The 104677-nt window shown below is 40.8% G+C and overlaps 2 protein-coding genes, 1 long non-coding RNA gene and 1 pseudogene across 3 annotated transcripts; 1 reads left to right on the top strand and 3 right to left on the bottom strand.

The window, feature by feature from the left end:
• Positions 1-43076: 43076 nt before the first annotated feature.
• LOC138805675 (uncharacterized) lies at positions 43077-45210 on the bottom strand. The gene is made up of 3 exons (XR_011365617.1): positions 45002-45210; positions 44499-44602; positions 43077-43948 (listed from the first exon to the last, which is right to left on the bottom strand). It is a non-coding gene; the product is annotated as an uncharacterized lncRNA (long non-coding RNA).
• Positions 45211-48940: 3730 nt separating this feature from the next.
• On the top strand, positions 48941-70802 carry Gtpbp4 (GTP binding protein 4). Its single transcript, XM_069990579.1, has 17 exons — positions 48941-49036; positions 51243-51413; positions 53283-53386; positions 53469-53605; positions 54625-54725; positions 55288-55380; positions 56261-56452; positions 56868-56933; positions 59916-60005; positions 61031-61141; positions 63153-63230; positions 63588-63639; positions 64467-64567; positions 66247-66444; positions 68024-68089; positions 68643-68786; positions 70159-70802. Exons 1-17 carry the CDS (start codon positions 48989-48991, stop codon positions 70309-70311), a joined length of 1905 nt encoding a protein of 634 aa, XP_069846680.1. The 5' UTR covers positions 48941-48988; the 3' UTR covers positions 70312-70802.
• An 11138-nt stretch (positions 70803-81940) lies between these two features.
• Positions 81941-85641, bottom strand: LOC138805673 (isopentenyl-diphosphate delta-isomerase 2-like). Its single transcript, XM_069990580.1, has 4 exons — positions 85500-85641; positions 84563-84655; positions 83101-83231; positions 81941-82569 (listed from the first exon to the last, which is right to left on the bottom strand). Exons 1-4 carry the CDS (start codon positions 85639-85641, stop codon positions 82255-82257), a joined length of 681 nt encoding a protein of 226 aa, XP_069846681.1. The 3' UTR covers positions 81941-82254.
• Positions 85642-103316: 17675 nt separating this feature from the next.
• Positions 103317-104362, bottom strand: LOC138806207 (programmed cell death protein 10-like; annotated as a pseudogene).
• Between the last annotated feature and the right edge of the window lie 315 nt (positions 104363-104677).

Genomic DNA, 104677 nt, shown 5'->3' with positions numbered 1-104677 from the left:
TAATTAAAACTCTCGCTTATGTTGTACCATCCTCACTCATAAACATATGATCTCCTGGGCTGGGAAGGTGGCTCAGTGGTAGAGCGCTTGCCTTGAGCTGAAGAGCTGAGGGACAGTGCCCAGGCCCAGAGTTCAGGCCCCACGACCAGACCAAAAAAACAAAAAACAAAAAACAAAAACAAAAACATATGATCTCCTTTAGAAATAGGTTATTTATGATCAAAACCAGCATTTGTCATAATAAGCATAGAACAAACTGAACATGTGAGACTCATGACAAAGCAAAACTTAAATTAGTAAGAAAAAGAAGTACATACAGTTTGGTGTTGGCATTGACGGGTAACCAGAAGGGGACTGGGCAAGAGTTGAAATTCTGTGCTTGTTGATGTCAGTTACAAAACCCAAACAGGAGGTTTTGCCACTGGCATTTCCCATAACAAATGCTTTGATGCTGCTTCAGAAATGGCCTCCAGACTGTGATGAAATAATAAAGAGCAATTTCAGAGTGCTTACTAAGTACTAGGCCTTGTGCTAACATTATATACATATATTATAATCCCTACAGTACCCTCTAATTCAGATATTATTAGTATTGAAATATGATTCTCATCTTCTAGTTAAATAGATGCAATGAAAGTCTAAGTTATTTGCCCAAGGTGGAAAGAATGTTTATTCAATTCTGCTTGACTTGGGGGCTCTGGGCTCTTGACATGGTGTCCTGTGCCAAAGTCCTGCCACACAGGTATCTGTGGTGCCTGCTGGTCCACTGCCTGAATCTATCTCTCTGTGTCCCTTTCCATGCCACCATCTCCTTTCCTTCTCCTGTCCACTTTGCTCTGCTGGAGCGCCAGGTCAACAGGCACAGTGGGCCCTACCACTTACTGGACAAGATCAGTCAGATACTGAGAGAAGTTCAGGACAACCATATTTTAGAATCTTCTAGAATCTTCTGGGTAATTGCTTTTTGCTTCACCTGCATTTTCTTTTCTGAACAGTATTTTTTGTGAAATGAGTCAGTCGGTGCTCTTTCAATAGCTCTCTCTGGTGAAAATACCCATTTTATCAGCTGGAATCAGCTTGGTCTCCATTATGAATAGAAAGTGAATAATGAGGATAATAATACTCATATTTTATATTCTGTACACAGGAGGGTCCATCAGCTCAAATTTGGGGGGGGCTTTTTAATTTATTTACTTATTTTCTTTTTTTTATTGTGAAAATACTGTACAGAGGGGTTACAATTACATGGGCAAGATAATGAGTACATTTCTTATCAAGCATTGTAGCCTCCTCCTTTGTTTCCCCTTCCCATCCCTTCACATCCTCCTCCCCGCCCCTCCCCCATCCCTCCCACCTAAGTTGTAAAGTTCGTTTTTCGACATAACGACATGTACATCTCATTGTTGCCATGGGTCATCCTGTATCCCTGTTTTAACGATTTATTTTTTTCCCTTCCCCTCCACATATACCAACATAATATATAGTGAAAGCAGGGTTATACTGTTGGGGAGGGGCATACAAAGCAACAAAGACATAATCTTATAAATATGTTAGAAAACAATCCCATGAAAGATCTCTCTCTCTCTCTCTCTCTCTCTCTCTCTCTCTCTCTCTCTCTCTCTCTTTGGTCAGTCGTGGGGCTTGAGCTCTAGGCCTGGGAGCTGTCCCTGAGCAATTCAGCTCAAGGGTCATGCTCTACCACTTGAGCCATAGCACCACTTCTAGTTTTCTGGTGGTTTTTTTTTTTTTTTTTTTTTTTTGTGATTAAGTGATTACATTTCCCAAATTTCACAGTATTGTGGGATAGTGATGCTCATTTAAAGTCACAAACTCATTCTAACTTTCCTGGAGCAAATTGTCTATCACAGTCTATAACATATAACAGTGTACACATATACACTATACATGTGGTCAGCAGCATGGGGTTATTTATTTATTTATTTATTTTTTTTTTTGGGTCCGGTTGTGGGGCCTGAACTCTGGGCCTGGGCACTGTCCCTCAGCTCTTCAGCTCAAGGCTAGCACTCTACCACTTGAGCCACAGCGCCACTTCCGGCTTTTTCCTTTTTGCTTATGTGGTGCTGAGGAATCGAACCCAGGGCCTCATGCATGCAAGGCAAGCGCTCTACCACTGAGCCACCTTCCCAGCCCGAGCATGGGGTTATTTAGTAGAGGTTCAACCAGATAAGTGGAAGTTCTTTGTTTCTTAAGTCCTGTTAATTTTGTCGTATCACCTAACATTTTGGATTTAACATCCACTTATCAGGGAGACCATGTACCGTTTGTCTCTTTGCTCTTGGCTTACCTTGCTCAACACGATTTCTTCTAGCTCCAACCATTTCCCTGCAAATGCCATTAATTTGTCATTTCTAATGGCTGCATAATATTCCATTGTATATAGATACCACAATTTTTGGATCCATTTATCTGTGGTGGGGCATCTGGGTTGTTTCCAAATTCTAGCTATTGTGAACAGTGCTGCAATAAACATGGAGGTGCATATGTCCTTGTATATTGGTTCCTGTTGTTCAGGATAGATGCCTAGAAGTGGTACGACTGGGTCATAAGGGAGGTCAATATTTAGCTTTCTGAGGACCCTCCAGTCTGCTTTCCAAAGTGGTTGTATAAGTGTACATTCCCACCAGCAGTGTAATAGGGTTCCTCTTTCTCCACATCCCCTCCAGCATTTGTTGTTGGCTGACTTGTGGATGTGGGACATTCTGACTGGGGTAAGGTGATATCTCAGGGTTGTCTTTATTTGCATTTCCTTCACAACCAGGGATGGTGAACATTTCCTCATGTGTTTCTTTGCCATTTTTATTTCTTCATCTGAGAAATCTCTCTTTAGTTCCCTTGCTCATTTAGTAATTGGTTTGTTAGGTTTGGGAGGGATTAGTTTCTTGAGTTCCCTGTATATACTGGATATTAAACCCTTTTCTGATATATTGCTGGTAAATATTTTTTCCCAATTAGTTTGTTGTCTTTCTAGGTTGCGATAGCTTTAGCTGTGCAGAAGCTTTTTATTTTAAGGTAGTCCCATTTGTCGAGTCTCTCTCTAATTTGTTGTGCCCCTGGGACTCTGTTCTGGAAGTTCCTTCCTGTGCCTATAAGTTCAAGTGTCTCTCCTACTCTGTCTGGCAGTAGTTTCAGAGATTCAGGTTTAATGTTAAGGTCTTTAATCCATTTTGAGTTGATATTGGTGCATGGTGATAGGCTGGGGTCCACTTTTAGTTTTCTGCATGTGGCCGCCCAGTTTTCCCAGTACCAGTGGTTGTGTTTCTTCCATTGTATGTCTTTTGTTCCTTTGTCAAATATCAGCTGACTGTAGGCCTGTGGATTTATTTCTGGATCTTCTATTCTATTCCATTGGCCTTCGGGTCTGTTTTTGTGCCAGTACCATGCTGTCTTTGTTATTATAGCTCTGTAGTAGAGTTTGAAGTTCGGCATGGGTATCCCTCCTATGTTGTCTTTATTCCCTAGAATTGTTTTGGCTATTCTAGGTCTTTTGTTGTTCCATATAAATTTTTGGACTATTTTCTGCATTTCAGTGATGTACGTCATTGGGATTTTAATAGGAATTGCATTGAATTTGTATATTAATTTTGGCAGTATTGCCATTTTCACTATATTAAGTCTGCTTATCCAAGAGCATGGGAGGTCTTTCCATTTCCTAGTGTCTTCTGTAATTTCTTTCTTTAACTTTTTATAGCTTTCATTAAATAGTTCTTTTACATCTTTGGTTAGGTTAATTCCTAAATATTTTATTTTGGGGGAGGTTATTGTGAATGGGGTTGCTCTCTTTATTTCCCTCTCTGCTTGTACATTGTCAGTGTACAGGAAGGCGACTGATTTTTGTGGGTTTATTTTGTATCCTGCTACTTTGCTGAAGTGATTTATGATTTCTAAGAGTTTGGGGATGGAATTTTTGGGATCGTGAATGTATAGTATCATGTCATCTGCAAAAAGGGATAGTTTAACTTCTTCTTTCCCTATGCGGATCCCTTTAATGTCTTTTTCTTGCCTTATTACCCTGGCTAAGGGTTCCAGGACTATATTGAAGAAGAGTGGAGACAGTGGGCATCCTTGCCTTGTTCTTGATTTTAGGAGAATTGGTTGTAGCTTTTCCCCATTAAGTATAATATTGGTGATTGGTCTGTCATAAATGGCTTTTATTGTTTTAAGAAATGTTCCTTCTATTCCTATTTTCTCCAGAGCTTTTAATATGAATGAATGTTGAATTTTATCAAAGGCCTTTTCTGCACCTGTGGAGATAATCATGTGATTCTTGATCTTGGCTCTGTTGATGTGTTGGATTACATTTATTGACTTACGTATGTTAAACCATCCCTGCATCTCTGGGATGAAGCCTACCTGGTCATAGTATATGATTTTTTTATGTGTTTCTGGATTCTGTTAGCTACAATCTTGTTAAGGATCTTTGCATCTGTGTTCATCAAGGAAATTAGCCTGTAATTCTCTTTTTTGGTTGGGTCTTTGCCTGGTTTGGGGATGCAGCTCAAATATTTTGCAAATACATAGTTCTGCCAAATTAAGCATTCACCTTTATTCAGCTTCAGATCATGTTTTTTGTTTGTTTGTTTGTTTTTTGTTTTGTTTTGTTTTGCTGGTCATGGGGCCTGAACTCTGGGCCTGGGCACTGCACTGTCCTTTGGCTCTTCAGCTCAAGGCTAGCACTCTACCATAGATCATGAATTTTAAAAGTATAGAATGCATAAGCCCAAATTTGTTTTTCCCAAGATATACATTTTTCTATTTTCTTGAGCAAATTTAAAATGGATCATATATGTTTCTGCCTCAGGAAATATTCAAGCAGATTTCTAGAAAGAGACAGAAAATTGTATTCATTCTGTCTCTGAGACACTATAATCCTCGTATAGTGTAACCTGATAATTTGAAATTTGCAATAATCATACAGAGCTCAAGTTGTAGTGTACTTCTGAGCTAATAAAAAGGCTTTCTAAACAGGTAATGCTGCAGAAGAGCAAACCAAAGTCAAACATAGATATACCATATGACTAATTTGTATGATAATTAAGATGGTTCTTAGAGAAAATTTGTTAGACTTTTTTAACTTTGCAATTCTGTATTAGCATAATTTTGGTACTAAATGTCTTTGACATTTCACTAATTTCATTGGCCTTCCTCTAATAAGTCTAAATTGCTAAGGTTTTACCTCAATTAAGATGCTTAACTAGGGCTGGGAATGTGGCTGAGGGGTAGAGTGTTTGCCTTGCATGAATGAAGGCTTGGGTTCAATTCCTCAGTACCACACACACAGAAAAAGCCAGAACAGGTGCTGTGGTTCAGGTGATAGCAAAAAGAAGCTCAGGAACAGTGCCCAGGCCCAGAGTTCAAGTCCCAGGACTAACAAAAAGAAAAAAAGGTACTTAACTTTAGACATAGAAAGATGGTCTTAATGAGGTTTCTTTTTTTTTTGGGGGGGGGTCCAGTCGTGGGGCCTGAACTCTGGGCCTGGGTGCTGTCCCTCAGCTCTTCAGCTCAAGGCTAACGCTCTACCACTTGAGACACAGCGCCACTTCCGGCTTTTTTCTTTTTGCTTATGTGGTGCTGAGGAATCGAACCCAGGGCCTAATGCATGCAAGGCAAGCGCTCTACCACTGAGCCACCTTCCCATCCCCTCTTTTTTTTTTTTAATTGTGAAAATACCATACAGAGGGGTTACAATTACATGGGTAAGGTAACAAGTACATTTCTTATCAAGCATTGTTGCCTCCTCCTTTGTTTCCCCTTCCCATCCCTTCCCATAACCTCTCCTACCCCCCTATCCGATCCTCCCCCCCCCCCCACCAAAGTTGTAAAGTTCGTTTTTTTGACATAAAGACTTGTACATCTCATTGTTGCAATGGGTCCACTTAATGAGGTTTCTTCTAACCAAAGTAACACAAAGACAAGTAATACAAAGCAACATAACACAAAGACTGAAAATGGAGACTAATGTGTAAATTTGACTCTCCTGAAAGTTCAGCATCTGACAATTTCACTTAATTTTTTGAGCACCTCTCAAAAGGCTGAAATTGCCGGGCGCTGGTGGCTCACGCCTGTAATCCTAGCTACTCAGGAGGCTGAGATCTGAGGATCGCGGTTCAAAGCCAGCCCGGGCAAGAAAGACCGCGAGACTCCTATCTCCAATAAACCACCAGAAAACCGGAAGTGGCGCTGTAGCTCAAGTGGTAGAGCGCTCGCCTTGAGCTGAAGAGCTGAGGGACAGCGCCCAGGCCCAGAGTTCAAGCCCCACGACCGACAAAAAAAAAAAAAAAGGCTGAAATTACTTTGAACCACAAAGAACTTAGCTGAGAGCATGAAGTCATGCATACATTGTGCAGATATGGTCTCTTCTTTTGGTCTTTGTAGTAGCACTGGAAATGAGCTCTTCCCTCTGTCAAGTGGGAACATGTATCCTAGAGCTTTCTCCAGTTCTAATTTGGTTGCACATATCAGTATGATATGAAATTGGTATCTTTTTAAGCTGTATTGTATATTTCTCAAAACAGTGACTAGGCCGAGAACCTCAAGATTCTGAGTTCTCTGCCCATATCAGACCATATCTTGGGAATTGTGCCTAGTTCTTGGTATTATATTTTAACACAGACTTGGACAAATGGTAAAACAGTTGAGATGGAGATAAAAAAAATATATCTTGTAAAGAATAACTGAAGGGCCGGGCGCTGGTGGCTCACGCCTGTAATCCTAGCTACTCAGGAGGCTGAGATCTGAGGATCGCGGTTCAAAGCCAGCCCGGGCAGGAAAGACTGTGAGACTCCTATCTCCAATAAAAACCACCAGAAAACCGGAAGTGGCGCTGTAGCTCAAGTGGTAGAGTGCTCGCATTGAGCTGAAGAGCTGAGGGATAGCGCCCAGGCCCAGAGTTCAAGCCCCACAACCGACCAAAAAAAAAAAAGAATAACTGAAGGGGGCTGGGAATGTGGCTTAGTGGTAGAGTGCTTGCCTAGCATGCATGAAGCCCTGGGTTTGATTCCTCAGTACCACATACACAGAAAAAACCGGAAGTGGTGCTGTGGCTCTATTGGTAGAATGCTAGCCTTGGGCAAAATCAGCTCAAGGACAGCGCTCAGGCCCTAAATTCAAGCCCCAGGACTGCAAAATAATAATAAAATAACAATAATAATAATAACTGAAGGAAATGAGAATAACTTCTGGGTCAGAGGTGATTTTAAGTATTTCATAAATATGTACAATAAGATGAAGAAAAATTATTCCTAGCTGGTTATGGTAGTGCAAACCTGTCATCTCAGCTTCTGAGATGGCATGGTGCGTGAGAGCTCAAGGCTCTGAGTTCAAGCTCCAGTACCAGCACAAGTTAAAAAAAAAGATTCATTTTCAGTAGGCAGTTCAACTTATATTTGGTCTTCCTACATTTCCCTTCTCAGTCTTCCCTTCTAGCCACGCCCATTTTAGGTGAATGTCAGATGCTGAGTTCTGTTGCTAGTAATTTTTTAGAGGGGAGAGAGTTGATGATAATGTATTCTTCCTTATTTTTATAAAAGCTTGCAAGAAATTGAATAAACGGTTTCAAGTGTAAGGTGGAGAGGAGAGTAATACTTTCACAAATAAGGAGAAAAAAATATTCTGGGGGAAAGAGAATAGTAGCAAGGAGACCCTGCCCCAATTCCCATTTTCTGACGTGTTCCTGAGTGTTGGTAGAATATCATGGATGTCTGAGTAGGGTGCCAGTGGCCTGCTATCCAGTGAAGTTCCAAATGGACTATGGGAGTTCAAGGTACCATGAGCATTTCAGTGTAACAGACACGGAGCTATTAAACAGATCTCAGGGGCATTCCTTGAATGTTTGGCTCTGCATACATTTCTGGGACCATTTCTTTGCTCTGGGGTAATAAGGAAGTGGTTGGGAATATGATAATGACTTAGACTCAATATTGCCACTGTCATTGCTCAAGGAGACTCAAAGATGAGTCAAATGTGTAACTATTTTGTTTCTTTTTCTTTTCGTGTGTGTGTGTGTGTGTGTGTGTGTGTGTGTGTGTGTGTGTGTGTGTGTATGTGATGGTCCTGGGGCTCGAACTTAGGGCCTGATTGCTCTCCCTCAGTGTTTTTGCTCAAGACTAGCACTCTTACCACTTGAGCCACAATTCCACTTCTAGATTTATTTTATTTTATTTTATTTTTTGGTGCTTAATTGGAGGTAAGAGTCTCATAGACTTTCCTGCCTGGGCTGGCTTTCAACAACAATCCTCAGATCTCAGCCTTCTGAGTAGCTAGGATTACAGGCATGAGTCACCAGTGTCCAGCTTAAGATATAACTATTTCTTGCACAATACATATGGATAGCTTAAGGACATCAGTAAGGAAAAGTTCTGGATTTTAGTTAATGCAAGAAAGAAATATCTACCATAGAATGGACTGACGTGAGAAGCCATAAGCTCAAATTAGAGGACAAAACCCAGATATTCACTTTTCAGGGTGTGTTAAGGGAAAATCTTGTAATAGGTGGCACACATTAACCACTCTTTCCAGGGTTGGGGTGCTGGGCTTTTGTAAGACACTAGATTCACAAAAGGATTGGCAAGCCAAGTAGCTAGCAAATATTTGTGTAGGAGCCTTTGAAAGCAATTGCTGGGTATTCTGTACCATAACACTTAGCTCTGAATAGCAACTGAAGTGTTTGTTTTACTCAGGCTTAAAAGGGGCATATGAATTCATTGTGAAAGAGGGAAAAGACAGCTGTGTCAGCTTTGATTGTTCTCAAAGTTGTTTTTTTTCTTTATCTTTCTTAGTGTCTAAGGAATGCGTTTTATTTGTATAATAACTAGAAGACTAGATTCAGCATCAAATGAGAAGAAGTTTGAAGAACATTCCAGAAGTACAAATGGAAAAGTTAAGGGCAAAGTAAAGGAAGGAAGGGATTGAGAAGAATGGAAACGTTGTAAATACCACTTCCAAAACAAGCCAAAGTTTTATGTTAGGAAGTTGTAGGGCTCTCTGAGTGTTGCCCTTGGCCTGACTGTCCTACTCTGCTGTGTGTCATATGTAATTGCCAGTATTTCCAAAAACCAATTAAAGTGGCATTAATAAGCACACACATGCACATTGAGCTACCCAATCAGGGTTTCATGCCTACTTCCTTTGGAAGTAGTCAAGTCCTAGCCGTCCTTCAGAAAATAGTTATTTGGGCAGAAATTGCCAGGCAGAATTTTTATCTTCTTCACTTCAAGCACTGCATTTGAAACAAATGTGAAAGTGTGGGAAAGTCACCTTTCTTCATTTTGACATGCTCATGAAAATTATTTATATCACTCAGATGATTTGTCATAAGAGTATGGAATGCCACCGATATTAAATACAAAGAAAGGGAGGGTGGAAGAGAGGAGAAAATTACTCTGATTTAATGCTCTGTAGGTGGAGAATGTGCCAACTATATTAAACTGCTTATGTTCTTCTACAACTTAGGGATACTAGGAAATAGAGGTAACCAAATAATTTTGTAATAATAATGGAAAAAAACTTTTTCTCAATTTGTAGGGATTTCTGATTTTGACTATGTATCCAATAGTCTGAATATACTTCCGCATTTACACTGCACAATCTGTTGTAGACCAGGGCAGTCGCTTTTATTGGGATAACTCTCCTAGAGTAAATAACAATAAACTACTAAATATTAAAAAGAACAGTTCGATGACATCAGGGATCATACAACAATGAACAAACACTGGAAGGATGCTATTTGAACTAAACTGATAGGTATGGCCCCCCAAAGGGGGCCATTGTTTTATTTTATTTGGTTTTTGCCTTTTTAGGGAGTCTTGCTGTGAATAGTTCAGGCTGGCCTTGAACTCATAATCTTCCTGCCTTATCCTTCTGAGTGCTGGAATTACAGATATGTGATACCATGCTCAAATACCCATATATTAACAGCTTTATTTCCTAGTTTGTGGCACGACTGGGAAGTGGTTGACCATTAAGAAGTGAGGCTTTAATTGGGAGAAGTCAGGTCATGGGGGGGTCTTCAATGGGGATATGAAGACCCTATATTCTTCCTGTCTTTACTTCCTGGTCATCATGAAGTGAGTAACTTCCTCAGCCTGTAATTATGTCCTACCAATTAATTACCCAATCCCTGTAATTATTTTCCATGTCTTCTTAGACCAAAGCAATGGGGTCAACTGAGCATGGACTGAAACCTCTACGACCATGAGCCACAGTAAACCTTTCCTTCCTAAAAGCTCATCACCTCAGTTATTTTATCAGGGTTGCTGCTTGGTTCACTGAAACTTAGCCATGTTCATTTGAGTTTTCTCCCCAAAGCACTTCCCACTTTACCCAGGCTGTGTGAAGATGGAGTCAAACCAAAAGTGACCATTTCAATTAGATGAAGAGAAAAATTTGGAGTTGGGAGCTTCCAGAGAGGCTAATCCCCCTAGGGGAGGGGAGGGACCCATTACATGGGACCTTCTAAAATTGTGCTAAAGCCTGTCTCACGTTCTTGGGTTACATGTGTAGCAGAAACCTCAGTGAGCCCAGAAGAAACAACTGGAAAGTTGAAGAACTGAGTAGCTGTTTTAAAAATGGTTTGGAGTTCAAATTCTTTCTTTTTTTTTTTTAATCTGCCCTGGGGCTTGAACTCTGGGCCTGGGTGCTGTCCCTCAGCTCTTCAGCTCAAGGCGAGCGCTCTACCACTTGAGCCACAGTGCCACTTCTGGCTTTTTCTGTTTATGTGGTGCTGAGGAATCAAACCCAAGGCCTCATGGATGCAAGGCAAGCACTCTACCACGGAGTCACCTTCCCAGCCCCTGGAGTTTAAATTCTGTCCATTTAGAGGAGCTTGTCCAACACAGAAGTGATCTTAGAAAGAAGACTGTTGATAGAGAGTAATCATTACCTGTCAAGGATAAAGGTATTCTGTCTTCTTCTATATGATGGTTGTGGTGGTCAGGCAGCTGCAGCCACAGAAGGAGCCACAGAATACACTCAGAAAAAGAGTTTCTACTCAGAGATCTGAGAGATAGGAAGAATGGTACACCATGCAGGACCACAATTATGTGTGTATAATTATATCTTTGTGTGCTGAGGATTAAACCTTGGGTCTTACACACATAACACATGTACTCTACTATGGAGCTACACCTCTAGCCACGTTAATGTCACTTGATGCCATAAAGAATCAGATCTCAGGCCAACCATGGTGGTGCATACCTATAATCCCCTTGTACAGGAGGCGGGAATCAGAAGGACTGGAGTTCAGGTCCAGCCCTAGGCAAAAAAATTACCAAGACTCCATCTTATCAAAGAGCCTAGATAGAGCCTGGCGTCGGTGGCTCACACTTGCAATCCTAGCTATTCAGGAGACTGAGATCTGAGGATCTCAGTTCAAAGTCAGCCCGGGCAGAAAGTCCATGAGACTCTTATTTCCAATAAACCACCAGAAAACCAGAAGTGGTGCTGTGGCTCAAGTGGTAGAGCACTACTTTGAGATGAAGAGCTGAGGGACAGCACTTAGGCCCAGAGTTCAAGCCCCACAACTGACAAAAAAAAAAAAGAGGCTATATAGATATGGTGGTGTAAGTCTATGGTCCCAACTATACAGGAGGTGTAGCTAGGCAATTCATGGCCTGAGGCCCTCGTCAAAAACATAAGAGCTTACTGGAAATATAACCAAGAGATGGGAGAGCGGCTCACATGGTACAGTCTTGCCTAGGCAGGGCTGTACCATTTAGCTCTGAGTTCAAACTCCAGTATTTTTTTTAACTAGATTTTTCTGATTATTTCCTCCCATGATGTTGTACTACTTGACCTAACACAGGTCTTGATAGAGGGAAGAGTCTTTCAAGAACCAAAGTCCAGGTATATTTTGCCTGGTCTCTCTGTGCCTTGGACACAGACCCAACATCTAGGATTGGCAAGATACTTTAGACTCAGAATTTAACAAGAGTTGGAAATTTAAAATATAAGACTGGAGCCAGGCACCAGTGGCTCACTCCTGTAATCCTAGCTACTCAGGAGGCTGAGATCTGAGGCTTGAGGTTCAAAACCAGCTCAAGAAGGAAAGTCTGTGAGATTCTTCTCCAATTAACCTCCAAAAGCCAGAGCCTTGAGTTCAAACTCCATGACCAGCACTAAACCAAAATAATAACAATAATAAAATAAAATGCATTACCAGGAGCTTCTAGAGTAGAGGGATGATAGCAGTGGGCATGTATGGACTAAAGGCTGGGTATAAACATTGTCAAGGTTCTTGTTCATGGTTAGGTATCCAGCCTTCTAGACACCAAGCCAACTCTTTACTCACCAAATTTCTTGTGTGCTTGCATTTGAACTCAAAGCCCTACACTTGTTCAACAAGCACTCTAGCACTTGAGCCAGTCTATTATTCTCTGTTCATTATGTATGTTGTTTATTTTATTTATTTATTTATTTTTGGGTCCAGTCGTGGGGCCTGAACTCTGGGCCTGGGCGCTGTCCCTCAGCTCTTCAGCTCAAGGCTAGTGCTCTACCACTTGAGCCACAGTGCCACTTCTGGCTTTTTTCTTTTTGCTTATGTGGTGCTGAGGAATTGAACCCAGGGCCTCGAGCATGCAAGGCAAGCGCTCTACCACTGAGCCACCTTCCCAGCCCCATGTTGTTTATTTTTTAGGGAGGCACTTTATGCCCATATTGGCTTGGAGTTGTGATCCCTTTTCAGCTTCCTTTTGTTGCTAGAATGGCAGGCATTATTAGTTGAGTTGGAGTTTCATCAATTTTTATGCTCAGGCTGTTCTTGGACCACGATCCCCCAATCTCTATCTCCTAAGTGGCTAGGATTACAGGTTTGAGATGCCACACTCAGCCTTTTTATGTTTTTTTTTTTTAATCAATTAGAGCTGGTTCCATTGTTCATAGTGAGAAGTGGCCAGTACATAATGGAAGCACTGGAAATTTGGACAAATTCCAGATAGCAGTAGGAGAAGCTATTCTATTTCCCCGCTTTTTCTTGAACAAAGGATGGTTAGTGTGATGCATCATTTCAAATCTTTGGCTTATTTCCAGACTTTGAGGATGTGGTTTTAGCCCTGGTGAAAAGCTTCAGGCTCTTGTGGCTTGTCTGATATTCTGGAGGATGGCTGGTGTCTCCTCCTGCCTGCTCTGGTTTTTGACTGGAGGTTCAACAGCATGAAGTGATATTTTATGGGTTCAGTTGCTTACTCAGTAAACTCTAGTTGTTATTTGAATATGTATCAGAAAGTGTTCCAGTATGTCTGGGTTACATATAAGCTAGTACTCACTCTGCATGACCCTCCTTTGATCAGCCAATAATTCTTCTTAGCAAGTATTTCTGAAATTAAATTTCTCCTGCCTGACAAAGATGCTGCTTGGCCAAATTTAATTGAGCCTTTAAATCTTCCATTAGGCCCATCTGTGAAATTCTTTGTCATATCCAGTCTTAGCAAAGCATTCTGCAAAAATCAGCTAAGCAAGGACCCTATATCCTGGATATCTGATCAGATTCCTCACCCTCCAACAACCTTTGAGTAATGTCTGAACATCCTTGTCTGTCTACAGCAAGAATCCATTCAGCCAGAACCCCACATACTCCTGATCTCAGTACTTTTTCTTATCCATGACCCCTCACCCTGCTTCTTGGTTCTACTTGCTCATGCTGCATTTGTGACTAATCCCAAGTGCTTGTAGTTCCCACACTTATCATCATGGTCCTGAATAAAGTCTGACTTACTTTGCCTGAACTTCGTCAACAAGCTTCATATTCTTTCTTATTTTATCTTTGTGCCGATTTTTAAGTATTCCATGTACATATTGTTTCATTGTAGAATCTATTTTCTGTAACTTAATGTCTCTTTTTAATGGTATAGGCTACAACTGTATATATAAAAGCATTATACTATCCTGATTGCATAGTATAATAATAGCTAGTAGGGCCAGTTCTTCTACATTCAAGCTCTTGCTCTAGTACTTACTAAATACCACTTCATCTTTCTATGCCTCATTTCCCTCATTTGTGAAGTGGGAACCATAATAAGATTTCTACAAAGATTAAGTAACATACATAGAGACTAGGGCATGGCTCAAGGTGTACAGCACTTGCCTAGCAAGCCCAAGGCCTTGAGTTCAAGCCCTAATACCACAAAGATAATAAACAAATAAGTTAGCTGTGATAAATAGAGTTGGTATCAGAGGACTGCTTTGAAGGTTAAAATGAGAGAGCAGAAGTAAAATGTATATTCAGTGCCTTGTGGGATAAAGTCTTCATAAATGATAGAATGAAAATATGAGCTACGGAACCAGTCCAATCTAAATTTAACTTTCAACTCATGGGCTACTGAACCAGTCTAGTCTGAAGTTAGCTTTGAGTTCAGCTACTTATTAGCCAGGTGACTGGGTAAGTCCTAGTTTCCTCAGCTACAAAAATAGGAATAAAACCTATTCCATGGGATTTTAGGAGTTCATTATATAAAACCCGAAAAGTATTTAACAAAGATCTGGTCTATACAAGGGGTTCAGTCATCTTATTTCTTTGCTCTTCCTCCCTATCATTACAAACAATATTGAGTTCATTCTTAGACCCAAACTCTGAAAACACACCTTACACTTGGAGATAGGAAATCACATGGAAAGTGAAAAAGCTCATGACTGACTGTTAAATGATTCCTGGATCCAGAGAACAGGCTTTGTTTGTGTGCAGATATGAGGCAGAAGAGAAATACTACAGAGCAACGTTGGTGAGGAAGGAACACAGAATCTGAGCAGCCAGGTCTTCGGTACAGAAGACCTCTGGGCAAGATGTGTAACAGGGAGTTGAGGACAGGGCTTTCCGGAAAAACAAGCTGCTCAGCATGAGATGAACAGCTGTCTAGTCCTGAAGAACCCACTTCCTCATAGGGGAAGCAGCCACGAGCCAGACCCCTGGGGGCAACACTGGACCAAGCAATCACAGGACTGCAGCCAAGCCATCTAAGGGTCAGGCTACATGCCAGCCTTGAGCAGGATCCAGAACCCTGGACAAGAAAAACAGCAAGAGTCTGGGCCCTGAGAGCAGAGGCTGGTGAAGGGGGAAGCAGGATCTCAGCATGGCATGCAGGGTCCAGGAGGATTATCCCCTCCCTTCTCCCTCTCTGTTCCTTCTTCCCTCCTCTGTCCTCCCCTGACACTCAGCATTCACCTTTGAGGTGACCTTATCTGTTCTCCTCGCTTTAAATGTCATCATTATGTCATTGACGCCCACGTTTTATCTTCCGTGCAGACCTTTTCACTGAATCCAAGTTTTGTATTCAACCTGACATCTCACCTGGATGCCTCACATGCGTCTCACATCTGCCATATCCCGCAATGCATCCCTTCAAGCCCGCTCATGCTACTCTGTTATTTTCAGTGCTCTCTTACTGAAGCCTGGCTAGCCCACAGAACATCCCTGACTCTTCCATTTCTCCAGCAATCCAATCTAGTCCTCAGCCATATCTGTGCAGTATCTATCTCTTCCTGCACTTGCTACCACCATCCCTTTTCAGTTACCTAAGCCACCTTGAACTGTGATTCTCCAACCTATGCTTCCTGAGCAGTTGGGATTACAGGCATGAGCCACCACATCCGGCTTTGACCATTAATTTGTTTATAGATTTTCTTTTCACTCAGGAAACGGGCATCTGAGTAGAGACTGTTGTTAGTGTGGGGTACATTTAGTCAGAGATCATCTGTGGACATGCAATCTGTGGGATGCCCTGTCATTAGTGTGTTTCAATCAGCCTCTGGTAACCCACCAGAGTGATGAATAGGTCCTTAGGAACTTCCATATCATTTGATAGATACAACCCATATTTGGTGGTCATTCATTCACTGATCCATACTCCTTGCATGATAAACTTTGGCATCTGGATTGAACCTGAATTTCTGTTTTGCTTCTAATAAACTGTGCTAGTAGGTAGATAATGCAAGTATTATGTGCCTCTAGTTTTTTCATCTGTAAAATGGCACTAATAATTTTATCTACATATATGGTTATCATGATTTTTAAAAATTTAATAATTTAGGAAAGAAAACAGTGATTGGCATATAGTAATTGTAACATTCACTCATTGATTCCATTGAAACTGATTAATCTGAGATTCTGAGCCTGGTAATACATAGAGGTCTATGATATTACAGGTTTAGTGGGTTAACAAGGTCAACAATCATGTCTGTCAAATGAGCAGTACTCTCAGACTAATGGTCTCTGGACAAAGATCTCCAAGGTGGCCAATACTTCTTCTCCTAGTGTATGGACAGTAGGGTGCCTACTCTTAATGAAAAGTCCACCAACAAGGATTTCCTCAAACCTGCCCAAGTTGGGTATAAGCCAATAAATTTTAGGATAGGACTGAATCAACCAATGACTTCTCTGAGAAAATATTTGTTTCACTTTTAAGGTTTTATCTAGAATATTAAAACATGTATTACAGGGGCTGGGAAGTTGGATCAGGGATAGAATGTTTGCCTTGCATGAATAAGGCCCTGGGTTTGATTCCTCAGCACCACATAAGTAGAAAAAAGCTGGAAGTGGTGCTGTGGCTCAAGTGGTAGGACGCTAGCCTTGAGCTAAAGAGCTGAGGGACAAGGCCCAGGACCCGCAGCCAACAAAATAAAAAATAAATTTAAAAAATGCATTACATACTTACTCCTCTCTTGTCAGGAAATATTCTGTACTTTCTCTACCAAATGTAAGCCAACAACTTTGGTTCAGAACTATGAATCAAAGCAAACCCCATTTCTTTGTAATTTTTTAAAAAATTATATAATATGTAGGAAATTGCTTTTATGTTTACAGGAGACTGAGGCAGGAGGATTGCGAGTTGAAGGCCAGTCTGAGCTACATCAACAAGCTCCTCTCTCAAAAAAAAATATTGTCTAGAATAAAACAGTAAATGCACCACATGAACCCCAGTTCATGTGCAATGGCACTGAAATTAACTTGATAATAAGGCTGACATCAGAACCTATTTATTGCCTCTAATAGTACATTGATAGACATCATACTATGTATGCACACACACACACACACACACACACACATATAATATATATATTGAAGACTGATTGAGAAAAATAGATCAAATTTGTGGGGTTACTATCCAAACAGCCCCCAAACCAGGCCTTAAGAATTATAGAGCACCCTAAGATATATAAGATCAAAAAAAGAACATAGATCATTAAATGTTTGCTCAGAGACTTAGCACTAGGGATCTTGTTTTAGTTGACCTAAAACAAAAGCACCTTCATCTTCTATTGGCTTCATTGGCCAATTTTACCTTCAAGGGGCTAAATTCCAAAAAGTTACAGGCAATTGTTTGTTGCTTCATGTGAAACGGAGAAGCAACTTTTGCAAACTGCCTCAGTCTGCACTTTGATTTCTGGGAAGGAAGGTATTTAACCTAAAGAAGGAGGCATCACACATTTCTCTGCTGTCTTTGTGGTCAAGCTTCCTTTACTTGAGTGGAAAATGAGGTGTTGCAAGCCCCTTTGGCTTTCTACTTCTCTTTTGGGGTAGTGGGAAGACAGCTGTGATAATAATAAAAAGAATTCAAAAATGAAAGAGAGGTAGGATGGATATAAACATTAGTTCTATGGGTCAGTGTATCTGGGATAGATATGTGCTCAAACATTCTAAATATGTCTGTAAGGATGCTTTTGGATGAGATTAACATTTTAGATTGGCAGGCCTTGTAAAGGAGAATGCCACCCATAACTGGATGGATCTCATCCCCTCAGTTGAGGGACTGAAACAGAATCCTAACACAGATTTTAGTACCAAGAAGTAAGAGGCTGTTATAACAAACCCATGAAATGTAGACTGGCTTTGGAACCGGATTATGAGTTGAGGCTGAAAATTTTTGAGTTGCCTGTTAATAAAACCCTAGATCATGTTAATTATACTTAAGAGAGAAATATGGATATTATGAATGATTATGCTGAGATTTCATACAAAAAAACCTAAAGAACATGTTGGAAAATGAAGGAAAAGCAATATTAGTTTAAAAAAGTGGCAATGAACCATGCTGAATTTAGCAGAGATTTCTAAGCAAGCTGTTGAAAGCATAACCTGGTTTTCCCTTGCTGATTACTATAAAATATAAGAGAATATAAATAAATTGTAGAAGAAAATGCTAAGAGACCAACATTGGAAGATTTGGAAATTCTTAGCCTATTGATATGTGTTAATAGAGTTTCTATCATGGGTTGGGGGGAGAAAGAAGGGAACAAGCAAGTAGGGAAGGAAGGAAAGAGGGAGGGAGGGAAAGAGGGAGGGGGGAAGGAGGGAGGGAAAAGCTATCAGAAATAATGTAAGGAAGGAAGGACTTATTTGTGCATGGTTTCAAAGGTTTCAGACCATCGGAGCAGGGAGGGCAAAGTTCATATTATCCCAAAAGGCAGCCACGGAGCAGGATGAGAAAGTGTAAGCTAGTGGGCTATCTCCTTTTCCCTTTTGTTCTATCACAGCCTCCAGCTATTGGATGGTGACATTTATATCCAGGACACGCATTTCCCCATTAGATAATCTTCTCCAAAAATATCCTCAGATACACTCAGAGATATACTTTACTAATCTTCTAAGTGCTTCTCAATCAAATAAAATTGACAAGATTTACCACATCATATTCCTCCAAATTTAGAAAACTTGTTCTGGAGAGAACAGTAAGGGTAAAACTGAATGATCATTGGATTAAAATCAGTATTAGTGGGCTGGGAAGGTGGCTCAGTGGTAGAGCGCTTGCCTTGCATGCCTGAGGCCCTAGGTTCGATTCCTCAGCACCACATAAGCAAAAAGAAAAAAGCTGGAAGTGGCGCTGTGACTCAAGTGGTAGAGCGCTAGTCTTGAGCTGAAGAGCTGAGGGACAGCGCCCAGGCCCAGAGTTCAGGCCCCACGATCGGACCCCAAAAAAACAAAATCAGTATTAGTATGAGCCATAAGTGAAGAGATACTGCAGAAACCAGAAAGAAGACTGTCAGACTTCTGTGATGGTGCAAGATGTGAAAAAAAATTTTTTTTGCTCTAAGTATGCTATATCTTATAAGAAAATGAAAAAATGGGCTGGACATAATAGCATATGCCTGTACTTTTTTCAACTTGGGTGACAGAGACAGGAGAGTGGAAGTTTGAGGCCAGATAAAGCAAAGGATTGGAAATGGCTTACATAGCAAAGTGCTTGCATAGCAAGCAAGTGTGAGAGTCTCATTTCAATCCCCAGTACCAAACAAAAATAAAAACAAACACAAACTAAGGTGATTTAGAGGCAGAGGGAAAACTATAGGAGAATATAATGGTCATGAGCCAGAAAGAAATGTCTCAGAAGAAACCAAACCATTACCACCTTCACCTTGAACTATGAACCTCCAGAACTATAAGCAAATTCATTTCTACCATTAAGCTGCCCAGTCCAGCCTACTTTGTTATGACAGCATAGACCAGGTATGTAGGGAAATAAATCTCTCATGTGATGAATTGTCTGGAACAGGGCAGATGTTTAACAATTGATACTAACGATCAACATGTGCTCAGGAGGTCAAGAAGTTTTTGTAAATATGGAGTAGCTAATGTCCAGTGGACAGCCAGACCAAGAAGAGTTGCGGGGGGGGGGGGGGGGCGGGGAGCGCTGGGAAGGTGGCTCAGTGGTAGAGCGCTTGTCTTGCATGCATGAGGCCCTGGGTTCAATTCCTCAGTACCACATAAGCAAAAAGAAAAAAAAGGCAGGAAGTGGCGCTGTGGCTCAAGTGGTAGAGCGCTAGCCTTGAGCTGAAGAGCTGAGGGACAGCGCCCAGGCCCAGAGTTCAGGCCCCACGACTGGACCAAAAAAAAAAAAAAAAAAAAAAAAAAAGAAGAGTTGGGGGAGCAGTTAATTTAGCTAGGAGCCCTAAGCAAGACCTAAGGATTTTTCTTAATGCTCATTGTTCAAGTAAAGTAGCACACCTGGAGTTAAGTCTGAACACTTTTATTTGGAATAAACTTAATCAAATGGTAATTGTGCTTCTAACAATTGTAAACCATATTTAAGAATCACTGTCCCTGAAGAGAACAATGATAGAGGTGACATTGAGTAAGATGTATTGCACTTATAAAACTAGATAATAATAATAAAGAACCACCCAGTTCAACACCTTACCCAGGATCTGTTAGCTACCTAGAAACAATGAAAGCTGAAGACTTCCAGGGACGGGAGGGAGGGGAAAATTAAAATATATAGAAATGCAAAAAGTAAAATTATAAATTAAAAAAAAACATATGCAGAGAGAGAGAGAGAGAAATGCTTCTTGGTTCCTTAAGGTGGTAATAACAAGAATGACAGCAACCAGCATTATTACCACCCTGCCTCCTACTCTGTGTGATTCTGTAGTAAAGAGTAAATGTAGTAGTACATGTAAAGCTCACTGCTTAGAAATTCTAAAGCAGGGACAACATGTTAGAGTGAGTATAATGTTTGTATATAATATTAATGTAAAGTGAGCTGTGCATTGATACTTTAAGGCATTTAATAGTAGAAGGTGAACTATTAGTATCATATTTAGCCCATGTTTAGGTGACACTGGATAGCCACTTAGCCAATGATTCTATGCCAGTCACAGTTTTAAGCAGGGTAACTTAATCTGTCTCCAGGAATCAGCTGCACCCATGTTGTTCGCACAGTGATTTATTATATAGTGCTGATTTCACAAAAGCAACAGGGTCTGAAGTCACCATAATTGTTAGAGAATATCCTGAATTCCTTCCACTTTTAAAGTAGCCTGAGGGGAAAAAAGGGGCTCTAAGAAGAAATATCCAGCTACTCCTGTTTACAGGAGGTAAAAGCAATGTCTCCTTCTTCTAGAAACTAGGGCTAGAAACTGCTCCCTGGGGAAGAGAGATCCTCTACAGATAGAGGTTGTTAAGGTTTTAATATGAATTATTCCCCACAGCTCATGTTTTGGACATTTGGGTCTCTAGTAAGTGGTGGAATCTTTAGGCTGGCCTAGCTGGAGGAAGTAAGTCACTGGAGGCATGTTGTTGCAGGTTATACGTTGTTCCTGGTTCCCCTTTTCTCTGCTTCCTGTCTTCCATGAGGTAATAGATTCCTCCTCCACACATTTCCAATGCCATTATGTCCAGCCCCATCACAGGTCTAGAATGAGCCAAGGGCTACGGACTAAAACGTCTAACACTGGGAGCTAAAGTAAATCTTTTCTCCCTTAACTTGTTCTCTAAAGTATTTAGATCAAAGGCCAAAAAATAAGGCCTAATATGATGTCACTAGAACTAATATCAATGCCTAAGCAAACACCATGAACATTCAGATACACAGATTAAAAAGAGAAGCTTTATTTTAGGATTATTCTTCGTGTTTCTTATTTAAAGTGGTTTTACTAAAAAGTGTTAACCTTCTATAAATCCTGCAACACCCTTTGTAAGTTCAATAATGTCTCTGTTTCTAGAAACTGTTTGTTTGGGATAATTGTTGTTTGCCCTGGGCACTAGGGTGACATTTTCCATGACTAGAGCATGACTACTGCTCAATGATTAGGAATGATGTTGACTTTGGATTACATATTGAAAAGTTCTAACACCAGTGTACAAAATAAGGAAGAAGAAGCATTGACATAGACAAATAAGATGGGATAACAATGTTCCAAAAGTTGGGATGATAAGACTTGTTTGCTTATTATAGCCCCAAAGAGGTAGCACTGTCTACTGGTTCCTGTTGTTTCCTTGATAAATTGATTGATGACTTGATGACTGATTAGAAAGGAGAGACAAAATTTTAAGGTGGTTTAGAGCCAGTGAAGTATTAAATAATGGCTTGTTTTGATAATAGGTCCCAAATTCCTTAAAATTCTTGGACAGGTAAATGTAGAAATGAGTGACAAATGTTGAAATCCCAACTATATAAGACATTTGTATATGATGTTATAACTTTTGCATGAAAGAATGTGCATTTGACCTCAAGCTTAAAGGACAAATCTAATCTATTTTAGAGGAACACTTCTACATAGGCCTTCCACTTGCAGGGCTATCCTTCAGAGAACAAAATCTGTCCTTCTGACTTCAGAGTCCGAGGTGACAGACCTCTGGTGGGTGGTGAGTGCTTATTTCTTGGCTGAAGTTTTTTTCCAGTCTTAGTGGTATTAGATTTTGAGTTGGATTTTCATAAACATATCATATTATATATATAATACCTACCTAAATAATGTCATATAAATGTATCAATAATATATATAATACCCAGCTATTGGCCCTTAGCTATTCCATCAATATTGAACTCAAATAGGAATAATAGCCAAATTTTCATTTATGACTTTCAAGAAAAGAGGAAAAAAGAAGAGGAAGAAAGCGAAAGAAAGATCTTCAACTCTGGCATTTTACTATTTTATAATTCTAGCACTACACTAAGCTTGGGTAACTGTTTCAGTTTCCATGTTTAGAAACTAACCTGGAGATCACAGTCCAGTTTGCAATCCGTTAACATTCTGAATTTTGGTAGTTTTTAATTGTTAACATTCTCACACTTTTTTTTATGGAATTACAGTTGCTAGCAAAGGAACTGAAATGGCCAATCTTAATTGCATTTATAAAGTACCTTTGCCCATGGAAGATGAAACATCCACAAGACTTGAAGATACAATGTGTCTATCATTAGGAAGCCTTATGGTAGGTATCATTATCACCTCCAATTTTATAAAGAGAAACTTGGTATACACAGAAGCAAATCATTCATCCAAGTCTCTACAGCTATGGATGGGGAACAGCGGGAGCCGAACCCAATGCTTTGACTCCACAGAGCTCATGGTCACTAAATTATGTCAATTAAATAAATGGACAGGCAAAGACAAAAGAAAGTTCTATAAGTTTCATCTAGGCTGAATCTTCCTGAATAATTCCTAGGTAGAAATACTAGGAAAAAGCTACACATTAGGTAGAGGAAGACAAGAGGAAGATAATTCACAAAACGTTTTCAAGTTTGTTCTTGAGGGAGGAGGCTACAATGCTTGATAAGAAATGTACTCTTGCCCATGTAATTGTAACCCCTCTGTATGGTATTTTCACAATAAAAAAAAGTTTGTTCTTGAGGTTTCCAGCCTTTCTTCTTGCCTTCTCTTCTCCCTCACTGGTACCCTTTGCCTCTCCTACCCTCAAAGGAAGTCAGTGCTTTTCCTCTGAAAACATAATCACAACAGGCCTATTAGCTGTATAATGAAAAGTGCTATCTCCTAAGTGTATGGCAATGGGAAATGGGAAGTCATTCCTAAGGTGTCACCTAAAAGTCCACCCTCCCATCAGGCTAATGGTGTGATTTCTGGGCTAAAGGGGAGAAGCTTGCCAGGTGCTGGTGGCTCATGCCTGTAATCCTAGCTACTTGGGAGGCTGAAATCTGAGGATCATGGTTTGAAGCCAGCCCAGGCAGGAAAGTTCCCATAAGACTCTATTCTCCAATTAACAATTCAAAAACAGGAAGTGGTGCTATGGCTCAAGTGGTAGAGTGCTAGCCTTGAGCAGAGTGACTCAGGGACAGTACCCAGGCATCGAATTCATGCCCCATAAGTGACAACAACAAAAAGGAGGAGGGGTTGGGGAAGGTTATCCTCTGTAGTCTTATTCCTTATTTCTTACTGCATGACAACTACTAGGATACTCAGCTCTCTTTTCTCCATATTCCATTCTTTACCCCTTAGTAAGTGTACCATACAAATGTGAGGCCTGAAGGGTTTCTGCTCCCAAATCCTGTCAAGGCACTGGGACCAGGCTGGGAACCCTTCATAGTGGATAGCAGCATCTGCTACTTTGCCTCTTGGTGACAGAGGACTGAGTGATACACATATGGTGGCCATTGTAAGGTAACTGCATAGGCAATATCTAATAATACTGTGCACCATTTATGTATAGCTGATTTTTCCTTCTCCTTCCCTTCTTCCTCCTCCTCCTCCTCCTGTTTTCATTTGAATCATTCATGTTCATTTACTTTCTCCCAATAACCAATATCTTTGGATTCCTACAAAGTACAGTATGATGATGTGACGTATCTAATTCCCTGCCTTCAAGGAATACAAATGTGCAGTAGGGAAATATACCAAGTAAGATACTATGCATTTGACCAAGGATATGTAGATGCAAAGGTACCTGGCTTCCTGAGGTCCAGGGTGGGGAGGCTAGCACTCTCCTGCTGTTGGCTGGAGTGAGTGAAAGATGAGTCAGAATTTTCACTGACAGGTGGGGAACTTCCTCTACAAATTCCAAGAAGAGTAAACAGGGTGTGGGAAAGGCAGGTGCCAAGTGCATTAGGACAGGGTACACCAAGTAGACAAACAGGAAGTGATGTGACATCACTTCTGTGTTGTGTGATAAGATTTCAACTTGGTAATGAAATGACATGAGGGGCAGATTATGAGGTGACCAGATTTGTTCTGAGGGGCTTTTGAGTTGGAAAGAGTAAAAAAAAAAAAATGATTAGGAGAATGTTGTATTAGCCCTGGCCAGAAAAAAAACAAAAATAGCATCTTAGACCCATTGTAGTTCCATAGAAATGTAACTCATACCATATTCATAAGTTTAAATGAACTAGTAAGCACAAATATATACCAAAAGACAAACATAGATTAGTTTTAACAATGTGTTTAATCAGACAAAACTGAAATATGATCTTTTTGACATAATCAATATAACATGATTAGTATATTTTACACTCTGCGCTGACCTGTAAATGTGAGGTGTGTAGTATGCTCCCTGCATACTACAGGCCTACCACATGAAGGCCACATGATCAGCAGCCCCTTCTGGTCACTGACCAGTGTTCGATGAATCATTCTACCCTAAGATGAAGGCCAAGGAGCTTCAGAGAAGAAAGGGACATACTTTGTACAAGATTTGTATTTGGTAAAGAGATGAATGGAAGATGACCAGCAATGTCAGAGAATGAGAAATATGGATAGTCTGTGTAGGTGGTGGGTCATGAAGGTGGAATCAATATTCCTTACCTTCCTACACTTCACGGCAAACTAAACTCTTACAGTGACACCAGCCCCACCGGAGTGCATGTTAGCTATCCCTGAGGAACCTTAGAAATTTGCCTAGATCCTGTCACCCAGAAATGTCTCCCAGTTGTGCTAAGGGACAGTCTAGGATGTGAAACATGACCAGTCCTGAGAGGCTGTCAGGGTGTCCATTGTTGGTACAGCTATGGAGACTGCTGGTGTCCCCAAACTGGGAACTCTTCTGTGAGCCCCTCTATGTTTTGCCTACAACTTTTCATCAAATTCATGATACTTTCTCTTGTGTATAGGTGTATAGATTACCCTCATGGCCTATTTTTGTTTCCTCTTTTAAAAATCTACCATTGCATATGTTCTTTTTTATATTGTTATTAATGGATATCAGAAATATAGGTATTAACAGATATACTACATATTTGTTTTCATATGTAAGTATCTGATGTGGAAGGCGGAGTTACAGAGTTAAGAGTTCACATTGTGGCTCGAATATGATCTTCCTGGGGACATTTTAAATAGGGTAAAAAAATGTTAGCAGTGAGCTCACATTTAGGAACTTAGTATATGTTGAGTTGATTTAATTGGGCTAGCTGCCTTCTGGATTCTCAGGAACTATTTACTGACTGGCTGGCTGTGCCATTAACAATAGCAGGAAAGGTCGAGACACTGGCAGAGGTAGGAATTTCCGTCTTCTCCCTGGCCTCCACCCATTTCATATCATAAAAGGCATTTATGCTTGTTGCAGCTTAATTTCTTTCCACTTCCTGGGAGTCATTCTGCCTAGACATTGGCAATATCTTTTTTAATGTCTGCTAATAAGCACCTCACAGAAAAGGACAAGAGCAAGAAGGCAGAACAACATTCCAGGAATGGTGAGCAACAGGACAGCCCTGCAGGTGTCCAGGAGATGATCTGGGGACAAGAATCAGCCTGCAGTGTCACTTTCTGCCAACCAAGGGACATGTGCAGTTTAAGGGACAATGTAGAGTGAAGAGTAGACATGGGAACTCTGAGCCAGTCCATGGGCCTTAGATTCTGCTCAGAACCTCCTTTGTCCTAGTAGGTCTGAAGAAATGGGTGGTTCTTGAAACTGGTATTCTTGACAATGAACATTTAATGAAACTTCAGAAATACACGGTAAGTACAAGACTATCTAAAGGTTTCTTTTGAGATAGATGCTTCTGTCTCATAAGATTCTGAAGAACCAGGTTCTTCAGATGTAGAGTAAATGCTAACATGCTAGACTAGCTGTCTTTCTTGGTGTCAGGAAGTACACCAGCATTTCTCAGGAGGAATGTTCTGGAACAATATAATGTTACTCAAAGGACCCCCAGAAGAGCTTGGCAGTATTGGTAACTAGTTAGGCAATTGGCAAGGTCAGAACAGATCTGTAGATCTGTGCATTCTTTTGATTCCTGGAGCAATACACTCCCATTTCTAATTTTAGATCTAAAACAGAGTTTGTTTTTCTGTTCCAATTCCTAGCTTGAATTCAAGGCCTGGTGCTGTCCCTGAGCATTTTTGCTCAAGGCTAGTATCCTATCACTTGAGGCACAACTCCACTTCCAGCATTTTGGTAGTGATAAGAGTCTTACAGACTTTCCTGCCTGGGTTGGCTCTGAACCCTGGTCCTTCGATCTTAGCCTTCTGAGTACCTAAGATTATAGGCATGAGCCACCAGCACCCAACTTTAAAACAGAGTTTTTAAAAGTTGAAAATAAATGGTGCACATTCCCATGGTGACAATTTTGATGTTTTTGGCAAAGAATGCACTTGGTAGTGCCTTATCTAGCAGAGACCAAAGCACTAAAAAAAATATTGGGAATGAGTAGAACTCCAGAGTTACAAGAACAACAATCAAACCTAGGAAGACTAGCCAATATGTACCAATTAAAAACATCACCATATATGAATTGGACAAAGAGATTTCATTGTGGTTTTTCCTTACAGGAAGTACTCATATGTGGATCAAATTTACCCCATCTATTATTCTTTCTTATCTTCCTTCCCCCTACACACTTTTTTTTTACAGTTTTTAATGGATTTTATTAATGTTATTTTCATAATGGCAAATTACACTTTGCTCCTATTCAACTCCCATCACCTTCTTTTCCTCTGTCTTCTTGCTTATATCGCCTTCCCAAACAGTCCCGCATTTCTATTAATGTAACACACACACACACACACACACACACACACACACACACACACACACACACACACACACACACACACACAGACGCCTGGATTCTATATATGAAAGAAAACATGCAATCATGTTAAGAATCACCACTTACTGTTATATTCAGCAAGTGGTGCCATCTTTCCAGGAAGTGCCAGTGCCTATCTCTGCTTGACACCAACGTCCTACAATGCACAAGCTTCATTTATTCACTTATCACTGTGAAGGCATATGGCTTTTACAGCAAGAACTCTGTCCTCTTGTTTTAGTTGTCAGTGTGAATGTAAATGCTCTTTTTTTTTTTCTGGGAAGAACACATTACAGTCTGTTCTACCACAGAGAAAGTCAAGGAGAGATGGGCTAGTAGCCAGCTTTAGTATTCAATGGAGAGGAATTTGTAACTATTCCATTTCTATGAATTTTCTATATATCACTTGAGCCTCAATAGGATTCACAATAGAGAAAAAAAGAAGGTCTAGGAATGTGGCTCAAGTGGTAGAGTACTAGCCTTGAGCAAAAAAAAATCTCAGAACAGTGCCCAGTTCAAGCCACAGGACTGGCAAAAGAGAAAGAGAGAGAGGGAGAGAGGAAGAAAAAAAAGAAAAAAGAAGTCTCAGACAGTGCCTTCGTCTTTTTCCCACTGTGTTCAACCCTTCCATAAACCTGTATGAGTATACACAACACGTATAAACTATATAATTGGTTATTAATGTTTCTCTTTTCAGATCATGAATCATTATCTTACGTTTTTTTTTGTTGTTGTTGTCGGTTGTGGGGCTTTACTCTGGGCCTGGGCGCTGTCCCTCAGCTCTCCAGCTCAAGGCTAGAGCTCTACCATTTGAGCCACAGCGCCACTTCCTTTTTTTTTCTGTTTATGTGGTGCTGAGGAATTGAACCCAGGGCCTCATGCATGCAAGGCAAGTGCTCAAGAGGGCTGGGAAGATGGCTCAGTGGTAGAGCGCTTGCCTTGCATGCATGAGGCCCTGGGTTCGATTCCTCAGCACCACATAAGCAAAAAGAAAAAAGGCCGGAAGTGGCGCTGTGGCTCAAGTGGTAGAGCACTAGCCTTGAGCTGCAGAGCTGAGGGACAGTGCCCAGGCCCAGAGTTCAGGCTCCACGACCGGACCCCAAAAAGAAAAGAAAAGAAAAGATAAATATAAGCTGACATTTGACTTAATCAATAAATTGTTTAGTGTATTAATTTTCTATTGCTACTATAACAAATTACTACAAACTAGGTTTACAGTTACTGTAGTTTTTTTTACACTGGAATCAAGACAAGGTGTGGCAGCCTTCCTTTTGGAGAGTAAAGGAAGAAATCCTGCCTTTTCGAGCTTCTAGAGACTACCCACATTTCTTGGCTCATTGCTTTTCCCTCCATCTTCAAAGATAACACTGACCAGTGGCATCACCCTGAGCACCCTGATGGTCTTCTGACTCCCTTCTTCCCACCTGGATAGTATCTTACTCTTAGCTGAATTTAAACCACAATTCTATCTGCAGCCTTAACCTCCTTTAGTACAATAAGAGGAGTGTTCACAATTCACAGGTTCTGGGATTAAAAGCATCTTTGATGTGTGTGTGTATTTGGACACTAATCTGTCAACTACACTACCACTATATTTATTCAATAAGTGAATAAAAACTATCATTTTGCTTGGCCTCTTGTATATTCAAGCACAATTGAATCTATTTGTTCCATATTGTTATATTAAGAATTGTGTCCAGGGCTGGGAAGGTGGCTCAGTGGTAGAGCACTTGCCTTGCATGCATGAGGCCCTGAGTTCAATTCCTCAGCACCACATAAGCAAGAAAAAGAAAAAAGCCGGAAGTGGCGCTGTGGCTCAAGTGATAGAGTGCTAGCCTTGAGCTGAAGAGCTGAGGGACAGCGCCTAGGCCCAGGGTTCAGGCCCCATGACCGGACCCCCCCCCCAAAAAAAAAGAATTGTGTCCAATGGCCAGGTACTGGTGGTTCACATCTGTAATCCTAGCTACTCAGGAGGCTGAGATCTGAGGATCATGGATCAAGCCAACCAGGGCAGGAAAGTCTGCAAGACTCCTATCTCCAATTAACCAACAGAAAACCAAAAATCGTACTGTGGCTCAAGTAGCAGAGCACTTGCCTTGAGCTGAAGCGCTCAGGGACAGCGCCAAGGCCCAGAGTTCAAGCCGCATGACAAAAAAAAACAAAACAACAACAAACAAACAAACAAAAAACAAAGAATTGTGTCCAAGCTAGGTATGGCAATACATCTTTATTATCCCAACATTTGGAAGGCAGAGTAGGAAAATCCAAAAGCTTTGGCTAAGGAAGGAAGGGATGGAAAAAAGAAGGAAGGAAAAAAAGAAGGAAAGAGGGAGGGAGGGAGGAAAAAAAGGGAGGGAGGGAAAGAGAAAGGGATTGAGAGAGGGAAGAAGGAAGGGACAAAAGAAAGCAATATAGTACTAAAATTTTAGCTGGGCGATGGTGGCTCATGCCTGTAATCCTAGCTACTCAGGTGGCTGAGACCTGAGGATCGTGGTTCAAAGCCAGCCCCGGCAGGAAAGTCCGTGAGACTCTTTTCTCCAATAAACCACTAGAAAACTGGAAGTGGCATTGTGGCTCAAGCGGTAGAGCGCTCACCTTGAGCTGAAGAGCGCAGGGACAGTACCCCAGCCCAGAGTTCAAGCCCCACAACCAACAATAAATAAATAAATAAATAAGAATTTCAAATATACTGTTTTCTATAAATAAAGATTTTTTTTGTGCATTGGCATTCTTAGCAGCAGCCTGGCAGAATTACAAAAGGATAGTTTGTCTTAGAGTGATACTTCAACAAGCAAAAGTCCATGATTTCAGGGGCCAACGAACAGTGACATTAGTTGAAGTCCAGCTACCAAACTAGAACACCCTTAGAAGGACTCACATACCAGGGAAAGCAGGACACAACTATTGTCACTATTCCTTGCATACTGTTTTCCCTGGTATCTGAGTCCTTCTAAAGGTGGTAGCTGCTGTTGAGCCTGAGTTGATTTAAAAAAAAAAAAAAAAAAAAACCTGGATGATGTTTATTTGTGGTACTGTCAGTATCATGACCCCCACTGGGTACAATGGCCTGGGAGTGCTGATTTCAATTTAGATCCAATCTAGGAAGTCGCTTTTGCTGCTGGAATAAGTGGAATATAAAACATGTCACTACAGCATGAACAAAATGCAGATCATGGGACTTTAAAGTGCTTGGGTTAGAGAAAAGATTCTGGAAGCTACACAAGTAGAAAAAAGGGTACTTTTTCCCTCCCTATAATAAGGAGTTAATAACAGGTATGCTGTAAGGCCTACTAGAAGAAGGAAAAGTCACCTTAGAACTCCCACTACTAAAAGCTGCAAAGTGTGCTCTGAACATTTGCTCAGAGGCTTTTCTCCATATCACAATAAGAGTCCTGCTAAAGCTTCTGGTATGTGAAAAGAGTAATCAATGACACTTGGAATAGTACTGGAAAATCTTGAGAATTAGAAATCAGAACTGAGCCGTGATACTCCATGTCAGTGCTTTCTGGAGACTTTCATGCACCAGGAACTGTGCCAACTGCTTCAAATAGTTTAATTATTGTAATCCTAACAACAGCAAGACAGCTATTAAGAAACACAATCTAAATATGAGAAGACTGATGTTCAGAGAGGCTAAATCGCTTACCTCAGGCCACCCCGCAGCCAGGGTGCCACAAGATAAGTGAAAAACTGCCCAAACTGTTTAGGAGTTTTTATTCCCCAAAATGAGGAGGTTTTAAGGGAGGGTCAGATCAAAAGGGTAGTGTCTGTGAACCTCTGCGATTGTTTGCAAAAAATAGAGAAAAAAGCTTGTTTTCATTGAGATGGGACAGAGTTTATAACTAGTTATAGCCTCAAAGGGGTCAGTGATTGAAAAGATGTAAATGGCCACTTAAGAGCCAAAGAAAGAACTAGGTGCAGTATCACAAGCCTGAAAGTCCCCAGTACTCAAGAGGTTAAGGCAAGAGGGGTCTTCGAGCCCAAGAGCTTAAGATCAGTTTGAGTAACCTAGGTCCCAATACAAAAGGGAATAAAGAAGGGAGGCCAGATTTAAAAGCTAAAGAAAGCCAAAGAATTCAAAGTCAGTCACAGCATCAGTCAGCAAGTGAGGCAGGGGTACTGAGCAATTTCAAAGCAATCAGCAATTCTGTTTCTACATGAGCTCTTTGAATCATATGAGGAGCACATTTGTTAGAAGGCAATTGTTGAAAATATCAACTATCCTATGCCTCATTCATAACTTGGTAAATACATAAATGACAAAAGTCAGGGAATCATAGCTTGGAAAAAACAAAGACTCTCCCCCATGGTATAACCCCTGTATTTGATTCCAGGGCCCTGCAACTTGTATATACATTTTTCTAATTTGGGGAGGGAGAGGGAAATAACCAAATGCAGAAACAAGGATACAGGTAACATTGTAACAATGAGATGTACAAGACACTATGTTGAAATGAACTTTACAACTTGGGGGGTGAGGAAGTGAGGAGTTGGGGAGGTGGGGAGGGAAGGGATGGTAGGGGGAAAATGAAGGAGGGGTAAAAAATGTTCGATAGGAAATGTTCTCATTACCTTACTCATATAACCATAACCCCTCTATACAGTATCTTTACAATAAAAATATCTATTTAAAAAAAAAAGAATGAAGAGGGGCTGGGAAGGTGGCTCAGTGGTAGAGTGCTTGCCTTGCATGCATGAGGCCCTGGGTTTGATTCCTTAGCACCAAGCAGAAAAGGCCGGACGTGGGGCTGATGCTCAAGTGGTAGAGTGCTAGCCTTGAGCTGAAGAGCTGAGGGACAGTGCCCAGGCCCAGAGTTCAGGCCCCATGACCAGCAAAAAAAAAAAAAAAAAAAAAGAAGACTCTATCACCAGTCTTTGCCTTCTTTTCTCATAGCCTGAGCATTGTCATGGGTTAAAACATATGACTATTCTTTCTAACGTTTGGTTTCTGGAACTCGCTTCTGTGCTGCATTGTGTCTCCTGGAGTGGTCTGTCAAGCTGCTTTAATAGGGTAGTGTTGAAAGCACTGGACTTCCTCATTGAGCAGGCAGTCCCTACCAACAGTGATTCTGCTGTGACACAGGAGGTTGAACAATACTAACAGTGACAGAGGAGCCCCACAGGTGAGAGTCAAAGGGCAATTGTATGACTGACTGTCTTTTTTACTCCTCATGTGTTGAGGGACAACTGTCTTACACAGGAGGTCCCGGCTTCCTCATGGTCTGGTGGCAGGGTTAAATATGCACATTGCAGTCCAACCTGGAAGGGCTTTCATGAAATAAGCCCATGTTCTGGAGCATGGGAACCTTAGCTGACTTCATGGGCCTAGGACCAGGGCGGAGGATTGACTTGATAAACACAGGACTGCACAGTACTTCCTTGTTCTGAGCAAGTCAAGCTCCACTGCTACCTCACTGTGCCAATCAGTCACACCTTACTTAAGCATCTGAACATCATCTGTTTTAGGTTGCATTTTTTTCTTTAAAGACAGTTCTTCAGTTCTAGCCACAAAAACAATATAGTTTTTAATTAGCCAAATTTTAATTAAAGTGGTATTGCTGCTTTCATATTATTAGAGCCAGGTTATCAGAAGTTATGTGGACTAGAATCTACAGCTTAGTGCTCATATATAATACAACATATTCCAATGCCAGACACTATTGGCTCACATCCATAATCCTAGTTACTCAGGAGGCTGAGATCTGAGGACTGTAGTTCAAAGCCAGACTGGACAGGAAAGTCTATGAGACTTTTATCTCCAATTACCAACCAGAAAACAGTGCTGTAGCTCAAAGTGGTAGAGCACTAGGCTGAGCAGAAGAGCTTATGGACAGTACCCGGACCCTGAGTTCAAGCCCCAGGACCAACAACATCAAAAAATTTTCCATGATTTCAAGGAAGCTCCTACTTTGTAGAGCTTCAAAAATACAATTGTCAGGGCTGGGAATGTGGCTTAGTGCCTAGTATGCATGAAGCCCTGAATTCGATTCCTTAGTACCACATATACACACACAAAAAGCTGAAAGTTGTGCTGTGGCTCAAGTGGTAGAGTGCTACCTTTGAGCAAAAGACAGAGCCCAGGCCCTGAATCCAAGCCCCAAGACTGCAAAAATAAATAAATAAATGATTGTCCAGGATTTATGCACTATTATTCTCACTGGGGTATAATGATACATATCTAGTCCCCTTCAATATGATCTATTACTGATCTATTAGGTGGAGTTCAGTTTAAGAAAGGATGAATATTCCAAATAGTCATCTGCGAATTGGAATGAACTCAGGCTTCTATTAGCCATTGGTGCTGTGATGACCTTCAAGACTTCAGAGGATGGCCGGGCATTGGTGGCTCAAGCCTGTAATCCTAGCTACCCTGGAGGCTGAGATCTGAGGATCGCGGAGGTTCAAAGACAGCCCAGGAAGGAAACTCTGTGAGACTCTTATCTTCAATAAACCACTCAGAAAACTGAGTTGGTGCTGTGGCATAAGTAGGTAAAGTGCTAGCCTTGAGCTGAAGAGCTGAGGGATAGTGCCCAGGCCTGGAGTTCAAGCCCCACCACCGACAAAAAAAAAAAAAAAAAGGGACTTCAGAGGATGAACCAACCTTGACTTAAACTTCCAATTAATTCCACAGATCTCAAAGAACTAATATTTAGGATAACAAATAAATAAATAATAGTTAAAAAGCCAGAGAATATGGGAGAAAGAGTGTGGTTCCACAAGGCTAATGAAACCTAACACCTTGTTTGTAAAGGTCTGGAAGAGCTGGTTTAGAATGGCAAACACCACACTCATTCACCAAACAAGGTACACAGGTTGAGTAAATGGGAGGGCACAGCCTGGTCAGGATCCCATGAGGAATGACTCAGCACAGAACCAAGCAGCATGCTCCTACCAGCACACAGCCCAGGATTTCCCATGCTGATCGGAAGTGTTTCTTTCTGGGTTTTGTAGGACTTTCTTTTTTCTTTCTCTTGATTTCCCTGTGGAGTTTGCCTCTTCCCCCATTAACTGTTTCTACAGTGAGCTTCCTAAAATAGCACTTCCTAGGGAGCCTCATTACAGGAAAGTGTCTGTGTTTTATTCATAGATGCTGAGATTCTATGACTTCAGCCCCTTTTAACCGGTGTGTCTCAAATAGTTTGCTTCATTAAGGGGGAGAAGTCTGTGTTTCCTTATGTATAAATCATGAATAAAGCTGGACACTGGTGACAAATACCTATAAGCTTAGCTACTCAGGAGGCTAAGATCTGAGGATTGTAGTTCAAAGCCACCTCCTTCTCCCCTGACCCCACCAACACGGCAGAAGAGTCCCCATGAGACTCTTACCTCCAACTAACCACCAGAAAACTAGAAGTGGAGTTGTGGCTCAAATTGGTAGAGCACTATAGCCTTAGCAAAAGGGCTCAGGGACAGAGCCCAGGCCCTGAGTTCCCTAGAACAGAGAAAAAACAATCGGGAATAATAAAATGTCTCTTGAAGCCTTTCTGTGGGGATTAGAAATAATTTATATGAAGCAAACTACCTGGCCCATATGTTATTCTCCATAAATGGTCACTATTACTCTTTATTTATTTATCTTAGGGCATTGGAATGATGCTAAGACACTAGTTTGACTTCTCAGAGCTATAAAGCTACAACTATAAGCTGATGTTTACAAAAGTACAAAAAGTTTGTGTCAACTAGAATTTATCATATTACTATATTATCATATGGGTGATTGCAAAGACTAAAGTGAGATAATGCACAAAATGATTAGAATGTAACTTGGTATGCAACATATATTCCACAATGTTAGCTATTATTGTTGTTACTGTTATGTAAATGCTTAACTCTCTTAACTTGTCATTAAAGGGTTTGGGAACAGGTATGATTTGTCAGAACAACTGGGAAAATAGCTATGGGAGGTGGGGAAGGACCAGGAAGCTGGAGACTTAGGATCTAGCACCATTCTTTGACTGGGAATATGGGCTTGGCCTTCTTAAATCCCAGTGCTGATATCTTTCTTTGGCCACTGGTTTTAGTCACAACTAATCTATACAACTAAAATTGTGTAGACTGACATTTAAACTAGAAATACACACAATTTGTCTTTATAGTTACATTATCTTTATAGTCAGCAGTTAGGAAAAGAACAAGTTCACTAAATACAAATGGATTATAATACGTTGCCAATTTTTACTTAATTCTGACTTCATTGAGTTATTAACATCTACCTGTGGTGTCCCACTAGAATGAACGCTTTGAGGGTAGGAATAATTTTGTCCTATTTCATTTATTGATGTCTTCTAAAGGCTTGAAACAGTGCCTATTACACATTTGGAATCTAATAAATCTGTATTAGAGTTACAATGGACTGAATACTCATAGGGTATATGCCTAGAATTTCATGTACCTGCTCTTTTTTTTTTTTTTTTTTTTTTTTGGGTCCGGTCGTGGGGCCTGAACTCTGGGCCTGGGTGCTGTCCCTCAGCTCTTCAGCTCAAGGCTAGCACTCTACCACTTTGAGCTACAGCGCCACTTCCGGCTTTTTTCTTTTTGCTTATGTGGTGCTGAGGAATCGAACCCAGGGCCTCAGGCATGCAAGGCAAGCGCTCTACCACTGAACCACCTTCCCAGCCCCTGTACCTGCTCTTTTCTTTAGCAACTAGCATACAGCCCCTTGATAAGATTTTAATATATAAGGCTTTAGACTTAAGGAAATAAATGCTGTTTTCTAACATATAATAATGACTCTGAGGCAATTAATTTGGATATGCACACAACACAGCTTGGATGTGTTGTTAGGTAGATGTAATTGAATCAAGGGATTATGATAAAGTACAAGACAGTGAACAAATAGAAACTCAAGAGCTGTGGCCTGAGACTAGGGGAATCTAGGCCTGTCATTTAAATTTCAGACTCTGAAAAGCTTTGCCATGCATGGAAGTGGCCTGCTGCTGTCAGGTACTTAATGAAAAGGAGTCATGAGCTTTAGTTCATGGATCAACAGTAGGGTATTTGAATAGCATCACATTTATTTCTCAGTCCTGTAAGATTGGTAAATTTCAATTACTCAAGAGGTATTGTTAAGCTGAAAAGCAGAAACTCCATGTAAAGCACGTCTGTCTGGGACTTTGGCCTAACTACTGCTTTCTCTGGCTCAAAACCACTAAGCTGATCTGAAAGCTAGTTTTCTGGCACAGCAAACTGTATCACCGGCCTCAAGGCACCACCTGCTGCCTCCTCTCTCACAACAAAGGCAGGATATCAGGACAATGAATGTGTTTCACATTTTCAGTGACTTCCAATGGCACTAGCTGTGTTTTTTAACTTGTAACTCCTTGAAACCATTGCATTTCTCCAAAGCTGATATTTTATAAAGTAAACATGCTAAATATTGATGTTTTTATTTACACCTGTTTTAAAAATTCCTATGTTCTTTCAGGAATTTAAGTTCCACTACATATTCCTAAATGTCAGCTTTTAGGCAGATGAGATGAGATGAGATGTAGCCTCATTTTGCAGGTAAATTTCCATTTACTTTCTATTATTGTTATTACTATTATTAGTGTTTTGAGACAAAATCTTACTGTGTAGCCCAGGCTACAAAGCCCAAGAATTGAGATAACAAGATGTATCTTCATGCCTTGCTCTACTTTATATTATTTTGTAAGTAAAACATAGGGTATCCCAAATCATAGTGTATGAAAAAGTCTTAAGTGCTTCTACATTAAGACATTTGACAGTTTGGAATAGGATATCCTTTTTGGTCTTTACATAAATAGAGAATATTTCTTGGAAATTGTTAGAATAAAGACACAATTCCTGCCACCACTTCCCATGTGCACCAGGACACCTGGCATTTCCACCATGATTACAGAAAATGTAATGCTGCTTTCCTAAGTTTGGCTAATGTTTTGTTGTTACTCTTCAAGTAAATTTTTTTCTTTCTGCCAGTCCTGGGGCTTGAACTCAGGGCCTGGGCACTGTCTTTGAGCTATCTAGCTAGCTATCAACCTATCTATCTATCACCACTCATAGGGTTTGAACTCCAGGTCTAGGCACTGTCCCTTCTGATCAACTAGAGAGGTAAGTGGGAGATAAAAAAGGCTGAGGTAATGATGATTAAAAAGAAATGTACAGGCTTGGAAAGTGGCTCAGTGGTAGAGTGCTTGCCTTGCATGCATGAGGCCCTAGGTTCGATTCCTCAACACCACATAAGCAGAAAAAGCCAGAAGTGGGGCTGAGGTTCAAGTGGTAGAGCGCTGGTCTACAGCTGAAGAGCTGGGGGACAGCATCCAGGCCCAGAGTTCAGGCCCCACAATTGGCACTAAAAAAAAAGAAATGTACTTATTATCTTACCTAGGTAACCGTAACCCCCCAGCACATCACTTTTTCAATTGAAAAATAAGAAAAAATTTAAAAAGTCTAGAGCTCTATTACTTTGAGCCACAGTGTCACTTTTGGTTTTCTGGTGATTAATTGGAGATAAGAGTCTCACAGACTTTCTGTTGAACTGGGGTCTTCAGATCTCAGGCTCCTGAGTAGCTAGGATTGCAGGTGTGAGCCACCAGCTATCCCTCCCTGAGCTTTTTGGTTCAAGGCTAGCACTCTACCACTTGAGTCACAGCTCTATTTCTGGCTTTTTTGGTAGTTTACTGAAGATAAGAGTCTCAAGGACTTACTGCTCGGGCTGGCTTGGAATCATGATCCTTGAATCTCATTCTTCTGAGTAGCTAGGATTAGAAGCATAAGCCACCAGCACCCAGGTAGAAAACGAAGCATGCCCTAATGCATGCTTCATTTTATTTTGTACTTCATATTTTGTACAATTTTTATTCATTTAATGATGGCAGAAGGTATTTACAAAGCATTTGAGAACAAAGTAAAAAAGAATACTAATGTTTTCATATATGTATGTATTATTTTCCCAGGGTTCATATAACAAAATACAAGAAAAAAATGAGGTGGCTTAAAACAGTGGAAACTAATTGTCCAGTTTAGGAGGCTAGAAGTCTAAAATCAGTGGCTTCCTTTCTGAATAACCTGTGGCAAAATTTCTCCATGTCTCTTCCAGTTTCTAGTGTTTGCCTATGATCTCCTTTCCTTTTTCCCCCAAACTATTTTCTTTTTTCTTGCAATGCTGAGGCTGGAATCCAGCACCTTGCACATTCTAAGCTAGCACCTCCTTGGCTTATATATGGACCACGCCACTCACATTGCTGTCTTCTCCCTGTGTGTCTTCATATCACCTTCCCTTTGTATATCTACAGAAAAGTTCTTTCTGAATATCCTTTAGGTAATCTCACACCATGTTTGGGTACCTAATATTGTTTCCAGTACGAGACTGCTCTGGATTCCTAGCAGTGAAAGAAATAGAACTTCCCTATTTTTCTGTTCTGTTCTTGTGAGTAGCAGAAAACAGTGATGAAATAGTTTGAAGCCCTGAACAGTAAGCTAGGATCTATGCCTAGTATATGTACTAGTCAAATTCAGTCTGAGGCTGCTACTGTTTATATATATATACATATATATATACACATATACGTATATATATATATACATGTATATGTATATGTATTGTAGTGTACTAGGATTTAAACTTAGGGTCTTGCCTTTGGTAAATAGGAGCTCTACTTCTGAGCCATGCCTCCAGCCCTTTTTGTGCTAGTTATTTTGGACAGGATCTCACTTCTTCTCAGCTTGGCTGTGATCCACCTATTTCCAAATCTTCCCTTATAGCTAGGATAACAGGCATGCAAGCAGGATGTCAGACTTTGGATTTAGAAACAAGGGGTGTCTCACAAATTTTTTCTGCCACATTGGCCTCAAAGTCTTCCAATTTCAGCATTCCAAGTAGCCACAATCAGAGGGTATGAACCACTGACACCTAGCTTACATTTTATTTTTAAATGATTTTTAGTAGCCCACATTTGCTTATGACAAAGTGGACCTATCACATAAAAGAGTTATTGTAAAAAAGTTATTGTAAAAAAAGTTAAAAAATGACATCTGGAGGAAGCCATGTATACCAGATAACTTCTCTCTCTCTCTCTCTCTCTCTCTCTCTCTCTCTCTCTCTCTCTCTCTCTCTCTCTCTCTCTCTTTCTCTCTCTCTCTCTCTCTCTCTCGTGGGGCTTGAACTGTAGGCCTGGGTGCTGTCCCTCAGTTCTTCAGCTCAAGGCCAGTGCTTTAACACTTGAGCCCCAGCACCACTTCCAGTTTTCTGAGTGGCTTATTGCAGATAAGAGTCTCACAGACTTTTCTGCCAAGGCTGGCTTTCAACCACAATCCTCAGATCTTAGCCTCCTGAGTAGCTAGGATTATAGGAATGAGCCACCAGTGCCCAGTACATATTTCGAATTTCTAGATTTATTCTTTAAAATTATTAAAATTCTGGAGGATTCAATTTGCTCCACCTACCATCTATTTTTGAATGTTTTTCACTGTATTTAGTGAGTATTGGCATTAAACTCTAGCAGAGAAATTTTGAACATGAGGGGCTGGGAAGGTGGCTCAGTGGTAGAGTGCTTGCCTTGCATGCATGAGGCCCTGGGTTCGATTCCCCAGCACCACATAAGCAAAAAGAAAAAAAGCCAGAAGTGGCGCTGTGGTTCAAGTGGTAGAGCGCTAGCCTTGAGCTGAAGAGCTGAGGGACAGTGCCCAGGCCCAGAGTTCAGGCCCCAGAACTAGACCCTCCCCCCCCCAAAAAAAAGAAATTTTGAACATGAGAACAACTTAAATAAATAGTGACCTAATTGAATTCTGATGGGAAGTAAGCAATGAAGACTGATAGCAAGAGAGACAAGACTACAAAGAGAAAGGAAATAGGAGCTCCTGAAACAACGGGTAGAAATCATTCACTCGAGTCCTCTAATGTTTGTTTAAAAATGTGGAATCATCAGTTCTTCAGTGAATAAATACTTATGAAAAAGGATTGTACCTGTGTCATTAGCCAGTATGGAATATAGTATAAGGGAATGAATAGGGTTAATTACCCCTTATTATAAGGGTTATAAGTTCAAATTTTCTAGCTAAACATAGTATTTTGATATTATGTCTTGAAATTTTTTGAATTAATTATCAATTTAACATACATTTATATAACATGTGCTTTAGAGGCCAATGTGGTCGGCATTCATGCTGCTTGATAGTAACTTGATTACTCCCCACTTTTTGTATATCCTGTCCCCTGTGAGTAATTCTGGACAACAAATCGAGGTAGGAAAATTTAATTGTCAAATTCTTTTCCTCGTCATGGTAATTGTCAACTTTTGCTCCAGCAATATGGTTGCTCATTTAGAAACCAACATGAACAGATCCCCCTGCTGGTAGGTGCCTTAGCTTGGCCTGCGGTAACAAAATACCATAGGCTAGATGTTTAAATAGAAATTCGTTTTTCAAATTTTTGAGACTAGTAGTTCAAAGTCATGGTTGGGTTCTGGTCAGGGATCTCTTCCTTGCTGATAGATGGTTGCCTTGATAGAGTACACACATGGAGAGATGAGAACTCTGGTGACTCTATCTAATGAAGGCACTAATCTCATAATGAGTGTCCTGCCAAATGATCTCTTTAAAACCTAATTCCCTTCCAAAGGCTCTATCTCCAAATACATTCCTATTGGAGTGAGGGATTCAAAGTATTTGAGGAGGACACAATTCAGTCCATAGCAGTGGGCACAGACCTAAAGAAACATCATGATGCTGAGATTTGTGGGCTATTACTACAGAATAACTTAAACAAGGGGCTGGGAAGGTGGCTCAGTGATAGAGCACTTGCCTTGCATGCCTGAGGCCCTGGGTTCAATTCCTCAGCACCACAGAAGCAAAAAAAGAAAAAAGCTGGAAGTGGCACTGTGGCTCAAGTGGTAGAGCGCTAGCCTTGAGCTGAAGAGCTGAGGGACAGTGCCTAGGCCCAGAGTTCAGGCCCTATAACCGGACCCCCCCACACACACACACAAAAGAATATCTTAAACAATACAGACTGGTAGATTCTGATAAGCAAACATTGTATTTTTAATTTAAAAGAAATCCTGAGGGTTGGGGATGTGGCTCAGTGATAGAATGCTTGCCAGAAGCAGGAGGTCTTGGCTTCAGTCACTAACATCACAAAAAAACTGTGATGAAGGCACTTATTTGTATTCTAAGAGTCAGTGGCAAGAGGAGAATTAAACTATAAATCTCTTACAAGGAATCAAAATTGCCAAAATAATGCCAACCAAATAGTGGTTCACCCCTGTAATCCTAGCTACTTAGGAGAGTGAGATCTGAGGATTATGGTTCAAAGCTAGCCCAAGTTGAGGAAGTCCATGAGAATCTTATCTCCAATTAATCACAGAAAAAGTCAAAAGTGGAGCTGTGGCTCAAGTGGTAGAGTGCTGAGCAAGAGGAGCTCAGGGACAGTGCCCAGGCCCAGAGTTCAAGCCCCAGGACCAGCAAAAAAAAAAAAAAAAAAGGCCAAACATTATGGTTTACTCATGCAGTTTCCTAATCAAATTTTAAAGTTCTGACAATAGTATCACATTTTCAAAGTAATTTCCTTTATTATCTCACCCTGAGGTATATACAGTACAACTAGCTATATAACCAGCTTTCCTAAATACCAGGAATTCAGATGTTTGTTACAACATGAAACTTATCTTTGAGAATCTTTTCTTTTTTTTTGGGGGGGGGGGTCCAGTCGTGGGGCCTGAACTCTGGGCCTGGGCGCTGTCCCTCAGCTCTTCAGCTCAAGGCTAGTGCTCTACCACTTGAGCCATAGTGCCACTTCCGGCTTTTTTTTTCTTTTTGCTTATGTGGTGCTGGGGAATCGAACCCAGGGCCTCAGGCATGCAAGGCAAGCGCTCTACCCCTGAGCCACCTTCCCAGCCCCTCTTTGAGAATCTTGAGTCTCTTTTTTGGGTATGCACAGGATTCTAATCTGAAGAAATTCTTCCTGTAGCTATTTGGAATCATTTGCAAATTGATCATGCAAACATAAATACTCAGATTCCAAATCTTTTCTTTAGTTAATGGTTTCTGTATTTAGAGAAATGAAAATGAAAAGAATGTAATATTAACTTGATATAATAAGCTAATATACTGATGAAGTAATTAACACAGAAACACCCCTTATCAACAGCTGATGATATGAGCAAAGGCAGAAAGAAGTTCACTGGCACAAGTAGCAATGATTCCATTTGCATGTCATTTTTTTTGTTTTATGTTTTGTCAGTCACAGGGCTTGAACTCAGGGCCTGGATTCTGTCCCTGAGATCTTTTGCTCAAGGCTAGAGTTCTTCACTTTGAGCCACCGCTCCACTTCCAGTTTTCTGGAGATCAATTGCAGATACAAGTCTCACAGACTTTTCTGTCCAGGCTGGTTTTGAACCACAGTCCTCAGATCTCAGTTTCCTGAGTAGCTAGAAGTGTGAGCCACCAGCTCCCAGCTGTATGTCATGTTTTAATGACACAAACAGCACCTTCACATGTACAGAAAATAGTTCTTTATATGTACAAACCCACTTTAGTGAAACACCTATGCAGTGGGATTATTTACACATGTGACCCCCAAGTGCAACCCATCATATATTGTTATTTGAATACCAAATAAGAGTAACAACTCCAAAGGGGTCAAGAATAAAGTCCTTCCCAGAAAGCGATATAATATATAATATATATGTACATATATATAATATAAAAGTGGCTTTCAAATTCAATGATCTGGAGTCAATCACCAGCTGTCTGCTCAGTAGTGATATGACAGTGAGCAAGCTGCTTAGCATCTCCAAAACCAGCATTCTTGTCTATAAAATAGAGGCAATTGTGCCCACCTCATTGAGGTATTTTGAGAAGCAAAATGGTTGCCTGGTGTGTAGTAGATGTTCCATGAACTGCAATGATTAAAGTTTAAGTGGCAATTTAATGAACAGAACAAGACAGAAGAGGAAATACAATTGGAACCAAGTACTTCACAAGAACCAATATAACATATAATAATACACTCATACGGATTTTTTTGCACATGTACTATATAACAGGCATGGAACAAACACCTGACATTTATTAATTTAGCTTCATGTTAACCCTGTTCATCATCAACATATTGTTATTACTTCCAATTTATGCATGAAGACATAAGAAGTTTGTTGAAGGTGAAAATATTCTCCAGGGAGCACAGGGGTGAATCCAGGTCTCAAAAATGGAGTTCACACTCTTAAATCATTATATTACTCTGAAAAGAATATTAGGTTGCTACTTTTGGCAGCGGCCCTAATGCCATTAACTAATGCCCTAACTGCCTTCCACAAACTAGGGTACTTTCTATGACTTCCCTCTTGGATGCAGACCTGAATGAAATTAAGATCATATCTGTCCTGTAGCTACCTTGATTCAACAAAACTCACAAAATTGGGTTGACAGATATTGTGCAAAGCTCATGTTTACATAAATGAAATCCTACTGTTAAGTAGTGTCATTCAGGCGTAATTCCCCTTAACTTAAATTGCTAGTATCATATTAGAAAACTGTGATGAGTATATCTTTCACCTGTTTATCCTTCAGTGAATTCTTTTCATAACCAATCACCTTGATGCTGAAGGATGCATATATATACAGGCCTACATTGTGTAGATTCAACTTATGGCCCCTTGCCGAGAAGCTGAAGCCTTAATTTAGGACAGAAGATCAGGGTCAAGAGTCAGAAGCAACACTGCTTGGGTGGATCTTAGCTGTTTGGAGTGTGCACATCTGGTCATCTGCACTGTTCCAAAGGTTCGGGGTCTACAAAGGTGCTGTAGAGAGGTGGATTGACAGTTTACTGAATGCAGCCCATTTGAGAAGTCTACCTCAAAGGATTCAAGTGAAGCCCCTCCACACCTCCTTTCCAAGTACTGGAGTCAAAAATGCCTCCGGCTCAGGGCACCCTCCCTGAGATAGGTCCCAGCTGGCTTTAAGCTGGAGGGCACTCAGGTTTTCTTTTTTTTGGGGGGGGGGTCCGGTCATGGGGCCTGCACTCAGGGCCTGAGCGCTGTCCCTCAGCTCTTCAGCTCAAGGCTAGCGCTCTACCACTTGAGCCACAGCACCACTTCTGGCTTTTTTTTATTTTTGCTTATGTGGTGCTGAGGAATTGAACCCAGGGCCTCATGCCTGCAAGGCAAGCACTCTACCACTGAGCCACCTTCCCAGCCCCAGCACTCAGGTTTTCTCCTATGGTAGTTTCGAGTTCTGATTTATTTCAGGACTGTGCACAGGGGGTTCAACAACAGCATCGTAAACTCATAAAACAACTTGAAGAAGACAGAGACCACAGATTCCAAATGTTCTAGTATCAGCTGCACTCACCCCAGCTTTCAGTCACTGGAGTCCTATGGTCATTGTACATGCTGCTCACTTCAATTAATGGCTAAGAGAATCCATCCCTGACCTTGAAGAGCTGGCTGTGTCTTCTGGAAATGACACATATAGAAAAGAACACTTAGGTATTACAAAGCAACATCTCATTTATGCTGAATGAATTGCCAGAACACAATTGCTAGGAAGATTTAGTAAACTACAGGCAACCTGGGTCACTCCAAACAACTTCTAAGACTGGACAGCTACCTACGGCTAATCTTTATACAAAGGTTCCTTTTAAGAAAGAAATTTTGTCACATTTTCCTGGCATAGACTCTGTTGCAAGATGTACTTTTCATTAGTCAGAATTACAGCAACAAGAAAGCAAAACAGAAGAGACCAACCCCACGACATAACATAGGATGAAAAATAAGGGTTTTTACCATGAAGTGTTTTGCAGTCAGAAGCTTAGAAGACCCTCAAGAATGTCCTTCACTGTAGTCTGAGCTTACCTCTGTCATAGGGCACATATGCTGATTCCTAGTAACTGGAAACTTGCATGTCATGATACAGAACTGGTTATTTGACTTCTGTTGCAGGTGGCTTTCCCAGCTCTTCTCAAAAAGGGCCCTTGACAAGTTGGTTTCCCCAGAGACCAAATTCATGGCGAAACTCATTCTCATTACTCTGAATCACACATCTACCCACAAGAAGCTACTAGTGAGCTAGAAAAACACAAGCAGAAGAGAGAAGATAAGTAATTTTCACCAACATGCAGGTAGTATATCTAATCATTGATGCTATATCACTGGTCTATGAAAAGTCATACTTGTGCATACATAGGCATCCTCTATAGCTAAATAACTTAAACAGTCTTATTTTCCCATCCCTTCTTTTCTAACTTCATGCTCACAGACACACAGACAGGTGGTATTTTATTTCTCTTGTCATGTGCTAGTTGTTATCCCTTGAAAAGTTAGTAAATAAATAAGGGGCTGGGAAAGTGGCTCAGTGGTAGAGTGCTTGCCTTGCATGCCTGAGGCCCTGGGTTCGATTCCCTAGCACCACATAAGCAAAAAGAAAAAAAGCTGGAAGTGGCACTGTGGCTCAAGTGGTAGAGCGCTAGCCTTGAGCTGAAGAGCTGAGGGACAACGCCCAGGCCCTGAGTTCAGGCCCCACGACCGGACCCAGAAAAAAAGAAAAGAAAAGAAAAGTTAGTAAATAACTTAGGTTCTATATGCCTATGTGTTACTGAATCAGACCTGTTATGCCTGATGTACAGCATGCCAATTGTTGAAATGATTTTACCCCCCAAAAGTTGTATTCATTAAATGCCAAAGGTAAGAAGATGGGTGACCTAAATCTGGAATTCATTTCACCCAAGAGAGGGGTTGGGAGGGTAATTTAAAGCCCTCAAATGAACAGTGAGTCCACCAGAAATAATCAGTTGTCTATACATAAATGATCAATCTTCATAGGATACAATCTGAAAATGGTGGCATTATGATGGTTCTGAGGAGGGAAATTGTAGCTTTCTGACATCAAAGGGTCATAAATGGACACTTGAGAACATCCAAGTAAACAATCAGTGAGTTCATCCAAAGTGGCCTTTAAGTCTCTGAAAAGTAATTTGGGCAATCATTATCATCATGACTCACATATCAAGGTTGCTATGTACAGCAAAGCTACTGGTAGGTTAATATGTTGCTCAATTGCTTGACCTCCAAAATTTGTGATTTTTAAAGTAAATTAAAAGCAAGTAACTTAAAACAAGTTGGAGACTTTATTCAGTTTCCCCTTAGTGTCACAAACACTTTAAAGAGATGACTGTTGGCATTTGTGGAAACTAAGGATCTCTCATAAGAAATTAGACATTTAATATATTTTTGACTCCCCAAAAAGGGGGGGGAATAAAATCTTATCAATGGTAGTCATTACATTATCTGTTCTCAGTTCATGGCTTCTTTTCACACTTGTACCTTTTTTTTTTTTTTTTTTTTTTGCAGCTGTGGAGCTTGAATTCAGGGCCTGGGTGCAATCCCTGAGCTCATTTGCTCAAGGCAAGCATTCTACCACTTTGAGCCATAGTACCACTTCCTGTTTTCTGGTGGTTAACTGGAGATAAAGAGTCACACACACTTTCCTGACCTGGCTGGCTTTGAACTGTCATTCTCAGATCCTAGCCTCCTCGGTAGCTAGGATTACATGTGTGAGCCAGCAGCACCTGGTATTTCTACCTTTTTTGCATTCATATCTTTCTTGGCTGACACAAACAATCCATTAGGGATAAATACAATTTCTTCCATTTTGCAAAAGAGGAAACAAGCTCAAAGGAATTAAGTGATTTGATCCAGTTGGACTCTGGGCTTGGAGTTTCTGTCATAATTCAGGTTTTTTAGAAAACAAATTTTAGGTTCTTTAAGCAAATACAAGCTTGAATATTTGGGATAAGAGTGAAAGTATTAAGATGTGTCAGTTATTTAATAGGATTTCTGACATTAATATTAATATATTTTCTCTGTCAAGGTTACTTTTTGTTGCTTTTATTTACTAGCCCTGGGGCTTGAACTCAGGCACTGGGCACTGTCCCTGAACTACTTTTGCTCAAGGCCTAGCACTCTACCATTTGAGCTACAGTACCACTTCCTTCTTTTTCTGTTTATGTAGTACTTATGTAGGGCTTAATGATCCATGCTAGGCAAGTGCTCTACCTCTAAGCCACATTCCTAGCCCTTTGTTTCCTTTAATGAGTACACCTCTTCTATGTGAAAAGGTAGATCTCAACTGCATTGCACAAACCAGAGTCACAGCTATTTAAATTTTATAGAATTGTATGAGAATTGTGTACCTCCTGTGCCTACTGTGTATATGAACGATTGCATTTATGAGATAACAGAAAGGACATGAGGCCTCAGCTGGGTCTAGTCTTGTCTGCTACTTACAGCTGTGTCCCTGGAGGGTTGGATTAGAAGCCAGTCTCTAATCTTAGTACCACATCAGCCCCTTCTCTGTTCTGTTCTTGGAATTTAACACTTCTTTGGGTCCTTCTCGGGCTTCTGATCTTACCTTCACCCCTAGATGCCTGTCTGCTCTTCTTTGCATCACCATCCACTTCAGGTAGTTACCCTGATCTTGGCTCTGTGCCCCCATCCTGTTCTGAAGTCTCAGTGGGAGTCAGGTGTGGCCTGCTCGGTCCAACAGTACAGCTCATTTACAAAGAGTAGGAGGTAATAGTTTTGATTTTGCGAAACACGGCATTGACATAGCTGGACTTATACTGGTAGTTAGAAATCCCTCAATTGATTGAAAGCGTTACATTGTATTTGAAATAGTAGGCTAGAAAAGCCTATTTCCTCAGTCATTAATGTTGTGTTTGTGCAGCTACTATTCAGAAAAAGTAAACGTAGTTTCAGAAAGGAAAATCAAAGGGTGGAGGAAAAAAAATCTTGAGGAATAGCTACAACTAAAAAGAAATAATAGGAAATTAAGTTAGCAAAGAAGAATAAAATCTAGACATGGTAGCTAGAACAGACGTCAAAGGAATAGAGAAATGTTTGAAGGAGACAGAGATGCCTGAGGAAAGGTCAGAGTTTAAAGAGTCGGCCATACACGGTAAAGGTTAAGATGGTATAAAGTACATTTCCCTCTCCGTGGGGAGGAGGGGGGGGAGGAATCATGAAGCAAAGATGATAAGAAAATAGGTGGCTACTTTAAACTGGCAGAAGGAAGAGCCGGGGACCTCCACTTGTATTGCGAGCCCCTACTGGTCAAGGGCTTCGCCCTTCTGTCCCTGCCCCGGGTAGGGGGGGGGGTGGAGGGGAGGAGAGAAGTCGCGGGGGGCGGGGGGGCTCTTTCGGTGCAGTTGTGCAGGGAAAAATCTACTCCTGTCTGTTGCACAGGCCACGCACCTGCGGGGAAGGCCGCCGGCTGGCGCAGAGACAGCACGGTCTCCCTCGCGCCGCCCCCCCACTCCCCGGATCCACAGGCCGTCTCTGGGTCAACAGTATTTCAACAACACTGCACCGCTTTCCACACGGCCTTCCCGCAAGCCCGCAGCGGCCAGCGGTGACACCGGGCGCCAGAGCCCCGCGCGCCGGCTTCCTCATCTGGACCACCGTGCCATCCCGGGAGCGCCAGCCCGAGGAGCCCGGGGTTCCCGGGGCCTCAACTCAGGCCGGCCTGTTCAGTGCCCCGCCAAGGGACTTAACCTCTCCAGGCCTCAAACATGTCGTTCCTCTCCCGGAACGACCCGGGTCAACTGGTTTCAAGGACTAAGCCCTCGGAAGTCCACCTCCCTGCCGGGCGGGGACGCTGTGGGAGAAGACTCCCGGGAGTCCCGTCCATCGCGGGCGCTCGACAGACTTCCCGGAAATGACGCGAGGCCCACGCCAGGCTGCGGAAATCCCGTTCGCACGCCACGGCGGAAGTCCCACCCACCGCCGGCAGCGGAAATCCGGTCCACCGCGTCGCCGCGTCTCCGCGTGGAGTTCGCCGGCAGCATGGCGCACTACAACTTCAAGAAGATTACGGTGGTGCCGTCCGCCAAGGTAGGCGAGGGCAGTGAGGGGGCTCCCCACCTCTCACCCTTCGTCTTGTCAGGTGGTCAGGGAGGGCCCAGACTTGTAACTCGGAGGGTGAGGAGGAAGGCGCCCGCTCAGGCCTGCCCGGGGCCCACGCCAAGTCGCCGGCCCCACGCGCTGTCCCCTGACACTCCCACCCCACACCGCCAGTCTGCCCACCCCCGAGCCCTCCCCACACTAGGGACTCGCCGGGGGGGGGACGTGTGTGGACCCCCGAAGTGGCCGGACGGGCGGTGGTCACCCCGGCGTGCGCGGAGGGAGGGAAGCCCGCGGGGGCCGGGCGCGAGCGCGGCCTCTGCCTTCGGATTCTGAGTTCGCTGTCACCTCTGAGACTTGAGTTTTCAGATACAGCAAGGTAAAGTACGGCCAGGTTAAAGTTCGTGTAATGTTAGCCACCAAAGGGATCTTAAGCGCTTGTCCAGAAAAACGGGTCTCTTGGGGCAAGATTCACGGGAGGACCAGTCCTGAGAAAGAATCGCTGTGGTTATACCTGCTTCCTTGGGGATATTTTTCAATGTCTCCTTTCCCCTTCTCATGAGTAGCCTACGTTTTCTCTGCAAGGGTTTGCCAAGACCTAGTATTTTGCATTCATAACATACGAAATTGTTTCCTCCTTTTGCTTACCCATCTCTCGCTTTTTTCCCTCCTTCCTGACAATGTGTTACGTCTCACTAGATTGTAGCATTTGTGAGGAATCAGGTCTTACATGTTTTTCTTGGTCTTCATGTAATTCTTTCATTGTTGAAGGAATTCAAACACAGGTTTGGATCATATGAATTGTTCGTATAATTGGCTTTGTGGGATGTATTTGGATAACATTTATTGAAGTAAGATCTGTTTCTAGAGAACAGAGAAGTTAAGTACGGGACCCAGTTTGTTGCAAATGCTATTGAGTGACTGATGTGTATTCCAGGTAGTGTGGGTTTAAAAATACCTTCTAGAGGGATAGAAACAGGTAAACAAAATCGAAGTAAGGAAATAGTTATAACGGAGGAATATGCAGTCAGCTGTCACTATCAATGGATTCCAGATCCATGTATTGAACCAACCACAGATCAGAAACACTTCTGACACTCCTGTATTATTACAAGTAATACGTTATGATTTGTGTAGATTCTACTCCAAGTATTATGCTACTGAAAATTTTTGGTAGAGGATTGGAAGAGCTCTAAAGTTTACTGATGGAGATATGAACACCAGTTGTAATCACTTGTTTACTTTTTTATGGCACTCAATCCTAAGTTCCTTGAAAAAGAGACAGTGTCTTTTTCATTATTTTGTCTTCAACACCTTTTCTTTTCTTTTTTTCTTAATTTTTTATTGTAAAGATGCTATACAGAGGGTTATAGTTACATGAGCAAGGTAATGAGTACACTTCCTATTGAGCATTGTTACCCCCTCCATTCAACTCCTTTTCTTATCAGTTGTAAAAAATGGCCAGTATTGTTGTGTTCAATGGACATTCTAGTAAACAAAATTTTTTCTGGTCCTGGGAATTGAACTCTGTGCCTAGACGCTGTCACTGAGTTTTTGTACTCGAGGCTAGCACTCTTCCACTTTAGCCACAGCTCCACTTTGGTTTTTGTGGTTAATTGGAGATAAGAGTCTTAGGGACTTTCCTGCCCAGGCTGGTATTCAAGCCATGGTCCTCATATTTCAGCCTCCAGAGTAGTGAGGATTGGTTACAAGTATGGGCCATCTACACCTAGTCAAATTCAACTAATTTTATATGACTAGGTAGTGGGATTGAGAAAGCACGGAATGAGTTCTTATTAAAAAGAAGCAGGCAGTGGGGAATGCATGCAGAAATCTTTCAAGTCCTTTGTTGCCTCAGATACCCACAGAAATTTTAAGTAGTGGATTTTAATTCATCATTTCATCAAGTTATTTAAATTAAAGCTATGCATAAGATTGTGGGATTGTGTGTTAGGAATATTCTTAAGTATTTGAAAATTTGGATGTTTGAGTTGTTAGGAATATTCTTAAGTATTTGAAAATTTGGATGTTTATTTTAACAACCATTAGATCAGAGACTATAAAAAGGGAATGTTTTAGTTAGGAAAAGTAAATTTTCTAATTTAAGATGTGTAGTACTATTAGATAATTAGTGGTTTAGGAATGTTTTAAGCAAGTGGGTAGAAACAATTGTGTCTTAATATTTTTTCTATTGCAGGACTTCATCGACCTCACATTGTCAAAGACTCAACGGAAGACTCCAACAGTTATTCATAAACATTACCAAATCCATCGCATAAGACATTTTTATATGAGAAAAGTCAAATTTACTCAACAGAACTACCATGACAGATTATCACAGATTCTAACGGATTTCCCCAAATTGGATGTATGTGACTCTGGGGGACACAGATGGTTAAGTAAATGTTAATCAGTGTAAGCTGTCAGATGGGGCCAGATCACTTGGGAAGGACTCTGAAGTATATAGTTAATTTTTTTATTTTTCAGTACTGGGGTCTGAGCCCAAGACCTGAGGCATGTGCTCTACTGCCAAGCCATACCTCCAGCCCTTTTTGCGCTGGTTTTGTGCATTGTACCTGTGTGCCAGTTCTAGGGCTTGAACTCAGGGTCTGGGTGCTGACCCTGAGCTTTTTTACTCAAGGTTAGGGTTCTGCCACCTAAACTAAAGCACCATTTCTGGCTTTTTAGTAGTTAATTGGAGATAAGAATCTCACGGACTTTCCTTCCTAGGCTGACTTTGAACCTTGGTCTTCAGATCTCAACCTCCTCAGTAGCTAGGATTATAAGCATGAGCCACTGGTGCCTGGTTATGCTGGTTATTTTTGAGATAGGGTCTTTGTTCCTATCCAGGCACACCCCTGTACTGTAATTGACCTATTTTAGTCTTCCAGTCACATCTGGGATGACAAGTGAGCACCACTGTGCATACAGCTTTTGTTGAAATGGAGTGTCATGCACTTGTCTTGCTGGCCTGGAGCTGCCATTCCTTTTTTCTCATCTTCCTATTAAGCTAGGGTGACAGGTGCATCCTATTGGGCCTAACTGTTGTCAGTTGTGTGTATTAGCCTATACTGCTATCTTCCCAATCTCAGCCTTTCAAGGAGCTAGGATTATGGGTATGAGCCCCTGATGCTTGCTTGAAGTATATTCTTAAGGAGAACTTTAAGGATTTTTATATAATGCCTGTCCTTTAGCAGCTTAAAGAGCCCTTGGGAGGTCAGTACCATGGTTTTCCCAATGATTGAAAGATCATGATGGTGGTGATTGTTAGGAGATAGGTAATTTTTTCTATGGGAAAGATTAGGGAAGACTTTGACATTCTCGGTGTTCCACTCACCAAGCTTTGTCCCACTAAGGAGCAAGGTTTGAGAACAAAGTAGCTTTGAGTCCAGTATATATGCCATCAGGAGATAGGCATAAGACACTTTAGAAATGCTAAAGCTCATGAGAGATCCAGGCCTAGAGACTTAGAAATAGAATTTTTCTAAAGTGTTGAAAAATCTTACCAGGATCACATAACCTAAGAGTGAGATGCAGAAACAGTGCTGTTTGGACTGAATGTTTAGGAGGGCTCAGGAGAAGACTCAGCCTAGAATTTGGAGGTGTGGTCGTTAAGCTGAGTGTGCAAAATGCTCAAGAATGAGTGGCCTGCTGGCTTGTCTGCATTGTTGTGAGGACAGTAGGAAAAGAAATGAGAGTTGACATTTGGGAAGTTGGTTGTGGGCTTAATGACCACAAAGTTTTGGCTCAAGGGAAGGAAGGGAGGAGAGATAAAAGATTCTTTCCCAGCATTTGCCAGAAGGAACAAGAAGTGGCATAAGAGATGTAAGGATTATGGAATCAACAGTGTTTTCATTTTAAAATATTGTTTAAAGGTTTGGAAAATGGCAACATGTTTATATGCTGGTAGAAATGGTCAGATAAAGAGAAGAATTTTTGGAATTCCTGAGGAGAAGCAGAGAGTGGGATCTAGTGTGTACGGGGATGGCTGGTCTTGGATAGGTTAATCTATGGCTCTATTACTATAGCAGATGAAGGTTAGGGCCAGTAGAAGGGACTGTAGCCTTTTCTGCTCATAACTTCTGTTTTCTTAGAGGAGTAAGTCAGCGGGGTCATTGGCCAAGAGAGGACTGCAGTGAAGCTGCAGGTTTGAGGAGAGGATAAAAATTATTCTGTTATTTACAAAAGGATAAGAATCTGTGGAACCAAAGTAATTGCTGTGTTTTGTTTGTTACAGGACATCCATCCATTTTATGCAGATTTGATGAACATTCTCTATGATAAGGATCATTACAAGTTGGCTCTGGGACAAATAAATATTGCCAAAAATTTAGTAGACAAGTAAGGTATTTTCTTAACATAGTATCTTTTAAGTTACTGTCAACAGTGAAAAATAAAACTTAGATATTTTTATTTTTTTAAGTGTTGCTAAAGATTATGTACGGCTCATGAAATATGGTGATTCTCTATACCGCTGCAAGCAACTGAAGCGTGCTGCCCTGGGGCGAATGTGCACTATTATCAAGAGACAGAAACAGAGTTTGGAATATTTGGAACAAGGTACTAGTGAAGTTGATTTTATTTTAGATATGATCAAATTATTTTTCCTAACCTAACTCATCAGAAATTCTAATAGGCTAATTATTGTTGAAAATAATCATTGAAATATTGTTTAGAAAATGTGTGACATTTAGTATTGAGTAGGTAAGGCACAGACATGACTCTTGGGGAAACATTGAGAAAAATACAAAAATAAAATGGTTTGCTAGTTTACCTATTGACATTTTTATATGAATTTTTAAGAGGCCAATTTCTGAATTGTAAAAAATTTCACACCTTCTCAAATGTGTCATTTTTACTTGTTCATTTTTGCCCCTCCCCCCTTTTATTGTTTCTTAAAAAGTTTATGGTATGTGAGTACATGTGTTTGCCTATAGATGAGCTAGTTAATGGTAATAGCCGGTGTTGAGCCCTTAAGGCCTAGGGTGTGTTTGCTTCAAAATACATGGTCATCCAAATAATCTTAACATGACAAGAGTCATCTGAGAATCTTATTAGCCCTGTGGTTTTGGCCTCACCACTGACTTCTGGAACCAAAATATCTATGGCAGGTAAAAATAGGATTGTGGTATAGCCACATTCAGGAAATACTATTGTATGTACAAGTATATGCCATAGTCTCTGTTATTGTTCCCTTTTTCATTCATATATATTTGTTTTTTTTGTTTTGTTTTTGTTTTTTTTTGCCAGTCGTGGGTGGGGCTTGAACTCTGGGCCTGGGTGCTGTCCCTCAGCTCTTTAGCTTAAAGCTAGTGCTTTACCACTTGAGCCATAGCACCACTTTTGGCTTTTTCTGCTTATGTGGTTCTGAGGAACCGGACCCAGGGCCTCCTGCATGCAAGGCAAGCACTCTACCACTGAGCCAACTTCCCAATCCTTCATTCATATATATATTTATTCAACACTTTTGCATTATAAAAACTGGAGTGCGATTATATGTAACCATAAATCTGGAGCATAACTAAATTGGAAAAAAGCAAATTTCGAGTTTTAATTTTTGAATTTAAACATTTTCATAGTACGCCAGCATTTATCCCGCTTGCCAACGATTGATCCAAATACAAGGACTCTGCTTTTGTGTGGGTACCCAAATGTTGGGAAGTCCAGCTTCATCAATAAGGTAGGTCTGCCTTTATTATATGTTGGTTATCTTAAATCAGAATATTCTTACTTTGAGATAAGGGAGTATGGGGTTACAGTGTTGTCTGGCTAACTAGTAAATCACCCTAGTCTTCTGGAGGATTTGATAACTGAGCACCTATGTTCTCAGGAATATTTAACTTGTCTAAAGCTAGATTTAACATGCTGTTACAGAAGCCTTTGTTTTTTTCCTTCCTTTTTTTTTTAATCCCCTTCCCTCCTTATTTATCATTATCTATCTATCTATCTAATCATATGGTACTATAGGCATTGAACCTACAGCTTTACACATGCTAGATACACATGCTAGATAAGTAAATGCTCTAACACTAAGCTATTGTTATCTCAAAGCTAGCCTTGAGCTTATGATCCTCCTGCTTCACCCTTTCCATAGTTGGGTCTATCATTGCATATACCATCATGCTTAGCAAAAATCAATCTTGATAATATAGTAATATTGATAATATTGATAATAATACCAGTTAACATTAAGAGGAAATAATATGTGAAATTTCCATCATCAAGTATCATTTTGTTTCAAGGTTACGAGAGCAGATGTGGATGTTCAGCCTTATGCATTTACCACCAAGTCTCTGTTTGTTGGGCACATGGATTATAAGTATCTTCGTTGGCAGGTAAGAGTCTTATCTTTAAACCTAGAACAAGTTTCTCAGTTTCTGTTTCATGAAATTTGATGAGAGTTTCTGTTTCATGAAGTTTGATGATTTCTAAAAGAGTGCAATGAATATCAACCATATAATGCTCCTTAGTAAAGTGTTGGGCAGCATCCCCAAGGGGGGAGTCTGAATAGTGGGGAAAATAGATTCTCTGGCATTACCACAAACATGAAATTCATGTACCACCATAAGGAAAGTTCACCTGAGCTTTGTGGATGGCTGAGGACAGTTTGAAATAATAAGGAGGGGCTGGGAAGGTGGCTCAATGGTAGAGCGCTTGCTTTGCATGCATGAGGCCCTGGGTTCAATTCCTCAGCACCACATAAGCCAAAAGAAAAAAGCCGGAAGTGGCGCTGTGGCTCAAGTGGTAGAGCACTAGCCTTGAGCTGAAGAGCTGAGGGACAGTGTCCAGGCCCAGAGTTTAGGCCCCCCCCAAAAAAAAAAAAATGAAATAATAAAAGGCAGCTGCCAATGTGGATTTCCTCTGCTATGATTCCATTTCCTTAGCCTCTAACAAAATGAAATTCTCTTTGCAGTTTTCATTTTTGTCATTAGGAATGAAGGATGAAGCAATCTTATTTCCACAATTTAATTTTAAGTGATGAAAACATAATACTTAAGATCTGACAGAGATTACTAGTTATCTCAGTCACTAATGGAAAGTGGAGTCATTTTTCTGAAAGTCATTGACAAGCGTTTTAATGAGTTGTTTAGGGTTTCTCAGAGAGCCATATTTTATTTCCTAGTGTTGTCAGGTCTGTTTTGTTGTAGCAGGGTAACTTACAAGACAAGAAGTATGTGAACAAGTGTACTTTGGAGTAATGAGTCCTGTCATTAGGTAGTAGATACTCCAGGCATTTTGGATCATCCTCTGGAGGATCGGAACACCATCGAAATGCAGGCTATCACAGCTTTGGCCCACCTCCGAGCTGCGGTCCTGTATGTGATGGATTTGTCTGAGCAGTGTGGACATGGTTTAAAGGAACAAGTAGAACTCTTCCAGAATATCAGACCTCTCTTTGTCAACAAAGTAAGTGTGGTAACTAATACTTACATGGTAGCTTATGTGCTAGTAATGTGTTGCAAAATTTTCCTGTGGATGCCAGAAACCAGGTAGTACTGAACTCTAGCTGTTATTTGAACATGATATTTGCTCTATAACAGTAAATCTGATAACTAACAAGTGACTGACTAACTGGTAATATAAAGAGAATAAAAAAGCTGGACAAAGCCATGAGTCGCATCATTGATAGACAGGAAGACACACAGTTTCCATTGTACTATTCAGAATAATGCACAGCTTAAAAGTTACAAATGATGTATTTCTGGAATTTTTCATTTAATAATTCCAAACCATACTTGATCTTCATAAGTGAAATTACAGAAAGCAGGGAGGATAAAATATATTTCTTTGTGAAAATAATCATTATTTTCTTTCTTGCTAGCCTCTTATAGTTGTAGCAAACAAGTGTGACGTGAGGCGAATAGCTGAACTTTCTGAAGATGATCAGGTAAATTATACTACATTCTTTTTTTTTTTTTTTTTTTTTTTTTTGGTTGGTCATGGGGCTTGAACTCTGGGCTTGGGCGCTGTCCCTGTGCTCTTCAGCTCAAGGCGAGCATTCTACCGCTTGAGCCACAGTGCCACTTCCAGTTTTCGAGTGGTTTATTAGAGATAAGAGTCTCATGGACTTTCCTGCCCAGGCTAGCTTTGAACTGTGATCCTCAGATCTCAGTCTCCTGAGTAGCTAGGATTACAGGCTTGAGCCAACAGCGCCCGACTATACTATATTCTTTTTAGTTACTAATCCTGAATTCTAACAGATGACATAGTTGAAAAGTTTTGGTAATACTGGACTAGGTTGACACAGTTTCCTCAGTTGGGTTAGTGACTGACATTATAAAAACCTGAAATAGGTTGCTGCCCTTTCTTGACTTGAAATGTCTGTTTGATGGGTTGATATAATTAACCTTTGGAAAATGTGATTGCTTAGGAAAGGATACCAAGTGCTTGGAGTTGTGCTTAAACTCTTCAGAGATATACTGGGGTAACATTCCCAGATTAAGTTCCTCATTAGAATAGGTATTCAATATTCATTAAAAGAAATTTTATAGTTATATGAGTTTGGGAAAGAATGATTGGGGAAGGAGTCTGAAGGTCCATCTGTAGGCTCTTGTAAGGCTGGGCTTCCCAGAACTGTGAGCTATGGTGTCTTAACACTCTGCAAGGCAGATAATGTTGTAGGCATAATTTTGCAAACCAATTTGACCGCACAACCTTATTTAACAGGATAAATGCTTTGAGGGACACCAGTGTCACACTGGCCCTGGACAAACATCATCATTTCATCACCTTTATCTAGTAACTGGTCAGAAATGTGAATTTTTTTTTTTTGATGGTCATGGGGCTTGACTTCTGTGCTTGTACGCTGTCTTCATGCTCTTCAGCTCAAGGCAAGCACTCTACCACTTGAGCCACAGTTCATTTCCAGTTTTCTGGTGGTTAATTGGAGATAAGAGTCTCATGGATTTTCCTGCCCAGGCTGGCTTTGGACCGTGATCCTCAGATCTCAGCCTCCTGAGTAGCTAAGATTACAGGCGTGAGGCCACCGGTGCCCGGCCAGAAAAGTGAATTCTTGAGCACTTGAGTCTGACCAATGATTCCAAAAACCTCGGGGTTTGGTGGCAGTCTGAGTTTGAACAGGTCTTTCAGAGCATTGGATATGTACTTGAAATATGAGAACCATCACAGTGGAACAGTAAATAGTTCTGCTATATCTTCTGGAATAGTCTTCTTTAATCCAAGTGGAAGTAGAATGTACTGAAATGGCAAGAGAATGTTGTTTCCTGTTTAGTATCTTGTTCTCTTTGAATATATTGGATTGATAAGGATTGGCATATCTTAAATAGTTGTGCTTAGTGAGGTGCATTTGGGGGACTAAGGCAGGAAGATTGTGAGATTGAAGCCAGCCTGGGCTAAATGTAGCAAAGCCCTATCTCAAAAAAACATCACTTTTCTCAGAGCACTATAGGACATTCTTTAAGTTACTAATTATCTGAACATTGATGTTGGAGAATTAATATGTCTTATTTACATAATAATTTGTATTTTTAAGTAATCTCAGGTTTTCGGTCTAAAGAGTATGTATGGGAGGATTAAGAAGAGAATAAATAGCACTAGAGGTGAAGTGGGAAACCAGCTGTGGTCAGATGATTCAAGGCTTTGAGGTTAGACAGGCTCAAATGCCAGTTGTTCACTTACCAGCTGTGTGGAAAGGAAGTGAGGTAATCCTTTTGAAACCCACTTTGTTCAGTGAAGGTAAGCCTATGTCATGGGGTACTGCCCAGATGTGGTAGGAAAGTAGGGTCACTTGGTCACCTAAGCCCTAATAGTATAGGCCATGCCTGTATTATCTGTTGTTGAGATTTCAGGAGATTGGGAAGCAAGTGCATATTGCATGCCATCTTACTATTTAGTCAACACTATTTTAGAGCCTGCTTTATTAATTAGCCCTCTAATGTGACTTACCACTGGTTGATAGCACATGACAGTCTTAATCACATACACAAGTAGGCTCAGGGACTAGCTAACTCCTTGGTTATGTGTTGCTAGATAACAGAATTGGTGCTCAGACCCTAGTTTTCTCTAAGCCACTGTTTTGATCCCTGTGGTAATGGAAGTAGACCTTGTAGTGCCTTCAATATGCTTTGTTTACCTGTCTGAAGTAGGATCAAATGTGTGATTAGATCTAAATGGGGCATTAGAGAACACACAACCCAAATCCTTTGTTTCTAGACTTTTAACTGTTGGTGTGTTTTCTAAGTAATTCTGTTGAGCTATAGAGACTGGAATTTTTTTAAGGAAGAAATAGCACTGAGAACATTTTTAAAAACTGTTCTTGTCTGGTCATGATTGCAGCCCCTATGATCCTAATACTTAGAAGGCTGAGGCAGGAAGATGTTGATGAGATCAGAGCCATCCTGCACTAGATCATGATTTGTGGGCTACGTAATTAGGCAGGGTCTCAGAAAAAGAAAAAATGATCATGATCTTGCTTGAATTTCTGTTTTAGTAAATTAGATTATATAAAATGTCATGTAAAGCTTCAGATTTTATTTGACTGTAGTCTGGTTTGATACTTACCATTGTTTATTTTTTTGTCAGTCATCTGACTTGAACTGGGCCTGTGCGCATTCCCTGCGTTTTTCCACACGAGATTCTACCACTTGGAGCCACAGTGCCACTTCTGGTTTTCTGGTGGTTAATTGGAGGATAAGAGTCTCATAGACTTTCCTTCCCTGACTGGCTTTGAACTTCAGTTCCCAGATCTCAGCCTCTTGAGTAGTTAGGTGTGAGCCACCAATGCCCAACATGTTAATTTTTTTTTTAATCACAGAAAAGTATAGGAAAAAATAATTTCTGATGTCTGCTCTCCAACAATTAAAAATAAGTTAAAGATGTTGAACAATTCATTTTTCTTTTGCATTCCCAGAAAATATTTATAGATTTGAAGGCCGAAGGATTCCCTGTAATTGAGACCAGCACCCTGACTGAGGAAGGTGTTATTCAAGTTAAGACAGAGGTCAGTACTTCTTTAATCAAACTGCAGTACTATGGTTTTTGTTATAGAAAAGGTTATGGGGAAAATCACTTTTAGTTTAGAAGCTACAAAACGCTCACATAGCCAGATAGGAGTGCAACACCGTAAGAAGAATCTGATACAGAGAACACTTAGGCCCTGTCCTACCCAGTGGCATTTGGAGAGAAACAGTTATTGGTTCCAAAGCTATCTGTCCCTTGTGCCTGTGGATGCCAAAATCTGTAGAAGCTAGACTTTTTATAAAAAAATTATATAATGATGTCATGTATCTTGGGTGCATACTTCTACATGCTTTAAATCATACTTACCATGATACCTTATGCATTGTAAATGATGTGAGGATTTTCTGTATTTTAAGAGAGTGATGACAGGAAAGAATAGTGTCTAGTGAAGATTTTCTTCAATTCTATGAATGTTTGTATCCATAGATAAAGCCCCAGTGGATAAGGAAAGCCAAGTGTAATTTATAATTCTCACTGTAGGAAATAGATTTAAATGACTGTTGTGACTTTTCTAATACTTCCATAGCAACTTTAGAAGAGTGTATCTTTCATGGAATCTGTTCAAAAATAGAAGGAAAGAAGTAGTCTGAAAGGCAGGAACAGCTTGAGGAAGACTAATTTGTTTCACAGGCCATCTTTGTTTTCTATTCCTCCATACTATTTTTACCTGAAAGTTGCTCAAGTTGCCATTATCCCACAGGGATGTCACATGTAGGTACAGAAGGACAGGTAGACAGCTCTCAAGTCTGCACTCTGCAAAGAGGGTCACTAATCTTGGGAATGAGGCCTAGCATGGGACATGGGCACTGCCTAATTATTTTGTCTTGGGTTGGTCCTTGGCCTACAAAGAGTGGTTCTTCTCAGAGAAGCCTTCCTCAGAATGATTACTTGTGGAAAAATGTACACTTAAGTTCCAAACAAAGCTGATCTGATCCTTCCTTGGAATGTGTGGCAGGAATGTTGTATGTCTTTATGACTATGTGCCTTGTTTTTATACTTCATCAGGCTTGTGATAGACTATTAGCTCATCGGGTGGAAACCAAAATGAAGGGAAATAAAGTGAATGAGGTGCTGAACAGATTGCATTTAGCTCTACCAAACAAGAGAGATGATAAGGTAAGAAGGCCTCCAGAGGGTGCCTCTAAGTTACACTTACTGTAGTCAGGTGTGGTTCATGCCAGTAATTCTTAATTCTAGCATTTCCTCTTGGGAAATGTAGACAGGATAATGAGTTTGAGGCCAGCTGTGGAAAAGTTAATAAAACCCTTGAGAAAAACCAAAGAGCTGGAGTATCATGCTTGCTTCACATGGACCAAGAAAAAAAAAAGAGAGACAAAGTACAGTTCTTACATTGCCAGTAAATGCAGCCCTATGCCTGTTCTTAGGGCTGCAAATCTAGTTACATATGTACCCAAATGAGTCTCATACACTTTGGTTTCTTATAATAAGATTTGTGGATATGGTAAAGACTAAAGAAGGGAGAGGCTAGGTTAAACCTGCCTCTCAGTTTACCAGTTACATTTAACTTACCGTGCCTGTTGATCCTCTCAGAAGTGGTTTTGATTTGATATAAGAGCATTTTTAAAATTTATTTATACTAGCTATATAGTTAGTGCACATTTATACCTGAGTGCTATTGTTATTGCAAATTTATGTCTGTATCCTTGGGAGAGAGAGAGAGAGAGAGTGAGTGTGTATGAGTGTGTGTTGGTACAGGAGCTTGAATTCAGGGCCTGGGCACTATCCTTAAGCTTTTTTACTCAAGGTTAGCACTCCACCACTCGAACCACAGCTTCGACTTTTTTGGTGGTTAATTGGAGATGAGAGTCTCACAGACTTTCATGACCAGGAGTGGCTTTGAACCTTAGTTTTCAGATTTCATCCTCTCAAGTACCTCTCAAATGTGAACCACTGGTGCCAAGCCTCAGCGACTCTTCAGCAGAAAGCTAGAAGTAGATGTATGGTTAAGATGGTAGAATACCATCCTTGAGCAAAGCAAGACTGCAAGGCACCGTGTTCAAGCCCTAGCACCAGGAAAAAAGAAAAGTATTTTTCCTGTATACTTGCATATTTTTGTCCTTTTTAAAAAATTACCTCTAGGGGCTGGGAAGGTGGCTCAGTGGTAGAGCGCTTGCCTTGCATGCATGAGGCCCTGGGTTCCATTCCTCAGCACCACATAAGCAAAAAGAAAAAAAACGGAAGTGGCGCCGTGCACAAGTGGTAGAGCGCTATCCTTGAGCTGAAGAGCTGAGGAACAGCGCCCAGGCCCAGAGTTCAGGCCCCACGACCGGACCCCCCCCCCCAAAAAAAAAAATTACCTCTAGGGCTAAGAAGGTGGCTCATTGGTAGAGTGATTGCCTTACATGTATGAGACCTTGGGTTCGATTCCTCAGCAACACATAAGCAGAAAAGGCCGGAAGTGGTACTGTGGCTCAAGTGGTAGAGTGCTAACCTTGAGCTGAAGAAATGAGGGATAGCGCCCAGACACACACACACACCCCTAAAACGCCAACACACACACCCTAAAACACACACACACACCCCTAAAACGCCAACACACATACCCTAAAACACCCTAAAAGGGATGGAAGTTTTTCCTTTATTTTGTCCTAAAGGAAGAGTAGAGATAGCTATGCAACTTTGTTTTCAAATGATACTCATTTATCTCAGCTTTTGATTATGTTTTCTTTTTTCTTTTTTGGGTCTGTGGGGCCTGAACTCTGGGCCTGGGTGCTGTCCCTCAGCTCTTCAGCTCAAGGCTAGCACTCTACCACTTGAGCCACAGCGCCACTTCTGGCTTTTTTCTTTTTGCTTATGTGATGCTGAGGAATGAAACCCAGGGCCTCATGCATGCAAGGCAAGCACTCTACCACTGAGCCACCTTCCCAGCCCCCTGATTATCTTTTCTTTGAATTCTCATGTATACTGGTTTCTGTTTTAGTATGTCGTCATAATAAATCTACTGTTATTGCTCTTATTGTGTAATTTTTTAGATCATATTTTTATAAGTGAATCTGGATATGATTTTATATTCCCTTATAGACAGTATTTATTTCTAGTTATTTGGTTTAAGTTATTTTTACATTTGTCACAGCATCTCACATAAGTATTTCCAATATCTTCATAGGAGAGGCCTCCTTTCATCCCAGAAGGAGTAGTGGCTCGAAGGAAGAGAATGGAAGTTGAGGAGCCCAAGAAGAAAAGGGTATGTTGTTGTAAATTTTTCTGGGTTTCTTATGGGGAGGGAGCAGTCCACAGTGACAGGGTCCTGGCTCAGTGGACACACGTAGAGTGTGCTTGAGGAGTACTCGGTCATGTATAGTTCTAGGGCATGGAGGTGAATTCCTCACAAAAGTCTTTGCTCTTACGGTGCTTTTTAATAGATGGTATATAACCTAAAGACAGCTTTCCTTTTAGACATAGAAGTAAAATCCAATAGATACTGAAAAAAAAAATGGAGAAGGCACTAATTACTTCTGTGTGGAAAGGAAGGGGCAGGGTGTTGGGGATGAAAAAGTGAAATAAAGGTAATTTAATTAAAAAAAATTTTCCCCCATTGCAGGAACGAGATCTTGAGCTGGAAATGGGAGATGATTATATTTTAGATCTTCAAAGTAAGCACTATGATGTTATAAGTATTGTGCAAAGCCAGTTTTATCTGCACTGTTTCAGGAAGCACTTTTTTTTAACTTTTTGGGTTTAAATATTTCTTTTTGGGGGAGGGGGGTGGTCCGGTCATGGGGCCTGAACTCTGGGCCTGGGCACTGTCCCTCAGCTCTTCAGCTCAAGGCTAGTGTTCTACTACTTGAGCCACAGCGCCACTTCCAGCTTTTTTCTTTTTGCTTATGTGATGCTAAGGAATGGAATCCAGGGCCTTGTGTATGCAAGGCAAGCACTCTACCACTGAGCCACCTTCCCGGCCCTAAATATTTCTTTATTTTCTAAAAATATCTTTAGTTGTACAAAGAGATTTCAATTCAGCTTGTCAGTTTATGAGTATAATGCATCTGGCTCAATATTACCCCTTCCATCATTCCCCACATCCCCCCCCCCTTCTGTCCTAACCCCCACCTATCCCCTCAGATTACCTGCATTACCTACAGTAATGAGTAAAATTCTGGCATATTTGTTAGGTTTTGAGTTCTTGGAGATTAAAGTTTCATGTTGATAGAGCTCTGTTAAATGTCTTTCAGGCTGTTTTCTGTTGATTTTAATTTTATTAATTTTATTTATTTTTTCTTTATGTGGTACTGAGGAATCAAACCTAGGGCCTCATGCATTTTAGGCAAGCACTCTACCACTAAACCACATTCCTAGCCCTCTGTTGATTTTATATGAAGGGATTATGCTGAGCTCATGTTTGTGATAACTCATATTGGGCACATGGCATTTGAGGATATTAGAAACTACCATGAATATAACTTTTTTTTTTTAACTCTAGAATACTGGGATTTAATGAATTCATCTGAGAAGTATGATAAGATACCAGAGATCTGGGAAGGACATAATGTTGCTGATTATATTGATCCTGCAATCATGAAGGTCTGTGTTACATTTACTGTTTTGTGGTTTTTTTATATGTTGTTTTTATAGCTACTGAAGATACAGGCACAACTTTTGCTAGCCTGTTTCTTTCTGCTCCCATTGCTTTCAGCATTCCCACTCCCCCTACCCCCCCAACATTTCTGGTACTTTTTTGTTTTATTGTGGTTTTTGTACCAGTCCTGGTGTTTAAACTCAGTCTCATGCTCTTGCTCCATAGATGTTCTACTGTGTGAGTTGCACCTCCAGTTCCATTCCCCCACTTGTTTTCTACGCTCTGTTCTACGAGATCTGTTCTCACTCTGAGAGATCCTCTGTCACCACCTCTTTGTTCTGTTACTTGTTCCACTGACTCCTCTTGTCCCACCTGGTCTTGGAGATGCCTATGGTCTTCACACTGACCTGTAATGTATAGTATCAGTCCCACTGACATCTGTGCCGAGCTGTAGCTCCTGTCACTAGTTCAGATTTTTTTTTTTTTTTTTTGCCAGTCATGGGGCCTGAGCTCTGGGCCTGGGTGCTGTCCCTCAGCTCTTCAGCTCAAGGCTAGCACTCTACCACTTGAGCCACAGTGCCACTTCTGGCTTTTTCTGCTTATGTGGTGCTGAGGAATTGAACCCAGGGCCTCTTGCATGCAAGGCAAGCACTCTACCACTGAGCCACCTTCCCAGCCCCACTAGTTCAGATTTTTCTATTAGACTTCCTGCCCATGTTTCCTTCTGCTAGTCCAACAGGTTGCACCACATTATCTTATCAAGAAAATTGACATGGGTATCAACTGATCTCCAGTTTTACTATGGCCTACTGACCCTTCCAGTCTAAGGTCAGGGTGGGTGGGGGGCAGGATTAGTTCTTGGCCAAGAATCTGTGTTTTCAGATCCATTCTTAACTAGAACTCTGACCAGTCACTACACTACTATCTTTCTCTTGCCTCATGCTCTCCTTCTCCCTATTTGCTTTTTCTTAGTGTATGTGATTGTCTTCCTCCTCCAGACATGGGTGGTCATGTCACTTCTCTTTGTTAAAGTCTTCTGCTCTGCTTCATGAACATATCTCCTCTGTGTCACACCACATTTCCTCGGCCTGTACAGAACAGGCCCATTCCCTCTCAGCCTTAATTCCTCAGTGTTTTCCATGCTCAGGACATGGGCACAGTCTATCTGTTGTTGAACATTTGTTCATATTGTTTAGATATATATACTTTAAGTTTTTCATTTTGCCTGCTGTTGGTGGCTCTTGCCTGAAATCCTAGCTACTCAGGAAGCTGAGATAAGAGGATGGTGTTTTAAAGCTGGCCCGGGCACACGCGCGCACACACATACACACAGAGCATTTTTATCTTACTAACTTCTTAGCTAGTGAGATTTTGTTTGGGTATTAGATAGAATGGGATGTTGTAAACATCTATCTGTTTGCAATGTTTGGGAGGGCTAGGAAAGTACACATTTTTGTTCCTGAAGTTTAGTTTGAAGAAAGTGGAATGGCATGGATGGGTACCAACAGGCTAGGCTGTCTGTGTGCAGATTTTTATCCCTTTTGTTACAGAATGCTTTTCTTTGTTCTAAACTGTGCTTTATTGTATCTTCTAAGATGTAGAGGAACATCCTTCCCTTAAACACTTTGCCATGTGTTTAGAAATTGTACTTTGTAACTTTGTTTAATTATGACTCTTTCTAAAGAAACTGGAAGAGTTAGAAAAGGAAGAAGAACTAAAAACAGCTGCTGGAGAGTATGACAGTGAGTCTGAAAGTGAAGATGAGGAAATGATGGAAATCCGAGAATTGGCGAAACAAATTAGAGAAAAAAAGAAGTTGAAAATTCTGCAATCCAAAGAAAAGAATACACAGGGACCCAGGATGCCTCGAACTGCTAAGAAGGCAAGTTTCATGTTATGTAAAGTCAAAACCTGTACATTTCAAATTAGATTCTTAGCTAAATCATTTCTAAATATAACTTTCAGCCTGTTCATGGGTATAATATTTTACATACTTTGTTGGTGTTTATTGACTTGGAGAAGATGATTTACCTATAACTTTCTAACTAGAGTATTGCCCTTTCCTGGTGATTTCACTTACCAGGTCAACACTAATACAAGTAAGTTCAAGCATTTTGCAGTTGTACAGCTTAAAATGATAGAAAATTTCTTTTTTGGGGGGGAGGGGCGGAGAGGGTCCGGTCATGGGGCCTGAACTCTGGGCCTGGGCACTGTCCCTCAGCTCTTCAGCTCAAGACTAGTGCTGTACCACTTGAGCCACAACGCCACTTGCGGCTTTTTTCTTTTTGCTTATGTGGAGCTGAGGAATCGAACCCAGGGCCTCATGCATGCAAGGCAAGCGCTCTACCACTGAGCCACCTTCCCAGCCCCTATAGAAAATTTCTTGATGTCCAGCTCCAAAGCCAAACATGAGGGGAAGATTAGATTAAATCTGCTTTTTCAGACAGTTCTGCTATGTAGCCCAGGCTGGCGTCCAACTCTTTGTAACCAGGGCCAGCTTTGAGCAAGAAATCATCCTCCCTGCTTCCCAAATATTGGGATTGCAAGCATGCTCTACAGTGCCTTGCTTATTTTTTATTTGTATGAACTTCCTTGGGAAAAATAAGGAATAGTTTACTTGAGGAGGAAAATGAATGGTTGAGAGGAGGCAGGAGTTCTCTCTCAAAACTCTCAAAGAGTTCTTTTTGTTGTTGATGTACAGACAGGTTACAGAATTCAGGTAAAGAGTATATTTCTTTTTGGACACTGTCACCCTTCCCTTTACCTCTCATCCCACTTTTTTTTTTTTTTTTTTTTTTTTTGTCGGTCATGGGGCTTGAACTCTGGGCCTGGGCACTATCCCTCAGCTCTTCAGCTCAAGGCGAGCGCTTTACCACTTGAGCTACAGCGCCACTTCCAGTTTTCTGGTGGTTTATTGGAGATAGGAGTCTCACAGTCTTTCTTGCCCTGGCTGGCTTTGAACCGCGATCCTCAGATCTCAGCCTCCTGAGTAGCTAGGATTACAGGCGTGAGCCACCAGCGCCTGGCCCATCCCACATTTTTTTTGAGATTGGAAGCATTGTAGTAGTAACAAAAGATTGCCTTACCTCTGACCTCTAAACCTTTTTCAGGAGCCAAGGACTAAAGGCCAAATACCTCAACCTCAGTATTCTAGACATTTAGGAAATAACAAGGACTGTTGGAGGTATGAGGCAGAAACTATAGATGAAAACCAAAATATATATGAGTACCACATGTACATTTTCCCTTAATTTTTTCTTAACATTTCATCAGACTAATTTTCACTTTTAAAACAGGTTTCTTGAGCCAGACATGGTAGCACATGCTTATAATCCCAGCTCTAGGGAGGCTGAGACAGAGGATAGTTTGTTCCACGGCATCCTGGCCTACATCTAGCAAGACCTTATTTCAAAGAAGCAAAACGAAAAAGCCAAGGTGGTTTTCTTTTGGTTGTTTTTCAGGTTCAGCGGGCAGACTTGGAGAATGAGATGCGTGGACTTGGTGTTGACATGGACAATAAAGAAGATGTAAGTGTGTGAGGCTGGTTTCAGCTACAGTCTTAACAGTGGAGACACATTCTGAGAAATCTGTCATTGGGGAATTTTATCCTGTCAACATCATGATTTACAGTCTTTGTGATGTCCTCAGAGGTCGTACATGTTTTATTTGCAGTCCTTTTTTTTTTTGTATTAATCTTTGCAAAAGGATTTTAATTCAACATGTTAATTTATGTACAAAGCATCTTGGTTATTTTTACCCCTTCCATCATTCTTTCCCCATCTATCCTAACTCCTTTGATCCCCTCAAGTTTCCTAGTTCCATTTTCTTGTATGTATGTTGTATCTTTATATTCATTTGGGTGCTTATACATGTCCTCTTTAATTTCACTAGTCACTTATTGTTCTTTCGAGTTCATTGTTTGGAATTTCACATACTTCACTCACATTCAAGTCATTCACTGTGGAATTGTTGACATTTGGAGGAAACATCTTTGTTTTCTTATTTTACTTGTGTTTCTCATGCCTTATTTTCAAATTTTACTTGTGTTTCTACATTGAGATTTGTTTTCTATACATTTAGGCCCATTATGCAGTTCAAGCACGAAGATCTCGGAGTGTCACTAGGAAAAGAAAGCGGGAGGAATCCCTTCCACCTTCTTCTATATCCCGGAGTCGAAGTTGTTCTCGAACTCCACGTGATGTCTCTGGTCTTCGAGATGTCAAGGTTAGTCCTGATGATATATAATACCAGGAATTAAGAATGCCTGTTGCTTATTACAGATAGGCTCAGGCAAATGGCAGGTGTTTGGAGGAGCAGGAACTATGGGCAGAGAGTTGGATCCATCAGTCCCTCCATTTCGTGGCATCCTTTAGAGATAACCTTCTGCCAGGGAACAGTTGAGTGCCCTTGCACAGGTGTCCTGGGTGAACCATTCTCTAGTGTTGTTATATTTTGGAAGATAAACAAACATAGTCTCAAAAGTATCAGGAGTCTGGGCGTAGGCACTGGTTACTTTAAGGTGGCTTCTCTCAGCACCAGGAGGCCTCAGTCATAACAACCAGCCATGAGGAACAGCCCAAGGAAACGGTTTGATCAAGTGATCAAATAGGGACTTATCTTCACATGGGAAAGTATTGTTTTCCTCAGATTCGTAGCTTGGGTCACTGTCAACGATTTATATTATCTTTTTGCAGACATATAAGTCTCTTCTGATGAAACACCTTTTTAAGAAACACCAAAAAAAATGGTTTTAGCATTTTGAAAATTTGGATATAGGAGAAAGTGTGTGTGTGTGTGTGTGTGTGTGTGTGTGTGTGTGTGTGTGTGTGTGTGTGTGTGTGTGTGTGTGTGTGTGTGTGTGTGTGTGTGTGTGTGTGTGTGTGTGTGTGTGTGCGTAGGTGTGTGAACTAGCATGCAGTCTTTTTAATGGAAACGTTAGTTTTTCATCCCACAATGGCATTTTTATCTGGAAATGTTGGGTATTTTTGAAATGAAGCCTCCGAATATAGTGTAGGCTGGCCTCAAACAGTCTTCCTGCCTCACCCTCCCAAGTACTGAGAGTACGAGTGTGGGCCACTAAAATCTTAATGTTGCCACTTGTCAAGAAGATATGAGGTGCTGGGAAGGTGGCTCAGTGGTAGAGCACTTGCCTTGCATGCAGAGGGCCCTGGGTTCGATTCCTCAGCACCACATAAGCAGGGGAAAAAAAAGCCAGAAGTGGCACTGTGGCTCAAGTGGTAGAGTGCTAGCCTTGAGCTGAAGAGCTGAGGGACAGTGCCCAGACCCAAAGTTCAGGCCCCATGACCAGACCCCCCAAAAAAAGATATGAGTGGTATTTTCTCATGAGCCTGAATTTTATTGTGTTAGTTGGTGTAAGGAGTTAAAACAGATAAAAACAGATAATTCTGTAATGTAGGTCTAGAATGTTTTTGTCCTTCATAGATTGCATTGCATTATGGTGAGCCTGAGGGAAACCAGTGACTGAGTTTTACGGGTCTGCACAGAATAGACCTGGTCTTCTGTTAAGACTGGTACCTTCTAGTTAAAATACACAGTGAAAATGTGGTTTTCATTATTTGTGTTTTCACCTTTGTAGATGGTTAAGAAAGCCAAGACTATGATGAAGAACGCTCAGAAGAAGATGAATCGCTTGGGGAAGAAAGGAGAAGCAGATAGACATGTATTTGATATGAAACCCAAGCACTTACTCTCAGGGAAGAGGAAAGCTGGTAAAAAGGACAGGAGATAGTGTCCTTTTTGGTTTACATGGTTTGGCTAGACTATTGTAGTCTTTTTATAAAATGGGAATGGTCTATTAACTGAAACAAACAATGGAAGTAACAAAAATGTACTTGTTGCTCTGCTGAAGAGAACTGTATATGTGCAGGAAATTTATGTCTGCATATATTATAAATGTTTGAGAGGGCAGTATTTCTGCATTTAGTCAAGTGTTTGTTCCTTCCTGGAAAGATAGGTGTGGCTCAGTTGCTTTTGATGAAGCAAAGGGAAGCTTTGGTTCATTACATGTGAAAAGCATGGTTTTATGACAAAACCTTCTCTGCTGAGTGGGCATAGGAAGGAGGCTGCCAACTGACATACTTGGGAGCAAACATGTTTATAAGTATGTCAGACCCTGTGCTTAAAATACTCTTGTAAGTTATTTTCTAGACTTCTTGTACAATGTATTACTGTAATCATCTTCAACTATTTTATCCAAAATAAATTTCTAGAGGAAAATAATTTTGACTTAGGTCTCTTCTGATTCATTCATAGACCACTGTTGACTTGGCCAAATGTAAAAGAAAATCCATATAGCGTTTTGCTTTGTCAAATACTTTTTTGGTAATAAATAGCCTAAATTATTACAACAATTAAATGTAACTAGACCATTGCTGGAAACTACATGTTCAGTAAAACAATATTCTAACCCCTCCACACAAGCTGCCTCCAATGTTAGTCTGTTTTCAGATTTAAATGGATAAAATTGTAAGGTATACACAAAACTCTCAAACACAGTAAGTCCTCCTTAACTATGAAACAGTAACATTATTAGCCACTAACATTGTATGTAGTTTAAAAAGAACTGTTCCCTTTAGCAAGTCATTTACCACCTAGAGTACTTTCAGAGTTTACCTTTATCTGACCATTCCTTGGTTTTTGTAATACAATTTTAAGATTTTTCCTTTTATACGTAAATGTGTGTGCAGTGTTGAAGATCTGCATGTTTGGGGAGAGCTATTCAGGCAGGTGTGGTAATACACTCCTTTAATCTCACATTCTAGAGACAGGAAGATCACAAGTTTGGAACCAGCAGGGCCTTATTGGAATATCCTCTTTCAACAAAAGACATTCAAATTTAAGTACCATTAGGAAAAGATGGTAGAATAGGAAGTACTAGGGATCCTTTTTTTTTTTTTTTTTTTTAACTTGGACAGTTGTGCTAGTAGAATCGGATGGTCAGTTTCAGACTTAGAACTTAACCAGACCTAGGGGCTGGGAAAGTGGCTCAGTGGTAGAGCGCTTGCCTTGCATGCCTGAGGCCCTGGGTTCGATTCCTCAGCACCACATAAGCAAAAAGAAAAAAGCCGGAAGTGGCGCTGTGGCTCAAGTGGTAGAACGCTATCCTTGAGCTGAAGAGCTGAGGGACAGCGCCCAGGCCCAGAGTTCAGGCCCCAGGAATGGACCCCCCAAAAAAAGGACTTAACCAGACCTCAACCCAAGTACTGTCACCAGGAGATACATTCCTATAGCTGCTTATAAGAAATGGAGTGGGCACCAATGACCTTGTCTTCTGTATTTAGAATTCTGTGTTCTGATTGCTTTTTTTTGTGGTGGAAGTGCACAAACAGATGGACATCTATTATTGCAAGGTCCAGGTAGCCTGGCTCGCATAAGGACTTTGGTGATACTAGAATTTGAACTTGGGGCCTAACCCTTGCTAATCAACTACTCTACCACATTAGCCACGCACACACTTCTAAGATCCACTGACTGCTTCCACATTTAGGAGCCAAATGTTTCAGAATAAGGATTATTTCTAAGGATCAAGACTTTGAATAACAAAACAATTGCATGTTCTGAAGAATTTAGAACGTAACTACAAATTCATAGGGGGAAAAAAACATGAGCTTAGAAATAGTAGGTTTATATTTCAAGCTTATCACTGCACTGGGTTCCTGAGCCAGCAAATTACAGGGATAGAAGAGAGTACTTCTCTCCTTTCAGGAACAAGGGAGAATATTATGTATATAAATAAAATGTTCATACTGATTTAACAATTGCAAGCATGTGCCTAAAAATCTTCAAATATACAGGTCAAATAGAAGGTGATGAGTACCCCACTTTCATTTCTTGATAAACAAGCAGATAGAAATAAGGAAATATAAAAGATTAGAACTTCATAACAAACCATCCCTCCAAAAGACAACACTGTACCCAACTTCAAATCCATTTCTTTAGGTGCAAATGGGTTCTCAGGTAGGGTTTGGGTTTTTTCATGTGTGCTGGTTCTGGGACTTCAACTCAGGGCCTTGGCATTGTCCCAGAGCTTTGTTTGCTCAAGGCTACACTCTACTACTTGAGCCACAGTGCCACTTCTAGCTTTTTGCTGGTTGATTATAGATAACCCACCTCATAGACCTTCCTGCCTAAGCTGGCTTTGAAACTCAATCCTCAGATCTCCTGAGTAGCTAGGATTATAGGCATGAGCCATCAGTGCCTGGTGGGTAGTTTGTTAGGCCACAAAATAAGTCCAGTAGATTTAGAAAGATGTCAGGCAAATGTCTTCATTCTTAGGGTAATAAGTTATGCTGGAGAATTTACAAATGTGTGTAAGTTAACAGATTAACCAGTGTAGGAAAAAAAAAACGCAGGGCATTAGGAAATACCTTAAGACAAATGAAAACAAAGATACTGGTTTATGAGATGCCATGAAAAATTTCTGTCTACTATATATAAAATACTCCTTCCCCTAGTCATATGTGAATACCTACAAGCTAGGGAAAGTGGAGTGGTCATGCTGGTACCCTGAACTAGACTTGGAGCCTTCAGAACTAGAAGGAAAATAAATTTCTGTCATTTATACATTTCAGTGTGTGTAACTTTATTAGGATATCCTGAATTAATACAGAAGTGCTCTGAGAAATTTATAACAGAAAAAGATTCCATGTCAACAGTTAACCTTACAATTTAAGGAACTAATTTTTAGAAGCCACCAGAAAAAATAATGAAGATTATAGCAAAGGTAAAATAGAGAATAGAAAAAGCATAAATCAGTGGAACCAGGAACTGATACTTTGGAAAGATGAACAAAAGTATCTGTAGTTGATAACATGTATATTTGAAGACTCAGAATTACTCAAAGAGCATGTCTATTAGAAACTATTAAAGCGCTATAAGTATACTGAAACAAATTGGATAACAGGAAATGGTAAAGTTTTTAGAAACACAACCCCAGCAGAACTGACTCATTAGGAAACAGTGAACAAACCTATTAGGCTGATTGGGTCAGTAAACCCCTTCCAACATTCAACTACCAAATTATCTCACCGTAATTGAGTTCATATATGCCAAAACTCACAGCAAACCTGTCAAAAGACATTTCAGGTCAGGAGAAAAGTATGAATTTCTACTCTACATTTTGGGGGATTTTTTTGTCAGTTGTGGGGCTTGAACTCTGGGCGTGGGTGTTGTCCCTGAGCTTTTCAGCTCAAGGCTAGCATTCCACCTGAGCTACAGTGTCTCCTTCGGTTTTCTGGTGTTTAATTGCCCAGGCTGTCTTTGAACTGTGATCCTCAGATCTCAGCTGCCAGGGTAGCTAGGATTACAGGTCTGAGCCATCAGCGCCCAGCTTTCTACATTCTTTTTTTCAATATATTTTTGGAGAACCTAGCTAGTGCAATTAAACAAGAAAAGTAAATCACATCAAGAGCATGAAGGAAAGAAATATCCATATTGGGCTGGGAAGGTGGCTCAGTGGTAGAGTGCTTGCCTTGCATGCATGAGGCCCTGGGTTCGATTCCTCAGCACCACATAAGCAAAAAGAAAAAAGCCGGAAGTGGTGCTGTGGCTCAAGTGGTAGAGTGCTAGCCTTGAGCTGAAGAGCTGAGGGACAGCACCCAGGCCCAGAGTTCAGGCCCTATGACCGGACCCAAAAAAAAAAAAATCCATATTCTATGACTTCATATGTAGAAAACCATAGACGATTACAACTGTTATTAATAAAGGATTTCTACAAAGTTATAGGATATAACTGCAACATGAAGTAGTTGTATACACCAGTGACCAATCCAAAAAAATTATATTTTTAGTGGCCTAAGAGAATAAAATAGGAATAAGTAGGATGTGAAATATTTGTATGCTGAAAACTAGAGAAAAACAGAGCATAAACTGACCCCCTCCCAAAGGAAAGAAATATATGTTCATAGATTGGTAGGCAATATTGCTACGATGAAATAACATTTAAAAATCCTAAAGTTTGTATGGAATTTCTAGGGACTCCAAATAGCCCAATCAATTTTGAAACAATATTGGGGGTCTTACACATTCTTATTTTAAAACACTATAGAACAACAGTAAGAAAGACCTTATACTTGTGTCATAAAGACAGACAGAATAGAAAACCCAGAAATAAATCCTTCTGCTATAGGCACACGATCAACGATTTGAAAAAGACAGTCCAACAACTAGTTTGGGAAAACTAGGCAGAGAAGATTGCATTTACCCAACCACATTACAAAAAATCTTCAAAAAGTATTGGAAAAAGTATTGGAGTCTGGAAGGTGTGGCACACACTTTACACCAGCATCAGGAAGCCGAGACCTCAAGGAGGCTCATGAGTGAGAGACCAACTCTTGGTTTCCCAAAACTAGCCACCCAAAGAAAAAGGAATACTGGAACACAAGACCTAAAACAGGAAAATCTTCATGGCCTTGTATTGGATATAATATTCACAACACAGGCAGTGACAGCAAAAATGGACTATCAAAGTTATAACCTACTATTAACAGTGAAAAGGCAGCTTAGAGAATGACTTTGCAAGTCCCATATATGAAAAAGGACTGCTATCAATAATAACCTCAAAACTCAGCAGCAAAAATAACAAATTCCAATTCAAAAGACCTAAGTACAGTCTTTCCAAAGAAGACACAGAAATGAACAATAAGTACAAATCAGTATCACTTACTCCTCAGGGAAATGTTATTGCTACCATCTACCATTTAGCATGTCTGTATCAATAAACCAAGAAATGCTGATGAAGACTTGAAATTGGCATCTTCATGCATTGAGGATGGAAATGCAAAATTGCACAGCAGTTTATGATCTAGCAATTCCATTTCTGCATATATACACAGAAGCATTGAAAGCAGAGATGCAAAGATTCTGGATGTGTATGTGTGTGTGTGTGTATATAATGTGTGTGTTCATAAGAGCATTGTTGACAATAACCAAAATGTGGAAACAGTATGTCCAACAACAGATGAATGAATACACAAGAATATGGTAATACATGTGGTGAAATACTTAGCTTGGAAAAAAGAGTAAAATCGTCACATACTACAATATGGATGAACTTTGAAAACATTGAATTAAGTATAAGCCAGATTTAAAGGAAAAAATTCTTTTTTGGGGGGGGGGAGTCCGGTCGTGGGGCCTGAACTCTGGGTCTGGGCGCTGTCCCTCAGCTTTTCAGCTCAAGGCTAGCGCTCTACCACTTGAGCCACAGCGCCACTTCCGGCTTTTTTCTTTTTTGCTTATGTGGTGCTGAGGAATCGAACCCAGGGCCTTGAGCATGCAAGGCAAGTGCTCTACCACTGAGCCACCTTCCCAGCCCCAGGAAAAAATTCTTTATAATTCCATTTACATAAAACACTAAGAATAGTCAAATTTGTAAAAATAGAAAATAGAATAGTGGTTTTCAGGCAGCAGGGGAAGGGAAAGTATAGGAATTACTGCCTGATGGTCTTAAGAGTTCTAGTTGAGGTGATTTAAAAAAAAAAACTTTTTAAGGATGGAGAATGGTAATAGTTGTACCATATGAATGTTCTTAATACCACTGAATGTACACTTACATAATGAGAATGATAAGTGTTATGTGTGTTATACCACAATAAGTAAAACAAAGAGCCGGTATTGGTGGATCATACCCTAATCCTAGCTACTCAGGAGGCTGAGATTGAGGATTCAATGCTAGCCTAGGGGGGACAGTCTATGAGCTGGAAGTGGTGCTGTGGCTCAAAGTGGTGGAGCACTAGCCTTGAGCAAAAGTGCTCAGGGACAGCGCCCAGGTCCTGAGTTTAAGCCCAATGAAAGACAAAAGGAAAAAGAAGAGAAGTTCTCAAACTCTCTTAAGTATCTAGGGAGGAAGTTAACCAATCTACAGATGTTGAATGAATTAGTAAGATTATTTAATATTTTTGTTTTGATTTCTTAGGAGAGTTCCAAGTAAGAAGTAGAAAGGAGGGAGAGAAGTAAAGGCAAAATACAGGTAATTTCAGAAATCCAAAAGGTAAGGAAAATTAAACAGAAAAGGCTACCATGAGCAAAGAGTAAAATATGTGAAAGGGTTACTGATGGAGTTTTGATGATGGAATTCTGGGTGTTTGTGTGTGTGTAAGTGCCAGTCCTGAGGCTTGAAATCAGTACTTGGGTGCTGTCCCTGAGCATTTTTGTTCTAAGCTAGTGCTCTACCATTCAAGCTGCAGACCACTACTGGCTTTTCCTGAGTAGGTTATTGGAGCTAAGAGTTTCACAGCCTTTCCATCCCTGGCTGGCTTTGAACCAAGATCCTCAGATCTCAGCCTTTTTGTTAGTAGCTAGGATTACAGGCATGAGCCACCAACACAGGCTGATGCTGAAATATTTAAGGCTGCCAATCCACTTGGAAGGAGAGGACTTGTACTCGCTAGCAGACGTTATACCACTTGAGACACTCTACCTCTAATCTTTTTTATTTTTGCTTCATTGTTACTTGATTAGGGTTTCATATTTATATCTGGAGCCAGCCTTCTACTGTGAGCTTTCTAACCACAACTTCCTCCATAGCTGGGATTGCTGCTGTGACCCAACATGGGTATCACCCACTTTCCACGTTGGCTGGATTTGAACTGTGATCCTCCTCATCTTTACCTGCCTGGTAGCTGAGAACCACCACTCCTGGGCCATACATTTTATTTGCTTGACATTTAATATTATCAATGGTTTTTTAGTAGCCAATTACTTTGTACAAGCTTTTCCACTTAAATTTGCCAGATTTTTCTCCTGTTGCATGTTTTCTTCCTTAAAAGCAAAAGACCCTGCCTTCTTGGTGTGTGGGTTGTCAAAGCCATAATAGTTGATTTGTCCCTGAATGTTGCATGGTGAAGGCAACACTGCTAGGCAATTTCCATTCTTAACTATTCTCAAGCTTAATCTTTTAATACCTTTCTTTCTATACCTTAGAGCTAGGTACAGAAATATGAACATAGGGAGTTTGGGGGATGTCACTCAGTTGGAGCCTGCTTGCGTAGTATGGATAAAGCCCTAGGTCTGAGCCAGAGCACAGCACCAGTAAAATGGACTAAATAATTACATTGAGGCTTTGCTGGGCACAGTAGTACACCTCTGTGATCCCAGCACCCACGGGGGGGGGGGGGGGAAGGCAGGAAGATCCTGAGTTCAAGGCTCGCCAGGACTGTATATGGAAACTGTGTCTTAAAACAACCAAAACAGCCAAGAAGTATAGATACAGGGACTGGAGGCACAGCAATATGGTAGAGTGATAATTTAGCATGTATGAGGCCCAGCAGACAAGCCACAGCACAGAAAGTGTGTGTGTGTGTGTGTGTGTGTGTGTGTGTGTGTGTGTGTGTGTGTGTAGCAAAGTCATAGATCACTTGCTATACATAAACAAATTTGTATTTTTCCCTTCCTACCTACCTTCTTTTCCTTCTTTATTTCTTCTTGCTTTCTTTTTCTCTTTCCCACCCTTTCTTTCCTTCTTTCTTCCTTCCTTTCTCCCTCCCTCATCCCTGTCTCTTTCCCCTCTTTCTTTTCTCTCCTGTTTTTCTGTCTTTCTGTCTGCCTCTCTCTTTTTTCTCTCTGTCTTTTTTTTCTTGTATTGCCACTGGACCATCTGGCCCAGCCTCACAACTAGGAGGAAATACAGATGTAAATTTATGTGCCCAGCTTCTATTTTACTATATTGTACTCATCTTTGCACATATGGGTCCAAAATTTAATTATTAACTACTTTAGGTCTTCTAATGCTGCCTTATCCTGAGTAAATCTATGTATGTGTGAAGTTCTTCACATCAGGGAAAATACCAGTTATGTATATGTGTGTGTGTATACGTATGTATGCATGTATGTATGCATGTATGTACTAGGATTTGAACTCAGGGCCTTGGAATTTCTAGGCATGTATTCTACTACTTGAAGTGTGCCTTGAGCTTATGGATGTTTTTTGTTGTTGTTTGTTTGTTTTTTGGTCCATCATGGGGCTTGAAGTCTGGGCCTGGGCGCTGTCCCTCAGCTCTTCAGCTCAAGGCTATTACTCTACCACTTGAGCCAGAACATCACTGCCCATTTTCTGGTGGTTTATTGGAGATAAGAATCTCAGGGACATTCCTGCCTGGGCTGGCTTTGAACTATGATCCTTAGAGCTCAGCCTCCTGAGCATGAACCACCAGTGCCAGGCCTTGTTTTTTTTTAATAATTGTTTCTTAGGCAGGAAATGTGACTTAGTGTAGAATGCTTGCCTAGTATGCATAAGACCCTGGTTCGATTCCTTGATACCATGTAAACATAAAATTAATAAAGTAAATGAAAAAAATCATTAAAATTATTTTTTAAAAAGAAAAAAAAGCGCCGGGCGCTGGTGGCTCACGCCTGTAATCCTAGCTACTCAGGAGGCTGAGATCTGAGGATCGCGGTTCAAAGCCAGCCCGGGCAGGAGAGACCGTGAGACTCCTATCTCCAATAAACCACCAGAAAACCGGAAGTGGCGCTGTAGCTCAAGTGGTAGAGCGCTCACCTTGAGCTGAAGAGCTGAGGGACAGCGCTCAGGCCCAGAGTTCAAGCCCCATGACCGACAAAAAAAAAAAAAAAGAAAAAAGAAAAAAAAGCCAGGCACCCGGTGGCTCATGCCTGTAATCCTAGCTACTCAGGAGGCTGAGATCTGAGGATAACAGTTCAAAGCCAGCCTGGGCAGGAAAGTCCGTGAGACTCTTATCTTCAATAAACCACTAGAAAACTGGAAGTGACACTGTGGCTCAAGCGGTAGAGCGCTCGCCTTGAGCTGAAGAGCTGAGGGACAGTGCCCAGGCCCAGATTTCAAGGCCCATGACTGACAAAAAAAGAAAGAATTCTCTCTCTCTCTCTCTCTGCTGTCTGTCTCTGTCTCTGTCTCTCTGTCTCTCTGTCTCTCTGTCTCTCTCTCTCTCTCTCTGTCAGTCATGGGGCTTAAACTCTGGCCTGGATGCTGTCCCTCAGCTCTACCACTTGAGCCTCAGTGTACTTCTGGTTTTCTGGTGGTTTATTTTTTTTGGGGGGGGGGGGGTCCGGTCATAGGGCTTGAACTCTGGGGCTGGGTGCTGTCCCTCAGCTCTTCAGCTCAAGGCTAGCACTCTACCACTTGAGCCATTGTGCCACTTCTGGCTTTTTTCTTTTTGTTTATGTAGTGCTGAGGAATCGAACCCAGGGCCTCATGCATGCAAGGAAAGCACTCTACCACTGAGCCACCTTCCCAGTCTTTCTGGTGGTTTATTGGAGATAAGAGTCCTGGACTTTCCTGCCTGGGCTGGCTTTGAGCCATGATCCTCAGATCTCAGCCTCCTGAGTAGCTAGGATTACAGACATAAGCCACCAGCACCCAGCTAAAGAATTGTCTCTTCTAACTAAGGCATAGTGGTTCATGACTGTAGTCCAGTTTGGAAGGTGAATATTGGAGATTCAGGGTTTGAAGCCAACAAAAAGGAGTAAGAACCAATTTCAGAAAATAAACTGAGTGTTGTGGCACACATATACTGTCCCAGAAACTCAGGAGGATCAGACACAGGGGACTGAAACAAACTAAAGTGGAGTGGGGGGGGGCAGAGGGAGGGAGGGAGGAAGGAAAGAAAAAAGAAAGGAGGGAGGGAGGAAAAAATGGAGGCCCGACTCAAGTTATTAAGGGCTTATCCAGCTAATTTGAGGCCCTAAGTCCAAACCTCAGTAAATGTATAGAGAAAGAAAGAAAGATATGTCATTATTGATTTCCCTGAGATTAAATCTTCATTTATAGGAATTGTTTGTTTTTTACTATCTAGTCTGTCATTTCTGGGTATAAGACTCTGTTCATAACCAAAGAATGTACTTCTATCATATGGCATTTTATTTTATTTTATTTTATTTTATTTGGGTCCGGTCGTGGGGCCTGAACTCTGGGCCTGGGAGCTGTCCCTCAGCTCTTCAGCTCAAGGCTAGCGCTCTACCACTTGAGCCACAGCGCCACTTCTGGCTTTTTTCTTTTTGCTTATGTGGTGCTGAGGAATCAAACCCAGGGCCTCAGGCATGCAAGGCAAGCGCTCTACCACTGAGCCACCTTCCCAGCCCTCATATCGCATTTTATTTTCTCTAATGTTCTTCTATTTGTGCTGCTAGCACTAAATGCAGTGGTTTGAACTGTCTTGTTCTATTTGCATCAATGTAAAAGAACATATGCACAGTAGACAAGATAAAATAAATATACTAAATTGTGGTCTTCGAAATTGCAAACATCATTAATATCCCTGAGATAAAGAGTTTTCTGGCAGAAGGATGAAATTCATATTAAATGAATGCTTCTCAATACTGTGGGCAAAAAATGGTTGGTATGAACATTGACATAAGTTCAGCCAGGAAAGATGAGAGATGATGACCTTGGAAGACTTCTAGATTTGTCCAGTGAATTACAGCAACAAAAGGACATGGAGCCCAGCTATTAGACCAAGAACCATTTACTGTGATTGTATGAATTCAATCATAAAATTCATATATTGTGGTTATAGTCTTTTCACCCAAAAAGGCCAGGCAATTCTTAGAGCAGCATTTTCGCTTGAAATTTTATTCATTAAAATATATGAGCAAAATCCAAATGGCAAAATCTTTGATAAGCATTGCAGAGAAGTAGACTGTTGCCATGTGCTGGTGGTTCATGCCTATAATCCTAGCTACTCAGGAGGCTGAGATCTGAGGATCCCAGCTCAGAAACAGTGGCCAGGCCCTGAGTTCAAGCCCTACAACAACCACCACCAACAACAACAACAAAAACTGGACTGTTCATTAGTCACAATAATTTAGAGAAACCATTGAATTAAAATTTCACTCTTCCAGACTTTCAAGCTTTTATATTTGAACATACTTTCCATAATAAAGACTGTGAATCATAGAGTTGTAATTGGACAATTGACAATTTAATACATGTAAGCATGATAAAAATTTAGCAAAAATATTCATATCTTGAAAAACAAATAGTTTTTTATCTGTATTTACAAAATCCCAAACTTTGTTTTGAGTTGTAAATCAGTACTAGCTAATATATAAAGAAAGAAACAGGAAGTAACTGTAAAGCTGTTAATTTCATCAATAGTTTATTTTTGTGAAACTTAACCTGATTGCAACAAAGTTCTCCTATTTTTGCATATATTAGGTACATTAAAGGTATATATATTTTTTCTATTCATTTCTTTTTTTTCTTTTTTTATTGTGAGGTGTTACAATTACATGGGCAAGATAATGAGTACATTTCTTATCAAGCATTGTAGCCTCCTCCTTTGTTTCCCAATTCCATCCCATCCTCCCCCACTCCCCCACCCAACCCTCTCCCCCCACCCCAGGTATATTTAAAATGGAGTAATTCTGCAAGGAAAAATGGTCACAGCATTAGTTAGAGGTCACCTGGACAACTAGTCCTGATGTGAATGTGTAGCTACCCCTGGAATGGGTAGGAAATATTCAGGAACAGGAGAGGAAAGCCACCAGCATAAAAGATTTATGATTAATATACAAGCAGCAGTAGAAAAAATTAAGAAGGGAAATAAGGGTACGATTAGGAACTAGTCTTAAACTTAGCCTAGAGGCAGGGATTGAAGGATTTCCACACTCAATTTATGTAATTGTGTCCTCGTGCACTTGCCTGCCAGGCTGCCCACCAGGGGAGGGTTGTCTACTTGGGGAACTGTATTCCTACCTTACTTCACAGTTCATATATTTTATCAGGTTCCACGAAGGGAGACACATCAGCCAACGAGTTCCACCACTTGAACAGGAAGTCTGCAATGTCTATGAACCATGGGGTAACCTTCTCCTTGCCCTGGGCTGCCTTGTCCAGCAGTTCCTCCAGCTCCTGCTGGCTCACATAGCAGTAGCTTTTCACTTCTCTGGGATCTGGGTTCACTGTGAGGTTTTTCCTCACAAACAGGACATAGCAAAGTTCGTGTTCTCCCCAGACAGAATCTGATTGAGCCTTTAGATATCTCCGGAACATACACAGGATATCCTTTATGGAAATCTGTATGGAAATAAATTCAGTGTTAACTCAGTAATAGAATAAAAGTTTTAGATAAAACCAGTTCATTTGCTTACTCAAAAATATAAACAAATTGTAACCTCTTAGTACAATAACTTAATTAATTAATTGTAGTGGTTCCACTGAGTGCCACACAGTGATTAAATGTTAACTAAATGTTGGGCATGTGTCTAGGATTGTTTCTTTTTTCATACATAATGAGCATAATGAGAACACAGAACACAAAAGGCTAAATGCAGTTCTGTGGAGCTCAGACACATTGATTTTAACCAAGAATTTTTCAGAGTAGTGGTGGGAAAGAGCAATGTTCTTTCTCTCTACTTTAGTGACTTGATTCCTAGGCTGAAGTAGAAACTCTCCCAGCAGTCACCTTCCAATCATCTCATTTGGATAAAGAATGTGATCCCATTGCCCAGTCGTGGCTAGGAGAGGACAGCAGATGCAATGAGCACATCTAAAAGCGTTTGAGCCTGTGCTTCTCCTACTTATGTCTTTCTGGAGACCGGTGCATACCTGCTCCTGAGGAATCCCCAGCTCAGCCTGCAGACGTCTCAGAGCTGCCCTCTTAATCCCTATGGCATCTTTCTCTTCCAGTTCCTCAGGTTGGTATAATGGATGACCAGAACAGGAGTCAGAAAAGTAACCTGGGGAAAAAAAAACAAACAAATAAATACAAAGTGCCGTTTATTGGGAGTTTTCTTTCTTCTAAACTGAGCAGTTTCCTAGTCATTGCCTAGTGGATAAAATAGAAAATGATAAATATAGTTGGTATATCAGGCAAGCATCAATTTATCTTCTTTTGCCAAATATATTGGCCAATATTACTATTAATATTATTCACACTAACATTATTTTTAATTATAGTCTTTTCATTGTTCCTTTTATTGAATTTTTTGTTTTTTCTACATTTTTGTTATTTTTTATTACTTTATTAATTAAAAAAGTATTTCTGAGCCAGGCACTAGTGGCTCACACCTATAATCCTAGCTACTCAGGAGGCTCAGATCTGAGGATCACAGTTCAAAGCCAGCCAAGGCAGGAAAAGCCATGAAACTCATCTCCAATAAACCACCAGAAAACCAGAAGTGGTGCTATGGCTCAAGTGGCAGAGTACTAGCCTTGAGCTGAAGAACTGAGGGACAGCACTCAGGCCTAGAGTTCAAGCCCCATGACTGACAAAAAAAAAAGTATTTCTGTGCTCACTGGGGCTTGAACTCAGGACCTAGGCGTTGTCACTGACCTTTTTTGCTCAAAGCTAGCACTCCTATTACTTGAATCACAGCTCCATTGCTGACTTTTTTTTGGTAGTTAACTACAGAGAAGAGTTTCACAGACTTTCTTGCTTTGAACCTCAATCCTTAGATATCATGCTCCTGAGTAGCTAAGGTTACAGGCATGAGTCACCAGTACTGGCTTCTACTTCTTTTTTTTAAAAAAAAATCTTTTTTTTTTTTTTTCCCCAGTTGTGAGGCTTGAACTCTGAGCTTGGGTGCTGTCCTTACGCTCTTCAGCTCAAGGCCAGTGCTCTACCACTTGAGCCACAGGGCCACCTCTGATTTTCGAGTGGTTTATTGGAGATAAGAGTCTCATGGACTTTCCTGCCTGAGCTGGCTTTGAACCATGATCCTCAGATCTCAGCCTCCTGAGTAGGTAGGCTTATAGGCGTGAGCCACTGGCACCCAGCTTTAAAAAAAAATTTCTTAAGGCAGTATCTCATTCTAGAGCTCCTGCTATTGTAAAACTTTTCAAAATCTTCCATGCCTGGCTATTTGTTGTGTTTTTAAGACAAAAGGGTCTACAAAATTCACTGATGCAATTTCAGGTATAAAATGCTGGTGACTGAATGTCTTCTCACTTTCAGCTGGAGTGGGAACATTTAGCCTAAAGAGAGCGCTGATGGGTTTGATAACTCATTGCATCCCAAAGCTTAGAACAGAAGTCAGTGTTCCATTAGATTTCAAGTGAGTAAACTCACCAGGAAATGTGTACTTAGCATCTGATCGTTGCTGGATCAACAGCTGGTCTTCCATGTTGAAGAGGATGACACTGAAGCTTCGGTGCCTAAGCCCTGCAAATGGGTGCACATGAGTTCATTTGGAATTGAGGTCAGTTTGGAGTCTTTATCTATCAGTACATTCAGATCAGTATTGTGACATCACCAGCATCTAGTGACCCTTATATGCCTGGTGTTGATCCCGTAGAGATCCACTACTCGTTTATACCCAGCAACACTTGAAAGTTGGCAATGCAATTTCCCTTCATTTGTAATCAGAAAAACTAGCCAGTTCTGGTGGCTTATGCCATGTAATCTTAGCTACCCAGGAGGCTGAGATCTAAGAATCATGGTTTGAAAGCAGCCTGGGCAGGAAAGTTAATGACACTCATCTCCGATTAGCCAGCAAAAAGCCAGAAATGAAGGTGAAGAGGGAGTTCAAGTGGTAGAGTGTTAGCCTTGAGAACTAAAGCTCAGGGACAGTGCCCAGGCCCCTGAGTTCAAGTGCCAGGATGGGTAGAAAAAAAAAAGGAAAAATTGAAAGAAGGAACAAAGGAAGGAAGGAAAGATGGGAGAAAGGAAGGAAAGGAAGAAGGAGAGAGGGAAGAAGGAAGAAAACAAGAGAGAAAGAAGTCAGTAGTTCTAATCTAGGAGTCCTACCAGTATACCAGCAAGGCTGATGAGTGACCCAGTGGCACAGAATGACTCCTTCCCTGGAACTCGCTAGGACACTGATGGCAACACTAAAGTGACTCTCATGTCCTAGGCTTCCTGCACAGCATTGCATGGCAGCTGCAGCAAGCTGGGGACTAGATTGTTCTCAAGTGTATTTTCTTCCTCCTTCCCAAATCTTGCCTGATTTGGAGAATAGCTGATAGCACAGCATGTGAGCACAGGCCAGACCCTCCTTCTAGCTCACCCTTTTCGATGTTTTCATTCAAGTGACAGTTCTTCTTGGTTTCACATCCTAAGACTCGATCCTGCTCATCAACAATGATGCACATCTCCTCTAACCGTTTTGTCTGCAGTTCATCAAGGTGAGTTGTGCCTGACTCAGCCATACCTGCATACACTTGATTAGCCGGAGATGGATCCTGTCTGCTTTTTTTTCCAGTGCAAAGCAGAAGAGAAAATGTAGCCAAATTTCTTCCCACATGGACAATGGAAATTGTGCACAATGTAGAAAGACATGAATGTTTGTTTGGAGATGGTTGGAGGTATCTTTATTATTCCCTTCTTGTGAAAGTTATTTGGTTCTTTTAGAACCTTAAAGCTTGTTTCTGACTTTTGTCATCCCATAAGCTTTGGAAACCTTGGCAGGAATTATTTCTTTTTTTTTTTTTTTTTTAAATTGTATTTTATTTTATTTGAGAACATACTGTACAGAGGGGCTACAATTACATGGGCAGGATAATGCATACATTTCTTACCAAGTATTGCAGCCTCCTCCTTTGTTTACCCTTCACTTCCCTTCCCCGCATCCCCCCTCCCCCCACCCAATTTTACCCCCCTCCCCCCACCCAATTATACCCCCCTCCCCCCCCACACACAGACATTGTAAAGCTGGTTTTTGACATGACATTTTGTACTTCTCATTGTTGCAACAGGTCCACCTGAATCCTTAAACGACTTGTTTGTTGTAATGAAGCTAAAGAGAAAACTTTTTTTTTGGTTGGTTGAGGGCTTGAACTCTGGGCCTGCGTGCTGTCCCTGAGCTCTTCAGCTTAAGGCAAGCACTCTACCTCTTGAGCCACACGCCACCTCCGGTTTTTCTAGTGGTTAATTGTAGATAACCGTGATCCTCAGATCTCAGCCTCTTGAGTAGCTAGGATTACAGGTGTGAGCCCGGCAAGAGAAAACTTTTATAAATTCATCAATGCATATAACTGCCATGTTGTCATTGTTTGGTTATAGTTTGTTAATTATCTTTAGGTAGTCCTAGAGCTTAAACTCTGGGCTGGGGCACTGTCCCTGAGCTTCTTTTGTTCAAGGCTAGGATTCTACCACTTGAGCTACAGCACCACTCCCAGCTTTTTCTGTGTTTGTGGTACTGAGGAATTGGACCCAGGGCTTCATGCATGTGAGGCAAGTACTCTACCACTAAGCCACATTCTCAGCCCTATACATTGTCTTTTAATTTGTTTTCTTTCATTTTATATTTGCCTTATTTGCAAAGAGATTTCAGATTTGTAAGAATTACTAAAGCCACAACAATTCATCCAAAAAATCATACACCATGATCAAACAGGATTCATTTCAGGGATGCAAAGCTGGTTCAATATACGCAAATCAATTAATATTATTCATCACATCAACAGGAGCAAGAATAAGAACCACATGGTTATCTCAATAGATGCAGAAAAAGCATTCGACAAGATCCAACACCCCTTTATGATGAAGGTTTTGGAAAAATTAGGAAGCCATGGAACATTCCTCAATATAATAAAGGCTGTATATGACAAACCTACAGTCAGCATTATACTCTATGGTGAAAAACTAAAGCCATTTCCTCTTAACTCAGGAACAAGACAAGGATGCCCACTCTCTCCACTTCTCTTCAATCTAGTATTAGAATGCCTAGCTATAGCAATAAGACAAGATGCAGACATAAAGGGGATCCAAATAGGGAAAGAAGAAATAAAACTCTCCCTCTTTGCAGATGACATGATCTTGTATTTAAAGAATCCCATAGACTCCACTCCCAAATTACTCAAGCTGATTCAAAACTTTGGCAAAGTAGCAGGTTATAAAATTAACCCCCAAAAATCAATGGCTTTTCTGTATGCCAACAATGAGAAAAGTGTGGCTGAAATTAGGAAAGCAACTCCATTTGTAATAGCCCCACAAAAAATAAAATACCTAGGAATTAACTTAACTAAAGAAGTGAAGGACCTCTATGATGAAAACTTTAAAATCTTGAAAAAGGAAATCAACACAGAACTTAAAAAATGGCAAAACCTCCCATGCTCCTGGATTGGCAAGATTAACATCGTGAAAATGGCAATACTTCCCAAGGCTATCTACAAATTCAACGCGATACCTATCAAAATTCCACCCTCATTCTTCAAGGAAATAGAAGAGGCAATCCAAAAATTCATATGGAACAATAAAAGACCCCGTAATAGCAAAAACGCTCCTCAACGGAAAGAACAGTGCTGGAGGAATATCAATACCAAATTTCAAACTCTACTATAAAGCCATAGTAATCAAAACAGCTTGGTATTGGCATAAGAACAGACCTCAGGACCAATGGAATAGAATTGAAAACCCAGAAATGAACCTACAGACCTATAGCCATCTAATCTTCGATAAGGAAGCTAAAACAATAGAATGGAAGAAAGACAGCCTCTTCAGTAAATGGTGCTGGCAAAATTGGTTAACTACATGTAGAAAACTAAAGCTAGATCCTTATATATCACCCTGCACCAGAATCAACTCCAAATGGATCAAAGACCTTGAACTCAAAGCAGACACTCTGAAAACATTACAGGATGGAATAGGAGAAACCCTAGGTCTCCTTGGCTCAGGCTGAAACTTTCTGAATAGAGACCCGGAAGCACAACAAATCAAAGAAAGGTTGGACAAATGGGATTGCATAAGGTTGCAGAGCTTCTGCAGGGCAAATGACATAGCTAGCAAGATCAATAGAAAGCCCACCGATTGGGAGAAGATCTTTACTAGCCATACAACGGACAAGGGTCTCATATCTAAAATATACTTCGAACTCAAAAAATTAAACCACCCAACAACAAATCCTCAAAGAAACAACTGCCCAATAAATAAGTGGGCGAAAGACTTAAAGAGAAACTTCTCTGAAGAAGAAAGAAGGATGGCCAATAGACACACGAAGAAATGTTCAACATCCCTAGCCATAAAAGAAATGCAAATCAAAACAACATTGAGATATCACCTCACTCCAGTTAGAACAGCAAAAATCAAGAACTCTAACAACAACAGATGCTGGAGGGGATGTGGACAGAAAGGAACCTTACTTCATTGTTGGTGGGAATGTAAACTTGTTCAACCACTTTGAAAAGCAGTATGGAGGTTCCTCAAAAGACTTCACATAGATCTCCCCTATGATCCAGCAATCCCACTTTTGGGCATTTACCCAAATGTTTACAAACAAGACCACACTAAAGCTACCAGCACAACTATGTTTATTGCAGCATTATTTACCATAGCTAAGATATGGAACCAACCCAGATGCCCCTCAGTAGATGAATGGATCAAGAAAATGTGGTATATATACACAATGGAATTCTATGCCTCCATCAGAAAGAATGACATTTCCCCATTTGTTAGGAAATGGAAAGGTTTGGAAAAAATTATATTAAGTGAAGTAAGCCAGGCCCAAAGAAACATAGGTCCCATGGTTTCCCTTATTTGCAATATCTAGTATAGGTATGAGTCAAGCGGAAAAGATCAGATAATGTGATGTTAGGAAAATGAACCCTTAAATATGTATTTTAATGTTTTCGTTTCTTTCATGCATGTGTTTCTAACGCATTTATAAGATTATTTCTTTGTTGCTTTGTATGTCCCTCCCCCACAGTGTAACCCCCGCTTTCACTATATTTAATGTCAGTATAACATGTGGAGGAGATGGGGACAAACAAGTCGTTTAAGGATTCAGGTGGACCTGTTGCAACAATGAGAAGTACAAAATGTCATGTCAAAACCAGCTTTACAATGTCGGTGGGGGGTGGGGGTATGATTGGGTGGGGGGGAGGGGGGAGGCTGGGAAGGGAGGTGAAGGGTAAACAAAGGAGGAGGCTGCAATGCTTGTTAAGAAATGTATGCATTATCCTGCCCATGTAATTGTAGCCCCTCTGTACAGTATGTTCTCAAATAAAATAAAATTAAATTAAAAAAAAAAAGAATTACCAAAGCCAAAAATTCCAATATCCTCAAAGCAATTCAATTCCAGTAAAAAGTACTTGTCTTAAAAGTAGATGGGAGGGAGGGAGGGAGGGGATGGTAGGGGGAAAACAATGGAGGGGATAACAATGTTCAAGAGGAAGTGTACTCATTACCTCACTCATGTAACTGTAACCCTCTGTATAGTATCTTTACAATAAAAAAATTAAAAAAAAAAGTAGATGGGAGATGAGAGAATATGGACTAGAGGGAATTGAGTACGGCAGCAACAGCAAAGATTTGAAATGCCATCTACAGAGTGAGACTCATAGGACACACAGTCATGGGCTCTTACCTTCTCTGAAGATGAGAGTTTTAGGCAGCCTCTGAATCCTGCAGTTGGAGAGGTACAGCTCCAGCTCCAGCCAGGTTCATATATATGCGTATGAGTGTGGGTGTAGTAAGTAACCCATGGTTGTTTTGAGTGAAGGTATTTCTAAATTAGTTGAGAAATCAGACTACACCCTTTTATCAATGAAGGGTCATGTTGAAAATTGCATTCTTTCTGTGTTTCAACATAAAATAATTTAAACAATTACAAGTAGGCAGTTTTAAAACCAGATCCAGTGTTTATCAAACCCCAATAGAATTGATTGCATAAAGAATCTTTGGGGGGGACGGTGGGAGAGGCTGGGAAGGTGGCTCAGTGGTAGAGCGCTTGCCTTGCAAGCATGAGGCCCTGGATTCAATTCCTCAGCACCACATAAACAAACAAACAAACAAAAAGCCCAAAGTGGCACTGTGGCTCAAGTGATAGAACGCTAGCCTTGAGCTGAAGAGCTGAGGGACAGCGCCCAGGCCCAGAGTTCAGGCCCCATGACTGGACGCAAGGGGAAAAAAAAAAAAAGAATCTTCTGGGGCTATGATTTGTACTACATAACTGTTCAAGAAGTTGAGAGTCTTACATCACATAAAAGACCAAAATTATACAAGAAAATGTGCAGTTCAAAGGTTCACACTTTTTGAAATACTTTTTATTGTAAAGATACTGTGTAGAGGGGTTACAGTTACAGGAGTAAGGTAATGAGTACATTTCCTATGAAGTATTGTTACCCCCTCCTTTGTTTTTCTCCTCCATCCTTTCCCTCCCCCCTTCCTTTTTCCCCCAAAGTTGTAAAGTTCATTTTCAACATAGTGTCTTGTCCATCTCATTGTTACAATAGGTCAACCTTATTTCAGTTTTTTGTTATTTCCCTTCCCCTCCCCAAATTAAAAAAATGTATATACCAGGTGCAGGGCACCAGAATCAAATACAGTGAAAACAGAGGTTATACCATGGGGAAAGAACATACAAAAGAAACAAAAAAATCACATAGTACATTATAAATACATTAAAAACAACAGCAACAAAGATAAAACCTCTTGTATCCCTATCTTGGAGTTCATTTTGCTTAGTATCCACATTTAAAGGGCACCCTTGATGTATGCCTATAATCCTAGCTACTCAGGAAAGCTGAGATCTGAATACGAAGCCAGTATGGGAGGAAAGTCCGTGAGACTTTTTTCTCCAATAAACCTTCAAAAAGCTACAGGTGGAGCTATGGCTCCACTAGTAGAGTGCTATCCTTGAGCAAAAAGGATCTCTGGGGCAGCCCCAGGCTCAGAGTTCAAGCCCCAACACCAGCAAAAAAAAAGGAGCGGTGGCAATGAGAAACTGAGTAACAATATGTTTGACCAAATTAGTTATTATATAATGAAGATAAGTTTTCATAGGAATATGAGAAAAATGGGTAAATTCAGTTCATGTGGCACACAAAGAAATGAGGGATCACTAGGCATGGAGCAGATGGAGTAATACCAAAACAAACAGCCCTCTCTGGAACTAGGGCAGAGAAAACCCCATGGATGCAGAAACTTTCTCACAATTCGTGTGGGTAGGTGGTAATAGCTGAACCTTTAGAGATAAGCTGAGCAGGTAGCCAACATTACATAAGAGCACATTTCTCGGCAGAGTTTCAGGCTGTTACAAAACCTGAAACAGGAGGAAACCAGACACAGAGTGCCTGGAGTAGAGATGGGGGGAGGCTAACCCACCCCTCTGGGCCCCACACATTGATTCATCCTGGTAGGGCACTGAGGACTTGGCTGGCCTTCTTGCCCTGGGGAGCCATGCTATCCACAGCATAGCCCTTTCCTCCCTTTCCTGGTATATGTGTCCCTTTCTCTCCTGTGGCCATGTCACTTCTCCATATGCAGTTTTATGAAATGTGAATTTCATAAGATAGGGCTTCTCCCAGTCCAAAGGACACAGAACAATCTTCAGGATAGGGGCTGGGAAGGTGGCTCAGTGGTAGAGCGCTTGCCTTGCATGCCTGAGGCCCTGGGTTCGATTCTTCAGCACCACATAAGCAAAAAGAAAAAAGCCGGAAGTGACGCTGTGGCTCAAGTGGTAGAGCGCTAGCCTTGAGCTGAAGAGCTGAGGGACAGCGCCCAGGCCCAGAGTTCAGGCCCCACGACCAGACCTCCCCACCCCCAAAAAAGAATAATCTTTAGGACAATCTCTCTGGCTTCCTTGTAGACCTGAGCAAAGGGGAACCTTCCTACTCCATACAGTCACATTGGCATCTCTCCCAAGAGATTTCTTCACTCCCCTCCAACATCCTGCCGGATTCAGCTTTTATTCCAACAATCTGAGTGTCATAAATGTTTGAAATTTGGTCAAACTTGAATTTGAAAAACATTTTGTAAAGCCGGGCCCCGGTGGCTCAGGCCTGTAATCCTAGCTACTCAGAAGGCTGGGATCTGAGGATCGCAGTTCAAAGCCAGCCCGGGCAAGAAAGTTTGTGAGACTTTTATCTCCAATAAACCACTAGAAAACCGGAAGTGTTGCTGTGACTCAAGCGGTAGAGCACTCGCTTTGAGCTGAAGAGCTCAGGAACAGTGCCCAAGCCCAGAGTTCAAGCCCCACGACAAAGAAAGAAAGAAAGAAAGAAAGAAAGAAAAACATTTTGTAAGTCTATGTGAAATAAGGGGGTCAGGTCTTGCTGGCGCCATATTGGCCACATGGTGGATGGTAGGGTCTGACATCTTGTCTTCATGCTGGGGGAAGGAAACGCCCCTGCCCATCACCTGCCTCTTAAGTGATAGGCATGCCCAGATCTCTGGAGGCAAGGGTGGGCACTGGCTGATAGGTTACTGAATCTGTCAATCCAGTGCTGAGGCCTGGGAATTTTCTGTGGACCTGCCCCCCTGCTCAGACTCTGTGTAGGCCAGGACTAGCCCAGCCTTGGCTTTGTCATGCCACGTGTGTCTCTTTGATCGTATTCTGTGTCCTGTGTCCTGGCTCAGTCATCATGGTGTCCCACTTCAGCTCTCCATTGGAGCTGAACTGGTTTGTTGGTATTGTTTTTGTTCTTTTTTTAGCCTGTTCCCTAGCTGTGCTATGTCTATTTGGGGGCTACAGGCCTTTGTAACAACCGGCTGCCTGCAGCCTGCTAACTGGATAATAAAAACCCCAATATTCCATATTCCAAAATGTGTCACTGTGCCCAGGCAGTGAAGTCCATGAGACTCTTACTTCCAATTAACCACCGTTTCCAGAAAACGAGAAGTGGTGCTGTGGCTCAAGTGCTAGAGTGCTAGCCTTGAGCACAAAAACACTCAGGGATAGCGCCCAGGCCCTGAGTTCAAGTCCCACTAAACAAAAAAAAAAAAAAAAAAAGGGAAGGGGAAAGTGATTCAGTGGTAGAGTGCTTGCCTCACATGCATGAGGCCCTGGGGTCAATTCCTCAGCACCACAGAAACAGAAAAGGCCGGAAGTGGCCTGTGGCTCAAGTGGTAGAGTGCTAGTCTTGTGCTGAGGGACAATGCCCAGGGCCCAGAGTTCAAGCCCCATGACTGGCAGAGAGAGGGGGAGGGAGGAAGAGGGGGAGGGAGATTATGTTTAATAAAATAATAGGGAAGATCAAAATATTGGGGAAAAGATGATCATCCATGTATATATGTATATGAAGCTTTTAGAACACCAACAGACAAAATCAGAACATAACCTCCATTACAATCTTTCTACAGTTTTTAATTATATCGAGTAAGGAAAAATATTGAAAGGTACAGGAGAGAAGTGACAAGTTACCATACAGGCAAATTCATCAGAATAACAGCAATTTCTCGGCAGAAACTACAAGCCAGGAAGGCAGAAATAATGTATTTGAAGACCTGAAAGAAAATTATTGCAACCTAGATTACTGTATGCAGCAAAGCTATCTTTCAGAATTGGAAGAAAAATAAAAAAAACCTCTCAAGTTGTAAAGAATTTAATGACTACTTAACCAGCAATGACACAGATAATTTAAGAAATTCTACACAGGAAAGAGAAAGATACAAATATCCTTGAGACTATGGGAAAGAGTAGTCATGTTAGATGAATAGATAGGAAAATGAAGATTAAGAAAGAATACAACATTGAAAAACTACAAAAAGACAGGAATTACTACCTATATATTCTCAGTTCTGTAATTAAAATACAGACTGATAGATTGCCTTTAAAACAAGAGCCAGGGAAAAAGGAAAAAAAAAAGTATAAAACAAGAACTAAGCTGGGAATGTGGCTTAGAGGTAGATTGCTTGTCTAGCATGCATGAGACCCTGGGTTCAATTCCTTGGTACCATGTAACAAAATACAAAATAATATATATATAAAATATTATATATAAATATACAAATTATATATAGAAACAAAACAATATATAATGTATATTCTTTGCTTTTTTGCTTTTTTTCTTTTTTTTTTTTTGTCAGTTGTAAGGCTTGAAGTCAGGTCCTGGGCTCTGTCACTGAACTCTTTCTCCCAAGGATAGCACTCTACCACGTTGAATCACAGGGCCATTCTGGTTTTCTGGTAGTTAAATGGAGATAAGAGTCTCATAGCCTTTCTTACCTGGGCTGGCTTTGAACTGTGATCCTCAAATCTCAGCCTCTTGAGTAGCTAGGATTACAAGTATTGCCACCAGTGCCTGGTAATGTATTTCATCATATTGCCCCTACTATTCTTTTTATCCTTCTCCTTCATCATATGCACCAGTGTTTGGTGTATATATGTTGACAATTGTTCTGTCCTCTTGATGGGCTTTTCCTTTGCCAACATGAAATGACTGTCTTCTCTCATGGGACCAATTTGGTTTGAGATCTGCTTTGTCAGATATGAGTGTAGCTACTTCTACTTGCTTTTTGGTATCAATTTCCTCAGACAGTCTCCTTCTGTCTTTTCACTTTAAACCTGCTTGTGTCATTGCCATTCAGTTTTTTATGCAACAAATAGTTGACTCTTGTTTTTTGTTTTACTCATAAAAACTTTTTTATGAATTAAAATGCATGAATTTTATTTATAATTCATATCATTAATTGTACATTGTAAGGGATTCATAATATTTCTGTATATAATTATATATTTATAATATACATGCACAATGAATAATTTATATATTATATATTACATATATAGTAATTTATATACTTATAAAAATGTGTGCATTTTAATTCATAAAACAAATTGTATTGAACATAAAAGCTCAGATACCACAGTCAGCCTGATCCAAACCAAAAATATTATCAGTCTTCAGAATTAAATGGTACCATGATCAAATGGACTTAACGGACATCTACAGAACATTCTACCCCAACACTCACAAAGTACACATTATTCTCAGTAGCCCACAAACTTTCTCCAAAATAGATTATATTTGAGGACATAAATCAAGTCTTAATGAGTACAAGAATATTGAATTAGCAACTTGCATTTCAACAAACACAGTAGACTTTATTTCAGAGCATGCATGCATGCATGTACATGTACATGTCCACACACACATACACACACACACACACACACACACACAATACCACAATGAGACTCTATCTTATCCCAATCAGAATAGCTATCATTAAGAAAACACAGAAACAACAGATGCTGTTGAGCATGCTTAGAAAGGAACTTTTATATACTGTGTGTGAGAAGGTAATTTAGTTGAAATACTATGAAAATAAATATGGAGGTTTCTCCAAAATTAAAATATTATTCCCATATGACCTAGCCATAACACTTCTGTGTTTACTCCAAAACAATTAGTCACGTTAATATATATATATACATATATATCCATGTTTATTGTGGCATTACCTATAATAGATAAATTACAGAATTAGTCTAGGTGTCCACCAATGGGTGAACAAAGGAAATATAAATACACCGTGATGGTTTGGTTTTGTGCACGTTCTCCTGGGGCTTGAACTCAGAACTGGGGCACTGTCCCTGAGGTTTTTTGCTCAAGGGTAGCACTCTACCACTTCAGCCACAGCTCTCCTTCTGGTTTTTGGGGGGTTAATTGGAGATGAGACTCTTTCTTAGCCTGGACTTGCTTCAAACTGTAATTCTCATATCTCAACCTCCTGAGTAGCTAGGATTTACCAGCTTGAGCCACTGGTATCTAGCTTCCCACTATGGGATTTTACTCAGCCATTATGTTATATGCTGGAGAAAATAGAACGGGAGATCATCCTGTTAAGTGAAATACACTTGTCCCACATGTGTTTTCTTTCATTTATCATGTATCATGTGTTTTCTTTCATTTGTGGAAGCATGAAGAGAAGAAAGCAAAACAAAAGGACAGAAAACAAAATGGCCAAGGTTATAAAAGCAAATGGACTGTTAGGGAGGTGGAAGAGAAGAGAAAAGTGAGATGGATGAGAGATGAAAAGAGTAGTAGGGGTAAATATGATGATGATGATGCCTTATGTATGTATATGTATACAAATATGATGAAATCTTTACTATGTACAATTTAATACATATAAATTTAAAACAAATTATATACATATTAATTATGGAAGTGTTAAAATTAAGTAAATTGGCGAATGCTATGACAACTAATCCTATGACAATAAGAGACCAAGTTGTGAAAATTTATACAGAAATATCATTCTGGGGGTTGGAGGCATGCCTCAGTTGGTAGAGTGCCAGAAATAGCCATCCGACCTTCCGCAGGAATTGTGTACTACAAATGGGACATCTTATTAGCAGAAGGAAAATAACAGAAACAAAGCAAGCAATTCTCCAAGAAGGATTGGGGAATTCTTATTTAATGGTTTATTTTCAAGAAAATGAACTGATATAGTCACAAATAGGAAAGGATTTGTCAAGCCTTGAAATAAAAATGGTTTGTCATTAGTCATAATTACTTGGAGAAATCAGAAAATTAAAACAGCACATTTTCAAACATTCTGATGATTCAAGTTCCCTCATTTTAATACATTTTCTTTTTTTATTTTTATTTTTTGTGAACATACTGTACAGAGGGGTTACAATTACATGGGCAAGATAATGAGTACATTTCCTATCAAGCATTGTAGCCTCCTCCTTTGTTTACCCTTCACATCCCTTCCCAGCCTCCCCCCGCCCCCCCACCTAATTCTCACCCCCCTACCCATCCCACCCCCCCACCCCCGCACCAAAGTTGTAAAGTTCCTTTTTGACATGACAACTTGTACTTCTCATTGTTGCAATGGGTCCACCTGTATCCTTAAACGACTTGTTTTTCCCCATCTCCTCCACAAATTATACCGACATCAAATATAGTGAAAGCAGGGGTTATATTGTGGGAGAGGGACATACAAAGCAACAAAGAAATAATCTTATAAATGCGTTAGAAACACATGCATGAAAGAAAAAACATTTAAATACATATCTAAAGGTTCATTTTCCTAACATCACATTATCTGACCTTTTCTGCTTGACTCATACATATACTAGATATTGCAAATAAGGGAAACCATGGGACCTATGTTTCTTTGGGCTTGGCTTACTTCACTTAATATAATTTTTTCCAAGTCTTTCCATTTCCTAGCAAATGGGGCAATGTCATTCTTTCTGATGGAGACATAGAATTCCATTGTGTATATATACCACATTTTCTTGATCCATTCATCTACTGAGGGGCATCTGGGTTGGTTCCATATCTTAGCTATGGTAAATAATGCTGCAATAAACATAGTTGTGCTAATAGCTTTAGTGTGGTCTTGTTTGTAGACATTTGGGTAAATGCCCAAAAGTGGGATTGTTGGGTCATAGAGGAGCTCTATGTGAAGTCTTTTTTTTTGTTTTTGTTTTTTTTTTTTTGGGTCCAGTCATGGGGCCTGAACTCTGGGCCTGGGCGCTGTCCCTCAGCTCTTCAGCTCAAGGCTAGTGCTCTACCACTTGAGCCACAGCACCACTTCCGGCTTTTTTCTTATGTGGTGCTGAGGAATTGAACCCAGGGCCTCAGGCATGCAAGGCAAGCGCTCTACCACTGAGCCACCTTCCCAGCCCTATGTGAAGTCTTTTGAGGAACCTCCATACTGCTTTCCAAAGTGGTTGAACAAGTTTACACTCCCACCAGCAATGAAGTAAGGTTCCCTTCTGTCCACATCTCCTCCAGCATCTATTGTTGTTATTAGAGTTCTTGATTTTTGCCATTCTAACTGGGGTGAGGTGGTATCTCAATGTTGTTTTGATTTGCATTTCTTTTATGGCTAGTGAAGTTGAGCATTTCTTCATGTGTCTATTGGCCATCCTTTCTTCTTCAGAGAAGTTTCTCTTTAAGTCTTTAGCCCACTTATTTATTGGGCAGTTGTTTCTTTGAGGATTTGTTGTTGGGGGATTTTTTAAAATACATTTTCTATAATGAAGATTAAGATTATGAGTCATAGTATTCATAAAGTGAATGATAGATATTATAATGCAGTAAGCATGGACACACTTTATTCAAAAGATTCATACCCTACTTTCTCTTGAAGCAAACAATTTAGATTTTTTTCAATTTAGATTTTTTATATTTTGAATTGTCATGTCAGTACTTGCTAATATAAAAAAAATCAGGAAGGAATTGTAAAATTGTTTATCACATCAATAGTCAATCTATTTTTGTAAAAAAAAATTGCCAGTTCTGGGGCTTGACCTTAGGACCTGGGCTCTGTCCCTGAGCCTTTCTGTACTCAAGGCTAATGCTCTACCACTTGGCCCACGATGCTACTTCCAGCTTTTTCTGAGTAGTTTATTGGAGATAAGAGGCTCACACAAATGTTTTTTCTTTCTTGCGATTGTTTCTAACATATTTATAAGATGATTTCTTTGTTGCTTTGTATGTCCCTCCTCCACAGTATAACCCCTGTTTTTACTGTATCTGGTGTTGGCATAATTTGTGGAGGGGAAGGGAAAAAACAAATTGTTTAAATAGGGATACAGGTGGGCCCATTGCAACAATGAGATGTACAAGACTTTATGTTGAAAAACGAACTTAAAACTTTGATTGGGGGGAGGAGGGATTGCGGAGCGGGGTGGGGGAAGGGGATGGGAAGGGATGGGAAGAGGAAACTGGAGGAGGCCACAATGCGTGATAAGAAATGTACTCATTACCTTGCCCATGTAATTGTAACCCCTCTATACGGTATTTTCGCAATAAAAAGAAAAAAAAGAAAAAGAAAAAGTCTCACAGACTTTTCTGTCTGGGCTGCCTTTGAGCTGTGATCCTCAGATCTCAGCCTCCTGAGCTAGGATTACAGATGTGAGCCGACAGTGCCCAGCTTTTGTGAAATTTATCAACCTTATTAAAACTAACAGAGTTCCTCTATTAGTTCAATGTATTGTGTTAATTAAGGGTATTATTTATAAATAGCATAATTCTGCAAGAAAAGAGAGAGAGGTCTTTTGGACCTGGTCCTGATGTGAACCTGTGTCTGTACCTGGAAAGAGCAGGAAATACTGAGGGAGAGAAGGGGAAGCTGCCAGTACAAAAGATTTAGGACAAATGGTATGTGGTACAAGCACCGGGGGAAAAACATTTCAGAGGTGAATGAGATTAAGGGTGCAATTAGATAATACTAGGAAGTCTAAGCTTAGCCCAGAGGGAAGGACTGAAGGATTTCTGCAATCCGTGGCAGACGCTGGTATGAGCTCTTAGCTCCCAGCTTTGTTCTGTTTGTGTGTGTGTGTGCACGTGCGCACGTGTGCATGCACACATGCATGTATATACCACTCCAGGGGCTTTAGCGTGGGTTCAGGACAGATGAAGACACATGTGTCTGTGTGGTGGTCTGGGAGTGTAGGAATGAGTTTGGTAGGTGGGGATGCTGAGTTCAGGAGCATGGTGGCCCGAGTGTGGGGACAGATGGAAAAATACTTTAGTGCAACCAGGCCCAATGGACACCTATAATCACAGCACGAGGGATGCTGACACAGGAGGATCTCAAGTTGGTGGTCAGCCTTGGGGTCCACGGTAAGACCTTGTCTCAAAATGAAACAAACAGACAGACAAAAACAACCAAGGAAGAAAACCCAAATAAATCAATTTCCTTTTTTTCTAAATACATGATGACAATTTTCTAAGAATAGTACTTCAACTTCCCTCCACAAGTAAAATAAAAGTAACCTACGGATGGGACTTTGGGGCATTTTTCTGAAGAAATCACAATACTAAGTTACTCTGTGAACAAAACTAATATATACATTATACTTGTCGAAATTACCCTTCATTCATTTAATTAATACACACTATGATGATGCATATTATGTAGAAATACTTTGACTGTTAATCTACTTGCAACTCAAAGCAGGAAACATAAGTATAATTCAGGTACATCAGTTTGGTTCTTGTTTGATCAACTCCATTGGATTTGTTGTTCTTGTAGTTCTTTTTTTTGGGGGGGGGGTTCAGTCGTGGGGCCTGAACTCTGGGCCTGAGTGCTGTTCCTCAGCTCTTCAGCTCAAGGCTAGCACTCTACCACTTGAGCATCTGCCCCACGTCTGGCCTTTTCTGCTTATGTGGTGCTTAGGAATCGAACCCAGGGCCTCATGCATGCAAGGCAAGCACTCTACCACTGAGCCACCTTTCCAGCCCCTTATATTAGTTCTTTAGGCAAGATCTTACTCTATATCCTTTGATGCTCTGGAAATCAAGCACCTCCTACCTCAGCCTGCAGAATGCTGGAATTACAAATGCCCATGACTATGCTTACTATCTGTTATGTTTTAAGACAAATTGATCTACAACCTTCAAAGATGACATTTCAGGTGTAAAATACTGATAACTGAATGTCTTCTCATTTTCAGTTTGAGTGGGAATGTCTAGCCCAAAGAGATCTCTGATGGGTTTGTTAACTCAGCATTCTTCTGTATGTTCGCTAAAGCTCAGATCAGAAGTTGATGTTCCCTGAGATTTTAACTGAGTAAGCTACCAGGACATACTTACTTAGCATCTGGTGTCTGTTGAATCAAAAGCTGGTCTTCTGTGTTGAAAAGGATGGTGTTGAAGCCTTGGTGTATCAGTACTGTGAATGTGTGTGCATGAGTTCATTTGGAAGTGAGGTCACTGTGGATTCTTTGCATATGGGCCCTTCTCCTCTCTCCACACCCTTGTGATAATTTATTAAGGATACTCATGGAAATTGTTCTTTCATTATGATTTAAAAGACTAACTTCTTAGTATTTTTTGTTACAGTCCTGGGGCTTGGACTCAGGCCTGGGTGCTGTAACTAAGCTTTTGTGCTTTTGTGCTTGAGCTATTGTGTTCAAGGCTGGTACTCTACTACTTGAACCACAGCTCCTCTTCTGACCTTCTGGTAGTTAATTGGGTATTAGAGTCTCAGAAACTTTCCTGCTCAGGCAGGCTTGAAACCATGATTCTTAGATCTCAGCCTTCTGCATGGCTAAGATTATAGGTGTGAGCTACAGGTGCCTGGTCAAGTTTTTAGTGTTAGTACTGAATTCTATGCATTCTGCATTCCCATTTATTAGTTCTTTTTTCCCATTTATTAGTTCTTTTGTGTGTGTGTGTGTCTGTCATGGGGCTTGAACTCTGCGCTTGGGAGCTGTCCCTGAGCTCTTCAGCTCAAGGTAAGCACTCTACCACTTGAGCCACAGAGCCACTTCCTGCTTTCTGGTGGTGAATTGGAGATAAGAGTCTCATGGACTTTCCTGCCTGGGTTGGCTTTGAACCATGATCTTCAGATCTCAGCCTCCTGAGTAGTTAGGATTATAGTTGTGAGCCACAGGCGCCTGGCTATTAGATCTATTAGATCACCACAGTTAAGATCAGTGTTACAGAACATCCAAGAAGGTGAATGTCTTATGTCACATCAGAAACCAAAATGCAACAAAGTACAGTTCAGAGATTTAGACTTTAAATTATTGCAGAAATTTTGAGCATAAAGGAACAAAACAGTAAAAAATAAAAAGATCATAAACTAAGAATTCTGTTTAAAATTTTAAATAAGATGAGATAGCAGATCTTTTTGTTTGTTTAAGCAGTACTAGTGAAAGATTGAAATTGGGGCTATGTCCATTTTACAATATGGGCCATGTCCATTTTACAATATGCTAACTGCTAATTCTGCTTCTGTAAACCTGCTTGCTGCTAACACTGACTCTTCCCCTCCCAGAAATAAGTTAAAAAGTTACAAAGTCCAGATGCAGGCCCAGGGACCAGGTCTGCAAACATAGATATGTTCTTCTAAATCCCTGTTTAGAAACTCTCAGCAAGGGGCTCAAGATAAAGACCATCTGGCGAGCCCAGCAAAGGAGCCTGTAACTATGTGGACTCCCCTCCAGAGAAGCCTCCCCCTAGGGAACCAACTAGTTTTCAACAAGTGTTACAAAACTTCCCGAGCAGGCTGGAGTATATGATAATTTTTAAGCTGAGCCAATCCTGGGGAGCCTGGGGTCTTATGCTAATCCTGTGGTTTTTGTCTTTAAAAGTGCCTGTAACTGCTGCTCCGGGCTTCCAGTCTGCCTTGGACAGGGAGCCCGTTTGGGCAAACGCCTAATAAAATCCTCTTGTTTATTGCATCTGCTGGTTTGGAGTCTTGGTTCTTGGGGTGCCCTCCCGTTGAAGAAAGCTTCCCAGTGAGTCTGGGGTCTTTCACTAGGGTGTGATCTCAGGACAGGAAGATCCATGAGACTCTTATTTCCAGTTAACCACCAGAAAACTGTCAGTGGTGTTGTGGCTCAAAGTGTTAGAGCACTAGCCTTGAGTAATAAAGCTCAGGGACAGTGAGTGCTCAGGCCCTGAGTTCAAGCCCCAGGATTCTATAGACAATTGCACATCTTCTAGCAATTTACCAGCCCAAGAATACTATGTTCTATCACATTGGAAGGTAGGAACTGTAATGTCAGTTGTGGAAAAATATTACAATTAACTGCAATGGAATAAAAGTGACAGGATACATGCATTTTGGGGAATGACACTGAACTGAATTGTATGGGAATTCATTAACAATATAAAGGAATTTTACAAATTAATTTCATACTTTCAGTTATTGACAAACCAATAGGATTAAAAAAATGGCTGCTGAGCTGAGTGCTGGTGTCTCATGTCTATAAAAGTAGCTATCAGAAGACTGAGATCTAAAAATTGCAGTTCAAAGCCAGCTTAGGCAGGAAAATTCCCTGAGACTTTTAAAAAAACTATTTATTGAATATTTACCAGCAAATTTTGTTAAATTCATTATCTGGCAGCATATCACTTTCAAGTTAAAATGTGAGAAACAAACATTAATATTTACAGTTCTTTTAAGGAATGTTATATAATGACACATTAAGGCGTACATTCTTTTGTCTTATAGTTCTTCAAAGAATAATAGTAGAAAAAGTGATGCAAAATCTTCAGTGTGAGATTATGATTAAGATACATTTTACAAAACTATGGTGGGAGATGGCAATAATCCCATCCAACATCCTGGATTAGATCTCTTCAGGAGAGACTGATAATTTATACAGAAAAACTTTAAAATTTACAGATAAAGGCAGTTTAATATGGCCACTAAGAAGTACATCTTTTAACATATACAACCTTCAGGCCACAGTTTTGAAGGTCTGAAGTAGCAAGTTGGTTTGATGAATTAGTTGATTGGCACTTATGAAGACATTTATTGCCTTACCATCTTTAAAATATGTTTTCAGGGTATCACTGAAAACTTTAGGGTACTTTTTGTAGTACAAACTCTTTCTTTTGTTGTTTGAGTGCCCTGTGGTTTCAGTTTTTTTTTTTTTTTTTTTGTCGGTTGTGGGGCTTGCACTCTGGGCCTGGGCACTGTCCCTCAGCTCTTCAGCTCAAGGCAAGAGCTCTACTGCTTGAGTCACAGTGCCACTTCCAGTTTTCTGGTGGTTAACTAGAAATAAGAGTTTCACGGACTTTCCTCCCCAGTCTGGCTTTGAACCATAGAACTCAGCCTCCTGAGTAGCTAGAATTACAGGCGCCAGGCTAGGTTTGGTATTTCTTGAAGACATTATTCACTGTATCAAGTAGTTCTTTTTATTGCACTAGCTATGTCCTTTTTTTTTGGGTCCACTTGTGGGGCCTGAACTCTAGGCCTGGGCGCTGTCCCTCAGCTCTTCAGCTCAAGGCTAGTGCTCTACCACATGAGCCACAGCGTCACTCCCGGCTTTTTTCTTTTTGTTTATGTGGTGCTGAGGAATCGAACCCAGGGCCTCAGGCATGCAAGGCAAGTGCTCTACCACTGAGCCACCTTCCCAGCCTAGCTATGTCCTTAATTGTTTGCAGAAACCTCACTCTGTCATTGAACTTATCTGGGATCTTACTGAGACTCTAAGTCCTCATCTCTTTTTATTTAGGTCCCAGAATTCTGGCTCTGGTCATTCAATCATATGCTCTTCTATACTCAGCTGCTATAAGAAGAAGGACTCTGTGAAGTTAACTTCTATGCTTTTTTCATAATGTCTTGTGTGAGTCCTGGATTTTCTTTTTCATCCTTCATGAAAGAGGCTCGATTTACTCATTCCAAATCATTAAACACAGGATACATGATTGTATAGAGGGGCATAGAATCCATGGAAGTGGTCTCAGCATCATTGTTCATCTCTTCCATTGTCATCCTCATTCAACAACAACAGTAGAAAAAGCAGTGCTAACATGCAGAAGAATCTTCATTCCCTGCAATCTTTCTTTTCTTTTTTCATGTTAAAGAATGGGGCACAAAAGATACAGAGATCAGCAACTGAGACTCTGACTTCACTTCCCACCTCTAGAGTCCCCCCTCAACTACCGGATCAATTCACCAAAGGACCTGAGAGGAACCCTGTGAGACTCTTTTCTGCAATACAAGACTGAAAACATTGTAAGTGGAGCTATGGCTCAAGTGGTAGAGTGCTCAACTGGAGCAAAAGAAGCTCAAGGACACTGCACAGGGCGAGTT

The sequence above is a fragment of the Dipodomys merriami genome, unplaced genomic scaffold (assembly GCF_024711535.1).
Source record: "Dipodomys merriami isolate MVZ:Mamm:240054 unplaced genomic scaffold, mDipMer1.0.p SCAF_4, whole genome shotgun sequence".
Lineage (NCBI taxonomy): Eukaryota > Metazoa > Chordata > Mammalia > Rodentia > Heteromyidae > Dipodomys > Dipodomys merriami.
This window is presented reverse-complemented; position numbering and strand designations above follow the sequence as displayed.

What these genes read in the sequence shown, in the direction of transcription:
- Gtpbp4 (XM_069990579.1), top strand. Translation starts at nt 48,989, where the DNA reads ATGGCGCACTACAACTTCAAGAAGATTACGGTGGTGCCGTCCGCCAAG. An exon ending in GCCAAAAATTTAGTAGACAA is followed by an intron (nt 53,387 to 53,468) that starts GTAAGGTATTTT and finishes TATTTTTTTAAG; the next exon opens with TGTTGCTAAAGATTATGTAC. An exon ending in GACCTCTCTTTGTCAACAAA is followed by an intron (nt 56,453 to 56,867) that starts GTAAGTGTGGTA and finishes CTTTCTTGCTAG; the next exon opens with CCTCTTATAGTTGTAGCAAA.
- LOC138805673 (XM_069990580.1), bottom strand. Translation starts at nt 85,641, where the DNA reads ATGGCTGAGTCAGGCACAACTCACCTTGATGAACTGCAGACAAAACGG. An exon ending in GAATGAAAACATCGAAAAGG is followed by an intron (nt 84,656 to 85,499) that starts GTGAGCTAGAAG and finishes ACCCATTTGCAG; the next exon opens with GGCTTAGGCACCGAAGCTTC. An exon ending in TGGGGATTCCTCAGGAGCAG is followed by an intron (nt 82,570 to 83,100) that starts GTATGCACCGGT and finishes ATTTCCATACAG; the next exon opens with ATTTCCATAAAGGATATCCT.